This window comes from Somniosus microcephalus, chromosome 1, assembly GCF_052327205.1.
Source record: "Somniosus microcephalus isolate GS21.2 chromosome 1, FLI_Smic_1.0, whole genome shotgun sequence".
NCBI classification, from domain to species: Eukaryota; Metazoa; Chordata; class Chondrichthyes; order Squaliformes; family Somniosidae; genus Somniosus; species Somniosus microcephalus.
Genome location: NC_140987.1, coordinates 170946970 through 171091148, shown reverse-complemented (window position 1 = coordinate 171091148; position 144179 = coordinate 170946970). Strand labels below are relative to the sequence as shown.

Sequence of the window (144179 nt, the reverse complement as noted above, 5' to 3'; positions counted from 1 at the left end):
CGCTTCTTCCCATGTGACGTTACTCTCCCTCCCCCGCTCCTTGTTCATGTGACGTAACTCCCCCTCCCCCGCTCCTTCCCGTCTGACGTTACTCCCCCTCCCCTTGTTCATGTGACGTTATTCCCCCTACCCGCTCCTTCCCATGTGAGGTTACTCCCCCTTCCTGCTCCTTCCCATGTGACGTTACTCACTATCCCCCGCTCCTTCCCCTGTGACGTTACTCCCCCTCCCTCGCTCCTTGTTCATCTGACGTTATTCCCCTCCCTCGCTCATTGTTCATGTGACATTACTCCCTCTCCCCCGCTCCTTCCCATGTGATGTTACTCCCCCCGCCGCTCCTTCCCATGTGATGTTACTCCCCCTCCCCCACTCCTTGTTCATGTGACGTTACTGCCCCTCACCCGCTCCTTCCCATGTGACCTTTCTCCCCCTCCCCCGCTCCTTGTTCATGTGACGTTACTCCCCCTCCCCACTCCTTCCCATGTTACGTTACTCCCCCTCCCCGCTCCTTCTTCATGTGACATTACTCCCCCTCCCCCGCGCCTTCCCATCTCACGTTACTCCCCCTCCCGTTGTTCATGTGACGTTACTCCCCCTACTCACTCCTTCCCATGTGATGTTACTCCCCCTCCCCGCTCCGTCCCATGTGACGTTACTCCCCCTCCCCCGCTCCTTCCGATGTGACGTTACTCCCCTTCCCTCGCTCCTTGCTCATGTGACGTTACTCCCCCTCTCCGCTCCTTGTTCATGTGACGTTAATCCCCCTCCCGCGCTCCTTCCCATGTGACATTACTCCCCTTCCCTCGCTCCTTGTTCATGTGACGTTACTGCCCCTCCCCCGCTCCTTGTTCATGTGACGTTACTCCCCCTCCCCCACTCCTTCCCAGGTGACGTTACTCCCCCTCCCCCGCTCCTTGTTCAAGTGACGTTACTCCCCCTCCCCCGCTTCTTCCCATGTGATGTTACTCTCCCTCCCCCGCTCCTTGTTCATGTGACGTAACTCCCCCTCCCCCGCTCCTTCCCATCTGACGTTACTCCCCCTCCCCTTGTTCATGTGACGTTATTCCCCCTACCCGCTCCTTCCCATGTGAGGTTACTCCCCCTTCCTGCTCCTTCCCATGTGACGTTACTCCCCCTCCCCCGCTCCTTCCCCTGTGACGTTACTCCCCCTCCCTCGCTCCTTGTTCATCTGACGTTATTCCCCTCCCTCGCTCATTGTTCATGTGACATTACTCCCTCTCCCCCGCTCCTTCCCATGTGATGTTACTCCCCCCGCCGCTCCTTCCCATGTGACGTTACTCCCCCTCCCCCACTCCTTGTTCATGTGACGTTACTGCCCCTCCCCCGCTCCTTCCCATGTGACCTTACTCCCCCTCCCCCGCTCCTTGTTCATGTGACGTTACTCCCCCTCCCCACTCCTTCCCATGTTACGTTACTCCCCCTCCCCGCTCCTTCTTCATGTGACATTACTCCCCCTCCCCCGCGCCTTCCCATCTCACGTTACTCCCCCTCCCGTTGTTCATGTGACGTTACTCCCCCTACTCACTCCTTCCCATGTGATGTTACTCCCCCTCCCCGCTCCGTCCCATGTGACGTTACTCCCCCTCCCCCGCTCCTTCCGATGTGACGTTACTCCCCTTCCCTCGCTCCTTGCTCATGTGACGTTACTCCCCCTCTCCGCTCCTTGTTCATGTGACGTTAATCCCCCTCCCGCGCTCCTTCCCATGTGACATTACTCCCCTTCCCTCGCTCCTTGTTCATGTGACGTTACTCCCCCTCCCCCGCTCCTTGTTCATGTGACGTTACTCCCCCTCCCCCGCTCCTTCCCATGTGATGTTACTCCCCCTCCCCCGCTCCTTGTTCATGTGACGTTACTCCCCCTCCCTGCTCCTTCCCATCTGACGTTACTCCCCCTCCCCTTGTTCATGTGACGTTACTCCCCCTACCAGCTCCTTCCCATGTGAGGTTACTCCCCCTCCCGTCTCCTTCCCATGTGACGTTACTCCCCCTCCCCCGCTCCTTCCGATGTGACGTTACTCCCCTTCCCTCGCTCCTTGTTCATGTGACGTTACTCCCCCTCCCCACTCCTTCCCATGTTACGTTACTCCCCCTCCCCGCTCCTTCTTCATGTGACGTTACTCCCCTTCCCTCGGTCCTTGCTCATGTGACGTTACTCCCCCTCTCCGCTCCTTGTTCATGTGACGTTAATCCCCCTCCCGCGCTCCTTCCCATGTGACATTACTCCCCTTCCCTCGCTCCTTGTTCATGTGACGTTACTCCCCCTCCCCGCTCCTTGTTCATGTGACGTTACTCCCCCTCCCCCGCTCCTTCCCATGTGATGTTACTCCCCCTCCCCCGCTCCTTGTTCATATGACGTTACTCCCCCTCCCTGCTCCTTCCCATCTGACGTTACTCCCCCTTCACGCTCCTTCCCATGTGATGTTACTCCCCCGCTCCTTGTTCATGTGACGTTACTCCCCCTCCCTGCTCCTTCCCATCTGATGTTACTCCCCCTCCGCGCTCCTTCTCATGTGATGTTACTCCCCCTGCCCCACTCCTTCCCATGTGACGTTACTCCCCCACCTCGCTCCTTCCCATGCGATGTTACTCCCCCTCCCCCGCTCCTTGCTCATGTGACGTTACTCCCCCTCCCTGCTCCTTCCCATGTGATGTTACTCCCCCTCCCCCACTCCTTCCCATGTGATGTTACTCCCCCTCCCCCGCTCCTTGTTCATGTGACGTTACTCCCCCTCCCCCGTTCCTTCCTATCTGACGTTACTCCCCCTCGCCTTGTTCAGGTGACATTTCTCCCCCTCCCCACTCCTTCCCATGTGACGTTACTCCCCCTCCCCTGCTCCTTCTTCATGTGACATTACTCCCCCTACCCCGCGCCTTCCCATCTGACGTTACTCCCCCTCCCCTTGTTCATGTGACGTTACTCCCCCTACCCGCTCCTTCCCATGTGAGGTTACTCCCCCTCCCCGCTCCTACCCATGTGACGTTACTCCCCCTCCCCCTCTCCTTCCGATGTGACGTTACTCCCCTTCCCTCGCTCCATGTTCATGTGACGTTACTCCCCCTCTCCGCTCCTTGTTCATGGAATGTTAATCCCCCTCCCACGCTGCTTCCCATGTGACATTACTCCCCTTCCCTCGCTCCTTGTTCATGTGACGTTACTCCCCCTCCCCGCTCCTTGTTCATGTGATGTTACTCCCCCTCCCCCGCTCCTTCCCATATGACGTTACTCCCCCCCGCTCCTTGTTCATGTGACGTTACTTCCCCTCCCCCGCTCCTTCCTACCTGACGTTACTCCCCCTCCCCTTGTTCATGTGACATTACTCCCTCTCCCCACTCCTTCCCAGGTGACGTTACTCCCCCTCCCCCGCTCCTTGTTCAAGTGACGTTACTCCCCCTCCCCCGCTTCTTCCCATGTGACGTTACTCTCCCTCCCCCGCTCCTTGTTCATGTGACGTAACTCCCCCTCCCCCGCTCCTTCCCGTCTGACGTTACTCCCCCTCCCCTTGTTCCTGTGACGTTATTCCCCCTACCCGCTCCTTCCCATGTGAGGTTACTCCCCCTTCCTGCTCCTTCCCATGTGACGTTACTCCCCCTCCCCCGCTCCTTCCCCTGTGACGTTACTCCCCCTCCCTCGCTCCTTGTTCATCTGACGTTATTCCCCTCCCTCGCTCATTGTTCATGTGACATTACTCCCTCACCCCCGCTCCTTCCCATGTGATGTTACTCCCCCCGCCGCTCCTTCCCATGTGACGTTACTCCCCCTCCCCCACTCCTTGTTCATGTGACATTACTGCCCCTCCCCCGCTCCTTCCCATGTGACCTTACTCCCCCTCCCCCGCTCCTTGTTCATGTGACGTTACTGCCCCTCCCCACTCCTTCCCATGTTACGTTACTCCCCCTCCCCGCTCCTTCTTCATGTGACATTACTCCCCCTCCCCCGCGCCTTCCCATCTCACGTTACTCCCCCTCCCGTTGTTCATGTGACGTTACTCCCCCTACTCACTCCTTCCCATGTGATGTTACTCCCCCTCCCCGCTCCGTCCCATGTGACGTTACTCCCCCTCCCCCGCTCCTTCCGATGTGACGTTACTCCCCTTCCCTCACTCCTTGCTCATGTGACGTTACTCCCCCTCTCCGCTCCTTGTTCATGTGACGTTAATCCCCCTCCCGCGCTCCTTCCCATGTGACATTACTCCCCTTCCCTCGCTCCTTGTTCATGTGACGTTACTCCCCCTCCCCCGCTCCTTGTTCATGTGACGTTACTCCCCCTCCCCCGCTCCTTCCCATGTGATGTTACTCCCCCTCCCCCGCTCCTTGTTCATGTGACGTTACTCCCCCTCCCTGCTCCTTCCCATCTGACGTTACTCCCCCTCCCCGCTCCTTCCCATGTGACGTTACTCCCCCGCTCCTTGTTCATGTGACGTTACTCCCCCTCCCTGCTCCTTCCCATCTGATGTTACTCCCCCTCCGCGCTCCTTCTCATGTGATGTTACTCCCCCTCCCCCACTCCTTCCCATGTGACGTTACTCCCCCACCTCGCTCCTTCCCATGTGATGTTACTCCCCCTCCCCCGCTCCTTGCTCATGTGACGTTACTCCCCCTCCCTGCTCCTTCCCATGTGATGTTACTCCCCCTCCCCCACTCCTTCCCATGTGACGTTACTCCCCCTCCCCCGCTCCTTGTTCATGTGACGTTACTCCCCCTCCCCCGTTCCTTCCTATCTGACGTTACTCCCCCTCGCCTTGTTCAGGTGACATTTCTCCCCCTCCCCACTCCTTCCCATGTGACGTTACTCCCCCTCCCCTGCTCCTTCTTCATGTGACATTACTCCCCCTACCCCGCGCCTTCCCATCTGACGTTACTCCCCCTCCCCTTGTTCATGTGACGTTACTCCCCCTACCCGCTCCTTCCCATGTGAGGTTACTCCCCCTCCCGTCTCCTTCCCATGTGACGTTACTCCCCCTCCCCCGCTCCTTCCGATGTGACGTTACTCCCCTTCCCTCGCTCCTTGTTCATGTGACGTTACTCCCCCTCCCCACTCCTTCCCATGTTACGTTACTCCCCCTCCCCGCTCCTTCTTCATGTGACATTACTCCCCCTCCCCTGCGACTTCCCATCTGACGTTACTCCCCCTCCCGTTGTTCATGTGACGTTACTCCCCCTACTCACTCCTTCCCATGTGAGGTTACTCCCCCTCCCCGCTCCGTCCCATGTGACGTTACTCCCGCTCCCCCGCTCCTTCCGATGTGACTTTACTCCCCTTCCCTCGCTCCTTCTTCTTGTGACGTTACTCCCCCTCGCCGCTCCTTGTTCAAGTGACGTTACTCCACATCCCGCACTCCTTCCCATGTGACATTACTCCCCTTCCCTCGCTCCTTGTTCATGTGACGTTACTCCCCCTCCCCCGCTCCTTCCCATGTGACGTTACTCCCCCTCCCCCGCTCCTTGTTCATGTGATGTTACTCCCCCTCCCTGCTCCTTCCCATCTGACGTTACTCCCCCTCCCCGCTCCTTCCCATGTGACGTTACTCCCCAGCTCCTTGTTCATGTGACGTTACTCCCCCTCCCTGCTCCTTCCCATCTGACGTTACTCCCCCTCCCTGCTCCTTCACATGTGATGTTACTCCCCCTCCCCCAGTCCTTCCCATGTGATGTTACTCACCCCCCTCGCTCCTTCCCATGTGACGTTACTCCCCCTCCCCCGCTCCTTGCTCATGTGATGTTACTCCCCCTCCCTGCTCCTTCCAATGTGACGTTACTCCCCCTCGCCCGCTCCTTGCTCATGTGATGTTACTCCCCCTCCCTGCTATTTCCCATCTGACGTTACTCCCCCTCCCCGCTCCATCCCATGTGACGTTGCTCCCCCTCCCCCGCACGTTCCAATGTGACGTTACTCCCCCTACCCCACTCCTTCCCAGGTGACGTTACTCCCCCTCCCCCGCTCCTTGTTCAAGTGACGTTACTCCCCCTCCCCCGCTCCTTCCCATGTGACGTTACTCCCCCTCCCCCGCTCCTTGTTCATGTGACGTAACTCCCCCTCCCCCGCTCCTTCCCATCTGACGTTACTCCCCCTCCCCTTGTTCATGTGACGTTACTCCCCCTACCCGCTCCTTCCCATGTGAGGTTACTCCCCCTTCCTGCTCCTTCACATGTGACGTTACTCCCCCTCCCCCGCTCCTTCCCCTGTGACGTTACTCCCCCTCCCTCGCTCCTTGTTCATCTGACGTTATTCCCCTCCCTCGCTCATTGTTCATGTGACATTACTCCCTCTCCCCCGCTCCTTCCCATGTGATGTTACTTCCCCCGCCGCTCCTTCCCATGTGACGTTACTCCCCCTCCCTCACTCATTGTTCATGTGACGTTACTGCCCCTCCCCCGCTCCTTCCCATGTGACCTTACTCCCCCTCCCCCGCTCCTTGTTCATGTGACGTTACTCCCCCTCCCCACTCCTTCCCATGTTACGTTACTCCCCCTCCCCGCTCCTTCTTCATCTGACGTTACTCCCCCTCCCCGCTCCATCCCATGTGACGTTGCTCCCCCTCCCCCGCACGTTCCAATGTGACGTTACTCCCCCTACCCCACTCCTTCCCAGGTGACGTTACTCCCCCTCCCCCGCTCCTTGTTCAAGTGACGTTACTCCCCCTCCCCCGCTCCTTCCCATGTGACGTTACTCCCCCTCCCCCGCTCCTTGTTCATGTGACGTAACTCCCCCTCCCCCGCTCCTTCCCATCTGACGTTACTCCCCCTCCCCTTGTTCATGTGACGTTACTCCCCCTACCCGCTCCTTCCCATGTGAGGTTACTCCCCCTTCCTGCTCCTTCACATGTGACGTTACTCCCCCTCCCCCGCTCCTTCCCCTGTGACGTTACTCCCCCTCCCTCGCTCCTTGTTCATCTGACGTTATTCCCCTCCCTCGCTCATTGTTCATGTGACATTACTCCCTCTCCCCCGCTCCTTCCCATGTGATGTTACTTCCCCCGCCGCTCCTTCCCATGTGACGTTACTCCCCCTCCCTCACTCATTGTTCATGTGACGTTACTGCCCCTCCCCCGCTCCTTCCCATGTGACCTTACTCCCCCTCCCCCGCTCCTTGTTCATGTGACGTTACTCCCCCTCCCCACTCCTTCCCATGTTACGTTACTCCCCCTCCCCGCTCCTTCTTCATGTGACATTACTCCCCCTCCCCCGCGCCTTCCCATCTCACGTTACTCCCCCTCCCGTTGTTCATGTGACGTTACTCCCCCTACTCACTCCTTCCCATGTGATGTTACTCCCCCTCCCCGCTCCGTCCCATGTGACGTTACTCCCCCTCCCCCGCTCCTTCCGATGTGACGTTACTCCCCTTCCCTCGCTCCTTGCTCATGTGACGTTACTCCCCCTCTCCGCTCCTTGTTCATGTGACGTTAATCCCCCTCCCGCGCTCCTTCCCATGTGACATTACTCCCCTTCCCTCGCTCCTTGTTCATGTGACGTTACTCCCCCTCCCCCGCTCCTTGTTCATGTGACGTTACTCCCCCTCCCCCGTACTTCCCATGTGATGTTACTCCCCCTCCCCCGCTCCTTGTTCATGTGACGTTAATCCCCCTCCCTGCTCCTTCCCATCTGACGTTACTCCCCCTCCCCGCTCCTTCCCATGTGATGTTACTCCCCCGCTCCTTGTTCATGTGACGTTACTCCCCCTCCCTGCTCCTTCCCATCTGATGTTACTCCCCCTCCACGCTCCTTCTCATGTGATGTTACTCCCCCTCCCCCACTTCTTCCCATGTGACGTTACTCCCCCACCTCGCTCCTTCCCATGTGATGTTACTCCCCCTCCCCCGCTCCTTCCCATGTGACGTTACTCCCCCTCCCCCGCTCCTTGTTCATGTGACGTTACTCCCCCTCCCCCGTTCCTTCCTATCTGACGTTACTCCCCCTCGCCTTGTTCAGGTGACATTTCTCCCCCTCCCCACTCCTTCCCATGTGACGTTACTCCACCTCCCCTGCTCCTTCTTCATGTGACATTACTCCCGCTACCCCGCGCCTTCCCATCTGACGTTACTCCCCCTCCCCTTGTTCATGTGACGTTACTCCCCCTACCCGCTCCTTCCCATGTGAGGTTACTCCCCCTCCCCGCTCCTACCCATGTGACGTTACTCCCCCTCCCCCGTTCTTCCGATGTGACGTTACTCCCCTTCCCTCGCTCCATGTTCATGTGACGTTACTCCCCCTCTCCGCTCCTTGTTCATGTGATGTTAATCCCCCTCCCACGCTGCTTCCCATGTGACATTACTCCCCTTCCCTCGCTCCTTCCCATATGACGTTGCTCCCCCCCGCTCCTTGTTCATGTGACGTTACTTCCCCTCCCCCGCTCCTTCCTACCTGACGTTACTCCCCCTCCCCTTGTTCATGTGACATTACTCCCCCTCCCCAATCCGTCCCATGTGACGTTACTCCCCCTCCCCCGCTCCTTGTTCATGTGACATTACTCCCCCTCCCCCGCGCCTTCCCATCTGACGTTACTCCCCCTCCCCTTGTTCATGTGACGTTACTCCCCCTACCCGCTCCTTCCCATGTGAGGTGACTCCCCCTCCCCGCTACTTCCCATGTGACGTTACTCCCACTCCCCCGCTCCTTCCGATGTGACGTTACTCCCCTTCCATCGCGCCTTGTTCATGTGACGTTACTCCCCCTCTCCGCTCCTTGTTCAAGTGACGTTACTCCACATCCCGCGCTCCTTCCCATGTGACATTACTCCCCTTCCCTCGCTCCTTGTTCATGTGACGTTACTCCCCCTCCCTGCTCCTTCCCATCTGACGTTACTCCCCCTCCCCCGCTCCTTCCCATGTGATGTTACTCCCCGGCTCCTTGTTCATGTGATGTTACTCGCCCTCCCTGCTCCTTCCCATGTGACGTTACTCCCCCTCCCCGCTCCTTGTTCATGTGACATTACTCCCCCTCCCCCACTCCTTCCCATGTGACGTTACTCCCCCCCCTCGCTCCTTCCTATGTGACGTTACACCCCTCCCCCGCTCCTTGCTCATGTGCCGTTACTCCCCCTCCCTGCTCCTTCCCATGTGACGTTACTCCCCCTCCCCCACTCCTTCCCATGTGATGTTACTCCCCCTCCCCCACTCCTTGCTCATGTGATGTTACTCCCCATCCCTGCTCCTTCCAATGTGACGTTACTCCCCCTCCCCCGCTCCTTGCTCATGTGATGTTACTCCCCCTCCCTGCTATTTCCCATCTGACGTTACTTCCCCTCCCTGCTCCTTCCCATCTGACGTTACTCCCCCTCCCCGATCCATCCCATGTGACGTTGCTCCCCCTCCCCCGCACGTTCCAATGTGACGTTACTCCCCCTTCCCCACTCCTTCCCAGGTGACGTTACTCCCCCTCCCCCGCTCCTTGTTCAAGTGACGTTACTTCCGCTCCCCCGCTTCTTTCCATGTGACGTTACTCCCCCTCCCCCGCTCCTTCCCATCTGACGTTACTCCCCCTCCCCTTGTTCATGTGACATTATTCCCCCTACCCGCTCCTTCCCATGTGAGGTTACTCCCCCTTCCTGCTCCTTCCCATGTGACGTTACTCCCCCTCCCCCGCTCCTTCCCCTGTGACGTTACTCCCCCTCCCTCGCTACTTGTTCATCTGACGTTATTCCACTCCCTCGCTCATTGTTCATGTGACATTACTCCCTCTCCCCCGCTCCTTCCCATGTGATGTTACTCCCCCCGCCGCTCCTTCCCATGTGACGTTACTCCCCCTCCCTCACTCATTGTTCATGTGACGTTACTGCCCCTCCCCCGCTCCTTCCCATGTGACCTTACTCCCCCTCCCCCGCTCCTTGTTCATGTGACGTTACTCCCCCTCCCCACTCCTTCCCATGTTACGTTACTCCCCCTCCCCGCTCCTTCTTCATGTGACATTACTCCCCCTCCCCCGCGCCTTCCCATCTCACGTTACTCCCCCTCCCGTTGTTCATGTGACGTTACTCCCCCTACTCACTCCTTCCCATGTGATGTTACTCCCCCTGCCCGCTCCGTCCCATGTGACGTTACTCCCCCTCCCCCGCTCCTTCCGATGTGACGTTACTCCCCTTCCCTCGCTCCTTGCTCATGTGACGTTACACCCCTCTCCGCTCCTTGTTCATGTGACGTTAATCCCCCTCCCGCGCTCCTTCCCATGTGACATTACTCCCCTTCCCTCGCTCCTTGTTCATGTGACGTTACTCCCCCTCCCCCGCTCCTTGTTCATGTGACGTTACTCCCCCTCCCTGCTCCTTCCCATCTGACGTTACTCCCCCTCCCCGCTCCTTCCCATGTGACGTTACTCCCCCGCTCCTTGTTCATGTGACGTTACTCCCCCTCCCTGCTCCTTCCCATCTGATGTTACTCCCCCTCTGCGCTCCTTCTCATGTGATGTTACTCCCCCTCCCCCACTCCTTCCCATGTGACGTTACTCCCCCACCTCGCTCCTTCCCATGTGATGTTACTCCCCCTCCCCCGCTCCTTGCTCATGTGACGTTACTCCCCCTCCCTGCTCCTTCCCATGTGATGTTACTCCCCCTCCCCCACTCCTTCCCATGTGACGTTACTCCCCCTCCCCCGCTCCTTGTTCATGTGACGTTACTCCCCCTCCCCCGTTCCTTCCTATCTGACGTTACTCCCCCTCGCCTTGTTCAGGTGACATTTCTCCCCCTCCCCACTCCTTCCCATGTGACGTTACTCCCCCTCCCCTGCTCCTTCTTCATGTGACATTACTCCCCCTACCCCGCGCCTTCCCATCTGACGTTACTACCCCTCCCCTTGTTCATGTGACGTTACTCCCCCTACCCGCTCATTCCCATGTGAGGTTACTCCCCCTCCCGTCTCCTTCCCATGTGACGTTACTCCCCCTCGCCCGCTCCTTCCGATGTGACGTTACTCCCCTTCCCTCGCTCCTTGTTCATGTGACGTTACTCCCCCTCCCACTCCTTCCATGTTACGTTACTCCCCCTCCCCGCTCCTTCTTCATGTGACATTACTCCCCCTCCCCTGCGCCTTCCCATCTGACGTTACTCCCCCTCCCGTTGTTCATGTGACGTTACTCCCCCTACTCACTCCTTCCCATGTGAGGTTACTCCCCCTCCCCGCTCCGTCCCATGTGACGTTACTCCCGCTCCCCCGCTCCTTCCGATGTGACGCTACTCCCCTTTCCTCGCTCCTTGTTCATGTGACGTTACCCCCCTCTCCGCTCCTTGTTCAAGTGACGTTACTCCACATCCCGCGCTCCTTCCAATGTGACATTACTCCCCTTCCCTCGCTCCTTGTTCATGTGACGTTACTCCCCCTCCCCCGCTCCTTCCCATGTGACGTTACTCCCCCTCCCCCGCTCCTTGTTCATGTGACGTTACTCCCCCTCCCTGCTCCTTCCCATCTGACGTTACTCCCCCTCCCCGCTCCTTCCCATGTGACGTTACTCCCCAGCTCCTTGTTCATGTGACGTTACTCCCCCTCCCTGCTCCTTCCCATCTGACGTTACTCCCCCTCCCGGCTCCTTCACATGTGATGTTACTCCCCCTCCCCCACTCCTTCCCATGTGATGTTACTCCCCCCCTCGCTCCTTCCCATGTGACGTTACTCCCCCTCCCCCGCTCCTTGCTCATGTGCCGTTACTCCCCCTCCCTGCTCCTCCCCATGTGACGTTACTCCCCCTCCCCCACTCCTTCCCATGTGATGCTACTCCCCCTCCCCCACTCCTTGCTCATGTGATGTTACTCCCCATCCCTGCTCCTTCCAATGTGACGTTACTCCCCCTCCCCCGCTCCTTGTTCATGTGATGTTACTCCCCCTCCCTGCTATTTCCCATCTGACGTTACTCCCCCTCCCCGCTCCATCCCATGTGACGTTGCTCCCCCTCCCCCGCACGTTCCAATGTGACGTTACTCCCCCTACCCCACTCCTTCCCAGGTGACGTTACTCCCCCTCCCCCGCTCCTTGTTCAAGTGACGTTACTCCCCCTCCCCCGCTCCTTCCCATGTGACGTTACTCTCCCTCCCCCGCTCCTTGTTCATGTGACGTAACTCCCCCTCCCGCGCTCCTTCCCATCTGACGTTACTCCCCCTCCCCTTGTTCATGTGACGTTACTCCCCCTACCCGCTCCTTCCCATGTGAGGTTACTCCCCCTTCCTGCTCCTTCCCATGTGACGTTACTCCCCCTCCCCCGCTCCTTCCCCTGTGACGTTACTCCCCCTCCCTCGCTCCTTGTTCATCTGACATTACTCCCTCTCCCCCGCTCCTTCCCATGTGATGTTACTCCCCCCGCCGCTCCTTCCCATGTGACGTTACTCCCCCTCCGTCACTCATTGTTCATGTGAAGTTACTGCCCCTCCCCCGCTCCTTCTCATGTGACCTTACTCCCCCTCCCCCGCTCCTTGTTCATGTGACGTTACTCCCCCTCCCCACTCCTTCCCATGTTACGTTACTCCCCCTCCCCGCTCCTTCTTCATGTGACATTACTCCCCCTTCCCCCGCGCCTTCCCATCTCACGTTACTCCCCCTCCCGTTGTTCATGTGACGTTACTCCCCCTACTCACTCCTTCCCATGTGATGTTACTCCCCCTCCCCGCTCCGTCCCATGTGACGTTACTCCCCCTCCCCCGCTCCTTCCGATGTGACGTTACTCCCCTTCCCTCGCTCCTTGCTCATGTGACGTTACTCCCCCTCTCCGCTCCTTGTTCATGTGACGTTAATCCCCCTCCCGCGCTCCTCCCCATGTGACATTACTCCCCTTCCCTCGCTCCTTGTTCATGGGACGTTACTCCCCCTCCCCCGTTCCTTGTTCATGTGACGTTACTCCCCCTCCCCCGCTCCTTCCCATGTGATGTTACTCCCCCTCCCCCGCTCCTTGTTCATGTGACGTTACTCCCCCTCGCTGCTCCTTCCCATCTGACGTTACTCCCCCTCCCCGCTCCTTCCCATGTGATGTTGCTCCCCCTCCCCCACTCCTTCCCATGTGACGTTACTCCCCCACCTCGCTCCTTCCCATGTGATGTTACTCCCCCTCCCCCGCTCCTTGCTCATGTGACGTTACTCCCCCTCCCTGCTCCTTCCCATGTGATGTTACTCCCCCTCCCCCACTCCTTCCCATGTGACGTTACTCCCCCTCCCCCGCTCCTTGTTCATGTGACGTTACTCCCCCTCCCCCGTTCCTTCCTATCTGACGTTACTCCCCCTCGCCTTGTTCAGGTGACATTTCTCCCCCTCCCCACTCCTTCCCATGTGACGTTACTCCCCCTCCCCTGCTCCTTCTTCATGTGACATTACTCCCCCTACCCCGCGCCTTCCCATCTGACGTTACTCCCCCTCCCCTTGTTCATGTGACGTTACTCCCCCTACCCGCTCCTTCCCATGTGAGGTTACTCCCCCTCCCTGCTCCTTCCCATGTGAGGTTACTCCCCCTCCCGTCTCCTTCCCATGTGACGTTACTCCCCCTCCCCCGCTCCTTCCTAAGTGACGTTACTCCCCTTCCCTCGCTCCTTGTTCATGTGACGTTACTCCCCCTCCCCGCTCCTTCCCATGTGACGTTACTCCCCCGCTCCTTGTTCATGTGACGTTACTACCCCTCCCTGCTCCTTCCCATCTGATGTTACTCCCCCTCCGCGCTCCTTCTCATGTGATGTTACTCCCCCTCCCCCGCTCCTTGCTCATGTGACGTTACTCCCCCTCCCTGCTCCTTCCCATGTGATGTTACTCCCCCTCCCCCACTCCTTCCCATGTGACGTTACTCCCCCTCCCCCGCTCCTTCTTCATGTGACATTACTCCCCCTCCCCCGCGCCTTCCCATCTGACGTTACTCCCCCTCCCCTTGTTCATGTGACGTTACTCCCTCTACCCGCTCAATCCCATGTGAGGTTAATCCCCCTCCCCTCTCCTTCCCATGTGACGTTACTCCCCCTCCCCCGCTCCTTCCGATGTGACGTTACTCCCCTTCCCTCGCTCCTTGTTCATGTGACGTTAGTCCCCCTCTCCGCTCCTTGTTCATGTGACGTTACTCCCCCTCCCTGCTCCTTCCCATCTGACGTTACTCCCCCTCCCCGCTCCTTCCCATGTGACGTTACTCCCCCGCTCCTTGTTCATGTGACGTTACTCCCCCTCCCTGCTCCTTCCCATCTGATGTTACTCCCCCTCCGCGCTCCTTCTCATGTGATGTTACTCCCCCTCCCCCACTCCTTCCCATGTGACGTTACTCCCCCACCTCGCTCCTTCCCATGTGATGTTACTCCCCCTCCCCCGCTCCTTGCTCATGTGACGTTACTCCCCCTCCCTGCTCCTTCCCATGTGATGTTACTCCCCCTCCCCCACTCCTTCCCATGTGACGTTACTCCCCCTCCCCCGCTCCTTGTTCATGTGACGTTACTCCCCCTCCCCCGTTCCTTCCTATCTGACGTTACTCCCCCTCGCCTTGTTCAGGTGACATTTCTCCCCCTCCCCACTCCTTCCCATGTGACGTTACTCCCCCTCCCCTGCTCCTTCTTCATGTGACATTACTCCCCCTACCCCGCGCCTTCCCATCTGACGTTACTACCCCTCCCCTTGTTCATGTGACGTTACTCCCCCTACCCGCTCATTCCCATGTGAGGTTACTCCCCCTCCCGTCTCCTTCCCATGTGACGTTACTCCCCCTCGCCCGCTCCTTCCGATGTGACGTTACTCCCCTTCCCTCGCTCCTTGTTCATGTGACGTTACTCCACCTCCCCACTCCTTCCCATGTTACGTTACTCCCCCTCCCCGCTCCTTCTTCATGTGACATTACTCCCCCTCCCCCGCGCCTTCCCATCTGACGTTACTCCCCCTCCCGTTGTTCATGTGACGTTACTCCCCCTACTCACTCCTTCCCATGTGAGGTTACTCCCCCTCCCCGCTCCGTCCCATGTGACGTTACTCCCGCTCCCCCGCTCCTTCCGATGTGACGCTACTCCCCTTTCCTCGCTCCTTGTTCATGTGACGTTACTCCCCCTCTCCGCTCCTTGTTCAAGTGACGTTACTCCACATCCCGCGCTCCTTCCAATGTGACATTACTCCCCTTCCCTCGCTCCTTGTTCATGTGACGTTACTCCCCCTCCCCCGCTCCTTCCCATGTGACGTTACTCCCCCTCCCCCGCTCCTTGTTCATGTGACGTTACTCCCCCTCCCTGCTCCTTCCCATCTGACGTTACTCCCCCTCCCCGCTCCTTCCCATGTGACGTTACTCCCCAGCTCCTTGTTCATGTGTCGTTACTCCCCCTCCCTGCTCCTTCCCATCTGACGTTACTCCCCCTCCCGGCTCCTTCACATGTGATGTTACTCCCCCTCCCCCACTCCTTCCCATGTGATGTTACTCCCCCCCTCGCTCCTTCCCATGTGACGTTACTCCCCCTCCCCCGCTCCTTGCTCATGTGCCGTTACTCCCCCTCCCTGCTCCTCCCCATGTGACGTTACTCCCCCTCCCCCACTCCTTCCCATGTGACGCTACTCCCCCTCCCCCACTCCTTGCTCATGTGATGTTACTCCCCATCCCTGCTCCTTCCAATGTGACGTTACTCCCCCTCCCCCGCTCCTTGTTCATGTGATGTTACTCCCCCTCCCTGCTATTTCTCATCTGATGTTACTCCCCCTCCCCGCTCCATCCCATGTGACGTTGCTCCCCCTCCCCCGCACGTTCCAATGTGACGTTACTCCCCCTACCCCACTCCTTCCCAGGTGACGTTACTCCCCCTCCCCCGCTCCTTGTTCAAGTGACGTTACTCCCCCTCCCCGCTCCTTCCCATGTGACGTTACTCTCCCTCCCCCGCTCCTTGTTCATGTGACGTAACTCCCCCTCCCGCGCTCCTTCCCATCTGACGTTACTCCCCCTCCCCTTGTTCATGTGACGTTACTCCCCCTACCCGCTCCTTCCCATGTGAGGTTACTCCCCCTTCCTGCTCCTTCCCATGTGACGTTACTCCCCCTCCCCCGCTCCTTCCCCTGTGACGTTACTCCCCCTCCCTCGCTCCTTGGTCATCTGATGTTATTCCCCTCCCTCGCTCATTGTTCATGTGACATTACTCCCTCTCCCCCGCTCCTTCCCATGTGATGTTACTCCCCCCGCCGCTCCTTCCCATGTGACGTTACTCCCCCTCCGTCACTCATTGTTCATGTGATGTTACTGCCCCTCCCCCGCTCCTTCTCATGTGACCTTACTCCCCCTCCCCCGCTCCTTGTTCATGTGACGTTACTCCCCCTCCCCACTCCTTCCCATGTTACGTTACTCCCCCTCCCCGCTCCTTCTTCATGTGACATTACTCCCCCTCCCCCGCGCCTTCCCATCTCACGTTACTCCCCCTCCCGTTGTTCATGTGACGTTACTCCCCCTACTCACTCCTTCCCATGTGATGTTACTCCCCCTCCCCGCTCCGTCCCATGTGACGTTACTCCCCCTCCCCCGCTCCTTCCGATGTGACGTTACTCCCCTTCCCTCGCTCCTTGTTCATGTGACGTTACTCCCCCTCTCCGCTCCTTGTTCATGTGACGTTAATCCCCCTCCCGCGCTCCTTCCCATGTGACATTACTCCCCTTCCCTCGCTCCTTGTTCATGTGACGTTACTCCCCCTCCCCCGCTCCTTGTTCATGTGACGTTACTCCCCCTCCCCCGCTCCTTCCCATGTGATGTTACTCCCCCTCCCCCGCTCCTTGTTCATGTGACGTTACTCCCCCTCCCTGCTCCTTCCCATCTGACGTTACTCCCCCTCCCCGCTCCTTCCCATGTGATGTTGCTCCCCCTCCCCCACTCCTTCCCATGTGACGTTACTCCCCCACCTCGCTCCTTCCCATGTGATGTTACTCCCCCTCCCCCGCTCCTTGCTCATGTGACGTTACTCCCCCTCCCTGCTCCTTCCCATGTGATGTTACTCCCCCTCCCCCACTCCTTCCCATGTGACGTTACTCCCCCTCCCCCGCTCCTTGTTCATGTGACGTTACTCCCCCTCCCCCGTTCCTTCCTATCTGACGTTACTCCCCCTCGCCTTGTTCAGGTGACATTTCTCCCCCTCCCCACTCCTTCCCATGTGACGTTACTCCCCCTCCCCTGCTACTTCTTCATGTGACATTACTCCCCCTACCCCGCGCCTTCCCATCTGACGTTACTCCCCCTCCCCTTGTTCATGTGACGTTACTCCCCCTACCCGCTCCTTCCCATGTGAGGTTACTCCCCCTCCCTGCTCCTTCCCATGTGAGGTTACTCCCCCTCCCGTCTCCTTCCCATGTGACGTTACTCCCCCTCCCCCGCTCCTTCCGATGTGACGTTACTCCCCTTCCCTCGCTCCTTGTTCATGTGACGTTACTCCCCCTCCCCACTCCTTCCCATGTTACGTTACTCCCCCTCCCCGCTCCTTCTTCATGTGACATTACTCCCCCTCCCCCGCGCCTTCCCATCTGACGTTACTCCCCCGCTCCTTGTTCATGTGACGTTACTCCCCCTCCCTGCTCCTTCCCATCTGATGTTACTCCCCCTCCGCGCTCCTTCTCATGTGATGTTACTCCCCCTCCCCCGCTCCTTGCTCATGTGACGTTACTCCCCCTCCCTGCTCCTTCCCATGTGATGTTACTCCCCCTCCCCCACTCCTTCCCATGTGACGTTACTCCCCCTCCCCCGCTCCTTCTTCATGTGACATTACTCCCCCTCCCCGCGCCTTCCCATCTGACGTTACTCCCCCTCCCCTTGTTCATGTGACGTTACTCCCTCTACCCGCTCCATCCCATGTGAGGTTACTCCCCCTCCCCTCTCCTTCCCATGTGACGTTACTCCCCCTCCCCCGCTCCTTCCGATGTGACGTTACTCCCCTTCCCTCGCTCCTTGTTCATGTGACGTTACTCCCCCTCTCCGCTCCTTGTTCATGTGACGTTACTCCACCTCCCGGGCTCCTTCCCATGTGACATTACTCCCCTTCCCTCGCTCCTTGTTCATGTGACGTTACTCCCCCTCCCCCGCTCCTTGTTCATGTGACGTTACTCCCCCTCCCCCGCTCTATCCCATGTGACGTTACTCCCCCTCCCCTGCTCCTTGTTCATGTGAGGTTACACCCCCTCCCTGCTCCTTCCATCTGACATTACTCCCCCTCCCCGCTCCTTCCCATGTGACGTTACTCCTCCACTCCTTGCTCATGTGACATTACTCCCCTCCCTGCTCCTTCCCATCTGACGTTACTCCCCCTCCCCGCTCCATCCCATGTGACTTTACTCCCCCTCCCCCGCTCCTTGTTCATGTGAGGTTACTGCCCCTCCCTGCTCCTTCCCATCTGACGTTACCTCCCCCTCCCGGCTCCTTCTCATGTGATGATACTCCCCATCCCCCACTCCTTCCCATGTGACGTTACTCCCCCCTTCGCTCCTTCCCATGTGACGTTACTCCCCCTCCCCTGCTCCTTGCTCATGTGACGTTACTCCCCCACCCTGCTCCTTCCCATGTGCTGTTACTCCCCCCTCCCTTACTTCCTCCCATGTGACGGTACTCCCCCTCCCCCGCTCCTTGCTCATGTGACGTTACTCCCCCTCCCTGCTCCTTCCAATGTGACGTTACTCCCCCTCCCCCACTCCTTGCTCATGTGATGTTACTCCCCCTCCCTGCGCCTTCCCATCTGACGTTACTCCCCCTTCCACGCTCCTTCCCATGTGACGTTACTCTCCCTCCCCCGCTCCTTGTTCATGTGACGTTACTCCCCCTACCCGCTCCTTCCCATGTGAGGTTACTCCCCCTCCCCGCTCCTTCCCATGTGACGTTACTCCCCCTCCCCCGCTCCTTCCCATGTGACGTTACTCCCCCTCCCTCGCTCCTTGTTCATGTGACGTTACTCCCCCTCCTTCGCTCATTGTTCATGTGACATTACTCCCTCTCCCCCGCTCCTTCCCATGTGACGTTACTCCCCCTCCACGGCTCATTCCTATGTGACGTTACTCCCCCTCCCTCACTCATTGTTCATGTGACATTACTGCCCCTCCCCTGCTCCTTCCCATGTGACCTTACTCCCCTTCCCCCGCTCCTTGCCATGTGACGTTACTCCCCCTCTCTCGCTCTTTGCCATGTGACGTTACTCCCCCCTCCCTCGCTCCTTCCCATGTGACGTTACTCCCCCCTCCCCCGCTCCTTCCCATGTGACATTACTCCCCCTCCCTCGCTACTTCGCATGTGATGATACTCCCCTCCCCTGCTCCTTCCCATGTGACGTTACTCCCCCTCCCCGCTCCTTGCCATGTGACGTTACTCCCCTGCTCCTTCCCATGTGACGTTACTCCCCCTCCCCCGCTCCATGTTCATGTGACATTACTCCCCCTCCCCCGCTCCTTCCCATGTGACATTACTCCCCCTCCCTCGCTCCTTCGCATGTGATGTTACTCCCCTCCCCCGCTCCTTGTTCATGTGACATTACTCCCCCTCCCCCGTTCCTTCCCATGTGACATTACTCCCATTCCTCCGATCCTTCCCATGTGACATTACTCCCCCGCCCTCGCTCCTTCGCATTTGATGTTGCTCCCTCTCCCCCTCCCCCTTGTTCATGTGACGTTACTCGCCCTCCTCACTCCTTCCCATGTGACGTTACTCCCCCTCCCCCGCTCCTTGTTCATGTGACATTACTCCCCCTCCCCCTCGCCTTCCCAGCTGACGTTACTCCCCTCCCCTTGCTCATGTGACGTTACTCCCCCGCCCTGCTCCTTCCCATGTGACGTTACTCCCCCTCCACCGCTCCTTCCCATGTGACGTTACGCCAGCTCCCCGCTCCTTGTTCATGTGACGTTACTCCCCCTCCCCTTGTTCATGTGACGTTACTCCCCCTCCCCACTCCTTCCCATGTGACGTTACTCCTCCTCCCCCGCTCCTTGTTCATGTGACATTACTCCCCCGCGCCTTCCCATCTGACGTCACTCCCCCTCCCCTTGTTCATGTGATGTTACTACCCCTACCCACTCATTCCCATGTGAGGTTACTCCCCCTCCCCGCTCCTTCCCATGTGACGTTACTCTCCCTCCCCCGCTCCTTCCGATGTGATGTTACTCCCCTTCCCTCGCTCCTTGCTCATGTGACGTTACTCCCCTCTCCGCACCTTTTTCATGTGACGTTACTCAGCCTCCCGCGCTCCTTCCCATGTGACGTTACTCTCCCCCTTGCTCCTTCCCATGTGACGTTACTCCCCCTCCCCCGCTCCTTGCTCATGTGACGTTACTCCCCTCCCCCACTCCTTCCCATGTGACTTTACTCTCCCTCCTCCGCTCCTTGCTCATGTGACGTTACTCCCCCTCCCTGCTCCTTCCAATATGACGTTACTCCCCCTCCCCCGCTCCTTGCTCATGTGATGTTACTCCCCCTCCCTGCTCGTTCCCATCTGACGTTACTCCCCCTCCCTGCTCCTTCCCATCTGACGTTAGTCCCCCCTCCCTGCTCCTTCCCATGTGACGTTACACTCCCTCCCCGCTCCTTGCTCATGTGACGTTACTCCCCATCACCCTCCCCCCGCTCCTTCCCATCTGACATTGCTCCCCCTCCCTCACTCATTGTTCATGTGACGTTTACTCCCTCTCCCCCGCACCTTCCAATGTGACGTTACTTCCCCTCCCCCACTCCTTCCCATGTGACATTACTCCCCCTCCCTCACTCCTTCGCATGTGTTGTTACTCCCCCTCCCCCGCTCCTTGTTCATGTGACGTTACTCCCCCTCCCCCGCTCCTTCCAATCTGACGTTACTGCCCCTCCCCTTGTTCATGTGACGTTACTCCCCCTCCCCACTCCTTCCCATGTGACGTTACTCCCCCTCCCCGCTCCTTGTTCATGTGACATTACTCCCCCTCCCCCTCGCCTTCCCATCTGACGTTACTCCCCCTCCCCCTTGTTCATGTGACGTTACTCCCCCTACCCGCTCCTTCCCATGTGAGGTTACTCCCCCTCCCTGCTCCTTCCCATCTGACGTTACTCCCCCTCCCCGCTCCTTACCATGTGACGTTACTCCCCCTCCCCCGCTCCTTGGTCATGTGATGTTACTCCTCCTCCCCCTCCCCCGCTCCTTCCCATCTGACATTACTCCCCCTCCCTCACTCATTGTTCATGTGATGTTACTCCCCCTCCCCCACTCCTTCCAATGTGACGTTACTCCCCCTCCCCCGCTCCTTCCCATGTGACGTTATTCCCCCTCACCGCTCCTTGTTCATGTGACGTTACTCACCCTCCCCCGCACCTTCCAATGTGATGTTACTCTCCCTCCCCCACTCCTTCCCATGTGACGTTACTTCCCCGCTCCTTGTTCATGTGACGTTACTCCCCCTCCCTCGCTCCTTCCCATGTGACGTTACTCCCCCTCCCCCGCTCCTTGTTCATGTGACGTTACTCCCCTTTCCCCACTCCTTCCCATGTGACGTTACTCCACCTCCCCCGCTCCTTGTCCATGTGACGTAACTCCCCCTCCCCCGCTCCTTCCCATCTGACGTTACTCCCCCTCGCCTTGTTCATGTGACGTTACTCCCCCCTACTCGCTCCATCCCATGTGAGGTTACTCCCCCTCCCCCGCTCCTTCCCATGTGACGTTACTCCCGCTCCCTGCTCCTTGTTCATGCGACGTTACTCCCCCCTCCCCTGCTCCTTCCGATGTGACGTTACTCCCCCTCCCCCGCTCCTTCTTCATGTGACGTTACTCCCCCTCCCCCGCACCTTCCTTTCTGACGTTACTCCCCCTCCCCCGCTCCTTTTCATGTGACGTTACTGCCCCTCCCTGCTCCTTCCCATCTGACGTTACTCCCCCTCCCCGCGCCTTCCCATGTGACATTACTTCCCCGCTCCTTGTTCATGTGACGTTACTCCCCCCTACTCGCTCCATCCCATGTGAGGTTACTCCCCCTCCCCCGCTCCTTCCCATGTGACGTTACTCCCGCTCCCTGCTCCTTGTTCATGCGACGTTACTCCCCCTCCCCTGCTCCTTCCGATGTGACGTTACTCCCCCTCCCCCGCTCCTTCTTCATGTGACGTTACTCCCCCTCCCCCGCACCTTCCTTTCTGACGTTACTCCCCCTCCCCCCGCTCCTTGTTCATGTGACGTTACTGCCCCTCCCTGCTCCTTCCCATCTGACGTTACTCCCCCTCCCCCGCTCCTTCCCATGTGACGTTACTCCCCCTCCCCCGCTCGTTCCCATGTGACGTTACTCCCCCTCCCCGCTCCTTGTTCATGTGACGTTACTCCCCCTCCCCCGCTCCTTCCCATGTGACATTACTCCCCCTCCCCCGCTCCTTGTACAGGTGACGTTACTCCCCCTCCCCCGCACCTTCCAATGTGACGTTACTCCACCACCCCACTCCTTCCCATGTGACGTTACTCCCCCTCCCCCGCTCCTTCCCATGTGATGTTACTCCCCCTCCCCCGCTCCTTGTTCATGTGACGTACTCCCCCTCCCCCACTCCTTCCCATCTGACGTTACTCCCCCTCCCCTTGTTCATGTGACGTTACTCCCCCTTCCCACTCCTTCCCATGTGACGTTACTCCCGCTCCCCCGCTGCTTGTTCATGTGACGTAACTCCCCCTCCCCCGCTCCTTCCCATCTGACGTTACACCCCTCCCCTTGTTCATGTGACGTTACTCCCCTTCCCTCGCTCCTTGTTCATGTGACGTTACTCCCCCTCTCCGCTCCTTGTTCATGTGACATTACTCCCCCTCCTGCGCTCCTTCCCATGTGACATTACTCCCCTTCCCTCGCTCCTTGTTCATGTGACGTTACTCCCCCTCCCCCACTCCTTGTTCATGTGACGTTACTCCCCTTCCCCCGCTCCTTGTTGATGTGGCGTTACTCCCCCTCCCTGCTGCTTCCCATCTGACGTTACTCCCCCTCCCCGCGCCTTCCCATGTGACATTGCTCCCCCGCTCCTTGTTCATGTGACGTTACTCCCCCTCCCTGCTCCTTCCCATCTGACGCTACTCCCCCTCCCCGCTCCTTCTCATGTGACGTTACTCCCCCTCCCCCACTCCTTCCCATGTGACGTTACTCCCCCCTCGCTCCTTCCCATGTGACGTTACTCCCCCTCCACTGCTCCTTGCTCATGTGACGTTACTACCCCTCCACCGCTCCTTCCCAGCTGACGCTACTCCCCCTCCCCCGCTCCTTGTTCATGTGACGTTACTCCCCCTCCCCCGCACCTTCCTATCTGACGTTCCTCCCCCTCCCCTTGTTCATGTGACGTTACTCCCCCTCCCCACTCCTTCCCATGTAACGTTACACCCCCTCCCCCGCTCCTTGTTCATGTGACATTACTCCCCCGCGCCTTCCCATCTGACGTTACTCCCCTCCCCTTGTTCATGTGACGTTACTCCCCCTACCCGCTCCTTCCCATGTGAGGTTACTCCCCCTCCCCGCTCCTTCCCATCTGACGCTACTCCCCCTCCCCGCTCCTTCTCATGTGACGTTACTCCCCCCCCACTCCTTCCCATGTGACGTTACTCCCCCCCTCACTCCTTCCCATGTGACGTTACTCCCCCTCCACTGCTCCTTGCTCATGTGACGTCACTTCCCCTCCCTGCTCCTTCCCATCTGACGTTACTCCCCCTCCCCCGCTCCTTCCCATGTGACGTTACTCCCCCTCCCCCGCTCCTCGTTCATGTGACATGACTCCCCCTCACCCGCGCCTTCCCATCTGATGTTCCCCACCCCCCTTGTTCATGTGACGTTACTCCCCCTACCCGCTCCTTCCCATGTGAGGTTACTCCCCCTCCCCCGCTCCTTCCGATGTGACGTTACTCCCCCTCCTCTGCTCCTTGTTCATGTGACGTTACTCCCCCTCCCCCGCTCCTTCCCATGTGACATTACTCCCCCTCCCCCGCTCCTTGTTCATGTGACGTTACTCCCCCTCCCTGCTCCTTCCCATCTGCCGTTACTCCCCCTCCCCGCGCCTTCCCATGTGACATTACTCCCCCGCTCCTTGTTCATGTGACGTTACTTCCCCTCCCTGCTCCTTCCCATCTGACGTTACTCCCCCTCCCCCGCTCCTTCCCATGTCACGTTACTCCCCCTCCCCCGCTCCTTGTTAATGTGACGTTACTCCCCCTCCCCGCTCCTTGTACATGTGACGTTACTCCCCCTCCCCCGCACCTTCCAATGTGACGTTACTCCACCTCCCCCACCCCTTCCCATGTGACGTTACTCCCCCTCCCCCGCTCCTTCCCATGTGATGTTACTCCCCCTCCCCCGCTCCTTGTTCATGTGACGTTACTACCCCTCCCCCGCTCCTTGCTCATCTGACATTACTCCCCCTCCCCCGCGCTTTCCCATCTGACGTTACTCCCCCTCCCCTTGTTCATGTGCCGTTACTCCACCTACCCGCTCCTTCCCATGTAAGCTTACTCCCCCTCCCCCGCTCCTTCCGATGTGACGTTACACCCCCTCCCCCGCTCCTTGTTCATGTGACGTTACTCCCCCTCCCCCGCTCCTTCCCATGTGACTTTACTCCCCCTCCCCCGCTCCTTGTTCATGTGATGTTACTCCCCCTCCCTGCTCCTTCCCATCTGACGTTACTCCCCCTCCCCGCGCCTTCCCATGTGACGTTACTCCCCCTCCCCCGCTCCTTGTTCATGTGACGTTACTCCCCCTCCCTGCTCCTTCCCATCTGACGTTACACCCCCTCCCCGCGCCTTCCCATGTGACATTCCTCCCCCGCCTCCTTGTTCATGTGACGTTACTCCCCCTCCCTGCTCCTTCCCATCTGACGTTACTCCCCCTCCCCCGCTCCTTCCCATGTGACGTTACTCCCCCTCCCCCGCTTGTTCCCATGTGACGTTACTCCCCCTCCCCGCTCCTTGTTCATGTGACGTTACTCCCCCTCCCCCGCTCCTTCCCATGTGACGTTACTCCCCCTCCCCCGCTTGTTCCCATGTGACGTTACTCCCCCTCCCCGCTCCTTGTACATGTGACGTTACTCCCCCTCCCCCACCCCTTCCCATGTGACGTTACTCCCCCTCCCTGCTCCTTCCCATCTGACGCGACTCCCCCTCCCCGCTCCTTCTCGTGACGTTACTCCCCCTCCCCCACTCCTTCCCATGTGACGTTACTCCCCCCTCACTCCTTCCCATGTGACGTTACTCCCCCTCCACTGCTCCTTGCTCATATGACGTTACTTCCCCTCCCTGCTCCTTCCCATGTGAGGTTACTCCCCCTCCCCCGCTCCTTCCGATGTGACGTTACTCCCCCTCCCCCGCTCCTTGTTCATGTGACGTTACTCCCCCTCCCTGCTCCTTCCCATGTGACATTACTCCCCCTCCCCGCTCCTTGTACATGTGACGTTACTCCCCCTCCCCCGCACCTTCCAATGTGACGTTACTCCACCTCCCCCACCCCTTCCCATGTGACGTTACTCCCCCTCCCCCGCTCCTTCCCATGTGACGTTACTCCCCCTCCCCCGCTCCTTGTTCATGTGGCGTTACTCCCCCTCCCTGCTCCTTCCCATCTGACGCTACTCCCCCTCCCCGCTCCTTCTCATGTGACGTTACTCCCCCTCCCCACTCCTTCCCATGTGACGTTACTCCCCCCTCGCTCCTTCCCATGTGACGTTACTCCCCCTCCACTGCTCCTTGCTCATGTGACGTTACTACCCCTCCACCGCTCCTTCCCATCTGACGCTACTCCCCCTCCCCGCTCCTTCTCATGTGACGTTACTCCCCCTCCCCCACTCCTTCCCATGTGACGTTACTCCCCCCTCGCTCCTTCCCATGTGACGTTACTCCCCCTCCACTGCTCCTTGCTCATGTGACGTTACTCCCCCTCCCTGCTCCTTCCCATGTGACGTTACTCCCCCTCCCTGCTAATTCTTCATGCGACGTTACTCCCCCTCCCTGCTCCTTCCCATGTGACGTTACTCCCCCTCCCCCGCTCCATGTTCATGTGACATTACTACCCCTCCCCCGTACCTTCCTATCTGACGTTACTCCCCCTCCCCTTGTTCATGTGACACTACTCCCCCTCCCCACTCGTTCCCATGTGACGTTACACCCCCTCCCCCGCTCCTTGTTCATCTGACATTACTCCCCCTCCCCTTGTTCATGTGACGTTACTCCCCCTCCCCCGCTCCTTCCGATGTGACGTTACTCCCCCTCCCCCGCTCCTTGTTCATGTGACGTTACTCCCCCTCCCCCGCTCCTTCCCATGTGACGTTACTCCCCCTCCCCCGATCCTTGTTCATGTGATGTTACTCCCCCTCAATGCTCCTTCCCATCTGACGTTACTCCCCCTCCCCGCGCCTTCCCATGTGACATTACTCCCCCGCTCCTTGTTCATGTGACGTTACTCCCCCTCCCTGCTCCTTGTTCATGTGACGTTACTCCCCCCCCCGCTCCTTCCCATGTGACCTTACTCCCCCTCCCCCGCTCGTTCCCATGTGGCGTTACTCCCCCTCCCCGCTCCTTGTTCATGTGACGTTACTCCCCCTCCCCCACTACGTCCCATGTGACATTACTCCCGCTCCCCCGCTCCTTGTACAGGTGACGTTACTCCCCCTCCCCCGCACCTTCCAAAGTGACGTTACTCCACCTCCCCCACTCCTTCCCATGTGACGTTACTCACCCTCCCCCGCTCCTTCCCATGTGGTGTTATTCCCCCTCCCCTGCTCCTTGTTCATGTGACATTACTCCCCCTCCCCCACTCCTTCCCATCTGACGTTACTCCCCCTCCCCTTGTTCATGTGACGTTACTCCCCCTTCCCACTCCTTCCCATGTGACGTTACTCCCGCTCCCCCGCTGCTTGTTCATGTGACGTAACACCCCCTCCCCCGCTCCTTCCCATCTGACATTACTCCCCCTCCCCTTGTTCATGTGACGTTACTCCCCTTCCCTCGCTCCTTGTTCATGTGACGTTACTCCCCCTCTCCGCTCCTTCTTCATGTGACATTACTCCCCCTCCCGCGCTCCTTCCCATGTGACATTACTCCCCTTCAATCGCTCCTTGTTCATGTGACGTTACTCCCCCTCCCCCGCTCCTTCCCATGTGACGTTACTCCCCCTCCCCGTGCCTTCCCATGTGACATTACTCCCCCGCTCCTTGTTCATGTGACGTTACTCCCCCTCCCTGCTCCTTCCCATCTGACGCTACTCCCCCTCCCCGCTCCCTCTCATGTGACGTTACTCCCCCTCCCCCACTCCTTCCCATGTGACGTTACTCCCCCCTCGCTCCTTCCCATGTGACGTTACTCCCCCTCCACTGCTCCTTGCTCATGTGACGTTACTCCCCCTCCCTGCTCCTTCCCATGTGATGTTACTACCCCTCCCCCGCTCCTTGTTCATGTGACGTTACTCCCCCTCCCCCGCACCTTCCTATCTGACGTTACTCGCCCTCCCCTTGTTCATGTGGCGTTACTCCCCTCCCCACTCCTTCCCATGTGACGTTACTCCCCCTCCCCCACTCCTTGTTCATGTGACATTACTCCCCCTCCCCCGCGCCTTCCCATCTGACGTTCCCCGCCCCCCTTGTTCATGTGACGTTACTCCCCCTACCCGCTCCTTCCCATGTGAGGTTACTCCCCCTCCCCCGTTCCTTCCGATGTGACGTTACTCCCCCTCCCCTGCTCCTTGTTCATCTGGCGTTACTCCCCCTCCCTGCTGCTTCCCATCTGACGTTACTCCCCCTCCCCGCGCCTTCCCATGTGACATTACTCCCCCGCTCCTTGTTCATGTGACGTTACTCCCCCTCCCTGCTCCTTCCCATCTGACGCTACTCCCCCTCCCCTTGTTCATGTGACGTTACTCCCCCTCCCCCACTCCTTCCCATGTGACGTTACTCCACGCTCGCTCCTTCCCATGTGACGTTACTCCCCCTCCACTGCTCCTTGCTCATGTGACGTTACTCCCCCTCCCTGCTCCTTCCCATGTGATGTTACTACCCCTCCCCCACTCCTTCCCATGTGACGTTACTCCCCCTCCCTGCTCCTTGTTCATGTGACGTTACTCCCCCTCCCCCCTCCTTCCCATGTGACGTTACACCCCCTCCCCCGCTCCTTGTTCATGTGACATTACTCCCCCTCCCCCGCGCCTTCCCATCTGACGTTCCTCCCCCTCCCCTTGTTCATGTGACGTTACTCCCCCTACCCGCTCCTTCCCATGTGAGGTTACTCCCCCTCCCCCTCCCCCGCTCCTTCCGGTGTGACGTTACTCCCCCTCCCCCGCTCCTTGTTCATGTGACGTTACTCCCCCTCCCCCGCTCTTTCCCATGTGACGTTACTCCCCCTCCCCCGATCCTTGTTCATGTGACGTTACTCCCCCTCCCTGATCCTTCCAATCTGACGTTACTCCCCCTCCCCGCGCCTTCCCATGTGACATTACTCCCCCGCTCCTTGTTCATGTGACGTTACTCCCCCTCCCTGCTCCTTCCCATCTGACGTTATTCCCCCTCCCCCGCTCCTTCCCATGTGACGTTACTCCCCCTCCCCCGCTCGTTCCCATGTGACGTTACTCCCCCTCCCTGCTCCTTCCCATCTGACGTTACTCCCCCTCCCCCGCTCCTTCCCATGTGACGTTACTCCCCCTCCCCCGCTCGTTCCCATGTGACGTTACTCCCCCTCCCCGCTCCTTGTTCATGTGACGTTACTCCCCCTCCCCCGCTCCTTCCCATGTGACGTTACTCCCCCTCCCCCGCTCGGTCCCATGTGACGTTACGCCCCCTCCCCGCTCCTTGTTCATGTGACGTTACTCCCCCTCCCCCGCTCCTTCCCATGTGACGTTACTCCCCCTCCCCCGCTCGTTCCCATGTGACGTTACTCCCCCTCCCCGCTCCTTGTACATGTGACGTTACTCGCCCTCCCCCGCACCTTCCAATGTGACGTTACTCCACCTCCCCCACCCCTTCCCATGTGACGTTACTCCCCCTCCCCCGCTCCTTCCCATGTGACATTACTCCCCCTCCCCCGCTCCTTGTTCATGTGACGTTACTCCCCCTCCCCCGCTCCTTCCCATCTGATGTTACTCCCCCTCCCCTTGTTCATATGACGTTGCTCAACCTTCCCACTCCTTCGCATGTGACGTTACTCCCGCTCCCCCGCTCCTTGTTCATGTGACGTAACTCCCCCTCCCCCGCTCCTTCCTATCTGACGTTACCCCCCCTCCCCGCTCCTTGTTCATGTGACGCTACTCCCCATACCCGCTCCTTCCCATGTGAGGTTACTCCCCCTCCCCCGCTCCTTCCCCTCTGACGTTACTCCCCCTCCCTGCTCCTTGTTTATGTGACGTTACTCCCCCTCCCCCACTCCTTCCCGTGTGACGTTCCTCCCCCTCCCCCGCTCCTTGTTCATGTGACGTTACTCCCCCTCCCCCGCTCCTTCCTATCTGACGTTACTCCCCCTCCCCTTGTTCATGTGACGTTACTCCCCCTCCCCACTCCTTCCCATGTGACGTTACTCCCCCTCCCCCGCTCCTTCCGATGTGACGTTACTCCCCTTCCCTCGCTCCTTGTTCATGTGACGTTACTCCCCCTCTCTGCTCCTTGTTCATGTGACATTACTCCCCCTCCCTGCTCCTTCCCATGTGATGTTACTACCCCTCCCCCACTCCTTCCCATGTGACGTTACTCCCCCTCCCCCGCTCCTTGCTCATCTGACGTTTCTCCCCCTCCGCGCTCCTTCCCATGTCGTTCATGTGACGTTACTCCCCCTCCCCCGCACCTTCCAATGTGACGTTACACCCCCTCCCCCACTCCTTCCCATGTGACGTTACTCCCCCTCCCTCGCTCCTTGTTCATGTGACGTTACTCCCCCTCCCCCGCTCCTTCCCATGTGACGTTACTCCCCCTCCCCCGCTCCTTGTTCGTGTGGCGTTACTCCCCCTCCGCCGCTCCTTCCCATCTGACGTTGCTCCCCCTCCCCTTTTTCATGTGACATTACTCCCCCTCCCCACTCCTTCCCATATGACGTTACTCCCCCTACCCGCTCCTTCCCATGTGAGGTTACTCCCCCTCCCCGCTCCTTCCCATGTGACGTTACTCCCCCTCCCCCGCTCCTCCCCATGTGACATTACTCCCCCTCCCTCGCTCATTGTTCATGTGACATTACTCCCCCTCCCCCGCTCCTTCCCTTGTGACCTTACTCCCCCCCCGTTCCTTGCCATGTGACGTTACTCCCCCTCCCCACTCCTTTCCATGTGACGTTACTCCCCCTCCCCGCTCCTTGCCATGTGACGTTACTCCCCCTCCCCCACACCTTCCAACGTGACGTTACACCCCCTCCCCCACTCCTTCCCATGTGACATTACTCCCCCTCCCCGCTCCTTGTTCATGTGACGTTACTCCGCCTCCCCTGTTCCTTGCCATGTGACGTTACTCCCCCTCCCTCACACCTTGCCATGTGACGTTACTCCCCCTCCCCGCTCCTTATTCATGTGACATTACTCCCCCTCCGCCGCTCCTTCCCATCTGACGTTACTCCCCCTCCCCTTGTTCATATGACGTTACTCCCCCTACCCGCTCCCTCCCATGTGACGTTACTCCCCCTCCCCCGCTCCTTGTTCATGTGACATTACTCCCCCTCCCCCGCTCCTTCCTATCTGACGTTACTCACCCTCCCCTTGTACATGTGGCGTTACTCCCCTCCCCACTCCTTCCCATGTGACGTTACTCCCCCTCCCCCGCTCCTTGCTCATGTGACGTTACTCCCCCTCCCTGCTCCTTCGCATGTGATGTTACTCCCCCTCCCTGCTCCTTCCCATGTGACGTTACTCCCCCTCCCTGCTCCTTCCAATGTGACGTTACTTCCCTCCCCCGCTCCTTGCTCATGTGACGTTACTCCCGCTCCTTCGCATGTGATGTTACTCCCCCTCCCCCGCTCCTTGCTCATGTGATGTTGCTCCCCCTCCCTGTTCCTTCCCATCTGACGTTACTCCCCCTCCCGCTCCTTCCCATGTGACATTACGCACCCTCCCCCTCTCCTTGCTCATGTGACATTACTCCCCCTCCCCCTCCCCCGCTCCTTCCCATCTGACATTACTCCCCCTCCCTCACTCATTGTTCATGTGACGTTACACCCCCTCCCCCGCACCTTCCAATGTGACGTTACTCCCCCTCCCCCACTCCTTCCCATGTGACGTTACTCCCCCTCCCCCGCTCCTTGTTCATGTGACGTTACTCCCCCTCCCCCGCTCCTTCCCATGTGACGTTACTCGCCCTCCCCCGCTCCTTATTCATGTGACGTTACTCCCCCTCCGCCGCTCCTTCCCATCTGACGTTACTCCCCCTCCCCTTGTTCATGTGACGTTACTCCCCCTCCCCACTCCTTCCCATGTGACGTTACTCCCCCTCCCCCGCTCCTTGTTCATGTGACGTAACTCCCCCTCCCCCGCTCCTTCCCATCTGACGTTACTCCCCCTCCCCTTGTTCATATGACGTTACTCCTTCTTCCAATGTGAAGTTACTCCCCCTCCCCGCTCCTTCCCATGTGACGTTACTCCCCCTCCCCCGCTCCTTCCCATGTGACGTTACTCCCCCTCCCTCGCTCCTTGTTCATGTGACGTTACTCCCCCTCCCTCGCTCATTGTTCATGTGACATTATTCCCCCTCCCCCGCTCCTTGCTCATGTGACGTTACTCCCCCTCACTCGCTCCTTGTTCATATGACGTTGCTCCCACTCTGCGCTCCTTGTTCATGTGACGTTACTCCCCCTCCCCGCTCCTTGTTCATGCGACGTTACTCCCCCTCCCTCACTCATTGTGCATGTGACGTTACTCCCCCTCCCCGCTCCTTGTTCATGTGATGTTACTCCCTCCCCCGCTCCTTGTTCATGTGACGTTACTCCCCCTCCCTCACTCCTTGTTCATGTGACGTTACTCCCCCTCCCCGCTCCTTGCTCATGTGACGTTACTCCCCCTCCCCCTCCCCCGCTCCTTCCCATCTGACATTACACCCCCTCCCTCACTCATTGTTCATGTGACGTTACTCCCCCTCACCTTCCCATGTGACGTTACTCCCCCTCCCCCGCTCCTTCCCATGTGACGTTACTCCCCCTCCCCGCTCCTTGTACATGTGACGTTACTCCCCCTTCCCCGCTCCTTCCCATGTGACGTTACTCCCCCTCCCCGCTTCTTGTGCATGTGACGTTACTCCCCCTTCCCCGCTCCTTCCCATGTGACGTTACTCCCCCTCCCCGCTCCTTGTACATGTGACGTTACTCCCCCTTCCCCGCTCCTTCCCATGTGACGTTACTCACCCTTCCCCGCTCCATCCCATGTGACGTTACTCCCCCTCCCCCGCTCCTTATTCATGTGACGTAACTCCGCCTCCCCCGCTTCTCCCCATCTGACGTTACTCCCCATCCCCTTGTTCATGTGACGTTACTCCCCCTACCCGTTCCTTCCCATGTGAGGTTACTCCCCCGCCCCTTGCTCATGTGATGTTGCTCCCCCTCCCTGCTCCTTCCCATCTGACATTACTCCCCCTCCCTGCTCCTTCCCATCTGACATTACTCCCCCTCCCCTTGTTCATGTGACGTTACTCCCCCTCCCCACTCCTTCCCATGTGACGTTACTCCCCCTCCCCCGCTCCTTGTTCATGTGACGTAACTCCCCCTCCCCCGCTCCTTCCCGTCTGACGTTACTCCCCCTCCCCTTGTTCATATGACGTTATTCCTCCTTCCCATGTGAGGTTACTCCCCCTCCCCACTCCTTCCCATGTGACGTTACTCCCCCTCCCCCGCTCCTTCCCATGTGACATTACTCCCCCTCCCTCGCTCCTTGTTCATGTGACGTTACTCCCCCTCCCTCGCTCATTGTTCATGTGACATTATTCCCCCTCCCCCGCTCCTTGCTCATGTGACGTTACTCCCCCTCACTCGCTCCTTGTTCATATGACGTTGCTCCCACTCCGCGCTCCTTGTTCATGTGACGTTACTCCCCCGCCCCCGCTCCTTGTTCATGCGACGTTACTCCCCCTCCCTCACTCATTGTGCATGTGACGTTACTCCCCCTCCCCGCTCCTTGCTCATGTGATGTTACTCCCTCCCCCGCTCCTTGTTCATGTGATGTTACTCCCCCTCCCCGCTCCTTGCTCATGTGACGTTACTCCCCCTCCCCCTCCCCCGCTCCTTCCCATCTGACATTACTCCCCCTCCCTCACTCATTGTTCATGTGACGTTACTCCCCCTCACCTTCCCATGTGACGTTACTCCACCTCCCCCGCTCCTTCCCATGTGACGTTACTCCCCCTCCCTCGCTCCTTTCCATGTGACGTTACTCCCCCTCCCCCGCTCCTTGTTCATGTGACGTTACTCCCCCTCCCCCGCTCCTTCCCACCTGCTGTTACTCCCCCTACCCTTGTTCATGTGATGTTACTCCCCCTCCCCACTCCTTCCCATGTGACGTTACTCCCCCTCCCCCGCTCCTTGTTCATGTGACGACCTCCGCCTCCCCCGCTCCTTCCCATCTGACGTTACTCCCCCTCCCCTTGTTCATGTGACGTTACTCCCCCTACCCGCTCCTTCCCATGTGAGGTTACTCCCCCTCCCCGCTCCTTCCCATGTGACGTTACTCCCCCTGCCCCGCTCCTTCCCATGTGACGTTACTCCCCCTCCCTCGCTCCTTGTTCATGTGACGTTACTCGCCCTCCCCCGCTCCTTCCCATGTGACGTTACTCCCACTCCACCGCTCCTTCCCATGTGACCTTACTCCCCCTCCCCTGCTCCTTGTTCAAGTGATGTTACTCCCCCTCCCCCGCTCCTTCCCATGTGATGTTACTCCCCCTCCCCCGCTCCTTCCCATGTGACGTTACTCCCCCTCCCCGCTCCTTGTTCGTGTGGCGTTACTCCCCCTCCGCTGCTCCTTCCCATCTGACGTTGCTCCCCCTCCCCTTTTTCATGTGACATTACTCCCCCTCCCCACTCCTTCCCATATGACGTTACTCCCCCTACCCACTCCTTCCCATGTGAGGTTACTCCCCCTCCCCACTCCTTCCCATGTGACGTTACTCCCCCTCCCCCGCTACTCCCCATGTGACATTACTCCCCCTCCCTCGCTCATTGTTCATGTGACATTACTCCCCCTCCCCCGCTCCTTCCCTTGTGACCTTACTCCCCCCCCGTTCCTTGCCATGTGACGTTACTCCCCCTCCCCACTCCTTCCCATGTGACGTTACTCCCCCTCCCCGCTCCTTGCCATGTGACGTTACTCCCCCTCCCCCGCACCTTCCAACGTGACGTTACTCCCCCTCCCCCACTCCTTCCCATGTGACATTACTCCCCCTCCCCGCTCCTTGTTCATGTGACGTTACTCCGCCTCCCCTGTTCCTTGCCATGTGACGTTACTCCCCCTCCCTCACACCTTGCCATGTGACGTTACTCCCCCTCCCCACTCCTTATTCATGTGACATTACTCCCCCTCCGCCGCTCCTTCCCATCTGACGTTACTCCCCCTCCCCTTCTCATATGACGTTACTCCCCCTACCCGCTCCCTCCCATGTGACGTTACTCCCCCTCCCCCACTCCTTGTTCATGTGACATTACTCCCCCTCCCCCGCTCCTTCCTATCTGACGTTACTCCCCCTCCCCTTGTACATGTGGCGTTACTCCCCTCCCCACTCCTTCCCATGTGACATTACTCCCCCTTCCCCGCTCCTTGCTCATGTGACGTTACTCCCCCTCCCTGCTCCTTCGCATGTGATGTTACTCCCCCTCCCTGCTCCTTCCCATGTGACGTTACTCCCCCTCCCTGCTCCTTCCAATGTGACGTTACTTCCCCTCCCCCGCTCCTTGCTCATGTGACGTTACTCCCCCTCCCCCGCTCCTTCGCATGTGATGTTACTCCCCCTCCCCCGCTCCTTGCTCATGTGATGTTGCTCCCCCTCCCTGCTCCTTCCCATCTGACGTTACTCCCCCTCCCCGCTCCTTCCCATGTGACATTACGCACTCTCCCCCTCTCCTTGCTCATGTGACGTTACTCCCCCTCCCCCGCTCCTTCCCATCTGACATTACTCCCCCTCCCTCACTCATTGTTCATGTGACGTTACTCCCCCTCCCCCGCACCTTCCAATGTGACGTTACTCCCCCTCCCCCACTCCTTCCCATGTGACGTTACTCCCCCTCCCCCGCTCCTTGTTCATGTGACGTTACTCCCCCTCCCCCGCTCCTTCCCATGTGACGTTATTCGCCCTCCCCCGCTCCTTATTCATGTGACGTTACTCCCCCTCCGCCGCTCCTTCCCATCTGACGTTACTCCCCCTCCCCTTGTTCATGTGACGTTACTCCCCCTCCCCACTCCTTCCCATGTGACGTTACTCCCCCTCCCCCGCTCCTTGTTCATGTGACGTAACTCCCCCTCCCCCGCTCCTTCCCATCTGACGTTACTCCCCCTCCCCTTGTTCATATGACGTTACTCCTCCTTCCATGCGAAGTTACTCCCCCTCCCCGCTCCTTCCCATGTGACGTTACTCCCCCTCCCCCGCTCCTTCCCATGTGACGTTACTCCCCCTCCCTCGCTCCTTGTTCATGTGACGTTACTCCCCCTCCCTCGCTCATTGTTCATGTGACATTATTCCCCCTGCCCCGCTCCTTGCTCATGTGACGTTACTCCCCCTCACTCGCTCCTTGTTCATATGACGTTGCTCCCACTCCGCGCTCCTTGTTCATGTGATGTTACTCCCCCTCCCCCGCTCCTTGTTCATGCGACGTTACTCCCCCTCCCTCACTCATTGTGCATGTGACGTTACTCCCCCTCCCCGCTCCTTGTTCATGTGATGTTACTCCCTCCCCCGCTCCTTGTTCATGTGACGTTACTCCCCCTCCCTCACTCCTTGTTCATGTGACGTTACTCCCCCTCCCCGCTCCTTGCTCATGTGACGTTACTCCCCCTCCCCCTCCCCCGCTCCTTCCCATCTGACATTACACCCCCTCCCTCACTCATTGTTCATGTGACGTTACTCCCCCTCACCTTCCCATGTGACGTTACTCCCCCTCTCCCGCTCCTTCCCATGTGACGTTACTCCCCCTCCCCGCTCCTTGTACATGTGACGTTACTCCCCCTTCCCCGCTCCTTCCCATGTGACGTTACTCCCCCTCCCCGCTTCTTGTGCATGTGACGTTACTCCCCCTTCCCCGCTCCTTCCCATGTGACGTTACTCCCCCTCCCCGCTCCTTGTACATGTGACGTTACTCCCCCTTCCCCGCTCCTTCCCATGTGACGTTACTCACCCTTCCCCGCTCCATCCCATGTGACGTTACTCCCCCTCCCCCGCTCCTTATTCATGTGACGTAACTCCGCCTCCCCCGCTTCTTCCCATCTGACGTTACTCCCCATCCCCTTGTTCATGTGACGTTACTCCCCCTACCCGTTCCTTCCCATGTGAGGTTACTCCCCCGCCCCTTGCTCATGTGATGTTGCTCCCCCTCCCTGCTCCTTCCCATCTGACATTACTCCCCCTCCCTGCTCCTTCCCATCTGACGTTACTCCCCCTCCCCTTGTTCATGTGACGTTACTCCCCCTCCCCACTCCTTCCCATGTGACGTTACTCCCCCTCCCCCGCTCCTTGTTCATGTGACGTAACTCCCCCTCCCCCGCTCCTTCCCGTCTGACGTTACTCCCCCTCCCCTTGTTCATATGACGTTATTCCTCCTTCCCATGTGAGGTTACTCCCCCTCCCCGCTCCTTCCCATGTGACGTTACTCCCCCTCCCCCGCTCCTTCCCATGTGACATTACTCCCCCTCCCTCGCTCCTTGTTCATGTGACGTTACTCCCCCTCCCTCGCTCATTGTTCATGTGACATTATTCCCCCTACCCCGCTCCTTGCTCATGTGACGTTACTCCCCCTCACTCGCTCCTTGTTCATATGACGTTGCTCCCACTCCGCGCTCCTTGTTCATGTGACGTTACTCCCCCGCCCCCGCTCCTTGTTCATGCGACGTTACTCCCCCTCCCTCACTCATTGTGCATGTGACGTTACTCCCCCTCCCCGCTCCTTGTTCATGTGATGTTACTCCCTCCCCCGCTCCTTGTTCATGTGATGTTACTCCCCCTCCCCGCTCCTTGCTCATGTGACGTTACTCCCCCTCCCCCTCCCCCGCTCCTCCCATCTGACATTACTCCCCCTCCCTCACTCATTGTTCATGTGACGTTACTCCCCCTCACCTTCCCATGTGACGTCACTCCACCTCCCCCGCTCCTTCCCATGTGACGTTACTCCCCCTCCCTCGCTCCTTTCCATGTGACGTTACTCCCCCTCCCCCGCTCCTTGTTCATGTGGCGTTACTCCCCCTCCCCCGCTCCTTCCCACCTGCTGTTACTCCCCCTACCCTTGTTCATGTGATGTTACTCCCCCTCCCCACTCCTTCCCATGTGACGTTACTCCCCCTCCCCCGCTCCTTGTTCATGTGACGACCTCCGCCTCCCCCGCTCCTTCCCATCTGACGTTACTCCCCCTCCCCTTGTTCATGTGACGTTACTCCCCCTACCCGCTCCTTCCCATGTGAGGTTACTCCCCCTCCCCGCTCCTTCCCATGTGACGTTACTCCCCCTGCCCCGCTCCTTCCCATGTGACGTTACTCCCCCTCCCTCGCTCCTTGTTCATGTGACGTTACTCGCCCTCCCCCGCTCCTTCCCATGTGACGTTACTCCCACTCCACCGCTCCTTCCCATGTGACCTTACTCCCCCTCCCCTGCACCTTGTTCAAGTGATGTTACTCCCCCTCCCCCGCTCCTTCCCATGTGACGTTACTCCCCCTCCCCTGCTCCTTCCCATGTGACGTTACTCCCCCTCCCCCGCTCCTTCCCATGTGATGATACTCCCCCTCCCCCGCTCCTTGTTCATGTGACATTACTCCCCCTCCCCCGCTCCTTCCCATGGGACGTTACTCCCCCTCCCCGCTCCTTCGCATGTGATGATACTCACCCTCCCCCGCTCCTTTCCATGTGACATTACTCCCCCTCCCCGCTCCTTCGCATGTGATGATACTCATCCTCCCCCACTCCTTGTTGATGTGACATTATTCCCCCTCCCCGCTCCTTCCCATGTGACGTTCCTCCCCCTCCCTCGCTCCTTCGCATGTGATGATACTCCCCCTCCCCCGCTCATTGTTCATGTGACATTACTCCCCCCTCCCCAGCTCCTTCCCATGTGACGTTACTCCCCCTCCCATGCTCCTTCCCATGTGACATTACTCCCCCTCCTTCGCATGTGATGATACACCCCCTCCCCCGCTCCTTGTTCATGTGACATTACTCCCCCACCCCAGCTCCTTCCCATGTGACGTTACTCCCCCTCCCCCGTTCCTTGCTCATGTGACGTTACTCCCCCTCAATCGCTCCTTGTTCATATGATGTTATTCCCCCTCCCCGCTCCTTGTTCATGTGACGTTACTCCCCCTCCCCGCTCCTTGTTCATGTGATGTTACTCCCTCCCCCGCTCCTTGTTCATGTGACGTTACTCCCCCTCTCTCACTCCTTGTTAATGTGACGTTACTCCCCTTCCCCCGCTCCTTGCTCATGTGACGTTACTCCCCCTCCCCCGCTCCTTCCCATCTGACATTACTCCCCCTCCCTCACTCATTGTTCATGTGCCGTTACTCCCCCTCCCCCGCGCCTTCCCATGTGACGTTACTCCCCCTCCCCCGTTCCTACCCATGTGACGTTACTCCCCCTCCCCCACTCCTTGTTCATGTGACGTTACTCCCACGATCCTTCCCATGTGATGTTACTCCCCCTCCCCCGCTCCTTGTTCATGTATCGTTACTCCCCCTCCCCCGCTCCTTCCCATCTGACGTTACTCCCCCACCCATTGTTCTTGTGACGTTGCTCCCCCTCCCCACTCCTTCCCTTGTGACGTTACTCCCCCTCCCCCGCTCCTTGTTCATGTGACGTAACTCCCCCTCCCCCGCTCCTTCCCATCTGACGTTACACCCCCTCCCCTCGATCATGTGACGTTACTCCCCATACCCGCTCCTTCCCATGTGAGGTTACTCCCCCTCCCCCGCTCCTTCCCATGTGATGTTACTCCCTCGCTCATTGTTCATGTGACATTACTCCCCCTCCCCTTGCTCATGTGACGTTACTCCCCCTCCCCCGCTCCTTCCCATCTGACATTACTCCCCCTCCCTCACTCATTGTTCATGTGACGTTACTCCCCCTCACCTTCCCATGTGACGTTACTCCCCCTCCCCCGCTCCTTCCCATGTGACGTTACTCCCCCTCCCCGCTCCTTGCTCATGTGACGTTACTCCCCCTCCGCCGCTCCTTCCCATCTGACGTTACTCCCCCTCCCCCGCTCCTTCCCATGTGACGTTACTCCCCCTCACCTTCCCATGTGACGTTACTCCCCCTCTGCCGCTCCTTCCCATGTGACGTTACTCCCCCTCCCCCGCTCCTTCCCATGTGACGTTACTCCCCCTCCCTCACTCATTGTTCATGTGACCTTACTCCCCCTCCCCCGCTCCTTGCCATGTGACGTTACTCCCCCTCCCTCGCTCCTTGCCATGTGACGTTACTCCCCCTCCCCCCTCCTTGCCATGTGACATTACTCCCCCTGCCGGCTCCTTGTTCATGTGACGTTACTCCCACTCCTTCCCATGTGACATTACTCCCCCTCCCCCGCTCCTTGTTCATGTGACGTTACTCCCCCTCCCCCGCTCCTTCCCATCTGACGTTACTCCCCCTCCCCTTGTTCAAGTGACGTTACTCCCCCTACCCGCTCCTTCCCATCTGAGGTTACTCCCCCTCCCTCGCTCCTTGTTCATGTGACGTTACTCCCCCTCCCTCGCTCATTGTTCATGTGACATTACTCCCCCTCCCCCGCTCCTTCCCATGTGACATTACTCCCCCTCCCTCACTCATTGTTCATGTGACGTTACTCCCCATCCCCCGCTCCTTCCCATGTGACCTTACTCCCCCTCCCCCGCTCCTTGTCATGTGATGTTACTCCCCCTCCCCTGCTCCTTCCCATGTGACCTTACTCCCACTTCCCCGCTCCTTCCCATGTGACGTTACTCCCACTCCCCCGCTCCTTCCCATGTTACATTACTCCCCCTCCCCTGCTCCTTCCCATGTGACCTTACTCCACCGCCCCCGCTCCTTATTCAAGTGATGTTACTCCCCCTCCCTCGCTCCTTGCCATGTGACGTCACTCCCCCGCTCCTTCCCATGTGACCTTACTCCCCCTCCCCCGCTCCTTGTCATGTGATGTTACTCCCCCTCCCCTGCTCCTTCCCATGTGACCTTACTCCCACTTCCCCGCTCCTTCCCATGTGACGTTACTCCCACTCCCCCGCTCCTTCCCATGTTACATTACTCCCCCTCCCCTGCTCCTTCCCATGTGACCTTACTCCACCGCCCCCGCTCCTTATTCAAGTGATGTTACTCCCCCTCCCTCGCTCCTTGCCATGTGACGTCACTCCCCCGCTCCTTCCCATGTGACGTTACTCCCCCTCCTCAGCTCCTTCCCATGTGACGTTACTCCCCCTCCCTCACTCATTGTTCATGTGACCTTACTCCCCCTCCCTCGCTCCTTCCCATGTGACGTTACTCCCCCTCCCCCGCTCCTTCCCATGTGACGTTACTCCCCCTCCCCGCTCCTTGTTCATGTGACATTACTCCCCCTCCCCCGCTCCATCCCATGTGACATTACTCCCCCTCCCTCGCTCCTTCGCATGTGATGATACTCCCCCTCCCCCGCTCCTTGTACATGTGACGTTACTCCCCCACACCAGCTCCTTCCCATGTGACGTTACTCCCCCTCCCTCGCTCCTTCGCATTTGATGTTACTCCCCCTCCCCGCTCCTTGTTCATGTGACGTTACTCCCCCACCTCAGCTCCTTCCCATGTGACGTTACTCCCCCTCCCCCGCTCTTTGCTCCTGTGGCGTTACTCCCCCTCACTCGCTCCTTGTACATATGACGTTACTCCCCTCCCCACTCCTTGTTCATGTGACGTTACTCCCCCTCCCCCGCTCCTTGTTCATGCGACGTTACTCCCCCTCCCTCACTCATTGTGCATGTGACGTTACTCCCCCTCCCCGCTCCTTGTTCATGTGACGTTACTCCCTCCCCCGCTCCTTGTTCATGTGACGTTACTCCCTCCCCCGCTCCTTGTTCATGTGACGTTACTCCCCCTCCCTCACTCCTTGTTCATGTGACTTTACTCCCCCTCCCCCGCTCCTTGCTCATGTGACGTTACTCCCCCTCCCCCGCTCCTTCCCATCTGACATTACTCCCCCTCCCTCACTCATTGTTCATGTGACGTTACTCCCCCTCCCCCGCACCTTCCCATGTGACATTACTCCCCCTCCCCGCTCCATCCCATGTGACGTTACTACCCCTCCCCCGCACCTTCCCATGTGACGTTACTCCCCCTCCCCGCTCCATCCCATGTGACGTTACTCCCCCTCCCCCACTCCTTCCCTTGTGACGTTACTCCCCCTCCCCGCTCCTTGTTCATGTGACGTAACTCCCCCTCCCCCGCTCCTTCCCATCTGACGTTACTCCCCCTCCACTTGTTCATGTGACGTTACACCCCCTACCCGCTCCTTCCCATGTGAGGTTACGAGGTTACTCCCCCTCCCCACTCCTTCCCATGTGACGTTACTCCCCCTCAACCGCTCCATCCCATGTGATGTTACTCCCCCTCCCTCGCTCCTTGTTCATGTGACGTTACTCCCCCTCCCTCGCTCATTGTTCATGTGACATTACTCCCCCTCCCCCGCTCCTTGTTCATGCGACGTTACTCCCCCTCCCTCACTCATTGTGCATGTGACGTTACTCCCCCTCCCCGCTCCTTGTTCATGTGACGTTACTCCCTCCCCCGCTCCTTGTTCATGTGACGTTACTCCCTCCCCCGCTCCTTGTTCATGTGACGTTACTCCCCCTCCCTCACTCCTTGTTCATGTGACTTTACTCCCCCTCCCCCGCTCCTTGCTCATGTGACGTTACTCCCCCTCCCCCGCTCCTTCCCATCTGACATTACTCCCCCTCCCTCACTCATTGTTCATGTGACGTTACTCCCCCTCCCCCGCACCTTCCCATGTGACGTTACTCCCCCTCCCCGCTCCATCCCATGTGACGTTACTACCCCTCCCCCGCACCTTCCCATGTGACGTTACTCCCCCTCCCCGCTCCATCCCATGTGACGTTACTCCCCCTCCCCCACTCCTTCCCTTGTGACGTTACTCCCCCTCCCCGCTCCTTGTTCATGTGACGTAACTCCCCCTCCCCCGCTCCTTCCCATCTGACGTTACTCCCCCTCCACTTGTTCATGTGACGTTACACCCCCTACCCGCTCCTTCCCATGTGAGGTTACGAGGTTACTCCCCCTCCCCACTCCTTCCCATGTGACGTTACTCCCCCTCAACCGCTCCTTCCCATGTGATGTTACTCCCCCTCCCTCGCTCCTTGTTCATGTGACGTTACTCCCCCTCCCTCGCTCATTGTTCATGTGACATTACTCCCCCTCCACCGCTCATTCCCATGTGACGTTACTCCCCCTCCCCCGCTCCTTCACATGTGACGTTACTCCCCCTCCCTCACTCAGTGTTCATGTGACGTTACTCCCCCTCCCCTGCAACTTCCCATGTGACGTTACTCCCCCTCCCCGCTCCTTGCCATGTGGCGTTACTCCCCCTCCCTCGCTCCTTGCCATGTGACATTACTCCCCCTCCCTCGCTCATTGTTCATGTGACATTACTCCCCCTCCCCCGCTCATTCCCATGTGACGTTACTCCCCCTCCCCCGCTCCTTGCCATGTGACGTTACTCCCCCTCCCTCGCTCCTTGCCATGTGACGTTACTCCCCCTCCCTCGCTCCTTCCCATGTGACGTTGCTCCCCCTCCCCCGCTCCTTCCCATGTGACCTTACTCCCCCTCCCCCGCTCCTTGTTCAAGTGATGTTACTCCCCCTCCCCTTGCCATGTGACGTCACTCCCCCTCTCCTTCCCATGTGACGTTACTCCCCCTCCTCCGCTCCTTCCATGTGATGATACTCCCCCTCCCCCGCTCCTTGTTCATGTGACATTACTCCCCCGCCCCCTCCTTCCCATGTGACATTACTCCCCCTCCCCGCTCCTTCCTATGTGACATTACTCCCCCCTCCGCCGCTCCTTCCCATCTGACGTTACTCCCCCTCCCCCGCTCCTTGTTCATGTGACGTTACTCCCCCCCTCACTCATTGTTCATGTGACATTACTCCCCCTCCCCGCTCCTTCCGATGTGACATTACTCCCCCTCCCCTTCCCATGTGACGTCACTCCCCCTCCCGCCTCCTTCCCATGTGACATTACTCCCCCCCGCTCCTTGTTCATGTGACGTTGCTCCCCCACCCCAGCTCCTTCCCATGTGACGTCACTCCCCCTCCCCTGCTCCTTCCATGTGACGTCACTCCCCCTCCCCTGCTCCTTCCCATGTGACGTTACTCCCCCTCCCGCTCCTTGTTCATGTGACGTTACTCCCCCACCCCAGCTCCTTCCCATGTGACGTTACTCCCCCTCCCCGCTCCTTGCTCATGTGACGTTACTGCCACTCACTCGCTCCTTGTTCATATGACGTTACTCCCCCTCCCCGCCTCTTGTTCATGTGACGTTACTCCCCCTCCCCACTCCTTCCCATGTGACAGTACTCCCCCTCCCCCGCTCCTTCCCACGTGACGTTACTCCCCGTCCCCGCTCCTTCCCATGTGACGTTACTCCCCTTCCCCCACTCCTTGTTCATGTGATGTTACTCCCCCTCCCCTTGTTCATGTGACGTTACTCCGCCCCTTATTCATGTGACGTTACTCCCCCTCACTCGCTCCTTGCTCATGTGACATTACTCCCCCTCCAGCTCCTTCCGTGACTTTACTCCCGCTCCCTGCTCCTTCCCATGTGACGTTACTCCCCCTCCCCTGCTCCTTGTTCATGTGATGTTACTCCCCCTCAGCCTCCCATGCAGCATTACTCCCCCTCCCCTGCTCCTTCCCATCTGACGTTACTACCTCCCCCGCTCCTTCCCATGTGACATTACTCCCGCTCCGCTCCTTGTTCATGTGACATTTCTCCCCCTCCCCCGCTCCTTCCCATGTGACATTACTCCCCCTCCCCGCTCCTTACCATGTGACGTTACTCCCCCTCCCCGCTCCTTGTTCATGTGACGTTACTCCCCCTCCCTCACTCCTTGTTCATGTGACGTTACTCACCCTCCCCCGCTCCTTGTTCATGTGACATTACTGCCCCTCCCCCGCTTCTTGTTCATGTGACGTTACACCCCCTCCTTGTTCATGTGACGTTACTCCCCCACCCCAGCTCCTTCCCATGTGACGTTACTCCCCCTCCCCCGCTCCTTGCTTATGTGACGTTACTGCCACTCACTCGCTCCTTGTTCATATGACGTTACTCCCCCTCCCCGCTCCTTGTTCATGTGACGTTACTCCCCCTCCCCCACTCCTTCCCATGTGACAGTACTCCCCCTCCCCCGCTCCTTCCCATGTGACGTTACTCCCCGTCCCCGCTCCTTCCCATGTGACGTTACTCCCCTTCCCCCACTCCTTGTTCATGTGATGTTACTCCCCCTCCCCTTGTTCATGTGACGTTACTCCGCCCCTTATTCATGTGACGTTACTCCCCCGCTCCTTGTTCATGTGACGTTACTCCCCCTCACTCGCACTTTGCTCATGTGACATTACTCCCCCTCCCAGCTCCTTCCCGTGACTTTACTCCCGCTCCCCTGCTCCTTCCCATGTGACGTTACTCCCCCTCCCCTGCTCCTTGTTCATGTGATGTTACTCCCCCTCAGCCTCCCACGCGGTGTTACTCCCCCTCCCCTGCTCCTTCCCATCTGACGTTACTACCTCCCCCGCTGCTTCCCATGTGACATTACTCCCCCTCCGCTCCTTGTTGATGTGACGTTACTCCCCCTTCCTCACTCCTTGTTCATGTGACGTTACTCACCCTCAACCGCTCCTTGTTCATGTGACATTACTCCCCCTCCCCCGCTTCTTGTTCATGTGACGTTACACCCCCTCACTCGCTCATTGCTCATGTGACGTTACTCCCCCTCCCCGCTCCTTGTTCATGTGACGTTACTCCCTCTCAGTCGCTCCTTGCTTATGTGACGTTACTCCCCCTCCCCGCTCCTTGTTCATGTGATGTTACTCCCTCTCCCTCGCTCCTTGTTCATGTGATGTTACCCCCCCTCCCCCGCTCCTTCTCATGTGACGTTACTCCCCCTCCCCCGCTCCTTCCCATGTGACATTACTCCCGCTCCCCCGCTCCTTCCCATGTGACATTACTCCCCCTCCCCCACTCCTTCCCATGTGACGTTACTCCCCCTCCCCCGCTCCTTCCCAGGTGACATTACTCCCCCTCCCCGCTCCTTCCCATGTGACATTACTCCCCCTCCCCCGCTCCTTCCCATGTGACATTACTCCCCCTCCCCCGCTCCTTCCCATGTGACGTTACTCCCCCTCCCCCGCTCCTTCCCATGTGACGTTACTCCCCCTCCCCCGCTCCTTGTTCATGTGACGTTACTCCCCCTCCCCGTTCCTTCCCATGTGACGTTACTCCCCCTCCCCGCTCCTTCCCATGTGACATTACTCCCCCTCCCCTTCCCATGTGACATTACTCCCCCTCCCCCGCTCCTTCCCATGTGACGTTACTCCCCCTCCCCTTCCCATGTGACGTTACTCCCCCTCCCCGCTCCTTCCCATGTGACATTACTCCCCCTCCCCTTCCCATGTGACGTTACTCCCCCTCCCCCGCTCCTTCCCAAGTGACATTACTCCCCCTCCCCCGCTCCTTCCCATGTGACATTACTCCCCCTCCCCCGCTCCTTCCCATGTGACTTTACTCCCCCTCCCCCGCTCCTTCCCATGTGACGTTACTCCCCCTCCCCCGCTCCTTGTTCATGTGACGTTACTCCCCCTCCCTGCTCCTTCCCATGTGACGTTACTCCCCCTCCCCTTCCCATGTGACGTTACTCCCCCTCCCCCGCTCCTTCCCATGTGACGTTACTCCCACTCCTCCGCTCCTTGTTCATATGACATTACTCCCCCCTCCCCCGCTCCTTGTTCATGTGACGTTGCTCCCCCTCCCCTTGTTCATGTGACGTTACTCCCCCTCCCCCACTCCTTGTTCATGTGACGTTACTCCCCCTCCCCCGCTCCTTGTTCATGTGCCGTTACTCCCCCTCACTCGCTCCTTGCTCATGTGACGTTACTCCCCCTCCCAGCTCCTTCCCATGTGCCGTTACTCCCCCTCCCCCGCTCCTTCCCATGTGACGTTACTCCCCCTCCCAGCTCCTTCCCATGTGATGTTACTCCCCCTCCCCCGCTCCTTCGCATGTGACGTTACTCCCCCTCCCAGCTCCTTCCCATGTGACGTTACTCCCCCTCCACCGCTCCTTCCCATGTGACATTACTCCCACTCCCCACTCCTTCCCATGTGATGTTACTCCCTCCCCCTCTCCTTCCCATGTGACTTTACTCCCCCTCTGTGGGTTGTGTTGCTTTGTGCAGTTGATTGCAGTGGTGGGTGATACCCGGCAGCTAAGGTTTTCCAGTTGTTCCTTTCACAGCAAAAAAATGGGATTCCTCACACTTAGGCCCTCGGCTCGATCCCAAATAGTTCTGGTGTCGGAGGGACCCGATCGCCATTGGACTTGGCGCAAAACCGCACCTTCATTTGCACATGTGCAAATCGTTTCAATCTGGTCGCACGGTGTGACGTAGCGAACCGGAAGCCGCTCATGTGCGGAACGCCATGGCGCAACTTGCGGTCGTTGGCAGGAGTCACTCCGTTAAATGTAATAAATCTGGAGCATGAAACTACCGGATTGTATAAAAAAAAATCTGGTTCACTAACGTCCTTTAGGGAAGGAAATCTTCCGTCCTTACCTGGTCTGGCCTGCATGTGACTCCAGACCACAGGAATGGTAGCATAAGCACAAGTGGTTCTGTTACTGGAGTAGTAATCCAGAGGCCTGGACTAATGATGCAGAGACGTGAGTTCAAATCCTACAATGGCAGCTGGGAATTTAAATTCAGTTAATTAAATAAATCTGGAATAAAAAGCTAGTATCAGTAATGGTGACCATGAAACTATCGGATTGTCGTAAAAACCCATCTGGTTCACTGATGTCCTTTAAGGAGGGAAATCTGTTGTCCTTACCCGGTCTGGCCTATATGTGACTCCAGACCCACAGCAATGTGGTTGACTCTTAACTGCCCTCTGAAATGGCCCAGCAAGTCACTCAGTTGTAACAAACTGCTACGAAAATGAGTAAGAATAATAAAAGTGAACGGACCACCTGGCACTGGATTCGGACACGACAACAGCACACCCAGCCCAGTCAACCTTGCAAAGTCCTCCTCACTAACATCTGGGGACTTGTGCCAAAATTGGGAGAGCTGTCCCACAGACTAGTCAAGCAACAGCCTGACATAGTCATACTGACAGATTCATACCTTTCAGCCAATGTCCCAGACTCACCAGAGGTGGCGGCACAGTGGTATACAGTCAAGAGCGTGTGGCCCTGGGAGTCATAGAGTCATAACGGCACAGAAGGAGGCCATTCGGCCCATCGAGTCCGCGCCAGCTCTCTGTAGAGCAGTCCAGTCAGTCCCATTGCCCCGCTTTATCCCCGTAGCCCTGCAAGTTTATTTCCCTCAAGTGCCTATCCAGTCTCCCCTTGAAAACATTGAGTGTCTCCGCTTCCACCACTTCCGTCAGCAGCGAGTTCCAGGTCCTCACCACTCGCTGCGTACAAAAGTTTTTCCTCATGTCCCCCCGTATCTCTTGTCCAAAACCTTAAATCTGTGTCCCCTACTCCTTGTACCGTCAACTAGTGGGAACAGCCTTTCCTCGTCTAGCCTATCCAAACCCGTCATAATCTTGTACACCGCTATCAAATCACCCCTCAACCTCCTTTCCTCTAATGAAAACAAATCCAGTTTCTCCAACCTGTCCTTGTAGTTAAGATCCCCCATCCCTGGAACCATTCTGGTAAATCTCCTCTGCACCCTCTCAAGTGCTTTCACATCCTTCCTAAAGTGTGGTGCCCAGAACTGGACGCAATACTCCAGTTGTGGTCTAACCAGCGCTTATAAAGGTTCAGCATAACTTCTCTACTTTTGTACTCAATACCTCTATTTATGAAGCCCAAGATCCCATATGCTTTGCTAACCACTCTATCAATATGTCCTGCCACCTTCAGGGACCTATGCACATTAACTCCCAGGTCCCTCTGACCCTGCACACTCTTTAAAACTGTGCCATTAAGTGTATATTGCCTCTCCCTGTTCCTTCTGTCAAAATGCATCACGTCACACTTCTCTGTATTAAATTCCATCTGCCACACGTCTGCCCATTCTGCTAGCCTTTCTATGTCCTGTTGTGGTCAACTGGTATCGCCCGCACTGTTTTCCATACCCCCACGTTTGATATCATTGGCAAATTTAGAAATTCTACTGATGATACCAAACTTGGGGGTGTGGCAAACAGTGAGGATGATACCAATTGTCCTCAGCTGATGAATCAGCACTCCTCCATGTTGAACACCACTTGGAAGAAGCACTGAGGGTAGCAAGGGCATAGAATGTACTCTGGATATCATAAGAACATAAGAAGTAGGAGCAGGAGTAGGCCATTTGGCCCTTCGAGCCTGCTCCGCCATTCAATAAGATCATGGCTGATCTTCTACCTCATCTCCACTTTCCTGCACTATCCCCAGATCCCTTGATTCCCTTAATATTTAAAAATCTATCGCTCTCTATCTTGAATATACTCAATGACTGAGCCTCCACAGACCTCTGTGGTAGAGAATTCCAAAGATTCACCACCCTCTGAGTGAAGAAATTTCTCGTCCTCTCAGTCCTAAATGGCCGACCCCTTATTCTGAGACTGTGACCCCTGGTTCTAGACTCCCAAGCCAGGGGAAACATCCTTCCTGCATCTACCCTGTCAAGTCCTGTAAGAATTTTGTATGTTTCAATGAGATCACCTCTCATTCTTCTAAACTCTAGAGAATATAGGCCTAGTCTACTCAATCTCTCCTCATCGGACAATTCCCCCATCCCAGGAACTAGTCTGGTGAACCTTCATTGCACTCCCTTTATGGCAAATATATCTTTCCTTAGATAAGGAGACCAAAACTGTACACAATACTCCAGGTGTGGTCTCACCAGGGCCCGATATAATTGCAGTAAGATGTTTTTACTCTTATACTCAAATCCTCTTGTGATGAAGGCCAACATAACACACTATTTGCTTTCCTAATTGCTTGCTGCACCTGCATGTGGGGGGCTTCAATGTCCATCACCAAGAGTAGCTCAGTAGCACCACTACTGACCAAGCTGGCCGAGTCCTGAAGGACATAACTGCCAGACTAGGACTGCGGAAGGTGGTGAGAGAGCAACAGGAGGGAAAAACCTACTTGACCTCATCCTCACCAATCTACCTGTCGCAGATGCATCTGTCCATGACAGTATTGGTAAAAGTGATCACCACACAGTCCTTGTGGAGAAGAAATCTCGGCTTCACACTGAGGACACCCTCCATCGTGTTGTGTGGGTTCGATTCAGAACAGACCTAGCAGCTCAAAACTGGGCATCCATGAGGCACTGTAGGACATCAGTAGCAGCAGAACTGTATTCCACCACAATCTCTATGGCCCCCGACAATATCCCGGCTGTCGTGCTGAAGATTTGTGCTCCAGAACTAGCTGCGCCTCTAGCCAAGCTGTTCCAGTGCAACTACAACACTGGCATCTACCCGACAATGTGGTAAACTGCCTGACGTAATAAAACTCACTACGCACTTGGTTTGAGTATAAAGCAAGGCTTTAATCAACTTGTTTCAAAACGTGGAGGTCTAGTTGTACTTCACTAGTTCCTGTCTTACAAAATGTCCCTGGACAAGCTGGGCCCACACCCGAGAATTTATACTCCTTGGACGGCGCCACCAGCTGGCCATCCAGTGTTATTTCATGAGTAGTTTCTTTATGATGAAGTTTATAACATTCTTCCTGCCTAAAAAATTTGGAAGTCCGACGACTTCCTCCTAATGGATTAGGTGGACAACGAATAGCCGCAGTCTTTTAGATCTTTGTTTATGGCTGGAAGGCACGTCTCCCTGGACCGTGTCTTGGTCCCTGGGCTGCTTGATCCGTACCGGTAGATCAACAGGGCCCGTGTTGCCTTGATCGACCTGAGGGAGACCGGGGAGATCGTGACTCCGGGTGCGGGTCCCCACAGGCGCAGAGCTGGCTTCATCTTGTTCGATAGCCGGGGATTGACCGGCGTCCTGGCTTCGGCTGGCCATCCCATGGGAAGCGCTCGGCTCCCTGAGTGGATCCGGTGGGGTAGCCGGCAGATCTCTCGATGTCCCAGGTAGGGCGTCATCTTCAAGGGAGCGCAGTGTCGGCATCATTACCGTGGGTCCCTCTATCAGTTGGGTCCATGGGACCGGCTGGACAGGGAGCCAGGTCTCGGAGCGAAACAGTGGACTCCTGGCCATCAGGGTACTGCATGTGCGCGTACATGGGATTAACGTCCGTGAGTTCCACCTCGGCGACGAGGGGATTGTTTTTAGAAGATCGGACAAATCTTTGGAGCAGCACGGGGCCGGGAGCTGCCAACCATGACGGTAGGGATGTCCCATGAGTGGAGTGATGCTGGAACTTGAAGAATTGCTCGTGAGGCGTGACATTGGTGGACATAGAAAGAAGAGACCTGATGGAATGCAATACATCAGGGAGCATAGTTTCCCACTGCTGGTCTGGTAGGTTGCGTGACCTTAGTGCAAGATGAACAGTGTTCCAAATGATAGTGTTGTATCTCTCAACCTGTCCGTTACCGATGGGATGGTATGTTGTCGCTTTACTTGTGGCGATTCCCCGTTGGGAAAGATAACTTTTGAGTTCGCTTGATATGAAGGAGGGACCCCGATCAGAGTGGATGAAATTGGCCGTACCGCAAAGGGAAAAGACTTGATCAAGGCATTTGATCACTGTGGAAGTAAGCATATTGGGACAGGGGAAAGCAAAGGGAAAGCGTGAATATTCGTCCACCATAGTAAGTAAGTAGGTGTTTCGTGTTGAGGAAGGCAATGGCCCTTTAAAGTCAATGCTGAGTCGCTGCATAGGCTACATAGTGTGTATGAGTGAGCCATCTGATGGATGGAAGAATTGCGGTTTTAATTCCGCACAAATTTTACAGGAGGAGCATGTTCTTTTCACATCTTCCGTAGAAAATGGGAGATTTTTAGATCACACAAAGTGCAACATACGGGTAACGCCAGGATGGCACAAGTCAGTATGAAGATCCGCAAGAGTCGAAGTTGACATAGAAGAGCAGAATGCCCTCATAAGGGGTATCCGGGACTACATTCTCTTTGCCGGGTCGATAATGTATGGTGTATCCAACAGCGGCCAATTCCATCCCCCAGAGTTGTATTTTGTTATTCTTGATCTTAGTGCGTTTCCGGTTATCCAGCATAAAGGCCACGGAACGCTGATTGGTGATAAGTGTGAAATGGCGACGAGCGAGAAAATGACTCCATTTACATACAGCTTCAATGATGGCCGTAGCCTCCTTCTCGACAGGAGGATAATGGAGCTCGCTACCCTGCAAAGTTCTGGACAGAAATGCAACGGGTTGACCACCTTGATTCAAGGTAGCAGAGATCGCCACATCCGATGCATCGCACTCGACCACAAAAGGAAGATTTTCATCAATGGAATGAAGCGTGGCTTTTCCCAGTTGTTGCTTGAGGAGGTCGAAAGCTGAAATAGCCGTTGCCTCCAATGGAAATGACTTTGCGTGAAGCAGGGGCTGGATCTTGTTGGAGAAGTGGGGTATCCATTTCGCATAATAGGCGAACATGCCGAGTGCCCGATGAAGAGAGCCGAGATTCGTAGGGGGAGGGAGCTCCTGAAGCAGATGAAGTCGCTCCGGATCTGGTTTGATGACACCGTTGCCCACCCAGTAGCCAAGGATGTTGACTGATGGTACTGATTTCACAGATTTTGGACTCATTTAAGGTTAAGTTGCGACGACGGAGAACGTCAAAAAATTTCTGGAGATTGGCATCACGCTCCTGCTCATGACCAGCAATGGTGATATTATCTAGATATGGAAAAGTGTCCGTTAAGTTCTCCTGTTTGACTAGGCTATCCATTGCCCCTTGAAAGACAGCCACCCCATTGGTGACCCCAAATGGAAGGCGACAAAACTGATAAAGCCGACCATTGGCCTCAAAGGCCGTATACTTTTGTCAGAGTCCTTCAACGGTGCTTGATGATATGCACTCTCTAAATCAAAAGTTGAAAATAACTTATTGACCATGTCATCAATGCGTGGTAGTGGGTAGGCATCCAGGTCGGTATACTGGTTAATAGTTTGCGAGTAATCGATGCAAAGACGTTTCTTGTGTTGCTTCAGAGGATTTTTAACAACGACGACTTGAGCCCGCCAGGAAGATGAACATGGCTCAATGATACTGTCAGCTAGAAGGCGAGAGATTTCTGCCTCGATAAAGGATCGATCATCTTGGCTGAAACGTCGTGATTTAGTGACTATGGGCTTACATCGGGAGGAAAGATTGGCAAACAAGGAGGGCTCGTCGAGCGAAGCCGCCGAAAGTGCACAAAACGGTACTTTGGAAATAGTAAGCTCCGGCTTTGACCCTCCAAACTCGAAAGTGAGTCTTTTGTCTTGTTTCTGGAAATCCTGTCCCAGGAGCACATCACTGCATAGGTTTTTGAGCACCCCAAGCCGGGTGGAGAAATAAGTGCGGCCATTGAGAATAAGGTTGACAAGACAAAAGCCGGAAGAATTGGTGGTCAGTGTCATCAGAGCCATTGCAATTTCCCTGTCCGAGGGGTGAATACGCAGTTTTAACTTACTGACAGCCCGCTCACTAATGAAGCTGTCAGAGCTGCATGAGTCGATTAGTGCACTCAAAATGTGTCCATTTACCGAAACCTTTGTGGCTGCAGGGACAGACTTTGGGGAAAAACAGCTGTGATGGGAGGAGGGGCAGTTTTACCCTTGACAGCTGTAACCTTAGTAGTGGTTCTTGGGGGAGGAGCAGTTTCATAGATAGCAGCTGTAACCTTAGTAGTGGCTCTTGGGGGAGGAGCAGTTTTATAGATAGTAGCTGCAAAACTAACAGGAGCTCTCGACTGGTATACCTTAGAAGAGTGGCCTTTCTTACTAACAGAGGCTCTTGACTGGCATACCTTAGAAAAGTGACCTTTCTTGCTGCAATGATTGCAGGTTGCGTTACGAGCAGGACAAAATTTCCTATAATGGAACGCACCTCCACAGAAGAAACACTTCCTTCCAGATTGCCAAGATGCCGCTAGGGCAGGGTCGTCATCAGTGAAGGCTTCTAGGGTAGGGTTGTCATCAGCCAGGTTGGAGTCATCATCCGTGAGGGCTTCTACCCGAGGCCTATCGAAGGAGTCACTAAAAGTGATAGCAGCAGCCCGTGCGCATGGTGAAAGATAGGTATCTGCATTCCTCTTTGCTAATTCCAGAGAACATGCCTGGTCATAGGCAGCCTGTAACTTGAGGGTTTTATTCTCCAACAGATGCTGACGTATGAAGGGAGACGCAATCCCATTAATAAAGGAATCACGAATTAACTCCTCCTGGTACTGCTCAGTTGTAACAGCTTTAAGATTACAATCCTTGCTGAGCCTGCGAAGTTTCTGAAGGAATTCGTCAAGTGATTCCCTGGGTTGTTGTCGAGTTGTGGCCAGCAGATGCCGAGCAAAAATTTCGTTTGGGGACTTGACATATAGCTGCTGTAGTATTTGGATAGCGGCGTCATAGTCTACACAGTCTTCGATATAATCAAACACATGAGGGGATTCGTAACTTATTAGGAACATTCTCACCACACTCCTCAAGGAAGTTGCTAAAGGTACGATACCAGTGTTTCCATACCTTAGCAGCTGTAAGTGAATTCGGGTCCAGGTCGAGACAGGCGGGTCTGAGTAGTTTCTCCATGATGGATCGATTACTTGTCTGAGTTCCCTTCTACGGTTCGAGTCGTAGCTGGCTGTTCCCGAAATCACCTAAAGTGTGGAGTCGATATCAAGTTGATTAAATTGATGTAATAAAACTCACTATGCACTTGGTTTGCGTATAAAGCAAGGCTTTAATCAACTTGTTTCAAAACATGGAGGGCTAGTTGTACTTCACTAGTTCATGTCTTACAAAATGTCCCTGGGCAAGCTGGGCCCACGCCCGAGTATTTATACTCCTTGGACGGCGCCACCAGCTGGCCGTCCAGTGTTATTTCATGAGTAGTTTCTTTATGATGATGAGATTTATAACACTGTCCAGGTATGTCCTGTCCACAAAAAGCAGGGCAAATCCAATCCGGCCAATTACCGCCCCATCAGTCTACTCTCAATCATCAGCAAAGTGATAGAAGGTGTCGTCGACAGTGCTAACAAGCGGCACGTACTCACCAATAACCTGCTCACCGATGCTCAGTTTGGGTTCCGCCAGGACCACTCGGCTCCAGACCTCATTACAGCCTTGGTCCAAACATAGACAAAAGAGCTGAATTCCAGAGGTGAGGTGAGAGTGACTGCCCTTGACATCAAGGCAGTATTTGACTGTGTGTGGCATCAAGGAGCCCTAGTAAAATTGAAGTCAATGGGAAGCATGGGGAAACTTCTCCACTGGCTGGAGTCATACCCAGCACAAATGAAGACGGTTGTAGTTGTTGGAGGTCAATCATCTCAGCCCCAGAACATCACTGCAGGAGGTCCTCAGGAAAGTGTCCTGGGACCAACCATCTTCAGCTGCTTCATCAATGAACTTCCCTCCATCATAAGGTCAGAAGTGGGGATGCTCGCTGATGATTGCAGAGTGTTCAGTTCCATTCGCAACTCCTCAAATAATGAAGCAGTCCATGCTCGAATGCAGCAAGACCTGGATGACATTCAGGCTTGGTCTGATAAGTGGCAAATAACATTTGCGCCAGACAAGGGCCAAACAATGACTATCTCCAACAAGCGAGAGTCTAACCACCGCCCCTTGACATTCAATGGCATTACTATCGCAATCCCCCACCATCAACATCCTGGGGGGTGTCACCACTGACCAGAAACTTAACTGGACCACCCACGAGAGGTCAGAGGCTGGGTATTCTGCAGTGAGTGCCTCACCTCGTGACTCCTTTCCACCATTTACAAGGCACAAGTCAGGAGTGGGATGGAATACTCTCCACTTGCCTGGATGAGTGTAGCTCCAACAACACCCAAGAAGCTCGACACCATCCAAGACAAAGCAGCTTGCTTGATTGGCACCCCATCCACCACCTTAAACATTCACTCTGTGCAATGTATCTGCAGCGTGTACCATCGACCAGATGCACTGCAGCAACTCGCCAAGGCTTCTTTGGCAGCTCCTCCCAAACCCGTGACCTCTACCACCTAGAAAGACAAGAGTAGCAGGTGCATAGGAACACCATCACCTGCAAGTTCCCTCCAAGTCACACACCATCCTGACTTGGAAATATATCACTGTTCCTTCATCATCGCTGGGTCAAAATCCTGGAACTCCCTCCCTAACAGCACTGTGGGAGTACCTTCACCACAAGGACTGCAGCAGTTCAAGAAGGCGGCTCACCACCACCTTCTCAAGAGCAATTAGGGATGGGCAATAAATGCTGGCCTTGCCAGTGATGCCCACATCCCATGAATTAATAAAAAAACCTTATAGGAACAGGTACTGTGCTGATATTGATATTCATGGTTATGATGTGATGGTTAGCTGTGAGGAGCAAGAACTTTATTTAGACCTTGGAGAGGTTGGTGAGACTCTTTGATGGGCTGAGACCGCCAAATAATATTGGTCTAGGCACCTGTGAATGAGTTTGGCTGTTTGCTCTCTAGCAGCACTAGCCACGGTAACTGTTTCCTATTCTTCATGGGCCTGGTCTTTGACATCGGCATTGTTACCATCAGGCTCCCTGGCATCCTCCAGGAGATCTACCATTAGTCCTTTCCTGATTGGAAAGTTATGAAGCACATAACATATTAGTACAATTTGCAAGATAGTGCTTGGTGCAAAGTACCCTCGAACCTACCTAGGCACCTGAACATTCCTTTAAGCAGTCGAATGACTTCCTCAAATCTAATTCTTGTCTTACTGTGTGGGTCACTGTAGCTCTCCTCTACAGTACTAGTCATTCTACAAAGTGGCGTCATAAGCCATGGAAGTAGCAGCAGAAGATGCTGGAAAAACTCAGCAGGCCAGGCAACATCCGTGGAGAGAAATAGAGTCAACGTTTCAGGTCGAAACCCTTCTTCAGAACTGAGAAAAAAAGGCAGGAAATGAAACAGATTAAAAAGCAGTTTGGGGGCTGGGAAATGGGGGAGGGGATGAAAGAAGAGACATTAAGAGATATTCAAGGTGAGACGAGATGGTAATAGGACAGTTAAAGAAACACAATGGCTCTAGATGAAGTGTGAAATGCGCTGGCAGAGAGAAAGACAACTGTCATGTGGGAGAGAGAAAAAAACAAGGAAAAGGCACAAACTAAAAGTGTGGATAAAAAATATGAAAATATAATAGGGGCCGAGATTATGATCTGAAATTGTTGAACTCGATATCGAGTCCGGAAGGCTGTAAAGTGCCTAATCGGAAGATGAGGTGCTGTTCCTCGAGCTTATGCTGAGCTTCCGTGGAACAATGCAAGAGGCCGCGGACGGTGAGGTCTGAGTGGGAATGGAGCGGTGAATTGAAATGACAGGCGACCGGAAGCTCGGGGTCATCCTTACGGACTGAACGGAGGTGGTCCGCAAAGCGGTCACCCAATCTGCGTTTGGTCTCCCCAATATAGAGGAGACCGCATCATGAGCAGCGAATACAGTATACTGGATTGCAAGAAGTACAAGTAAATCACTGTTTCACCTGGAAGGGGTGTTTGGGGCCCTGGACAGTGGGAAGGGGGGAGGTATATGGGCAGGTGTTGTATCTCCTGCGCTTACATGGGAAGGTGCCGGGCGAAGGGGAAGGGGTGCTGGGGGTGATAGAGGAGTGGACTAGGGTGTCTTGGAGGGAGCGGTCCCTTCGGGATGCAGAAGGGGAGGGGAGGGGAAGATGCATTTGGTGGTGGGGTCACATTGGAGGTGGCCGAAATGGCGGAGGATGATCCGTTGAATGTGGAGGCTGGTGGGGTGAAAGGTGAGGACAAGGGGAACCCTATCATGGTTCCGGGAGGGAGGGGCAGGGGTGAGGGCAGAAGTGTGGGAGATAGAACGGACACGGTTGAGGGCCGTGTCAACCACGGTAGAGGGGAAACCTCGATTGAGGAAAAAGACATGTCGGAAGCACTGGTGTGGAAGGTGACATCTTTGGCGCAGATGCGGTGGAGGCGGAGAAACTGGGAGAATGGAATAGAGTCCTTACAGGAGGCGGGGTGGGAGGAAGTGTAGTCCAGGTAGCTGTGGGAGTCAGTGGGCTTGTAGTGAATGTTAGTCAATAACCTACCCCAGAGATGGAGACGGAGAAGTTGAGGAAGTAAGGGAAGAGTCGGAGATGGATCATGTGAAGGTGAGGGAAGGGTGGAAATTGGAGGCAAAGTGAATGAAATTGTCCAGTTCAGGGCGAGAGCAGGAAATGGCACCAATACAGTCATCAATGTACCGGAAAAAGAGGTGCGGGAGGGGACCCGAGTCGGACTGGAACAAAGAGTGTTCCACATATCCCAAGAAAAGGCAGGCATAGCTAGGACCTATGCGGGTACCCATAGCAACACCTTTAATTTGGAGGTAATGAGTGGAGTTAAAGGAGAAGTTGTTCAATGTGAGAACAAGTTCAGACAGGCGGAGGAGGGTGGTGGTAGATGGGGACTGGTTGGGCCTCTGTTCAAGGAAGAAGCAGAGTGTCCTCAGGCCATCCTGGTGGGGGATGGAGGTGTAGAGGGATTGTACGTCCATGGTGAAAAGGAGGCGGTTGGGGCCAGGAAACTGGAAACTGTTAAAGTGGCGGAGGGCGTCAGAAGAGTCGCGGATGTAGGTGGGAAGAGACTGGACAAGGGGAGAAAAGATAGAGTCGAGATAGGAAGAGATAAGTTCCGTGGGGCAAGAACAGGCTGAAATGATGGGTCTACCAGGGCAGTCCTGTTTGTGGATCTTGGGAAGGAGGTAGAAGCGGGCTGTGCGGGGTTGGGGAACTATGAGGTTGGTGGCCGTGGGGGGGGAAGATCTCCAGAGGAGATGAGGTCAGTGACAGTCTTGGAATTGGTGGTTTGATGTTCGGTAGTGGGGTCATGGTCCAGGTGGAGGTAGGAGGTGGTGTCGGAGAGTTGGTGTTCAACTTCCGCTAGTTAGAGATCGGTTCGCCAAACAACAACAGCACCACCCTTGTCAGCAGGTTTAATGACAATGTCGGGGTTGGATCTGAGACAATGGAGTGCTGCAAGTTCAGAGGGAGGTAGGTTGGAGTGAGTGAGGGGAGCAGAGAAATGGAGACGGCCGATGTCACGGCGGCAGTTACCAATGAAAGGATTTAGAGAGGGTAAGAGGCTAGAGGGAGGGGTCCAGGTAGAACGAGAATTCTGAAAGCGGGAGAAAGGCTCAGCCGTGCGGGGGGAAGACTCCTGGCCAAAGAAGTGGGCATGGAGACGAAGGCCCTAAGCCCGGGTATAAAGGTGACTCACCACCCTTCCCCCGGGAGCTCTTAGGATGGATCCACTAGCAGAGGCATGCTCCAGTTCTTAGTCAATAAAAGCCTACTTCGTATAAGTTCAACTCGTAGTCTTTGGTGTTGTTGATGGTGCATCAATTTTATTGACTAAATTTTCAACATGGAGCAAATCTTGAAGCCGGAACGTTTAGACCTGGATCCTGAAGCAGCAGATGCAGCCAATAACTTTGAACACTGGCTGAGCTGTTTCGAAGCCTTCCTGGAGGCCTCCAGCACTACCGTCGCTACAGATGACGCGAAACGGCTTGTCTTGAACTCACGGGTGAGCCACCGAGTCTACTCGATCATCCGAGACGCCACAACTTACGCGGCCGCCATCGCGACGCTAAAGGAATACGTGAGGCCTGTTAACGAGGTCTACGCCAGACGCCTCCTGGCTACCCGAAAACAGCGCCCCGGGGAATCGGGCGCCGAATATTTACTGGCACTGAGAGTCCTCGGCCGGGCCTGTAATTGCAAAGCGGTGCGGCCAAGGAACGCACGGAAGACCTGATCCGAGACGCCTACGTAGCTGGCATCAGGTCCAACTATACTCGGCAGAGGCTGCTGGAACAGAGGGGGCTCGACCTGCAGAAGACGGTGGCCCTCGCTAACTCGTTAGACGTGGCCCTCCAGAACATGGACGCCTACCCCCCTGACCGGATGGCCACGTGGATGTCACGGGAGCAGCCATCTTGGGACCCGGTAAGGCCACAAGCCGCCAGCAGCCCAACTACAGCTGCAATGACCAGAGGCCAGAAATGCTACTTCTGCGGCCAGGCCAAGCACCCCAGACAGCAATGCCCAGCAAAGGACGCGACCTGCTCCAAATGCGGCAAGAAAGGCCACTACGCGAGAGTGCGCAGGGCGAAATCGACCCCCAATTCCAGCAGCGCTGCGTGTGAACCGTGCAGGCCGCCATTTTGGACCCCACCAACCACGTGTGAGCCGTGCGGGCCGCCATTTTGGGCACCACCAGCCACGGGGGAGCCGCCATCTTGGACACCATTTCGAGACCAGGCCCCCGGCGCGGGCGAATACTACAGCGACCCACCGACCTCGACGATGGCCTCCATCACCCTGGACCAATCTAGGCCCCATCAACTAGCCAGGTCCATGATGAACGTAAAGGTAAATGGCCATGCCACAAATTGCCTTTTCGACTGCGGAAGCACGGAGAGCTTCATCCACCCCGACATGGTGCGACGCTACTCCCTATCGGTTATGCCCACACGCCACCAGGTCTTTATGGCCTCAAAGTCCCATACGGCGGACGTCGGCGGCGACTGTGTAGCGACTCTGACAGTGAACGGCGTGGAGTACAGAGATTTTAAATTCCTCGTCCTGCCACAGCTCTGCGCTCCCGTACTGCTAGGATTAGACTTCCAGTGCCATCTGGAGAGTGTCATGATGGCATATGGCGGGCCCCTACCCCCACTTACAGTCTGCAGCCGGCAGAATTTAAACATGGCGCTGCGCAAAGTATGCAGCCTGTCCACCCTGAAGGTCAAACCCCCCCCCCGTTGTTCGCTAACCTCGCCAAAGACTGCAAGCCAATTGCTACTAAAAGCAGGCGGTACAGTGCCGGGGATAGGAGCTTTATTAAATCAGAAGTAGAAAGACTCCTGAGGGAAGGGATTATCGAGGGCAGCACCAGCCCATGGCGAGCCCAAGTGGTGGTAGTGAAGACCAGCGAAAAACAGCGTCTGGTTATTGATTACAGCCAGACGATCAATCGATACACGCAATTAGACGCATACCCACTTCCCCGCATATCTGACATGGTCAACCAGATAGCACAATACCGGGTATTCTCGACGATTGATCTGAAGTCGGCATACCACCAGCTCCCCATCAGGCCTGAGGACCGCCAGTACACGGCCTTCGAGGCCGACGGTCGCCTCTACCACTTCCTCAGAGTCCCCTTCGGCGTCACCAATGGGGTCTCGGTCTTCCAAAGGGAGATGGACCGGATGGTTGACCAGAACGCGCTGCAGGCCACCTTCCCCTATCTAGACAACGTCACCATCTGCGGCCATGACCTGCATGACCACGACGCCAACCTAGAAAAATTCCTCCGTACGGCCCAACGGCTGAATCTGACATACAACAGAGAAAAATGTATGTTCCGCACCACGCGCCTCGCTATTTTCTTGGCTGCGTGGTGGAAAACGGAGTCATCGGCCCCGACCCCGACCGAATGCACCCCCTCCTGGAAGTACTCCTCCCCTACTGCCTAAAAGCCCTGAAGAGATGCCTAGGGTTCTTCTCTTACTACGCCCAGTGGGTGCCCAACTATGCGGACAAAGCCCGGCCCCTCATCAAGTCAACCTCCTTCCCCCTGACGGCAGAGGCCCGTGCGGCCTTCACCCTCATAAAAGAGGACATTGCAAAGGCCACAATGCACGCAGTGGATGAGTCCATCCTTTTCCAAGTGGGGAGCGATGCATCCGACTTCGCCCTAGCCGCAACCCTTAACCAGGCGGGGAGACCCGTGGCCTTCGTTTCACGGACCCTCCAGGGCCCCGAAATTCGACACTCCTCAGTCGAGAAGGAGGCCCAGGCGATAGTGGAGGCTGTACGGCACTGGAGGCATTACCTGGCCGGTAAACGTTTCACCCTGCTCACTGACCAACGGTCAGTAGCATTTATGTTTAACAACAGACAAAGGGGGAAAATCAAAAATGATAAGATATTGCGGTGGAGGATCGAGTTATCCACCTACAACTACGATATCTTAAAGCGGCCCGGGAAATTTAATGAGCCCCCAGACGCCCTATCCCGTGGGACATGTGCCAACGCACAAGTCGATAGGCTACGGACCCTCCACAATGATCTCTGCCACCCGGGGGTCACCAGGTTCTTCCATTTTATTAAAGCTCGCAACCTGCCTTACTCCATCGAGGAGGTCAGGACCATGACCAGGAACTGCCAGGTCTGCGCCGAATGCAAACCGCATTTTTATAGGCCAGACAGGGCACACCTGATTAAAGCCACCCGCCCCTTCGAACGTCTCAGCGTCGATTTCAAGGGGCCCCTTCCCTCCTCTGACCGCAACACGTACTTCCTCAATATTATTGACGAGTACTCCCGTTTCCCCTTCGCCATCCCCTGCCCGGACATGACCAGCGCCACAGTCATCAGGTGCCTCAACGAACTGTTCGCCATATTTGGCTTCCCCAATTACATCCACAGCGACAGGGGCTCGTCGTTCATGAGCGACGAGCTGCGCCAGTACCTGCTCGAGAAGGGCATAGCCATGAGCAGGACTACCAGCTACAACCCCCGGGGTAACGGACAGGTAGAGAGGGAGAACGCAACGGTGTGGAAGACCGCCATGCTCGCCCTAAAATCCAAGGGCCTCCCAATCTCCCGCTGGCAAGATGTCCTCCCCGATGCGCTCCACTCCATACGATCACTGCTCTGTACTGCCACAAACGCCACCCCTCACAAGAAGATGTTCGTCTTCCCCAGGAAATCCACCTCGGGGACATCACTACCGCCATGGCTGACGTCTCCGGGACCCGTCCTGCTCAGGGAACACGTGAGGGGCCATAAGACGGACCCCCTGGTCGAAAAGGTTCACCTCCTCCACGCCAACCCACAGTACGCCTACGTGGCGTATCCTGACGGGCGGGAGGACACAGTCTCAATTCAAGACCTCGCACCCTCAGGTACCACCCGAAACACCATCGATCACCATCCACTACCTCCACCCACCACCATTACCCACGACACACCACCGGGGTGTCTACCACGAACTGACGACATGCCGGTGCCATCCCTACCCCGAGAGGACGACACGCCAGTGCTCCGTCCCACGCGAGAAGCGGCCGCGGGCAAAGAACCGCCGCAACCGGCACCACGAAGATCATTACGGCAGACAAGACCCCCGGAGAGACTTTCGTATACGAACTTTTGAAACACTTCACCCCGCCGGACTCTTTTTTAAACGAGGGGTGAATGTGGTAAACCACTGTTAACTTTGTACAGGTCCGGGCATGTCTCCGCCCCTGGCTCCACCCCTAAGCCCGGGTATAAAGGTGACTCACCACCCTTCCCCCGGGAGCTCTTAGGATGGATCCACTAGCAGAGGCATGCTCCAGGTCTTAGTCAATAAAAACCTACTTCGTATAAGTTCAACTCGTAGTCTTTGGTGTTGTTGATAGTGCATCAGGAACAAAGAAATGGCAGCCCAATTAAATACATACTTTGGTTCTGTCTTCACAAAGGAGGACACAAATAATCTCCCAGAGATGTCGGGGAACATAGAGTCTAATGAGAGGGAGGAACTGAAAGAAATCAGTATTTGTAGGAAAATGGTGTTAGGGAAATTGACGGGATTGAAGGCCGATAAATCCCCAGGGCCTGATAATCTACATCCTAGGGTACTTAAGGAAGTGGCCCGAGAAATAGTAGATGCATTGCTGGTCATCTTCCAAAATTCGATAGACTTTGGAACAGTTCCCATGGATTGGAGGGTAGCTAATGTTACCCCACTATTCAAACAAGTTGGTAGAGAGAAAACGGGGAATTATAGACCGGTAAGCCTGACATCGGTAGTGGGGAAAATGCTAGAGTCCATTATAAAAGATGTAATAGCAGAGCACTTGGAAAACAGTGACAGGATCGGACAAAGTCAACATGGATTTACAAAAGGTAAATCATGCTTAACTAAACTAGAGGAATTTTTTGAGGATGTAACTGGTAGAATAGATAAGGGAGAACCAGTGGATGTGGTGTACTTGGACTTTCAGAAGGCTTTCGATAAGGTGCCGCATAAGAGATTAGCGTGTAAAGTTAAGGCACATGGGATTGGGGGCAAGGTACTGACTTGGATAGAGAACTGGTTGGCAAACAGGAAGCAAAGAGTTGGAATGTCTTGCTGCAGTTGTACAGGGCCTCGGTGAGACCACATCTTGAGCATTGTGTGTAGTTTTGGTCGCCTTATCTGAGGAAGGATGTTCTTGCCATGGAAGGAGTGCAGCGAAGATTCACCAGGCTGATACCTGGGATGGCAGGAATGACGTATGAGGAGAGGTTGGGTCGATTGGGCTTGTACTCGCTGGAGTTTAGAAGAATGAGAGGGGATCTCATTGAAACTTATAAAATTCTAACAGGACTAGACAGACTAGATGCAGGAAGGATGTTCCCGATGGTCGTGGAGTCCAGAACCAGGGGTCATAGTCCAAGGATAGTGTAATGTATATACCTTTAAGGGGGGAACTATGTTTTACAGCTCATGTATACTGCAGTACCGGCAGTGACCACACCTGTATATAACACTGAGTAGTAATCTGTACAGATCAGTTGCAGTGTGAGCCACGTTGAGTAAACACCTGTTGTATCGTTCTCCGCAGTCTGTGTCTTATTATACACGGACGCAACATTGGCGACGAGGCAGGTTCGAACCTACCTGCAACTCTGCATCACCTCCCGGGGATTCGTTCCTGGAGGTCAGTGGATTGGAGGTCAAGGCCAGAGACTCGGGCATCGACCACAGGCAACCGCCCAGTCATCCAGCAGAGACTCGAGAATTGCGGGGGAGGCTGTCGAGAGCCAGGCTTGGCTTTCCAGTCGAGATGGTCCAGCGAAACGGGCTGGCAACAGGTAGTGCGCAGACCCTTCCCGGACAGCGGCGGGCTACAGCCTGACCAAGCGGCACAGCAAAGGGTCGAGCAGCGTCGACGGGGGAGAGACAGAGAGGGCAGAGCGCACAGGGTGCAGCCGGTGTTCAGGGGCCGAGCAGCGTCGGATAGAGGGAGAGAGAGACGCGCAGAAACCCGCGAGGCGCCGCCATTGCCACGAGGACCGCCGACAGCGGCGTTGGCAGCAGCGCAGGAGAAGCGCGCGAAACCTACAGGGCGCCGCCATTGCCACGAGAACCGCCGGGAGCGGCATCGGCAGCAGCGGGGGAGGAAGGAAAGTGCGGGAGATGCCATTTTAAGCCATTGGGAGGCGCCATTTTAAACCACACCCAAAATGCCGAAGAGTGGCAGTATCACCGCATTTGACAATGAAGTCGAAGATTGGATTACATATGTCGAACGAATAGAGGTGTACTGCAAGGCAAATGGGGTGTCAGATGACAAGAAAGCGTCGGTATTGTTAAATTTAATGGGTGCAAAGACGTATGGTTTATTACGAAATCTAGTAACCCCAACGAAGCCAATGGAAAAGAGTCTTGAAGACATAGTAACGATACTAAAGGAACATTTAAACCCCACACCGCTGCTGATAGCAGAAAGATTCAAGTTTCACAAACGGAACCAGCATAAGGATGAAAGCAATGCTGATTATTTAATAGAACTGCGCAAACTATCGAAACACTGCCAGTTTGGAGTGGGACTGGCAGATACCTTAAGGGACAAGTTTGTGTGTGGGCTTCAAAGTGAAGGAACCCAGAAACGGCTTTTATCTGAAAAGGACCTTACGCTGGAAAAGGCTTTCAGCATTGCGGTATCATATGAAGCAGCAGCACGGGGCGCTGCAGAGATACAACAGAGACCGCAAGAATATGGCACAAACGAAATATCATATGAAACAGAGAAGTGCTATCGCTGCGGCAGAACAACATACGACCAGAATGATTGCTGGTTCAAAGACAAAGTGTGCAGACAGTGTGGAAAAGTAGGACACATAGCACGAGTCTGCAGGTCGGGAAAGAAAACCAGCAATAAGAAACCGACCAAAGGAAAGTACAAGAAGGTACATAGGATAACGGAGAATAGTTCAGACGAACAAAAGAGTGATAATGACTCCGAAAGCAGGGAACTGAGTTGTCTGAAACTACATAATGTGATCACAACGGAGGATCACCGAACCATTTGGGTCACTCTCAAGATAGCAGGAGTCCAGGTAAAGATGGAATTGGACACAGGATCAGCCCTAACAGTCATAAACCGACGGGACTACGAGCGGCTATTCTCACACATACCCTTGAGAGACACAAAAATTATTTTGAAGACGTACACGGGGCAAAAAGTCTACCCCAAAGGAAAAATAAGGGTGACCGTTATATATAACGGTAAGGAAACACCAAAACTAGACCTGTATGTATTGCAAGATGGAGGACCACCATTACTGGGACGTGAATGGATCCGGAAAATACAACTGGATTGGCATTCCATACAGGCACTGACTGTGGCTGACAAAAAGGATGACGACGTCACACCTGGGTGACTGTCAAAGATCCTAACTGACGCGAAAGAAGTGTTCCAGAAAGGACTCGGAACACTGAAAGGCATGACAGCGACGATTAAAATTGAAGAAAACGCAAGCCCAAAATTTTTTATGGCCAGACCGCCCAGCCATCGAAGCAGAGCTGGAGAGTCTGGAATGTTCAGGTGTACTGTCCAAGGTAGACTGGAACGAGTGGGCTACACCCATCGTCCCTGTGATGAAAAAGTCGTTGAGCAGCACGTCTGGGGAACCAAGGAAGGTTCGCATCTGTGGGGACTTTAAGGTAACAGTGAACCCGGTCCTTCACACCGTACAATATCCACTTCTGCGGATTGAAGATATTTTCACCTCGCTATCTGGAGGGAAACGCTTCACTAAGATTGATCTGGCCCAGGCGTATCTGCAAATGGAGGTAGAAGAAGCATCAAAAAAATACCTCACAATCAACACCCATAAAGGTCTCTACCAATACAACCGGCTGGTATTCGGGGTAGCATCAGCTCCGGCTATTTGGCAGAGGGCAATGGAACAAGTCCTGCAAGGGATCCCAGGGACCCAGTGTTATTTGGATGACATCCTGGTCACGGGCGAAAATGACAGTGATCACCTTGCCAACCTGGAGCAGGTGCTCACTAGATTGCAGGAATATGGGCTCCGAGCTAACCGCCCCAAATGCGAGTTTTTTAGAAAACAGATCTCGTATTGTGGCCACGTTATCGATAAAGAGGGGTTACATAAGTCCCCAGAGAAGATTGAGGCAGTAGTCAAGGCTCCAGCACCGGAAAATGTGTCACAACTGAGGTTGTTCCTCGGGCTGGTAAACTACTACCATAAGTTCTTGCCAAATTTGTCTACAATACTACACCCACTGAACACCCTACTGCAAACTGGGGTGCCATGGAAGTGGAGTGACGAATGTAGACGAGCTTTCCAGAAGAGCAAAACACTAATCACATCGAAAGAGGTATTGGCCCATTACAACCCAGCATTACCAATTTGGTTGGCATGTGATGCGTCACCCTACGGCATTGGAGCGGTGCTGTCGCACAAATTCTCGGACGGCTCAGAGAGGCCACTAGCCTTCGCGTCACGATCACTAACCTCAGCCGAGCGTAACTACACCCAGAATGACAGGGAGGCCCTCAGCCTAGTGTGGGGAGTGAAAAAGTTCAATCACTATCTGCACGGGCAGAAATTCACCTTGCTGACTGATCACCAGCCTCTTGTCTCCATTTTTAATCCGAAGAAGGGCGTTCCGGTGATGACTGCACAACGACTACAAAGATGGCCACTTTTTCTAGGGGCGCACCACTATGAGATTGAATATAAGGGCACGAAACAGCATGGAAATGCTGATGGGCTATCACACCTGCCACTGCCTACTGCGGAGGAAGCACCAGCAGTGGATCCTGTCGAAATATTCCATTCGACTATAGTTGAATACCTACCGGTAACTAACGCTTGTATCGAAAAGGAAATCCGAAATGACCCGACACTGTCTCGGGTATATGATTTGAAGGTGAAGGGATGGCCAGCACATGGCGACTCACTGTTGCCAGCATTCTCGACAAGGAGAGAACAGCTGTCAGTGTGCCGGGGGACCTTGATGCGTGAATCCCAAGTGGTAATTCCACCCAAGTTAAGGGATAGAGTGCTCAATGAGCTTCATGAGGGTCATCAGGGAGGGGTAAAAATGAAAAGCCTAGCCAGGGCTTATGTGTGGTGGCCGGAAATCGATGAACAAATCGAGGACCTGACCAAAAGCTGCTCAGGATGCCAGAAAGTCCAAAATGCACCACCACAGGCCCCTCTACACCCATGGGAGTGGCCCTCATCTCCATGGCAACGGGTGCATATTGATTTTGCTGATCCATTCATGGACTCAATGTTTTTAGTAGCTGTGGATGCGCACTCGAAATGGCCTGAGGTCATCAAAATGTCCTCCACCACCACGGAGAAAACTATTGCAGTCCTACGGACCATTTTTGCCAGGAATGGCTTGCCAGAACAGATTTGCTCCGACAACGGACCACAGTCTGTGTCCGAAGAGTTCTGGAGGTTCTTGAAAAAGAATGGGGTAAGGCATTACACATCCGCCCCGTATCATCCAGCCACAAATGGATTGGCTGAGAGGTTTGTACAAACCTTTAAGAAGGCAGTAAAGGCTATGTACAATGACAACATTCCGCTGCAGCACAAGGTGGACAATTTCCTGTTCGGCTACCAGAATGCGACACATGCAGTCACCAACCAGGCCCCAGCCATGATGTTCTTTAACCGAAGGTTAAGATCTCGCCTGTATTTGCTCAGACCAAACGTACGAAGAGATGTTGAGAGTAAGCAATTCCAGCACATCCATGAGAAGCCAACAAGGAGCTTCAATGTAGGGCAACCAGTCTTGGCCCGCGACTACCGAACAGAAAAATGGCAGCCAGGAACGATATGCACACGGCAGGGCCCACTAATGTACACAGTGGACGTTGGGGATAGCATCGTGAGATGCCATGCTGACCAGATCCTAGAGTCACAGGAACAAGTCAACCCCATGCCTCGCCCATACGTACCTGGTGATGAACCTGACGTACAGGTCGCATCTACCCCAGAAACAGTAGCATCGGAAGCTGATGAACCAACCGACGACAGGGGGCCAGAATCGCCTCCGCACCAAGAGCAAGACACTCGGGAAAGGCGCTATCCAGAAAGGATCAGGAAGCCTCCCCAAAGACTGAATATATAAATAGACTATTTTCAGCTAATGTTGCATGTTAAAAGTGTTAATTGTAATTAGTTTGATATTCAATTGTTAAATGAGTATTATGGTACTGTTAATCTAAAAGGGGAGGAATTGTAATGTATATACCTTTAAGGGGGGAACTATGTTTTACAGCTCATGTATACTGCAGCACCGGCAGTGACCACAACTGTATATAACACTGAGTAGTAATCTGTACAGATCAGTTGCAGTGTGAGCCACGTTGAGTAAACACCTGTTGTACCGTTCTCCGCAGTCTGTGTCTTATTATACATGGACGCAACAGATAGAGGGTAGGCCATTTAGGACAGAGATGAGGAGGAATTTCTTCACCCAGAGAGTGGTGAACCTGTGGAATTCTCTACCAAAGAAGGCAGTAGAGGCCAATTCATTAAATATATTCAAGAAGGAGTTAGATATACTTCTTAAGGCTAAAGGGATATGGAGAGAAGGCAGGAACAGGGTACTGAATTTGGATGATCAGCCATGATCTCATTGAATGGCGGAGCAGGCTCGAGGAGCCGAATGGCCTACTCCTGCTCCTATCTTCTATGTTTCTATGAATAAATGGATCTTTTTCCGAGTGGCAGGCAGTGACTAGTGGGGTGCCGCAGGGATCGGTCCTAGGACCCCAGCTATTCACAATATATATATAAATGATCTAGACGAGGGAACTAGATGTAATATCTCCAAGTTTGTAGACGACACAAAGCTGGGTGGGCGTGTGTGCTGTGAGGAGGATGCCGAGAAACTCCAGTGTGATTTGGACAGGTTGGGTGATTCGGCAGAAGCATGGCAGATGCAGTATAATGTGGATAAATGCGAGGTTATCCACTTTGGTGGCAAAAACAGGAAGGCAGATTATTATCTGAACGGCAATAGATTGGGAGAAGGGGAAGTGCAACGAGACCTGGGTATCCTTGTGCACCAGTCACTGAAGATAAGCATGCAGGTGCAGCAGGCGGTTAAGAAGGCAAATGGTATGTTGGCCTTCATAGCGAGAGGTTTCGAGTACAGGAACAAGGATGTCTTGCTGCAGTTGTACAGGGCCTTGGTGAGACCACATCTTGAGTATGGTGTGCTGTTTTGGTCGCCTTATCTGAGGAAGGATGTTCTTGTCATGGAGGGAGTGCAGCGAAGATTCACCAGGCTGATACCTGGGATGGCAGGAATGATGTATGAGGAGAGATTGGGTCGATTGGGCTTGTAGTCGCTGAAGTTTAGAAGAATGAGAGGGGAGCTCATAGAAACGTATAAAATTCTAACAGGACTAGACAGACTAGATGCAGGAAGGATGTTCCCGATGGCCGGGGCGTCCAGAACCAGGTGTCACAGTCTAAGGATAAGGGGTAAGCCATTTAGGACAGAAATGAAGAGGAATTTCTTCACCCAGAGAGTGGTGAACCTGTGGAATTCTCTACCGCAGAAGGCAGTGGAGGCCAATTCATCTATCTATATCTATCTATATATATATAATAATAAAGCGGTTCTTCTGTCTGTCTGTCATTCCGTCTGTCTGTCTGTATTGAATAAACTCGAAAGTTATAGAGCGTACCTACACGTGTGTTACATCGAAAGAAAGCTTACGATTCCAGAACTGTCATAAGCGTATCTACGTTTCGGCCAGACAAAAATTGCGCCCGCGGTATCCAAAAAACGTTCAACATTCCGCTCATTAGCATCGAGTGACGTCGAGGTCGACCAATCGTACGGTCAAGCGACCCGACAGTCGACCAATCGCTGCGTGGCGGCGGCGGGTTCCTGGCGCTTGCGGGCGAGCCCTCCTAGAGTCGAGTGACAGGACGATTGACCAATCCTACGCTTCGGTGACCTGACGGTCGACCAATCGGTGCGTGTGTGGGCGGGCCTTATCGTTCTGAACCGAGGTGAGTCGCCGCCATCTTGATCCGAAACTTTTCATTTCTTTTTCCCGCTTTCTGCGTGTTTCTTTTCAAATCTACATTTCCAGCAAAAAAAAAGTTGCTTTTAAAACACAAATTGTTTTTTAAAAAAGTTAATTAATTTGTAAATCTTTTCTGTAACATCTAGAATTTTCCTACCTTTAACCGTTTTTCCAGGCCTCTAAGCCTGGGCCTCTGTTGCCCAGCCACGCCCGAGCTAGGCACCTCCCGTCGCGCTGAACAAGCGGCTCGCGATCGCCGCCATCTTTGTGAAGGCTGGAGGGGGCGGGCCTGAGCCGAGCGTCGCCACCGCCGCCATGTTAGTAAAGGCAGGCGGAGCAGGAGTAAGCACGCACGACTTGAGTCCGGACGGGCCTCACGCGGTAGGTTGCGTGGCGGCGTCTCTCTCTCTCTGCTATTGAAGCTGGCTTGGGCGGGGGGGCGGGGCTCGGGAGATCGGGCCTCCGGAGATCGGCGCTCGGGAGATCGGGGCTCGGGAGATCGGGCCTCGGGAGGGCGGGGCTCGGGGCATCGGGGGGGCGGGGCTCGGGGACTCCCCCCTCCCCTTTCCCCCCCTCCTCCCCCCAGTCGCTCTCTCTCTTCCCCCCAGTCGCTCTCTCTCTTCCCCCCAGTTGCGCTCTCTCTTCCCCCCAGTCACTCTCTCTCTCTCTTCCAATAACAACATGCCCTCAAAAAAGCCTCGGCACCGCCGGGCACTCTAGCTAGTTAAATATATTCAAGAAGGAGTTGGATATATTTCTTAAGGCTAAAGGGATGAAGGGATATGGGGAGAAGGCAAGGACAAGGTACTGAATTTGGATGATCAGCCATGATCGCATTGAATGGCGGAGCAGGCTCAAGGGGCCGAATGGCCTACTCCTGCTTCTATCTTCTATGTTTCTATCCTGGCCCTTTCTCTTGCTGGTGAATGAGAACTGGGGCACTAGACTGGTAATGTATAAAAAGCACCATAACAGCCCCCAATGACAACTGTAACCCAGAATCAGTGTGAGTTTACATCGTCACAGTGAAGAAGTGAGCACCAGCCCCAGCTCCACATTCCAGACTACAGAGCCCAGCACGCACTGCGCCGGGGCGCTGTTTCCGGCTCTGAGGTCATTTCCTGTTGTCGGGGGCTGTCACTCAGTCCTCCGCCGGCCTTATTCTTGCCGTTTTACCGTCATCTTCTCGGCTCGATGTACTCACGGCGGCCGCAGGGCTTTAACGAGGGGCTGAATGCCCGCGGTTGCGAGGATGCGGCGGCGGTCGGATACGCGGCCCCGACAAGGTCGTGGGACTGCACCGACCCCTGGACAGCTGAGAGCCGGGCACCGGCAGCGGGGCCTTGGGGGGAGAGGCGGGGGGAGAGGCCGGCGGCGGGGGCGGCACCGGCACCAGCACCAGCACCAGCAGCCGGCAGCCCGGGAGCGGCCGCGCCAGACAACGCGGCGGGATCCACGGGCGAGTATTGAATGTTAGCGGCAACTCCGGCTCCAGGCAGCGTCTGGGCCCTGGGGGGCCTGTGCAGCCCGTGTTCATCGAGGCGGTCACCGCGCAGCCCGGCCTGCTTCACCCCGGAGCGGCTGCTGCCTTCCCGGCTGAGGCGGAAGTCAAAGCAGCTCGCCGATTAAAGGAGGGGCGGGTCTGGGTCTGCACTGCCTTGGCTGATGTTTTCATATCCAGCAACTTGCAGAGTCTACACTAGGCTCGCGAAGTACGAGTTTGTAAACCCAAGTCTGTTTCCTATTTATTTCAGCGCCGTGTGATGTGACGGAGGTATTAGTTGTGAAGGTTTTTAGTGAATTTTCATAAGCAAACACCAGAGCTCAAATCATGGTCTTCATTCCTTGCCTTTTCTTTCCTCCTTACACTTGCTTTTATTGACAAGAATTAGGAGCAGCAGTAGGTCCCTCGAGCCTGCTCCGCAATTCAATAAGATCATGGCTGATCTTTGACCTCAACTCCACTTTCCTGCCGATCTCTATCACTTAATTCCTCCTGGAGTCCAAAAATCTGTCTTAAATATACTCAACGACTCAGCATTCACAGCCCTCTAGAGCAGAGAATTCCAAAGATTCACACCCTCTGAGTGAAGAAATTCCTCCTGGTCTCAGTCTTAAATGGCCTCCCCCTTATCCTGAGACTATACCTCCTAGTTCTGGACTCTCCAGCCAGGGGAAACAACCTCTCAGTATCTACCGTGTCAATCCCCCTCAGAATCGTGTATGTTTCAATGAGATCACCTCTCATTCTTCTAAACTCCAGAGAGTATAAGTGCAATCTCTCGTCATAGGACAACCCCCTCATCCCAGGGATCAATCTAGTGAACCTTTGTTGCATTGCTTCTAAGGCAAGTATATCCTTCATAGAAACATAGAAGATAGGAGCAGGAGTAGGCCATTTGGCCCCTCGAGCCTGCTCCGCCATTCAATGCGATCATGGCTGATCATCCAAATTCAATACCCGGTCCCTGCTTTCTCCCCATACCCCTTGATCCCTTTAGCCTTAAGAAATATATCCAACTCCTTCTTGAATATATTTAATGAATTGGCCTCTACTACCTTCTGTGGTAGAGAATTCCACAGGTTCACCACTCTGGGTGAAGAAATTCCTCCTCATTTCTGTCCTAAATGGCCTACCCCTTATCCTTAGACTGTGACCCCTGGTTCTGGATTCCCCGACCATCGGGAACATCCTTCCTGCATCTAGTCTGTCCAGTCCTGTCAGAATTTTATAAGTTTCAATGAGATTCCCTCATTCTTCTAAATCCAGCGAGTACAAGCCCAATCTCTCCTCATACATCATTCCTGCCATCCCAGGTATCAGCCTGGTGAATCTTCGCTGAACTCCTTCCATGGCAAGAACATCCTTCCTCAGATAAGGCGACCAAAACTGCACACAATACTCAAGGTGTGGTCTCACCAAGGCCCTGTACAACTGCAGCAAGACATCCTTGTTCCTGTACTCAAACCCCCTCGCTATGAAGGCCAACATACCATTTGCCGCCTTAACCGCCTGCTGCACCTGCATGCTTATCTTCAGCGACTGGTGCACAAGGACACCCAGGTCTCGTTGCACTTCCCCTTCTCCCAATCTATTGCCATTCAGATAGTAATCTGCCTTCCTGTTTTTGCCACCAAAGTGGATAACCTCACATTTATCCACATTATACTGCATCTGCCATGCTTCTGCCCAATCACCCAACCTGTCCAAATCATACTGGAGTTTCTCAGCATCCTCCTCACAGCACACACGCCCACCCAGCTTTGTGTCGTCTGCAAATTTGGAGATTTTACATCTAGTTCCCTCGTCTAGATCATTAATATATATTGTGAATAGCTGGGGTCCAAGGACTGATCCCTGCGGTACCCCACTAGTCACTGCCTGCCACTCAGAAAAAGACCCGTTTATTCCAACTCTTTGCTTTCTGTCTGCCACCAGTTTTCTATCCAAGTCAATACCTTACCCCCAATCCCATGTGCCTTAACTTTACACGCTAATCTCTTATCTTCCTTAAATAAGGAGACCAAAACTGTGCGCAGTACTCCAGGTGTGGTCTCACCTGAGCCCTGTATAATTGTAGCAAGACTTCCTTCCTCGTGTACTCCAACCCCTTTACAATAAAGGCCAACATGCTATTTGCCTTCCTAATTGCTTGCTGCAGCTGCATGCTAGCTCTCTGTGTCGTGTACTCGGGCACCCAAATCTCTCTCAACACCAACATTTAATAGTTTCTCACCATTTAAAAAAAATACTCTGTTTTTCTATTCTTTTTACCAAAGTAAATAACCTCGCATTTCCCCACATTATACTCCATCTGCCACCTTATTGCCCACTCACTTAACCTGTTTATATCCCTTTGCAGGCTCTTTGCATCCTCCTCACATCTTACTTTTTCACCTAGCTTTGTATAGTCAGCAAACTTGGATTCATTGCAATCGGTCCCTTCATCTAAGTCATTAATATAGATTGTGAATAGCTGAGGCCCCAAACACTGATCCTTGCGGCACTCCATTAGTTACAGGCTGCCAATCTGAAAATGACCTGTGTATCCCTGCACTCTGTTTTCTGTTTGTTAATCAATCCTTTATCCATGCTAATACCTTACCCCCTACCCCATGTGCCGTTATCTTGCTTAACAACCTTATCTGTGGCACCTTATCGAATGCCTTTTTGAAATCCAAATATACTACATCCACTGGTTCCCCTTTATCTACCCTGCTAGTTACATCCTCAGAAAACTCTAATACATTTGTCAAACACGATTTCCCTTTCATAAAACCATGTTGACTCTGCCTAATCATGTTATGATTTTCTAAGTGTCCTGTTACCACTTCCTTAATAATGGATTCCAGCATTTTTCCGATGACTGATGTCAGGCTAACTGGCCTATAGTTCCCAGTTTTCTCTCTTCCCATCTTTCTTGAATAGCAGGGTTACATTTGCTACCCTCCAATCCGCTGGGACCGTTCTAGAATCTAGGGAACTGCAGAAGATGACAACTGAGTGCCTAATTAGAATTTCTGATTGTAATCGATCCAAGTAGGTTTTCGCCACCTGCCACAGCACTGAAACGGTCCTAATCAAAGTAAAAAATTACATCCTATATGTCTGTGGTGCACTATCCCTCCCCATCCTTCTTGAACTGTCTGCAGCCATTGACACAGTTGACCACGCCATTCTCCCCCAATGCCTCGACTCTGTCATCCAGCTGAGTGGGACTGTCCTTGTCTGGTTCCATTCTTATCTATCCTGCAGTAGCCAGAGAATCACCTGCAATCATTTCTCTTCCTGCTCCTGCATGGTTACTTCTGGAATCCCCCAAGGTTCTGACCTTGCCCCCCTCCTAGTATCTATATGCTGCCCCTCAGCAATATTATCCAAAAAACACATCAGGTTCCACATGTATGCTAATGACCCTCAGCTCTACCTCGCCATCACCTCTCTCGACCCCTCCACTGCCTCTGTTGTCAGGCTGCTTGTACAATATCCAGTAGTGGATGAGCAGAAAGTTCCTCCAGTTAAACATTGCGACGACCAAAGCCATTGTCATCAGCTCTCACCACAAACTTCGCTCCCCAACCACTGATTCCATCCCACCTCCCTGGTCACTGCCTCTGGCTGAACCAGACTGTTTGCAACCCCAGCGTCCTATTTGACCCTGAGCTGAGTTTCTGACCCCATATCCTCTCCATCACTAAGACCACCTACTTGACCTCTGTAATAGCATCTGTCTACCCTCCTGCCTCAGCCCACCTGCTGCTGAAAGCATTATCCATGCTTTTGTTATCTCGAGACTCGACTATTCAAATGCTCTCCTGGCTGACATCCCATCTTCCGCCATCCATAAGATTGAACTCATCCAAAATTCTGCTGCCCATATCTTAACTCACACCAAGTCCCATTTTCCCATCACCCCCTGTGTTCACTGACCTTCATTGGCTCCCTGTTCTCGAACGCTTCGATTTATTAAAAAAAAAAAAAAAAATTGTCATCCTTGTTTTCAAATTCCTCCATTTCCTCTGCAGCCTCCTCCAGCCCTACAAGCCTCCTCAGAACTTGGCGTTCCTCCAATTCTGCCCTCTTGTGCATCCCTGACATCCTTTGCCCCATCATTGGCGGCCGTGCCTTCAGCTGTCTAGGTCCTAAGCTGTAAAATTCCTTCCACCAAGGAGCTTTATAAATACCAGTTGTACTTCTGTCCCCGGCCATAAATTTGTTAAATTGGAGTTTTGACTCACACCAGATAATGAAGGAGCAGACAATGCCATCAGTTTTGACTGACGCAAGTCCCCGGTTAAATGGGGCTGACACCTTTCTTAGAATCTTTTCTTTTCAATATGAAGACACAAAGTCACCGGCCTCTGTAAGGAAAATAATAAGACAGCTTTGAGGGTTTTTTTGAAGCCTGTGTGTATGTGTGCGTAGGTAGGGAAGTACAGGAGTTGATGGACCTGGGAATAATATACCTGTCCTAGAACCAGTGAGCGGTGCTAGTGGTGTTGGTCCTTAAGAAGGACAAGACCACATTGTTTTGTGCAGATTATTGTAAACTAACTAACTTGGTAGAGTTTAATGCCCATCTGATGCTTCACATGGAGGAGACTTTGGAGAAGCTAGGGGGTGCCAAGTGTCTGATGACTCTATACCTGATAATGCAGTTGTTCAGTTGTGCTTCGTATGTGTTGCACCATTATGGCTGTACAAGTTTACAGGCATACTTTTGGAATGAAGAATGCATCCACCATGCTTCAGTGGCTAGTGGATTCAGTTCTGATGGGGGCCTGGGAATCATGCCAGAGCATACATTGATGCCATCGCATTTTTAGTTGGACATGGGAGGAACACCTCACTCGTGTCACCAACATATTAACCCGATTAACCAATGCAGGCTTGATTGTTAAAGCTGAAATATGCAACATCAAGTTGACTGAGACATTGTGCTTGGGTCACTGTGTAATTGGGCAGCAACAACGCTGGCCAGGTGAAGGTGGACTCCATTGTCCACTGCATATGGCCCATGACCATGTACACTGCATATGGCCCATGACCATGTACACTGCATATGGCCCATGACCATGTACACTGCATATGGCCCATGACCATGTACACTGCATATGGCCCATGACCATGTACACTGCATATGGCCCATGACCATGTACACTGCATATGGCCCATGACCATGTACACTGCATATGGCCCATGACCATGAGACAAGTACAGGCATTCTTCAGGTTGGATAGTTATCAAAGATTCATTCCTAATTGTAGTAATGTTGCCACACCATTAACTGACAGCCCAGAAGGTGAAGCTTAATCAAATAACAGAAAATACTTTTAACAGGCTGAAAATTGCCCTTTATGCAGACACCAGGTTTCCCCATATACCGACACATTAGACAGAGGAATCCGTGTTGTACTCGGCACATAAATGATCTTGGGCGGGAGCAACACAGTCGTTTACCTTAGTTGCAAGCTAAATTGAGAATCCAAGGTGAAGCACCAGGGTCTGTTGTGAAGGACATCATTGTGATTAAAGAATAAAGGAGGTGACAGAGTAAAACAGGAAGTGGTGATTAGGTGATACCTAGATTTAGTTTTAAACACCACAAGCGTGTAGGAGCATTGAGGGAGATGAGTTCAATTTTTGAGTTAGGGTAGAAATTGCAGGTAGTCTCCATTTCAAAATAGCGGATGGCGAGGAGGACAAACATCAAGCGCTTAAAAGGAAATTTGAGGGTCACTGACCATAATATCGATAAAATAGAGAAAGGAAGAAAAGCTGAGACAGAGCATAGAGGTGACCAAGGGATTACCAATCAGAACCTTGATCTTGTACAAGGGTATGAAAAGGTGCTGAAAGATACATCCAGCTATTGGAGTAGTCTTAAACTTTAAAAATGGAATTGTTGAAAGTATAGGAAGTGCAAAAAAAGGAAACTGAGCTTTTTAGAGGCAACTTTAGTAATTAAGGTGTAAGAGTAGATCGTGATGCCAAGAATGTTGAGATGGGGAGAACAAAGGATGGTGCCTTCAAAGGTACTGAAATAAAAATAAACTTAATTGTCCCATTTAATGGCATGGACGAGATCATAATTTGATAATTCAGCCATTAGATTGAGAGGACTAGAGGTTTGCGCAGTGAGGATGCATCATCTGAAGAAAATTGATGAATGCAGAATAGAATCCGCAGTAAGATAGTGGATAGGGTTGGATTTGGGTGATGAGATGAGAAGGTCATTAATATGAAAAAGGGACAGAGTGGGAGAGGACAGAGTTCTGAGAACTCTTGAGTTAATGGAACGAGAGTCCGATTGAGCAATCAGTGTAAGCATAAATAGAACAATTTGAAGAAAAGCTAGCTAACCTTGAGCATAGCTTTAGTGGGAGACCATATATGATTTTAACTTATTTAGAAGTGCGTGATGTTGGCCCCATCAAATAAATTTGGAGAAGTCTAAGGCGATGACTAATGATTCACCAAATTTTCAAGAGCAGAGTTCTTCAGGTACATAACGTAAGCAGCACAGTCATCAGCGGAACTTCTGTGGCAAAAACTATACTGGCCGCCATGGATTGAGCCTGCACATTCAGGGTAAAGCAGAATTTGAGAGTTAGCAGCTTCCATAAATTAGAAAGTATTAATGTTAGAACAGTAGTTTGAGGGTAAGACTGATCACCTTTCTTAGGGTAGAGTGATCATGAGCAAATTTTCAAGGGGCAGGAAAGATGACCTAAGAGGAAGAGATAAGAGACTGATAGAATGGAGATGAGTTTGGGGGCGCATATTATGATGAGAGAGAGATCATCAGGACCAGAAGTGATCTTGGAGTCCAGAGTGTAGATCTGGCAGGGATAAAACTTGGTGCAAATCATAACAGTTGAACAGAAGGAGCATGCAAGTAGGTGTTTTTATTAGAGGCAGTTTGTAAAAAGCGTGTATAAGAATATTCCTGTGCAGAGCAGCATGTGTATTGTGTTGCGAGTTTAAATCAGATGTACTGATCTTGGTCTAGCAAATTAGAGTTTCACTAATACCGATCAATGTGTTACTCTCATAAATAGTTATCCTGCAGCTGTTCAATTATTTGCACTATAGGTCTGTAGCTCAATAACATTATGCTTTTAGCAGAATTAATTATTTTTTTATAAGTCATTTCCCAAAACTGAAAATGCACTGTAGGCTAACTCTCTCCCGTTAATTAACAGAATACTACTGCTTCGTGATTTGTCTTTTGATGTGTATGAGCAGGTCCATTTTTCAGTTGTCTAGTTTTTTTGTGTTCTGACTTGTCTGTACTGCACTGATCGCACCCTGCTGCTAGGTATTTCCAGTCCCTTTACTCAATTTATTTTATAGCTACAGGCCTGATGAACGTAAAATACTTTGGCCCGTATTTTCCGATGCCTACAAGTGTGTACGGGCTGTGTATACACCCGTAGGGACATCGGAAATGCCAGTTTCAGGCATGGGAAGCGTATGTGCTGAAAACCACCATTTCTGATCTGTCAAGAATCCTCTTGACAAATCGGACGCCTGCCCTGGAGAAGGGCCTCTGCGGGTGGAGAGTTCTGCTTTCTGCAGAACCTCCGCCCGCTGAAATCACTTAGAAATCTTACACCTGGTTTTCACTCATTTATAATTTTAAAATACTTTTTTAAAAAAAGGTAAGCTTATTTTTAGCTGCGTAAAAAACGGTAATTATTTTTTTCAAAAAATTTAATTTTTGTTTAAAATATTTAATTTAATTAATTTTAACTTATTTTAAAAATGTGATGGTTTTTTAAAAATGTATTTAATGTTTTAGTGTCTTTTTTCAGTGATCCCCATTCATACTTTTGACAGGTCTATCTGTCAAAAGTATGAAGGGGGATTCCCTTCTTTCATTGGTTCCCCTGGCCCACGTGATCCCAGGAACGCTTGTGAACCGCGTGGGCCCTGTGCATTCCAACTGTGGAGAGGCCCAGGAGCGGAAGTGTCTGGACCTCGGGAGCCCTCGGGTAAGGGTGAGATTTTTTTCCGATAGGAGGCATCCGCACGCAGGAAGCCTCCTATTAGAAATTACAGGCCCTTATGTTTTGATTCCTGAAAATGTTAGAGCAAGCAATATGTATTTCTGCATTGTGCATTCAAAATTTTTTTTTAAACTTTTCACTTTTTGCTGCATTCCTCAACATGTGCATACACGTGGCATAGTTTGTGGGCAGAGAACTGTAGCCAGGTTCATTCTAATAGCAGTATCAGGGTAATCCCCCTCTAGATCATGTATTTCTCCCTCTGTCCTTGCAGAGAGACTTCTCTTTTACAGCATATGTACTGTACTTACCTGGTATTTCACTTCTATGCAAAAATGATCTGAGCTAACTTGTTATATTTGCACCATCAGTATCCGCCTGCATGGATTAAATGGTGTGTGCACAGAATGTCAAGATATGTAAAATGCGCATTGAGCCAAAAATTGAATAGTAACCAAGATACTTAATCATATAAAGGCTGAATGCATGGTGGCTACATGAGGTAGTGTGAACACTGGCAGGACGCAACACCAATAAAATGGTTTCATGTTGAATCAGTATTTATGCTGTTGTGTAAATTTCCTAGATCTTGAAGTTATAATGTTGGCTTCATACCAGTATTATTACATTTCCAAGAGTGTTGGCCAATGCTTTCATGCTGGAATAAAGTTAGTGTACTCGATAGGGATGGAGAAGGAATTGGCAAATGTAATTCATGTATGTTGCATATACCCTGTACTGTAGTTTGAAAAGTCAATTATAATAACATTTTCTCTTTTGTTACAGACCAGTTAAATAGATTTGCAGGGTTTGGTGTTGGTCTTGCAAGGTACAATATTTATGCTTTTTTCCCAAACTTCCTGCTAGCATAAGCTAAAGTTTGGAGCTACTGCCTCACAAACCAAACGTGGTGCTTCATTTAAAATAACTAAGGGTGTTTATATAAAAAATTGTAATCATTATACTGTGCATGATATCAGTCTCCTGATAGAGTTGTACAGGGGAAAGCTGATTCTGTAAAAAGTCATTGACTGGAAAGGGAAAAACTACGTCAAAAATGATGTGTATATTGCCAAATGCAATATATTCACTGAAGTGAATAAACTGAACAAGTAAAAATGTAAATCCATATAAAATAATTTTGTATCATTTCAGGGAAAAATTAATGTGGGCTACAGGGTCTATCGTTACTATGGTTCTTTATTAAAGAATATCTAATTTGGAATGATGCACCATTTTCAGTTAAATAATACCATAATCCTGTATTGCATCATTTGGATCAAGTCCAAACGGTATTTAGATATAAATTGATAATGTAATTTCTTACCTGCTTTTGTCTCGACTAGTCTGTTGGAGCTTTAGTGAAATATTTTGTGTTCAGTAGTTTTGTCTAATTCTGCTTTTTCTTTTAAAGTCTCTTCACAGAAAATGTATTGGCTCATCCCTGTATTGTTTTTCGGCGTCAGTGTCAGGTACGAAATTTTGGAGAGGGGGGGAAAAGAGGACATGTTGTACCTGAAGAAGACTGCTGGAATCAAAATGAAATAATAACCATGTATTCATGTAGGGCACAAGTATTTTGATGTGCAAAACTGGGAAAAGGCTTTTATACTGAGATGCTTGATGCGGATAGTTTGCATTTTGAGAACCTGCTTGAAGTCCCCTACTACAACTAGAAGTTTGGGGGGATTCTTTATACAGTTGCTATATGCTAGTCACTATAGTATTGCAAAACAATTTAAAGTACTTAATCTGTTTTTTGACTTATTTGACTATAACTATCATCTGGAGGGACATGTCCATATGCTGGCCTCTCGAATACTTCGAAGGTAAGGGCGCCACCTGATGTCGCACTAAACCATACAGAAGTTCCTAGATTTGATTCCCAGCTCATGTTAAATTAGATGACCACAGCCTAGTTAACAGTAGGAGTGCTGCTGCCCTCATCCTCCCTCTGGGCTCGGGAAGTAAAAAACAAACCAGGGCTTCCCGCACCTGATTGCTACCAAATGACACTCTGGGATGCCTACCATGATTTGAATAACACTTGTTGTCTAGGCTTTTAATTAAAGAAGGGTCATTTTGGCAAAGTACTGGAGGCCTTTTGTTGCCTGTGGAATCTTTCTGTACTTTGACACTATCAGGACAGGAGAGCACTCCCCTGCTCTTTCCCCATAGCCCTGTAAATTTTTTCCTTTCAAGTATTTATCCAATTCTCTTTCGAACGTTACTATTGAATCTGCTCCCACCACCCTTTCCGACAGTGTATTCCAGATCACAACTTGCTGTGTTTATAAAAAAAAAAAGTTTCTTCATGTCACCTCTGGTTCATTTGCCAATCACTAAATCTATTTCCTCTGGTTACTGACCTTTCTGCCACTGGAAACAGTTTATTTACTCTATCAGAACCGTTCATGATTTTGAACACCTCTATTAAATCTCCTCATAACCTTCTCTGCTCTAAGGAGAACAATCCCAGCTTCTCCAGTCTCTCCACGTAACTGAAGTCCCTCACCCCTGGTACCGTTCTAGTAAGTCTTTTCTGCACCCTCTCCAAGGCCTTGACATCCTTCCTAAAGTGTGATGCCCAGAATTGAACACAATAATCCAGCTGAGGCCTAACCAGTGTTTTATAAAGGTTTAGCATTAACTTCCTTGCTTTTGTACTCTCTTCCTCTATTAATAAAGCCAAGGATCCCATATGTTTTTTTAACAGCCATCTCAACCTGTCCTGCCACCTTCAAAGATTTGTGTACGTACACCCCAGGTCTCTCTGTTCCTGCACCCCCTTTAAAATTCTATCATTTAGTTCATATTGCCGCTCCTCGTTCTTTCTACCAAAATGTATAATTTCACACTTCTCTGCATTAAATTTAATCTGTCATGTGTCTGCCCATTTCACCAGTCTGTCTATGTCCTCCGGTAGTCTGTAACTATCCTCCTTATTGTTTACTACATTTCTGAGTTTTGTATCATCTGCAAACTTGGAAATTATGCCCTGTATACCCAAATCCAGGTCATTAACATATCAAAAAGAGCAGTGGTCCTAATACCGACCCTGGGAACACCACTGTATACTTCTCTTTTCTGGACTGCTTTGCTATGAGTACTTCAATTAATACCACAACAACCTAAGGAAGGAATCCTAAGAAAGCTTTTAGTTCATAATTCATGCTGGGAAAGGACTGGAGATCGATGAACTGGTTTGTTGCCTTGGTATTTTGGAAAATTTGTGCCAGATTTTTAGTGAAACATGATTGATTCCACTGTGACTCTAGTGGGTGACTGGCAGAGCCTCCAGAAAATGACACTTTGCCTTGTAAAAGGCATAATCTTCATCCACCCCTTAGAATCTAAAGAAAAATATTCCATCAGTGCAGCGAACTGAACAGTACTGCTGTATCCCAGGGATATCGGATGCATAGCAGATGCTTAGACTGCACAATTAAGATTCAACAGTCAGATTTTGGATGAATTTGGACATAGGAATTTATTTCAGATTTCCAGCATCCGCAGTATTTTGCTTTTGTTTCAGCAGTCAGCCTTCGCTCTGTACAAAAATTATCAAAATATCCCAGGTTCTTTGGATAGGCTGTGGTCTTCAAGTTAAAACTTTAATAAAGGTAATTAAGATACAATAATCAATTGTTAGATTGTACTAAATCAGGATTGAGAGTTTTACTTAGACGATTTCCATTGTGAATTTGGAAATAGGAATTTATAATGAGAAATGGTTGACACAAGTGTGACAATGAGTGACAACACAAAGGAAGTACATGCATATGTACAATCTTTAATAAGATTCTGATAGATTGTCTTGGGTTTAAAGTATATGAAAATGGTTAATTACTATTTTTAACCTCTTTATTTTAGGTCAATTATCATGCAAAAAATTATCATCTTACTCCTTTCACCGTTGTTAATATTATGTACCACTTCAGCAAAACACAGGTAGGCCTTTGCAATTGTCATATTAGTTAGAAATGCAATGTTGCTTTTTCCACACACCCCTTCTCCCACTTCAAAATTAACGAGTAGTTTTGCATTCTACTGCTTTTTCTACTGATCTTTTTCAAACCAGATTCCTAGAACCATATGTTCTGGGTTTCATTGACATTTCAAAATACTTGAGTTTTTCAAAATGTCTTAACTTATTCTATCTAATTTATGTCTGTGGTTAAAGGGAACCTTGCTTCGAGTTTGTTCAAAAATTTAGATAATTTCAGAAGTTTTGCACCTTTTAATTTTGCTCTCCCTCAATTGGCTCAATTATGTAACATTTGCATTTGGCCACAGCTTAGTGGTGTGGTGCTTTACAACACTTTTTTACTCTATAAACCTAGGTTTGAAGCCAGCTAAACTAGATCAGATGAAATCCCGCTCTCTGATAGCTTTATGGGTCCTTGGTAAAATGTGTTTATGTCAGCACAGCATTAAGCTGTACGTCATTCAGCACCCTTTGGCAGTCTTGCTCCTGTCCTTGTTATATTAACCTACTGACATGAAATGTTGTTTCAGTTGAGCAGACCAGGTAATACTGTCTGCATACCATTTAGGCACCATGGCTTAGAAATTCAGTTGCGTGCGCCAGCCGTTAGCGCCTTAGGAGGAGTAGATCTCGAGCGCTAGGCACTTAGCGGCTGGGCCTACGCCCAACTTCAGTAGACATTTAGCGCCGGCGCAAAGTGTTTGCGCGCGCTCAGCTGCGCGCGCAGATTATGACGTCATTTCCTCGTGCAACGCCCTTTGTGCGCCCCAATCCGGAACTTCAGTCGCGCCCGCCCAATGTGGGCGTGGCGGTCCTAAGAACTGTGAACTGGAACGCAGCAGAGGCCATGCGGGCCGCGGGGAGCGCAAATTAAAGGGCACTTACCCTGAACTATAAACGCCAGCCATTTTGCAGCAATCACTCTTGTGCAACGGATTTATGGACAGAGACCAAGGAAGAGAGCTTACTGCTTTGGCCCAACATAGGAGAGGTATTTTTGGCTTCAGGCCAGAGCTTGGCAATTCGCCTTCATTGTGAGGTCATTGTTTGCCAGTATATTATGGGGGCTGCATGGGGTGCCAACCCTCAGTTTCAGCATTATGTGCGAAGGGCTCACAGACACTGTGTGAGAGGGGCAGCCCTGGCTAGACGCAGAGGGGGCAACAGGCGTCGGCAACGTAGGCCTTACCCACTCAGGAAATACCGCCAGCAGGTGTCCTATCTCACCATGTCTGCTGCGCAGTGTGTTAGGAGGCTGCGCTTCAGAAGGGAGGTGGTTGCAGAGATCTGCCAGCTGCTTCACAGAGATCTGCGTCCACAGCTGAGGTGCAGGACGTCTGTCGGTGGAAGTGAAGGTCACGGTGGCTCTGAACTTCTATGCAAGCGGCTCCTTCCAAGCTGCTGTTGGGGACATTGCTAACATATCCCAGTTCGCCGTGCATTGCTGCATTCGCCAGGTGACCAATGCCCTTTTCAGAAGGAGACACCAATTCATCTCCTTCCCCATGACCCTGGAGAAGCAGCAGCAGCGTGCAGTGGGATTTGCGAGAATAGCGGGCTTCCCCATGGTGCAGGGCGCCATTGACTGCATGCATGTGGCTTTGCGGGCACCTATCAACAATGCCGAGGATTACCGCAACCGGAAGGGCTACCATTCCCTCAATGTACAGCTGGTGTGTGACCACAGGCAGCGCATCCTAGCTGTCAATGCCCGCTTTCCAGGCAGCAGCCACGATGCATTTATCCTGCGACAGACTACTGTGGCTGACATGTTCCAGGCACAGCCTCCCCCAAGAGGATGGCTTATCGGGGACAAAGGCTATCCTTTGTGTACCTGGCTCATGACCCCGCTCCGCGCGCCCAGGACCCCTGCTGAGGAGGCATACAACGAAAGCCATCAAGCCACTAGGAACATCATAGAACAAACGATTGGCGTCCTCAAGCAACGGTTCCGCTGCCTGGATCGTTCCGGAGGATCTCTGCAGTATTCGCCGGAGAGAGTCTCCCAGGTCGTGGTCGTTTGCTGCATGCTGCACAACCTGGCTATCCGCAGGACTCGGGCACTGCCACCTCACGCTGGAGCACCACCTCAGGAGGAGGAGCATGAGGAGGAGGAGTACCAGCCCAGGAGGGAGGCACAAGGTCCAAGGGCCGCCCGTCGGCGGCTTATTGAACATCACTTCTAGGCCCCCTGTCAGGGAATGGCTTGTGGCAATGAAAGGACCTGAATGCAGCCGCTCCGCAAGCCCTCAGCCGGTTAAGGCAACAACCACTTCAAACATCAAACATGGACAAGCTGAATAAATAAAATGCTTTATTGAACAAACTCAGGGCCCTTCCCACATGAAACCCCCAAAACAGACAACACACCCAAAAAACAGTCACACACATGACTCACTCCCACAACCTGGGGAGGAATAACAAAACATTTCCACAAAAATGGCCTTCATCCTCGGCCTTACAAAAACAACCATCCCCATATAAAAACACATTTGCCCACACCCTCTACTTTGTGGCCCGCGAGGGCGATTCCTTGACCAGTCTTTTGCAGCCCCTGGCCGCCCTGCTGCTCCTCCTCAAAGTGTGCCCAGTGGCGGCTGCAAGGCTGGGGGAAGGCTCCTGAGGGGCACATGGCGTGACGGCAGATGCCCTTGGGGGTCGGCCTAGACGACCTCTGGCCCTCGAGGGGCCGGCTGGTGACTGCTGCAGCTGTGGCTGGGCAGCAGCAGTCTCTCCAGCAGCTCGTCGCAGCTCCACTGGGGGAGTGGCAGTGGCGGCTGCAGGAATGGGGGCAAGCTGGCTGATGGCAGGCGCTCGCTGCTCGCCTGAGACACTGGCACTTGCCCGGGCCAGCACTGCAGCATGCGCAGCAATCTGCTGAAGGACAGACCGCTGTGCTGCTGCAGCGCGGCGGGTGCCCTGGCGATGCCTGGCTGACACAGCGAGTGTGGCAGCAGTGAGTGCCCGTACTGCCCTGGTCTGTGCCCGCATCAGACCAGCCAGTGACTGCACGGCACCACTGATCACCTGGCGACTCGCGGACTGTTCTGCCCCGAATTCGGCCCGACTCGCGGACTGTTCTGCCCCGAATTCGGCCCGACTCGCGGCCTATGCTGCCCTGAATTCGGCCCGACTCGCGGCGTGTGCTGCTTCGAATTGCTCGAAACTCCTGGCCTGTGAGGCGCCGAAATCGGCCACACTATGAGCCAGGGACTCGATGGCCTCAGGCAACCATGCCACAACCCCCATGAACTCGGTGTGCCGGCGATCCGAGTCCACGGACATTTGATCGAGGAGGCGCACCTCCTTGGCGAGGACCGTCTCCGGACTGGAGGCCGGACTCTCCCTCTGGGGAGAAGGCCGCCGAGCTGGCCGACCCTTCCCGCGTTGCTGGATGCCACTGGGCCCAGCAACTACACTCCCCTGCGACCCTTCCCCCCCCCCCCCCCCCCCCCCTCTGGGAAGAAGGCCGCCGAGCTGCCCGACCCTTCCTGCGTTGCTGCACGCCACTGGGCACAGGAGCTACACTCCCCTGCGACACTTCCCCCTGGCTCTCCTCCAGGGAAGACGTGTCCCCTCCATTGGCATCCCTGGTGCGGCTGAGGGTTCCCCTGATGGGCCGCCTTCCTCTTCCTCTTCCTCCTCCTCCTCCTCTTCCGAGGGGCTGTCACTGGCAGCTTCAGGGACCTCCTCCTCACCATCTGAAAGCAGGAAGGCACAAGAGTAGCTTTAGAGTGAGGAGAGGGCGTCAGCGAGGGAGGCATGAGTGGTGGCATTCAGCGCATTGGTCGGACAGTGGCAAAGGATGTAGATCTGAAGCGCAAGTGGGACGAGAGAGGTCCAAAAGGTGATGTCCTTGCCATTGGTGCCCAGAACAGGGTCGGCATCTCCAGATGCAACGGGGCCAATCACCCGGGCACCCATGAGGCTACCCACGCGCTCTTCAAGGTCACTGAGCTGCTGGATCTGGGGACGGCCTCCCCCGGTCACAGTCCGGCTCTTCTGATTGTGTGCCAGCTTGGCCTGCAAGAGAAAGGACGGCCTCTAAGTACAGTGTGGTGCCCTGATCTTGTGTGCACTGCCTCCCATGGTCGAATAGCTTGGCCAGTGTGGTGCCCAGATCTTGTGTGCACTGCCTCCCATGTTCGAATAGCTTGGCCAGTGTGGTGCCCAGATCTTGTGTGCACTGCCTCCCATGGTCGAATAGCTTGGCCAGTGTGGTGCCCAGATCTTGTGTGCACTGCCTCCCATGGTCGAATAGCTTGGCCAGTGTGGTGCCCAGATCTTGTGTGCACTGCCTCCCATGGTCGAATAGCTTGGCCAGTGTGTAAAGTGCAGAATGTGCAATTGATGTTCATGCCAGTCCCATAGCTGCTGGATGAGGGCTGGCCATTAGGGCTTTTAGGTCCCTTTGCCCATAATGTGAGGTGCACATGCAAGGATGAGGAGGACACTGGAAAGGGGACTCACCCTGACAATCCTTGTGAGGTCATTGAACTTTTTCCGGCATTGGACACCGGTCCTGGGGACCTCGCTGTTAGATGTGACCCTGTGGGCGACCTTCCTCCAGGCTTTCCTGTAGACGCTGGTGGCAGGCTTCTTGCCACTGTCCGGGAACAAGAGTTTGCGTCTCCCCTCCAAAGCCCTAACCAGCACCATCAAATCATGGCCAGTGAAGCGCTGCGCTCGTTCACGGGCCTTCTGCATCTTTCCCGGCGCTATTTCTGTTCAGCAGTGTTTAGGCCTAGCTGGAGGGCTGCAGTGTCCAGGGCGTGGCAGCAGACGAACTCGACCCTTCCCCCCCCCCTTTAAGAGCTGGCCGGCACCAGGGTGTCTGCTGTCAATCAAGAAATGACCGCACCTGCGCTGCGCCCGGCCTTGGCGGTTTAGCTCAGCACCGCTGGCTTTGCGCCTAAAGATAGTTGTGTAACGCCAGTTTTAGCGCTCGAGCAAACTCTTGGGGCGAAGCTACTGAATATCGGCGAAGTGGCCTCGACTTTGCGCCGGGCGCAAACTTTAGCGGCCGCCCGACTTTTCCGCCCCAAAAGTGGCTATACTGAATTTCTAGGCCCTTGACTCTGATACTTGAGCTATTAATGCGCATGAGCTGCATCTTGTCTTGTGTATGTACCTGCAAATTTGCAGTGGTGCTCTGAATTTCAAAATGTCCTGCCCGAGTGGTGAAGGGCAGCTCCACTATATAATGGCACAGGTTTGTGTTGTTTGCTTCAATTGTTTAAACTATCTGATAGTTACTCCACTCATCACCCGATCACCACCTCAAGTCGTGTAATCACCATTGAAGTTGGCTGATTCAGCACCTTGCATGAATTTTTTTTGTCCCATTGGGACAAAACAAATCCTTGTATAAGGAGGATATCAGGTTCAAGGATTTCTGGAAATTGATATATTGCAGTAGCACAATAGAGGCAGCTGTTCTTTGGTTCAGGCATGTTTTTGTGAAAGTAGAGAAGAAGAAGCAGTCTTTACAGACTTTACTTGTGAGCTTACCCTTTAGATGGATTTGATCTTTAAAAATGAAGCATTAGTATCTTTGGAATGACATGACTCTTGTTAATTCCCAATACCTTAGACAAATGTATAAATTGAAGAAAGCAAAATGAAAATAAATTCTGTTAGACACTACATTGTCAATCGAAGGGGCACTAGTTTGTTGTATTTTTGACCATTTAATTAAATGTTTTGCATATAGTGGGTAGAGCATGAAAAGTGTCTGTCATACACTGTTCTTGAGGTAAAATAATCTTGACTGGTCCAAATGCCGTTTACCTTCCTGCCTGTCTGTTTAGCCATATTTGAAGCAATCAATGAACCATCAATGAAGAACCAGCAAACTGAGCCAATCAGATTGCTCAAAACAATTTTTCAAACTGCTTTCAGCAGCTATCTTAGTTTCTCACTGACCTAGGAATATACCCCTAAAAATAAAATTAACATAAATACACAAAAAATAACAAAAATACTTATGCCTTTCCAGATTTCTCCACTTGCCACCCTTCTGCTGAGGGGCCTGGCACTTGTCTTCCATTCTTGGAATAAATTCATAGAATCTTACAGCACAGAAGGAGGCCAGCATTTATTTCCCATCCCCAATTGTCCTTGAGAAGGTGGTGGTGAACCGCCGCCTTAAACCGCTGCAGTCCGTAAGGTGAAAGTATTCCCACAGTGCTGTTAGGGAGGGAGTTCCAGGATTTTGACCCAGCGACGATGAAGGAACAGTGATATATTTCCAAATCAGGATGGTGTGTGACTTGGAGGTGGTGGTGTTCCCATGCTCCTGCTGCCCTTGTCCTAGGTGGTAGAGGTCATGGGTTTGGGAGGTGCTGTCGAAAAAGCCTTAGTGAGTTGCTGCAGTGCATCTTGTAGATGGAACATACTGCAGCCACGGTGTGCTGGTGATGGAGGGAGTAAATGTTTAAGGTGGTGGACGGGGTGTCAGTCAAGTGGGCTGCTTTGTCCTAGATGATGTCAAGCTTCTTGAGTGTTGTTGGAGCTGCATTCATCCAGGCAAGTGGAGAGTATTCCATCACACTCCTGACTTGTGCCTTGTAAATAGTAGAAAGGCTTTGAGTAGTCAGGAGGCGAGTCACTCGCCGCAGAATACCCAGCCTCTGACCTGCTTTTGTAGCCAAATTATTTGTGGCTGGTCCAATTCAGTTTTGGTCAAAAGTGACCCCCAGGATGTTGATGATGGTGGGGGATTCGGTGAAGGTAATCTCGTTGAATGTCATGGGGAGGTGGCTAAATTCTCTTGTTGGAGATAGTCATTGCCTGGCACTTGTGTGGCGCGAATGTTACTTGCCACTTACCAGCCCAAGCCTGAATGTTGTCCAGGTCTTGCTGAATGCGGGCACGGACTGCTTCATTATCTGAGGAGTTGCGAATGGAGTTGTGAATGGAACTGAACACTCTGCAATCATCAGCGAACATCCCCACTGCTGACCTTATAATGGAGGGAAGGTAATTGATGAAGCAGCTGAAGAACTTTGGGCCTAGGACACTGCTCTGAGGAACTCCTGCAGCGATGTCCTGGGGCTGAGGTGATTGGCCTCCAACAACCACAACATGTTGTCCTGCCACTTCAAAGATTTGTGTACATACAACCCCAGGTCTCTCTGTTCCTGCACCCCTTTAGAATTATATAATTTAGTTCATATTGCCTCTCCTTATTCTTTCTACCAAAATGTATCACTTCTCATTTCACGGTGTTAAATTTCAACTGCCATTTGTCCATTTCACCAGTCTGTCTATGTCCTCCTGAAGTCTGTTACTATCCTCCTTATTGTTTACTACATTTCTGAGTTTCATATCATCTGCAAACTTTGAAATTATGCCCTGTATGCACAAGTCCAGGTCGTTGAGATATATCAAAAAGAGCGGTGGTCCTAATACCGACCCCTGGGGAATGTCGCTGTATACCTCCCTCCAGTCTTAAAAAAACAACCGTGCACCACTACTCTGCTTTCTGTCCCTCTGCCAATTTTGTATCCATGCTGCTACTGTCCCTTTAATCCCATGGGTTTTAATTTTGCCAACAAGCCTATTATGTGGTACTTTGAACGTCTTTTGAAAGTCCACATACACAACCGCACTACCCTCATCAACCCGCTCTGTTACTTCATCAAAGAACTCTATGCAATTAGTCAAAAGCAATTTGCCTTTAATAAATCTGTGTTGACTTTCATTTATTAGCCCATATTTTTCCAAATGCCTATTAAATATGTCTCGGATTATTGTGTCTAAAAGTTTTTCCACCACCAATGTTAGGCTGCCTGGCTGTAGTTGCTAGGTTTATCCCCCTCCCCTTTTTAAAACAAGGGTGTAACATTTGCAATCCTCCAGTCCTCTGGCATCACCCCCATATTCAAGGAGGATTGGGAGATTGTGGCCAGAGCCTCTGAAATTTGCACCCTTACTTCCCTCAGTAACCTAGAATGTATCTCATCCAGACTGGGTGACTTTTCTACTTTTGAGGCCTGCCAACCTATTAAGTACCACTTTATTTTTTATCCTATCCAATATCACTACTGCCTCCTCCTTTAATACTACATTGGCAGCATCCTCTACTCTAGTGAAGACAGATGCAAAGTACTTGTTTCGTACTTCAGCTATGCCCTCTGTCTTTACAAGAATATCTCCTTTTTGGTCCTTAATCAGCCCCACCCTTCCTTTGACTATCATTTTACTATTTGTGTTTATAAAAGACTTTTGGTTTCCCTTTTATGTTAGCTGCTGATCTATTCTCATACTCTCTCTTTGCCCTTACTCCCTTTTTTAGATCTGCTCTGTACTTTCTATATTCAGCTTGGTTCTCTACTGTGTTATGACCCTTACAGTTGTTGTAAGCCTCCTTTTTCTGTCTCATTTGAAGCTCTATCTTTAGTCATCCAGGGAGCACTAGCTTTGGATGCCTCATGGGAATATGTCTACACTCTACCCGAACCATCTCTTATTTGAAGGCCTCCCACTGTTGAATTACTGTTTTGCCTACCAATTTTTGATTCCAATCCAGATCCCTTTTCAACTCACTGAAATTAGCCCTCCTCCAGTTAAGTGTTTTTACTTTTGATTGTCTGTTGACCTTTTCCATAACTATTCTAAACCTGATAATTATGATCACTGTTCCCCAAATTCTCTCTCTCTGAAATATGCTCCACTTGCCTGACTTCATTACCCAGAAATAGATCCAGCATTGCTTCCCTCCTTGTTAGGCTGGAAACACACTGATCAAGAAAGTTCTCTTGTACACATTTCCTCCCCCTCTTTGCTGAAGATATATATAAAACAAGAAAAGCAATGGTCCTAATATTGACTCCTGGGGGGACCCCACTGCATACCTCTCTCCAGTCAGAAAAGCATCTATTCACCACTACTCTCCCTCCTATCCCTTAGCCAATTACATACCCAAGTTACCACCGTCCCTTTAATCCCATGGGTTTTAATTTTGCTAACAAGTATTATATAGTACTTTATATAAAATGCCTTTTGAAAGTTCATATATACAACTACTACACTACCTTCATCAACCCTCTCTGATACTTTATCAAAGAACTCAATCAGATTAGTCAGACGATTTTCCATTAACAAATCCATGCTGGCTGTCCCTTATTAATTCATGCTTCTCCAAGTGAGAATTAATTTTGTCCTTGACAGTGGTCTCTAGTAGTTTTCCCACCACTGATGTCAGATTGCCTGTAGTTACCAGTTTATCTTTCCCCTTTTTTGGGCACAGGTGTAACATTTGCAGTCCATTGGCAACACTCCAATATCCAAGGAGGATTGAAAGATTGTGGTCAGAGCTTCTGTTCTCTCCAGGATGCAACCTAGGATCTATCCCATCTGGACTGGGTGCCTTGTTAACTTTGAGTCCTCCTTTCAGTCTATTTTTATCCTATCCAATATCTCTACTCTTTCCTCCCCGCCCCCCCCCCCCCCCCAACTCTGACGTTAACTTCATCCTCTTTTGTGAAGTACCTCAACCATGCCCTCTGCCTCCACAAGTTTCTTTTTTTGTCCCTAATTGGCTGTATCATTCCTTTAACTATCCTTTTACTTTTTACATGTTTATAAAAGATTTTTGGGTTCCCTCTTATGTTACCTGCTAATATTTTTTCATACTCTCTCTTTGCCCTTCCTTTTTCAATTTCCCCCTGCAGTCTGTATTCTGCCTGGTTTTTGATGGTATACTGTACCGGATATTTTTCATAAACCTTTTTTCTGTTTTATTTTAACTATATTTCTTTTGTCATCCAGGGAGCTCTAGCTTTGGGTGCCCCATCTTTCCTCCTTATGGGAATATGCTTGGTTTGTACCCAAACTGTTTCTGCCTTGAAGGCCTGCCACTGCTCATTTACTGGTTTCCTGGCCAATCTCTTTTTCCAGTCCACCTGTGCTAGATCCCTTCCCAAATCACTGAAATTGGCTCTCTTCCAGTTGTGTATTCAAAGCTTTCATTTGCTGCTTCAGCCTTCCCTGAATGAAGAAAATGAACCAAATATCAGACCACAACTACCAGAGTGCACTGCTGTCACTTTGTTTAAGTACTCTGGTGGCTTACAAATCCTGGATATAATGCATATTGAAGCAAAGCTTAAAGTTGAAAATTATGGCATGTTCTGCTTAAAAATAATCTGGATCCTTGGAGGCCTGAATTATTTCAACACAAACTTGTTTGTAAATTGTCCTAGTTTTCACTCTCTCTTTCCCTACACCCCCATTGAGTGATGATAAAACCTGGCAGCATTATAGAAAATTTACCCTTCCATTTGAAAAACAGTAAGTTTCAGGAAATGTACTAATAGATTTTTATAATTTGTAAAAAACTGCATATTTCCCTCAGTGGCTTTTGACTAACTTCCACATTTTATTTTTTATCCAACCTTATTTTTTGTGACTGGCACTGATAATGTAAATATTTAAGAAATGCAATCACTGTCTTTCCTATTTTACACTTGCAGGGCCTAAAAGGATTATGGAAAGGAATGGGAAGCACATTTATTGTTCAAGGAATAGCACTGGGTACTGAAGGCATCATCAGCGAATTCACACCACTTCCTAGGTAGATCACATCTGTGTGCGCTTTCTGAAAATGGCTTTCATTTATACAGAATTACTGGTTGAATATTTTTAAACTTGATATATAGGCAGTGAGTAAAATTATATTGAAAAATATGTTGCTGGGATATTTATAGGCAAAATGCATATTTTTGTATGTGCTCAAGTGGAGAAACGGTGCAGTGTGTTTGAGCGAATTTTCTCATTTAATATCGATTTCCCAGTATAAAAAAATTGGGTTCAAATAAAAAATTGCAATATGTTGAGTTTATGTTGGGAAAACAATTGGATTTACTTTACCAGCGGCTAAACATTCTGTTCATCAATCACTCCTCTCTACACAGGATGTACTTGAAGTTTTGCTTTTATGCGTTCTAGTCTACTACGGCAATAGTTTAATTTACATAATTTAGTATTTAATCTGCACAATATTATCTCGTAAGTTTTTTTGTATTGCAGAGAGGTTTCCCATAAATGGAGTCTAAAGCAAATTGCTGGTCACCTTGTACTCAAAGGGTAAGTTGCAACAAGAACCATGTGATTTCTCGATTGGTTTGAGACTCTTTCCTCCTGAAACTATTGATGGGTACCTCATCTTGGTTGTTATCTTGCCATTCGCCTAGACTAATTCCAGCCTGGCTATGGCAGATATGGCAAGGCTTGCTAATTTTTAGACTGTTTGCACTAGTTCCATACTCGGCATCACTTAATTACTACTTATTGTACTCTTCAACCATGGTGATGTTCTGCCCTGCCCTGTTGGGTTTGGCAATTAACATTGCTTTCTCAAATAAAAAATGTAATTTAAAAGTTATATTGCTAAATTTACTCCCAAAATGTCAAGTCTCAGATGCCCTCCGTAGCTGCATAGAACAGTTCAAAAAGGTCTGTTCTAAGACTGCTTGACTCTGAAGATCACAAAGTAGATAGAGATCAGACAGGCTATTCAGTCCATCTTAGCTCCTCCGTCCAGCAAGATCTTCCAGTTGATGTATCATGGCATCCAATTATTCAAATAATTCCAAGGTTTTTGTTTCTACTCCATATAGAATCATAGAATAGTACATACAATAATCTATATATTGATCATCCTTTGTGTGAAGACCTTCCTGAATAGGTTCTAAATTTGCCTTTTACTCATTTAAACCTACATGCTCTTGTCCTACTATCACGGCTTAATTTCAAGTAATGTTCTGGATTTACCTTTTCTGTACCATTTACTTTCTTCTCTACCTCAATAATGTCTCCTTCTTCCAAAACTATAAAACTCTTGTTTTGATCGTGTTTCCTCATAGCACAGTTCTTTGGCACTAGGAATCTGTTTCATGACTCTGAACTACCTCCAGAGCTTAAATGTCACTTGTGTCTCTGAGACAAGAATTGGACATGGTACTCAAGTTGTTTGAGCATGACTTCTTCTGATTTGTACTGTACTGTTCTAGATCTATAGTTCAGTATTCTATTTGCTTCGTTCATTGCTGCTTCACAGTAATTGGACATTATTAAGCATCAAGCCTACGAAAACTCCTAAATCTCTTTCATCTTCATCTTTAGCTATTTCATAGAGCACATATATTACTTGGTTTTTTTTCTTCCCATGTGCAGTACTTTACAGTTGTCCAGAATAAATTTAATTTGTCTTGCTCTATTCATTTACATATTTTGTCTATTATTTAATAATTCCCGAGCTGACTCCTCAGATTCAACAGCCCTTCTTAGTTTGGTATTTTCCACGAATTTGACTAGTTTGCATGAGCTTCTTAAATTGCCATTAGTGTAAATTAGAAACTTAAATCTCCCAATACCCATCTATGGGGCATCCAAAGTGATATCCCTTTTTAAAGTGGTTGGTGCAATGGACTTAATAGGTAATTAAAACTGTCCAGTTTCCCTGACTATTTTATAACTTTGTCATTCTTGAAATTGCAGTGGATAGTTTGAAATGGGTGGCAATTTTGGGGGATTTAAACGTAGTCATGATCTTGGTAATTTTACATAGACTGTAAAAGAAAACACAACTTATTTTTAAAAAAAACGTATTTCCTACAGGTTGACCTGTGTAGTGGCAATGCCATTTTACTCAGCTGGTTTAATCGAGACCGTGCAGGTAAATTTTCATTCTGTGTATTAACAAAACTCATGGATCATATTGAGTGAAGTAAATTGTTACCTTGTATGTAAATGATATTTCCCAGTAGTCAGCTGTTAAGTAGCACTTGGAACTTTGGGGAATGGTGTCGCAGTTGTTGATCATTCACTGTGGTTCTAACCATAAATCTGTCAAAGTTTACAGCACAGAAGGCTATCATTCGGTCCATTGTGTCTGCATTTAGTTTAACATGTTAACTATCAAAAATGCCTCCAGAATCACTGGGTCCTAATCAGAGTATTTGATTGTGACAGTCTTTGCAGCTCATTACTCTAAAGTGTGTTCTACCAGAGGCTTTTAAAAGAAAAACTGGTAAAGCTATGGACTGTGCAGTCTAACTACAGATCGAAGGAAGGCAAAAAAAAAACTTGCTCTCCTGAAAATACATAGTAAAATTATTTTCCCATGTAACTAAGCAAGTTGAAGAATAGGTAGATAGATGAGGAATATTATTATCACTGTTTGATAACTATGGAATAAATCAAATTTGTTGAATGATTCCTATTACAGGAAACTTTGTGCTATCCGGCACCGAGCTGCTGCCATTGCCTCAAAACTGCCGTACTCTCCAGAGTTAATGTTGAGAGATACGGAGATTCTTATCTCCGTATTTGACAACAAACACTTGCTTAGCAACAGCTTCTAAACACTCGGGTGTGGCCCTAAAGCTCTGTAGCTGAAGCTGTTGCTATAGCTACAGACCTTGCACAGCTTGACTGTTCAAACAAAGCAAAAAAAACAAACAAAAAGAATAAAAAACGGCTGCTGATTTTTGCCGGTGGCTCCAGATTGCCGGATAGCTCACCTCCAGATAGCACAAAGTTTCCTGTATCATGTTTCATACATGGATTTCTCTATTATGTAGTTCATTCATAATTCACAAGTAATTTTTTATCGTACTTTGCACTTTGTCGTAAGAAATTGCCCCAATCCATTTCGGTCTTCCAATGATTGTCCTGTTGATAAATTTGCCTCTGTGATTTAAAAAAAAATTCAAAATCCAAGCTAATATTGGAAAAATTGCATTGATTGAGTAAGCTGATGGTATTAAAACAATAGACAATGACCTATCTCTGTGAATAAGGTAGAGTTAGAGAAGCAGTTGATTATGCTGTGAGTCTTGTAAAAATTGCAACATAATGGCCCAGATATTCAGATCGCAGGCCTCCCACGGGTGGGGGACTGCAATCTGGAAAAATCTCGCCCTTACCTGAGGGCTCCCGGGAGGCGCACAGTCTCCAAACTGCCGGTGCGCAGGGCCCACGTATCCCAGAGGCGCAAGTAGTTCATTGAGTGTATTAGGGATGGGTTTCTTGAGCAGTATGTAACTGAACCGACCAGGGGGCAAGCAACCTTCGATCTGGTCCTGTGTAACGAGACAGGATTAATTAAAAATGTCCTAGTAAAGGATCCCCTTGGAATGAGTGACCATAACATGGTTGAATTCCATATTCAATTAGAGGGTGAGAAGGTTGGATCTCAAACAAGCGTGCTAAGCTTGAATAAAGGAGACTATGAAGGTATGAGAGTGGAATTGAGTAGAGTGGATTGGGAAAATAGATTAAAGGGTAAGACGATACATGATCAGTGGTGTACATTTAAGGAGTTATTTTACAACTTCCAAAAAATATATATTCCACTGAGAAGAAAAGGGTGTAAAAGAAAAGACAGCCATCCGTGGCTAAGAAAAGAAATTAAGGATAGTATTCGACTAAAAACAAGGGCATATAAGGTAGCCAAATCTAGTGGGAGGATAGAGGATTGGGAAAACTTTAAAAGACAGCAAAAAATAACAAAAAGATTGATTAAGAAAGGGAAGATAGATTATGAAAGTAAATTAGCAAAAAATATAAAAACAGATAGTAAGAGTTTTTATAGTTATATAAAAAGAAAAAGGGTGGCTAAAGTAAATGTTGGTCCCTTAGAGGATGAGACCGGGAAATTAATGGTGGGAAATATGGAGATGGCAAAAACACTGAATGAATATTTTACATCAGTCTTTACAGTAGAAGACACTAAGAATATCCCAACACTGGACAAACAGGGGGCTAAAGGGGGGGAGGAGCTAAACACGATCAAAATCACTAAGGAAGTGGTACTTGGTAAAATAATGGGACTCAAGGCACATAAATCACCTGGACCTGATGGCTTACATCCTAGGGTCTTGAGGGAAGTGGCGGTAGGGATTGTGGATGCATTGGTAATAATTTTCCAAAACTCCCTGGACTCGGCAAAGGTCCCGGCAGACTGGAAAACTGCTAATGTAACACCATTATCTAAAAACGGCAGTAGACAGAAGGCTGGAAACTATAGACCGGTTAGCCTAACATCTGTGGTAGGTAAAATTTTGGAGTCCATTATTAAGGAGACCGTAACAGGACATTTGGATAATCATAATTTAATAGGACAAAGTCAGCATGGTTTTATGAAGAGGAAGTCATGTTTGACAAATTTGCTGGAGTTCTTTGAGGAAGTAACATATAGGGTGGATAAAGGGGAACCAGTGGACGTAGTGTATTTAGACTTCCAAAAGGCATTTGACAAGGTGCCACACAAAAGATTATTGCTTAAGATAATAAATCACGGGATTGGGGGTAATATTCTGGCATGGATAGAGGATTGGCTATCTAACAGAAGGCAGAGAGTTGGGATAAATGGTTCATTCTCAGACTGGCAATCAGTAACTAGTGGTGTTCCGCAGGGGTCAGTGCTGGGTCCCCAACTCTTTACAATCTATATTAACGATTTGGAGGAGGGGACCGAGTGTAACATATCAAAGTTTGCAGATGATACTAAGATGGGAGGGAAAGTAGTGAGTGAGGAGGACATAAAAAACCTGCAAGGGGACATAGACAGGCTAAGTAAGTGGGCAGAGATTTGGCAGATGGAATACAATACTGGAAAGTGTGAGGTTATGCACTTTGGCAGGAAAAATCGTAGAGCAAGTTATCTTAATGGCAAGAAACTGGAAAGTACTGAAGTACAAAGGGATCTGGGGGTCCTGGTGCACGAAACTCAAAATGTTAGTATGCAGGTGCAGCAAGTGATTAAGAAGGCCAATGGAATGTTGGCTTTCATTGCTAGGGGGATAGAATATAAAAATAGGGAGGTATTGCTTCAGTTGTACAAGGTATTGGTGAGACCGCACCTGGAATACTGCGTACAGTTTTGGTGTCCATACTTAAGAAAGGACATACTTGCTCTCGAGTCAGTACAAAGAAGGTTCACTCGGTTAATCCCGGGGATGAGGGGATGGACATATGAGGAGAGGTTGAGTAGATTGGGACTCTACTCATTGGAGTTCAGAAGAATGAGAGGCGATCTTATTGAAACATATAAGATTGTGAAGGGGTTGGATCGGGTGGATGCGGGGAGGATGTTCCCGATGATGGGTGAAACTAGAACTAGGGGGCATAGTCTTAGAATAAGGGGCTGCTCTTTCAAAACTGAGATGAGGAGGAACTACTTCACTCAGAGGGTGGTAGGTCCATGGAATATGCTGCCCCAAAAAGCTGTAGAAGCTACATCATTACATAAATTTTAAACAGAAATAGACAGTTTCCTAGAAGTAAAGGGAATTAAGGGTTACGGGGAGCGGGCAGGAATTTGGACATGAGTCTAGGTTCGGATCGGTCATGGCCCTGTGGGTAGTGGAGCGGGCCCAGGGGCCGTGTAGCCTGATCCTGCTCCTATTTCGTGTGTCTAATTCTGTTAGATTCAGGAGATGGTTCTGTGATAGTGGATTGGCGGTTAGGATCAGATCAGCCATGATCTTATTGAATGGTGGAGCAGGCTCGAGGGGCCGATTGGCCTACTCCTGCTCCTATTTCTTATGTTCGCAGCATCCCTGAGATCACGTGGGCCATGGGGAGCCAATCAAAGAAGGGAATCTCCCTTCATACACTTGACAGGAAGGCCTGTTAAATATATGAATGGAGATTACCTCCAAAAATATAGTAAAACTTTAAATATTTTTTTTTTTTAAGTCACATTTTTAAAATGACTTGAAAGTACAAATAAATTAACTATTTTAAACAAAACTTTAAATTTTGAAAAAAATAATTAAAGTTTTTTACGGGGCTAAAAAAAATGTTAAATTAAAAAAAAAAAGTATTTGTAAATGATAAATCGGTGGAAAAATTTTAAACTTTTTTTAAACTCTTATCCTGTTTTACCAGGCGCAAGAATTGTTTTACCAGGCGCAAGAATTGTAAGGGTTTTCTGCAGGCGGAGGGTCTCCAAAAAGTGGAACTTTCTTGACAGATCGGAAATGCTGGTTTCCAGCGCATGCGCAGTGCATGCCTGAAACCAGTATTTCTGATGTCCCTACGGGTGGGTACACAGCACGTACACACCTGTAGGGATCGGAATATCCGGCCATACTTTACAGTAACAGTGCACTTAAGTTTTTAAACTATATTTCCAAACCATTTATTTTGCATTGTAAACTCTTCTTGGTAGTGCGCCCTGTGTTAAACACAGCCCTCCAGTGTGGCCTGTTATAGAGTCATAGAGTTTTACAGCACAGAAAGAGGCCCTTCGGCCCATCGTGTCTGCGCCGCCCATCCATCCCTGTCCAGTCTAATCCCATTTTCCAGCATTTGGTCCATAGCCTTGTATGCAATGGCATTTCAAGTGCTCATCCAAATGCTTCTTGAATGTTGTGAGGGTTCCTGCCTCCACCACCCTTTCAGGCATTGAGTTCCACATTCCAACCACCCTCTGGGTGAAAAAGTTCCTCCTCAAATCCCCTCTAAATCTCCTGCCCCTTACCCTGAATCTATGCCCCCTTGTTATTGACCCCCCCCCACTAAGGGGAAAAGTTCCTCTTTATCTACCCTATCTATGCCCCTCATTATTTTGTACACCTCAATCAGGTCCCCCCTCAGCCTTCTGCTCCAAGGAAAACAACTCCAGCCTGTCCAGCCTCTCTTCATAGCTGAGGCGCTCCATCCCAGGTAACATCCTGGTGAATCTTCTCTGCACCCTCTCCAAAGCAATCACATCCTTCCTATAGTGAGGCGACCAGAACTGCACACAGTACTCCAGCTGTGGCCTCACCAGCGTTTTGTACAGCTCCATCATAACCTCCCTGCTCTTATATTCTATGCCTCGGCTAATGAAGGCAAGTATCCTATATGCCTTTTTAACCACCTTATCTACCTGCTCCGCTGCCTTCAGGGATCTATGTACATGTACACCAAGGTCCCTCTGACCCTCTGTACTTCCTAGGGTCCTACCACTCATTGTGTATTCCCTTGCCTTATTTGTCCGTCCAAAATGCATCACCTCGCACTTTTCAGGGTTAAATTCCATTTGCCACTTTTCCGCCCATCTGACCAACCCGTTTATATCGTCCTGTAGCCGGAGGCTTTCCTCCTCGCAATTTACCACCCCACCAATTTTTGTGTCATCTGCGAACTTACTGATCATACCTTTTACATTTTCATCCAAATCATTTATGTAGATCACAAACAATAAGGGACCCAGCACCGATCCCTGAGGTACCCCACTGGACACAGGCTTCCAGTCACAAAAGCAACCTTCGACCATCACCCTCTGCCTCCTGCCACTCAGCCAGTTTAGGATCCAACGCGCCAAGGCACCCTGGATCCCATGGGCTCTTACCTTCTTGACCAGTCTCCTATGCGGGACTTTGTCAAAAGCTTTACTGAAGTCCATGTACACCACATCCACAGCATTTCCCTCATCCACCCCACTAGTCAACCCCTCGAAAAATTCGATCAGATTTGTTAGACATGATTTACCCTTGACAAAGCCATGCTGACTATCCCCGATTAATCCTTGCCTCTCCAAGTGGAGATTAATTTTGTCCCTCAGAATTTTTTCCAATAATTTCCCCACCACAGATGTTAGACTCACTGGCCTGTAATTCCCTGGTTTATCCCTGCTACCCTTCTTGAATAATGGTACTACGTTAGCTGTTCTCCAGTCCTCTGGTACATCCCCTGTGGCCAGAGAGGTTCTGAAAATTAGTGTCAGAGCCCCTGCAATCTCCTCCCTTGCCTCCCACAGCAGCCTGGGATACATCTCGTCCGGGCCTGGGGATTTATCCACTTTTTGGCCCGCTAAAACCGCTAGCACCTCCTCCCTCTCGATGCTAATATGTTCAAGTATGTCACAGTCCCCTTGCCCGATTTCTATGTCTGCATCGTCTTTCTCCATAGTGAACACAGATGCAAAAAATTCATTTAAAACCCCGCCTACATCCTCTGGCTCTACACACAGATTGCCACTTTGGTCCCTAATGGGCCCTACCCTTTCCCTGGTTATCCTCTTGCCCTTAATATACTTATAAAACATCTTAGGATTTTCCTTTATTTTGCTCGCCAGTGTTATTTCATGGCCCCTCCTCGCCCTCCTAATTTCTTTTTTAAGTATGCCCCTGCACTTTTTATACTCCTCTAGGGCTTCTTCTGTCTTTAGTCTTTTGTAACTGCCAAAAGCCCCCCTCTTATTTCTAATGCATTTTTGTATATCCCTTGTCATCCAAGGTTCCCTTTGCTTGTTGGTCCCACCCTTGACCTTTACAGGAACATGTTGGCGTTGTACTCTCTCTATTTCCCTTCTGAAAGTCTCCCACTGTTTTGATGTGGATTTTCCTATAAGCAGCTGCTCCCAGTCCACTTTGGCCAGATCCTGCCTTATCATATTAAAATCGGCCTTCCCCCAATTTAGAACCCTTATTTCCGGGCCGTCTTTGTCTTTTTCCATGACCACCTTAAATCTCACCGAATTATGGTCACTGTCGCCAAAATGCTCTCCTACTGACACTTCCACCACTTGCCCGGCTACATTCCCCAGAATTAGGTCCAGTACCGCCCCCTCTCTTGTAGGACTTTCTACATGTTGGCTCAAAAAGCTCTCCTGGATGCACTTTAAGAATTCTGCACCCTCTAAGCCTTTCACACTCTGACTGTCCCAATTTATATTGGGGAAGTTGAAATCCCCCACTATTATTACCCTATTATTTTCGCACTTCTCGGAGATTTGCCTACATATCTGTTCCTCTATCTCCCCCTGACTGTTTGGGGGCCTATAGTACACTCCCAGCAAAGTGCTTGCCCCCTTTTTGTTTTTAAGTTCTACCCATATGGCCTCATTAGAGGAACCCGCTAATATATCATCCCTCCTTACAGCAGTAATTGACTCCTTAATTAATATTGCAACACCCCCTCCCCTTTTACACCCCCCTCTGTCTCGCCTGAAGATTCTATACCCCGGAATATTGAGCTGCCAGTCCTGACCCTCCCTCAACCATGTCTCCGTGATAGCAACAATATCGTACTCCCATGTGTTCAACAACAACTTCAGTTCATCCACCTTATTTGCAAGACTCCTTGCATTAAAATAAATGCCTTCCAGCCCTGCCATATTCTCTTTTGCCTTCACATATTTGCTCTGCCTTCCCAGCTGACTTGTTTTTCCCTCTGTATTTGGCCGTAAATCACCCCCTACTATAGCTCCACTCTGTACCCCAACCCCCTGCCAAGTTAGTTTAAACCCTCCCCAGCAGTGCTAGCAAACCTCCCCGCAAGGATATTGGTTCCCCCCTGGTTCAGGTGTAAACCGTCCGACTTGTACAAGTCCCACCTTTCCCAGAAGCAGACCCAGTGATCCAGGAAACTAAAGCCCTCCCCCTTGCACCATCCCTTTAGCCACGCATTCATCTGTTCTATCTTCCTATTCCTATACTTACTAGCACGTGGCACCGGGAGTAATCCAGAGATTACAACCTTTGAGGTCCTGCTCCTTAATCCTTCACCTAGCTCCCTAAATTCTTGCTGCAGGACCTCATCCCTCTTTTTACCTATGTCGTTGGTACCAATGTGGACCACGACCACTGGCTGTTCTCCCTCCCCCTCCAGAATGCCCTGCAGCCGCTCAGTGACATCCTTGACCCTGGCACCAGGGAGGCAACAAACCATCCTGGATTCACGTCTACGGCCACAGAAACGCCTATCTGTTCCCCTTACTATAGAATCCCCTACCACTATTGCTCTCCCACTCTTTTTCCCCCCTTCCTGGGCAGCAGGAGCACCCCCAGTGCCAGGAAGTTGGCCGCTGCTGCCTTCCCCAGGTGAGTCATCCCCCTCAACAGTATCCAAAGCGGTATACTTGTTTGAAAGGGGGATGTCCGCAGGGGTTCCCTGCACTACCTGCCTGCCTTTGTTGCTCCGCCTGATGGTCACCCCCTGTGCTGCCCTACCCTGAGGCGTGCACAACTCGCTAAACGTGTTATCCACGAGCCTTTCAGCATCGCGCATGCTCCAAAATTCATCCACCCGCAGCTCGAGCGCCGCAATGCGGTCTACAAGTAGCTGCAGCTGGATGCATTTCCTGCACACATGGTCATCAGGGACACTGGCAGCATCCCTGACTTCCCACATAGAGCAGGAGGAGCAGAGCACGGGTCTGAACTCTCCTGCCATGACTTACCCCTTTAATTTCTTTAAAAATGTATTCAATACCCCAGTTACAGGTATGCTCTAGGGCGCTTTATTTACCAACTATCCCCACTACACCACAGAAATTTAACACCACAGAATTCAAGCTTGTATTGAAAAAAGAGAAATACTCACCAACCAATCACCTACCTGCTCCCTGGTGACGTCACACACTGATTACTTTTTACCTCTCTCCCCGCTGCTGAGTTGGTCGGGCCTCGCCTCTCTCCGGTTTTTATACCGGGCTCCGACTCACTGCTCCCGACTGGTCTCGGGCCTCGCTGGTCGCCGGGTTTTCTCCCGAGCTCCTCCTCGCTGCTCCCGCTGGTCCCGACTGGTCTCGGGCCTCGCCTCTCTCCGGTTTTTATACCGGGCTCCGACTCACTGCTCCCGACTGGTCTCGGGCCTCGCTGGTCGCCGGGTTTTCTCCCGAGCTGCTCCCGCTGGTCCCGACTGGTCTCGGGCCTCGCCTCTCTCCGGTTTTTATACCGGGCTCCGACTCACTGCTCCCGACTGGTCTCGGGCCTCGCTGGTCGCCGGGTTTTCTCCCGAGCTCCTCCTCGCTGCTCCCGCTGGTCCCGACTGGTCTCGGGCCTCGCCTCTCTCCGGTTTTTATACCGGGCTCCGACTCACTGCTCCCGACTGGTCTCGGGCCTCGCTGGTCGCCGGGTTTTCTCCCGAGCTCCTCCCCGCTGGTCCCGACTGGTCTCGGGCCTCGCCTCTCTCCGGTTTTTATACCGGGCTCCGACTCACTGCTCCCGACTGGTCTCGGGCCTCGCTGGTCGCCGGGTTTTCTCCCGAGCTGCTCCCGCTGGTCCCGACTGGTCTCGGGCCTCGCCTCTCTCCGGTTTTTATACCGGGCTCCGACTCACTGCTCCCGACAAGCTGTTAGACAGCTTGTGGTATTGATGTTAAAAGTTTTCAAGTTTCTCTTGCAAACGTCTTTAAACCTGAGCCTAGGTCAGCCAGCGCTCTTGAAGCATCTGCAAGTTCTCCATACAAAAGATCATGATCTTTGGTATGGTCTCTGAATAGATCGATCCTATATTGCACTGATCTGATGCAACTGATGTGTTGCAAGGGGATAGCCCAGATCTAGCATATGTGCAGTTCTGAAAAGAATGAATTGAGTTCTCCACAAAGCGGCTTTGTAACTGGATTATGAGACTTTGAACCAGAAAAAAATAATACCATCCAAAAGGACTTACTCCTGTCAAAGAAACCAGATTATCTGGTCGTTATCACATTGCTGTTTGGGGGGGCTTGCTGTGCGCAAATTGGCTGCTGCATTTCCTACATTACTACAGTGACTACACTTCAAAAAGTACTTCATTGGCTGTAAAGTGCTTTGGGACGGCCGGTGGTAGTGAAAGGCGCTATATAAATGCAAGTCTTACCCAAATATTTTGATTGTTTTTAGATCGCCACATTTCTTGACGTTACTAGTTATTTGCTAAACTTCCTGGTTTCTCCATCAGATGTCAGTGTCCACATGTATAACTACAACATTTTAGTTACTAATCAGTCTTTATCCTTTATAGACAGGTTTGCAACTCTAATACTCAAATTATTTACATTCTGTTCATTAATATTTATACTTTCATTTTAATCCTTCTGTTACAGAATATTACCATAATGTTAACTTATCTAAATCCATTATTTGTATCTATTTCTGCTCTTTTGGCCATCTAATCTTTTTCAATACCTAGGCCATCAGAATTGGTGAAAGGTGATCAGGCCCCAGGAATCTGAAGCTCTCGCTCCTGCACCATTTCTCCAACCACGTGTTAACCTGTTTTATCCTACTATTCCTATACTCGCTAGCGCATGGTACTGGGAGTAATCCAGAGATTACTACCTTGAGGTCCTGTTTTTTAATTTTTCTCCCTAGCTCCTGAAACCCTGACTGCATGAGCTCAATCCTTTTCCTTCCTAAGTCATTGGTTCCCACAAGGACCACGACTTCTGGCTGTTGCCCTTCACCCCCCCGGAAATGTCCTGTACCCTCTCAGTGGTCTTTATCCTGGCACCAGGGAGGCAACACACCATGCGGGATTTGTGTCGGCAGTTGCAAACACGCCTGTCTATTCTCCAGACTATCGAATCCCCTATGTCCACTGCATTTCTACACTTTGCTGTGTCCCCGTGCAGTCATTTGCCCCACAATGCTGTGGATGTGCTCTAGACTGCACTCCCCGAGGCGTTGTCAGCACTGAAAACTGGTTTGAGAGTGCCACACTCCCAGAGGATTCCTGCACTGCCTGCCTCTTCCTATCCTGTGACGGCCACCCACTTGCTATCCTCCTAAACTCTCTGTAGCTGTGGAGTGAGCACCTCCTGAAACGTGCGCTGCAGGAAATTCTCAGCCTGTCGTATGCCCTGCACTGATTTCAGCTACTCCTCAAGCTCAGAAACCCTGAGCTTGCGTTTGAGCAACTGGAGGCACCTCCTGCACACGTGGTTATCCAGATACATGAAGCACCCTGAAGTTCCTACGTGGCACAGGAGTTGCAGGCAACAGGTTTCGGCTGTCCCATCATTTTTCAACTGCTTTTTAATAAAATTTCTACACTGGCTTACAATGACACATTCGCCATGGTACTATTTTATCCTTCTGTTCTTATCAAACAACAATATCGTCAGAGTGTCATGTGCATTTTCACAGAACGTTATCTAGCAGTTTAATAAATCTAAGAAAAATGTACCCGCAGTGCCACCTAAAGAAATGGAACTGGGAAATGCAGCTTGCAATAGCTGCAGCACCACCTAGTGTTTGCAGGTCTGATGGATAAAACCTATACAAACCTTTCAGTTTTAAAGCAATTCCAGGAGTTACCCTAGATGTGATTAAACCATAGCAAAATCATAATGCAGGAAGTAAGTGTGACAACAGGAAGTGTGTGATAAAGGCAAGACTTTTAATATTTAAATAAATAAAGTGAGTTGAGAATGAATTTGGCCTGGGTAAATTGGAATCAAAGATTGGCAGGCAAAACTGTAATAAAACAATGGGCTGCCTTTAAAGAGATGGTTCGGGTACAGCCGAAGTACATTCCCATGAAGGGGAAAGGTAGGGCAACCAATGTCAGAGCTCCCTGGATGACGAAAGAGATAGAGTAAGATGAAGCAGAAATAGAGCGCGTATGACAGATGTCAGGTTGAGAATACAAGTGAGAATCAAGCGGAATATTAAACGTTCAGAGGGGAAGTGAAAAAGAAAATGAGGGGCAAAGAGAGAGTATGAAAATAGATTGGCAGCTAACATAAAAGAGAATTCAAAAGCCTTCTATAGGCATATAAATAGTAAATGGGTAGTAAGAGGAGGGGTGGGGCCGATTAGGGACCAAAAAGGAGACCTACACATGGAGGCAGAGGGCATGGCTGAGGTACTAAATGATTACTTTGCATCTGTCTTGACTAACATAGAAACATAGAAGATAGGAGCAGGAGTAGGCCATTCGGCCCCTCGAGCCTGCTCCGCCATTCAATGAGATCATGGCTGACCATCCAAATTCAGTACCCTGTCCCTGCCTTCTCCCCATATCCCTTCATCCCTTTAGCCTTAAGAAATATATCTAACTCCTTCTTGAATATATTTAATGAATTGGCCTCAACTGCCTTCTGTGGTAGAGAATTCCACAGGTTCACCACTATCTGGGTGAAGAAATTCCTCCTCATCCCTGTCCTAAATGGCCTACCCCTTATGCTTATACTGTGACCCCTGGTTCTGGACTCCCCGGCCATCGGGAACATCCTTCTTGCATCAAGTCTGTCTAGTCCTGTTAGAATTTTATAAATTTCAATGAGATCCCTCTCATTCTTCTAAATTCCAGCGAGTATAAGTCCAATCGACCCAATCTCTCCTCATACGTCATTCCTGCCATCCCAGGTATCAGTCTGGTGAATCTTCGCTGCACTCCCTACATGGCAAGAACATCCTTCCTCCGATAAGGCGACCAAAACTACACACAATACTCAAGGTGTGGTCTCACCAAGGCCCTGTACAAACTGCAGCAAGACATCCTTGTTCCTGTACTCGAACCTCTCGCTATGAAGGCCAACATACCATTTGCCTTCTTAACCGCCTGCTGCATCTGCATGCTTACCTTCAGCGACTGGTGCACAAGGACACCCAGGTCTCGTTGCACTTCCCCTTCTCCCAATCTATTGCCGTTCAGATAATAATCTGCCTTCCTGTTTTTGCCACCAAAGTGGATAACCTTGCATTTATCCACATTATACTGCATCTGCCCAATCACCAAATCATACTGGAGTTTCTCGGCATCCTCCTCACAGCACAAGCCCACCCAGCTTTGTGTCGTCTGCAAACTTGGAGATATTACATCTAGTTCCCTCGTCTAGATCATTAATATATATTGTGAATAGCTGCGGTACCCCACTAGTCACTGCCCGCCACTCGGAAAAAGACCCATTTATTCCAACTCTTTGCTTCCTGTTTGCCAACCAGTTCTCTATCCAAGTCAGTACCTTGCCCCCAATCCCATGTGCCTTAACTTTACACGCTAATCTCTTATGCGGGACCTTATCGAAAGCCTTCTGAAAGTCCAAATACACCACATCCACTGGTTCTTCCTTATCTATTTTACCAGTTACATCCTGAAAAAATTCCAGTAGATTAGTCAAGCACGATTTACCTTTTGTAAATCCATGTTGACTTTATCCGATCCTGTCACTGTGTTCCAAGTGCTCTGCTATTACATCTTTTATAATGGACTCTAGATGTCGGACTTACCGGTCTATAATTCCCCGTTTTCTCTCTACCACCTTTTTTGAATAGTGGGGTAACATTAGCTACCCTCCAATCCATGGAAGATGTTGCCAAAGTCATAGTGAAAGAGGAGGTAGTGGAGATACTGGATGGGATAAAAATTGATAAAGGAGGTACTAGAAAGGCTGGCTGGACTTAAAGTTGATCCTTGGATGCTGAGGGAGATCGAAGAGGTACTGGCCATAATCATCTAATCCTCCTTAGATGCAGGAGTGGTACCAGAGGACTGGAGAATTGCAGATGTTACACCCTTGTTCAAAAAAGGGTGCAAGGATAAACCCAGCAACTACAGGCCAGTCACTTTAACCTCGGTAGTAGGGAAGCTTTTAGAAACAATAATCGGACAAAATTAACAATCACTTGGACAAGTGTGGATTAATTAAGGAAAGCCAGCATGGATTTGTTAAAGGCAAATTGTGTTTAACGAACTTGATTGAGTTTTTTGACGAGGTACCAGAGAGGGTTGATGAGGGCAATGCAGTTGATGTGGTGTACATGGACTTCCAAAAGGCGTTTGATAAAGTGCCACATAATAGGCTTGCCAGCAAAGTTGAAGCCCATGGAATGAAATTGGTTAAGTGACAAGAAACAGAGTAGTGGTGAACGGTTGTTTTTCCGACTGGAGGAAGGTGTTCCCCAGGGGTTGGTACCAGGACCAATGCTTTTCTTGATATATATTAATGACTTAGACTTGGGTGTACAGGGCACAATTTCAAAATTTGCAAATGACACAAAACTTGGAAGTATAGTGAACAATGAGGAGGATAGTGATGGACTTCAAGAGGACATAGACAAGCTGATGAAATGGGTGGACACATGGCAGATGAAATTTAACGCAGAAAAGTGCGAAGTGATACATTTTGGTAGGAAGAACGAGGAGAGGAAATATAAACTAAAGGATACAATCCTAAAGGGGGTGCATGAACAGAGAGACCTTGGGGTATATGTGCACAAATCGTTGAAGGTGGCAGGGCAGGTTGAAAAAGCAGTTAAAAAAGCATATGGGATTCTGGGCTTCATAAATAGGGTACAAAAGCAAGGAAGTTATGATGAACCTTTATAAAACACTGGTTTGGCCTCAACTGGAGTATTGTGTCCAATTCTGGGCACCGCACTTTAGGAAGAATGTGAAAGCCTGAGAGGGTGCAGAAAAGATTTATGAGAACACGGTTCCAGGGATGAGGGACTTCAGTTACGTGGATAGACTAGAGAAGCTGGGGTTGTTCTCCTTGGAGCAGAGAAGGTTGAGAGGAGATTTGATGGAGGTGTTCAAAATCATGATGGGCCTAGACAGAGTAGATAAAAGAGAAACTGTTCCCATTGGTGGAATGGTCAAGAACCAGAGGACGCAGATTTAAGGTGATTGGCAAAAGAACCAAAGGCGACATGAGGAAAAACTTTTTTACGCAGCAAGTGGTTAGGATCTGGAATTCACTGCCTGAAAGGGTGGTGGAGGCAGACTCAATCATGGCTTTCAAAAGAGAATTGGATAAGTGCCTGAAGGAAAAAAAAATTCAGGGCTACGGGGAAAGGGCGGGGGAGTGGGATTAGCTGAAGTGCTCTTGCAGAGAGCCGGCATGGGCCGAATGGCCTCCTTCTGTGCTGTAACCATTCTATGATTCTATGAAATTGATATTTCTTCTTACAGCCTCTGTATAGCGGGTTTGCCTTGCCAAACAAGATACAGTACTAAAAAAATTAATGCATGAAAGCACAAACCTTATTAAATTGCCTCTTGGTTTTATTTGCTGTTGGTTCCAGAAATTGCCCCCCAACCTTTATACAGTTCATCTAAATGTAATTTTAAAATGTAGTGGATTGCAAATAAATATTTAAAAGTTCAACTAATTATATTGGCATATTTAATATAAAATATAAGTGTATATTATTTTAATAATGACTAACTTATTCTCTATTCTATTTCCAGAGTGAGATCATAAGAGACAATCCAGGAATACTGGATTGTGTGAAGGAAGGTGTATGCAGACTGGTGGGAATGGGTGTCCCTCATAGCAAGCGCCTGCTTCCTCTTGGAGTCTTGGTCTTTCCAACTGTCTTACATGGGGTGCTCCATTATATCATCAGTGCCATCATCCAGAAATTTATTCTCTTTCTTCTACGGAGAAAGACACCACATCAGCACCCGGCTGATGCTTCTCGTTCTGTACAAACTGTGCTGGATGCTTACTTCCCTGAACTTATTGCTAGTTTTGTTGCAAATCTTTGTGCTGATGTTTTGGTTTATCCATTAGAAACAGTACTTCACCGCCTTCATATTCAAGGAACCCGCACCATCATTGACAACACAGACCATGGGTTTGAAGTGCTTCCTATTAACACTCAGTATGAAGGAATGAGAGACTGCATTAATGTAATCAAGAAAGAAGAAGGTTTCTTTGGCTTCTATAAAGGATTTGGAGCAGTTCTAGTACAGTACACATTGCACGCTGCTGTGCTACAGATTACTAGAATTATATATTCTACTTTGTTGCAAAATGCTACCTAAACCTGGAGTTTAAGATGCCATGGTAAGGTAAATAGCCCAGAGTCACGAAGTACAAGTTATGAATTCCTGTACTGCATGTTAGAAGCACTGTAATCAAATGCACTCTGTTACTAGGATTAAACTACTGAATTGGTGAAAATCTCATTTTAAAAATCACAAGAAATGTTTGCAAAATTGTAAAGGTGCCCATGATTTGTGATTTTTAATGTCATGTAAATAAAGCTCCTGCTATTCTCCGTATGGTTCTCCTTTTGGAATATAATTTTCTGACAATACAGGATCAAGGCAAACTAGACTAAGCAGGGAAAGTGAGTTATAACCATGACTTTTTTCTCTTCTCCTAACTCCCCTGTTACTTGATGACCTGAAAATAGATAATTTGTTGAATTGTTTTTTCATAATTTTGTCTTTTGATTAGCACTTGAACTTTTAATAGCAAACTTGCTCCACAATGTTGGAGATTTTTTTTCATGCTGCCAGCCTTCTTTTCTGTATTACAGAATGTGTCAAGATAATATGGGCAGGCCTAATTCTTCAGCCCTAGTGGATTTATCTCTGCTGAAGAATGTTAAATGGTAAGAAAAGGAGAACCATCATAATTTGGCTTTGTATGTGGTTTAAAGTTGTAGCACTTTATTACTACACAGTGTTTTCATTTACTTGGTAAAATTGTGATTGGCTTTGCCTTATGGGATTTTTATGGTTCAAGGTATCAAGTATGTGGCTTTATTTTGTATATAGTTTGTGTTCACTTTAAATAATATCATTGTATAATTCATAAAATGATGACTTAATGAAGGTTGATGTAGTCTGTTAGTTTGTATTCCCCACTCAAATGTATATATTTGCTATTTTTCCAGAGCAAATGCTTGCCAATTTCGTGACTGCTATCTAAATGTATAATGTGTGCAGTTGTAGTCAGATGGAGGAAGAAAAAAAGTGAACACTGTCAATTGCTGTCCAGATCTGAGTTTTGTATTTAATATCCCATTATACATGTCCCAATATTTAACAGCTCACATCTTTATGTAAAATCATGCAATGAAATTACTTTAAAATTGTATTTCCCACTACAGTAATTTCAATTTAAATCACTATAAACCCTAAATTGCTGTAATCCTGTCCATCTCGTGCCGCACTTTTGTTTTGACTAAGCACTGTCAAATGGTTAAATTGTTATCCCTAAGCTTCAGCTTTTAAATATTTCTCAAGGTACAAAACTTAGACTGATTTTTATCTTTATTTCTGGCAGGGAATAAAAGAGTATGTAATTAAAAGAAGAAAGTGTGATACACACACATGTTGTGTAAATGCTTGTAATTAATGTTTAATTATGAACTTAGGACCTCTACATCTTTAAAACATACTCCATTGTCATGTGCAGATATGTCTCTCAAACAAAAATCCAGACTTAAATTTCTCTAGGAAAAATGTATTAGAGTATAGAGAAATGAAATCTTCAGGAAGGATAGAAAGGGAGGAGGGCTAGTAGTATTAATTAGAGACAATTATCATAGCACTAGAACATAAGAATTTAAATAGAAATAGGATTTAAATGCCCAAACAGAATCCTTTCAAATTGAACTCAGGAAAGAGCAAGGGATTAGTCACACTAGTGTAAATATATTGTAGACTGCTGAACAGTGGAAAGAAAATCTTTGGTTCCAGCTTCAATACAGTACAACTTTTGTATTTTGAAAATGAGTATGTCAAACACTGTCCAATGCAAATTTATGTATCACACTTAAATGTCTGCAGCTTCTTAATTGACCGTCACATCAACAATTTCAAGATGGAGGAACAATTGTACCTTGTAGCCTTAGAGGTCCCTACAATTTAGCAGCAGAATAATACATTGTATAATGCTGCTGTGATTGTAAAACTGCTCATGCTATGACTTAAAGCAAGCAGTGTCATGGGAGATTTGCTTTTTTATATATATATACAGATGTATATCTCAATCATGTCACATTGCTGTCTCTAGCTGATGGTGCAATGTAATCAAAGTACAGGTAGAAGGACTGCTACCTACAGACCTTGCTGCTGCTGTAAATAAAATATTCCAGAGATCTAAGAATACTATGTAGGGGTGGTCTTCAGTAAATTGCTCAGATCCAATGAACAATATATTCATACAGCCTGCTAAAAGAGAGAAATTCCTTGCATCTTGCCGATCCTTAGGGCAGCGCAGTATATTAGACTTACTACCAAGTCACAGTCTCATCTGAGGTGGGTGATCAAGCTAAAGAAGGACTTTAAAAAAATAAAATAAAAAAAATTGAATGGAGGCAGAAAGCATGGAAGAATTAAAGGACAGAAAGAGCGATGTGATTGGTCTCTGCCCTGATCTGTTCCAAGGAAGGACTTGTATTTGTGATTCCAGGGTATTGAGTTGGAGAAGAAAAATTACTATTCTGCCAGGTTTTAAACTCTAAACTTAAAACAGTCTGTTCTCAATTATAAATGTATTGCATCAGGGAAGAGTAGCATAGTGGTAATGCCACTGGCCAAGTAATCCAGACGTCTGGGCTAATAATGCGGAGACGAGTTCAAATCCCACCATGGCAGCTGGGGAATTTAAATTCAGTTAATTAAATAAATCTGGAATTAAAAAAAAAAGCTAGTATTAGTAATGGTGACCATGAAACTACCGGATTGTCATAAAAACCCATCTGGTTCACTAATGTCCTATAGGGAAGGAAATCTGCCGTCCTTTCCCGGTCTGGCCTATATGTGACTCCAGACCCACAGCACTGTGGTTGACTCTTAACTACCCTCTGAAATAGTGGCTCATCACCACCTTCTCAAGGGCAATTAGGGATGGGAAATAAATGCTAGCCTTGCCGGTGACGTCCACATCCCATGAACAAATAAAAAAAATATATAATTGGTCATATTTTCTCTCAAAGGCACAGTTTCTTGAAATTTAAAAAAAGAGAATTCAAATTTTTCTTGTGAAATTGATGACTGCTTAAATCTGTTATTTCTGAACTTCATGAGTCCAAAAGTTGGGAGGAGGAGATACCTGGTGATTCACTGTGGCTAATCTATATTGGGAGGCTAATCAATTGCTTCCCTTCTAAATGTTTTTTTTAAATACACAAATGTGCCTGAGCATAATTACCTTCCGACTTTAGGAGTGGTCACGATCATTGCCAAGGTCATCTCTGACCAATTCCTTGCATCTGTCACCACCCACATCTACCTATCCATTTCTAAACCCACTTCCTTCTGCCTCTGTTCCTGGAAATAAATCCATTCCCCAAGTCATTTATAATAGCATTTTTAAACTCCCAACTGGCTAGCCTTTGGATCTCTATTTACCACAATACTTCTGCAGTTGTCGATCTGCTCAACCACTCCCTCACCTGCACCTTGGATGCCCTTGTCCCCAGCATAGTCATTTTCACTGGTATGGCCCCCATTTTCACACCATTAAGTCCATAAGAGACACACAACCATATCTAATGCGCAACTGGTTTAGCCATACACCAGATCACTCACTCGATCCCTTCCCCCCCCCCCCCCCCCCCCCCTTCCGTCCTCCCTCTTTGTCCAAAAAACTCATCCCGGATCCCTCTGTCCTTGTGAACTATCATCCCATTCCAAATTCCTTAAACATATTGGCCCATAATTTGCGATCGGCGACGAAGCTTAAGGCAGTTGCCACTGACCTCAAAGAAAGCTGCCCACAGAGATCTCGCAGTCTTTGTGGCGAGAAGTTTACCTTTCTCGACGAACAATTGATTGTAGCGCTGTGTAATGGCAATCCCCAGCAAAGAGCTGCAGTGACGGCAACAAGCTTTCTAAACAGCCAAACACATTGAAGAATCCTCACACATAGCAAACCAGGAAATGAGAAGCACGGAATTATCTGCACTTTTATAAAAAAAAAAGTTAAAGCACGAAATAAAGATTGAGACATACACTGGGGTTAAGATAGAAGCTGAAATATCATGAACAAACTTTAAAAAAATGTTTTTAAAAATTGTAATTTTTATCATAATGGAGAAATTTGATGCTCCACAAATATAAAAATTAGTTTTTCAGGGCCAGAATGGTTGTTTAGCAGTCAATATGTTGTTAAAACCCCAGTTACACCTATTGGCGACATCATCCGAAAACAGCGTCAGTTTCCACATGTACGCTGACGACACCCAGCTCTACCTTGCCACCATTTCTCTCGACCCCTCCACTGTTACTAAATTGTCAGACTGCTTGTCCGACATTCAGTTCTGGATGAGCAGAAATTTTCTCCAATTAGATACGGGGAAAACTGAAGCCATTGTCTTTGGTCCCTGCCACAAACTTCGTTCCCTAGCCACTGACTCCATCCCTCTCCCTAACATCTGTCTGAGGCTGAATCATACTGTTCGCAACCTTGGTGTCATATTTGACCCTGAAACGAGCTTCCGACCATATATCCACGGCATAACTAAGACTATTTCCACCTCTGTAACAGCACCCGTCTCCACCCTTGCCTCAGCTCATCCGCTGCTGAAACCTTCATCCATGCCTTTGTTACCTCTGGACTTGACTATTCCAACACTCTCCTAGCCGGCCTCCCACATTGTACCCTATGTAAACTTGAGGTCATCCAAAACTCGGCTGCCCATGTCCTAACTTGCACCAAGTCCCATTCTCCCATCACCCATGTGCTCGCTGACCTACATTGGCTCACAGTTAAGCAACGCCTCGATTTCAAATTTCTCATCCTTGTTTTCAAATCCCTCCATGGCCTTGCCCCTCCCTATCTCTGTAATCTCCTCCAGCCTCCCCCTTCTGTTGCCTAGGCCCTAAGCTCTGGAATTCCCTCCCTAAACCTCTACCTCTCTCCCTCCTTTAAGACGCTCATTAAAACCTACCTCTTTGACCAAGCTTTCGGTCATCTGCCCTAATTTCTCCTTATGTGATACTGTCAAATTTTGTGTCTTTTAATACTCCTGTGAAGCGCCTTGGAATGTTTTACTACGTTAAAGTCGCTATATAAATACAAGTTGTTATTCCAGCAAGGCTTAACATTTAATGGGGTATTTAACAGCGATATTAGTGCGGAAAAGCTCACGTTTTCATCAGTTCCACTGATTTCACAGATTACCAGCTAGTGGGTGGTCCACAGTGTGTCGGAGCAGTGAATGACTGAACACAAATTAGGACTTCTGCGTTTAGATGCGCATGCGCTAAATCCTGAAGTTATGGTCAGTTTCAGAGGGGTAATGACTGCGAATGCCAACAGTTCGCCGTCGTTAGCCACTGCAAAATCCAGGCCATTGTGCCTCTTTCCTGGAACTCCTTGTTTGAATCTCTCCAATTAGCTTTCTGCCCCTACCACTTAAATAGGTCTAACTAAACATATCCTCTGTGAATGTGATCGTGCTGCATTATCCCTCCACAACCTCACTTCAGCCTTTGACATGGTCAACCACACCATTCTCCTCCAACGCGCCTCCTCCGTTGTTGAGCTCGGTGGGATTGTCATTGCTTGGTTCCATTTTTGCCCATCACTTGTAGCCTAGCATCCCCAGTAATGACAACTCTGCCCACCCCTGCACCGTTGCCTCCCAAGCCCCCCAAATATCTATTCTTGGCCCTCTCTTCCTTATCTATGTGCTGTCTCTTGGTAACATCGGCTGCCGAAATGGGGTAAGCTTCCCCACGTAACACCCAGCTCTACCTAACCACCTCCTCTCCTGACCCCTCCACTGTCTCCGTGTTGTCAGACTGACTGACATACAGTCTCGGAGGAGCCCCAGTCTCCTCCAGATAAATGTCCAAGACTGAAGCCAGTCTCTTTGGCTCCCACAAGCTCTTGACTAATTCAGTAATTCTTCTTGGCCACCATCTCTGGCTGAACCAGACTTCAGAACCCTGGTGTCCTATTTCACTCAGCTGAGTTTCTGACCCCCCATATCCTCTCCATCAAAAAGAACACCTGCTTGGATGTCTAATATCGCCCGCCTCCATCCCTACTTCAGCCCATCTGCTGCTGATACCTTCATGTCTGTCACCTTCTGGCTCGACTATTCTAATGCCGTCCTGGCCATCCTCCAACCTCTAAACTTCAGCTCATCCAAAACTCTGCCGCCCGTATCTTGCTCTGCTCCCCAACATTTCAAATTTAAAATATTCATCCTTTTGTCTAAATCCCTCCTTTCTATCTCTGTATCCTCCCGCAACCCTTCCCCAAACTTTCTATTCCTCTAATTCTAGTCTCTTGTGTACCTCTCTCCTATAACCCCTGCAAATCGGGTGGATGTAAAAGATCCCACAGCACTATTTGAAGAATAGCAGAGGAGTTCTCCCTGATGTCCTTGGCAACATTTACCCTTCAACTGACATCACTGTTGTTTGTGGGAGCTTGCTGTGTGCAAATTGGCTGCCCATTTCCTACATTACAACAGTGATTACACTTCAACAGTATTTTATTGGCTGTAAAGCACTTTGGGACATCCTGAGGTGATGAAAGGTTCTATATAAGTGCAAGTTTTTCTTCACTTCTTTGACCATGCTTTTGTTCACCCGTCCTAATATCTTCTCTGTCTAGGTGTCCTTTTTTTCCTTGCGCCTCTGTATGATGCCTATTGAGAGAGGGCTATGAAGATGTATACTTTACCATGAAGAACTTGCATTTATGTAGCACCTTTTTAAATCAGCAGGATGTTCCCAAAGTGTTTCACAGCCAGTGAATTATTTATGAAGTCTTGTCACTCTAGTTATGTAGGTAAATGACAGCAGTCATTTTGTGCACAGCAAGGTCCTACAAATAGCAATGACTAGCTAATCTGTTTTGGTGGTGGTAGTTGAGGGGCAAACGTTGGCCAGGTCACCAGTAGAAGTCTTCTGCTGTTCTTTGAATAGAGTTAACATAGAAGAGAGCACAGACACCTCTACAACACGGAACCTGAACGCATAGCAAACAAATGGGGCAAGAGGAGAAATAATCCTTTATGATTCCAAGTATTTTTTTTGGAAATATGATTTCCAGTCTGCAGTGGTGAAAAGTGGACTGCAAACAGACAATGAGAATATTTGATGCACTTTGGAAGGCATTAAATCATGATTGTCACAATAAAAGCAAATAGTTAAATGAACTCACAAAAAAGGCACTCGTGGGTAGAAAAAGATAAAATCAAATGCAATTAACCTGTAGGCAGTGTAATTACTAATTTTTTTGTCTGATGAAAATCCCCATGATCTGACAGCATGCATTTCATTAAATTTTATTTGCTTTAGCTGTGGTATTGCAGTTATATCCTGAATATTAGTAACCCAGAAATCTGTAGCTGCTAGGTTTTACCTATTGTTTTCTCATGACTGATCATATTGTAGAAAGGGATAAAGCTGTGGTATTATGTTTCCAATTCAACCCAGCGGACTAGATTTTACACCTGCCCCTCCCCAAAATCAGCCGCATTGGGAATTTGGATGTGCGCACCCCACTCCCCATGCAATGATATGTTGGCCATTAAAATTATTGATGTAAAATCTTGGTGGAGCCTATGCTCAAATCCTTGACATATGCTCATGGACTGGAAAAATCAACTCTCTGAAGCCTTGTAGCAGGAGCATTTAAGATGAAAAATTATCCCAGCATAAGGCAAATCAAGCAGGCTCTTAATGGGTGTGCAATCCTCCCCATCGATTTTCCTTTATGTGTTCTAAGAATATAAAAATTAGGAGCAGGAGCAGGACATACAGCCCCTCGAGCCTGCTCCACCATTCAATAAGATCATGGCTGATCATCAATCTCAACTCCACTTTCCCACCTGATCTCCATATTCCTTGATTCCCCTAGAGTCCAAAAATCTATCTATCTCAGCCTTGAATATACTCAAAGACTCTGCATCCAAAGCCCTATGGGGCAGAGAATTCCAAAGATTCACAACCCTCAGTGAAGAAATTCCTCCTCATCTCGGTCTTAGCCTGAGACTATGCCCCCTAGTTCTAGATACTCCAGCCAGGGAAAACAACCTCTCAGCATCTACCCTGTCAATCCCCTTCAGAATCTTGTATGTTTCAATGAGATCACCTCTCATTTTTCTAAACTCCACAGAGAGTATAGGCCCATTCTACACAATCTCTCATCATAGGACAGCCCTCTCATCCCAGGAATTAACCTAGTGAACCTTCGTTGCACCGCCTCCAAAGCAAGTATATCCTTAGATAAGGATTCCAAAACTGTGCACAGTACTCCAGGTGTCGTCTCTGCCCAGGTGATGCTTAACATCCACACAGGAAGAGTGAAAACCTACCCCAATGTATGCAAAGGTGGGTACACTTACCATGGCACTCCTCCTGATGCCCACATCACTGGCTACACCAGCCCCAATTTTCTTTTACTCAGAAAATTGGGGCTGTCTCATTTTTCCTTGGGCGCTATGAACACTGACTTTAGCAACTATGCACCTGAAATTGCACTCCTAGTACATTCCTGGGGCTGGGTCATTCTGCTCACTGAAGTTTGCACCACAAGTGCATTGGAGGTACCTCTAAGTTTTACAAGGTCCTCTCATTATCATGCAGCTGTTGCACTCCCAGTGAATCATGCAAAGTAAACAGGAAGCACAGAGGTCAGGGTGGAATTTCCTATGCTGAATCATAACAAAGTTTATCTGGAATTTTTCTTGTGGAGGAAAAAGCTTTTAATTTCAGTTTTGCAGCAAGCCTTTCCACCATCTACAAGGCAGGAGTGTGATGGAATACTCCCCACTTGCCTGGACAAATGCAGCTCAACACCATCCAAGACAAAGCAGCCTGCTTGATTGTCATCCCATCTACCACCTTAAACATTCATTCCCTTCACCACTGGAGCACCGTGGCTGCAGTGTGTACCATCTACAAGATGCACTGCAGCAACTCCCAAACCCGTGACCTTTACCACCTAGAAGGACAAGGGCAGCAGCCACATGGGAACACATCACCTCCAAGTCACATACCATTCTGACTTGGAAATATATCACTGTTCCTTCATCGTCACTGGGTCAAAATCCTGGAACTCCCGAGTACAATACTATGGGAGTACATTCACGACACGGACTGCTGCGCTTCAAGAATGTGGCTCACCACCACCTTCTCAAGGACAATTAAGGATGGGTAATAACACCCACATCCCATGAACGAATAAAAGTGTTGAAGACATGAGCTGGAAATTCAGCTATTCCCTGGGTGGAGATGGGACAGCTTCCTTGAATGAGAAAGCCCTTAAAGTAATAACATAAGAAATAGGAGCAGGAATAGGCCATTCAGCCCCTCATTCATTTTTGGGATGTGGCACCTTATCGAATGCCTTTTGGAAATCCAAATACACTACATCTACCGGTTCCCCTTGATCCACCTGCTCATTAAGCCCTCAAAGAACTCTAATAAATTTGTTAAACACAATTTCCCTTTCATAAAACCATGTTGACGCTGCTTAATTGTATTATGATTTTCTAAATGTCCTGCTATTACTTCTTTAATAATGAATTCCAGAATTTTCCCAATGACAGATGTTAGGCTAACTGGCTTATAGTTTTCTGCTTTCTGCCTCCCTCGTTTCTTGAATATGGGTGTTACATTAGTGGTTTTCCAATCCACTGGGACCTTTCAGAGTCTAGGGAATTTTGGAAGATTACAACCAATGCATCCATTATCTCTGCAGCCACTTCTTTTAACACCCTAGGAGGCAGGCCATCAGGTCCAGGGGACGTGTCAGCCTTTAGTCCCATTAGTTTGCCTAGTACTTTTTCCTCTAGTGATAGTTATTGTTTTAAGTTCCTCCTTCCCTTTTGCCCCTAGATGTTCCACTATTATTGGAATGCTTTTAGTGTCTTCTACCATGAAAACAGATGCAAAATATTTGTTCAAAGTCTCTGCCATTTCCTTGTTTCCCATTATTAATCCCCCAGTCTTATCCTCTAAGGGACCAATGTTTACTTTAGCACCTCTCTTCCTTTTTATATACTTATAGAAGCTCTTACTGTCCGTTTTTATATTTCTTGCTCATTTACTCTCAATCTATTTTCTCCTCCTTTATTATTTTTTTAGCCATCCTTTGCAAGTTTCTAAAAAATTCCCATTCTTCTGGCCTACCACTAATCTTTATAACATTGTATGCCTTTTCTTTCAATTTGATAAACTCCTTAACTTCCTTAGTAAGCCACAGATGGTTCATCCTTCTCGTAGAGTCTCTCACTAGAATATATCTTTGTTGAGAGCTATGAAATAGCTCCTTAAAAGTCTGCCACTATTTATCTACCGTCTTACCTTTTAATCTATTTTCCCAGTCCACTTTAGCCAACTCTATCTTCATAAACTTAAATAAAGGCAATTACAAGGGTAAGACACTAGTTTCAGACACAAGTTTCTCACCCTCAAACAGAATGTGAAATTCTATCATGTTATGATCACTCTTCCCTAGAGGATCCTTTACTATGAGATCATTAATTAATCCTGTCTTATTACACATTACCAGATCTAAAATAACCTGTTACCTGGTTGGTTCCACAACACATTGTTCTAAAAAACTGTCCTGAATATACTCTATGAACTCGTCCTCAAGGCTACCTTTGCCAATTTGATTTGTCCAATCTATAAGATGATTAAAATCGCCCATGGTTATTGCTGTACCTTTCTTACAAGCCCCGTTATTTCTTGATTTATACTCTGTCCCACAGTGTAGCTACTGTTAGGGGGCCTATAGATTACTCCCACCAATGACTTCTATCCCTTATTATTTCTTATCTCCACCCAAACTGATTCTACATCTTGATCTTCTGAGTCAAGATCATTTCTCACTACTGTACTGATCTCATCCTTTATTAACAGAGCTACCCCACCTCCTTTTCCTTTCTGCCTATCCTTCTGAAATGTCAAATACCCCTGAATATTCAGTTCCCAGCTTTGGTCACCTTGCAGCCACGTCTCTGTAATGGCTATCAGATCATACCCATTTATTTCTACTTGTGTCATCAATTCATCTATCTTGTTACGAATGCTGCATGCATTCAGATAAACAGCCTTTAATTTTGTCTTTTTACCATTTTTCCCTACTCTGACCCTATTTGCTAGTGCACTCTTATGCTTGTGCACTCTGTCCCTTCCTGTCACACTCTGGTTATCATTACCTCCATCACTACCCTGCACTATTGCCTTGTCCTTTCTCTTTAACTTTCGAAGTTTCCCCTCACCTGAACCCTTCCCCCCACTATTTAGTTTAAAGCCCTATCTACAGCCCTAGTTATTCGATTCGCCAGGACACTGGTCCCAGCACGGTTCAAGTGAAGCCCATCCCAACGGAACAGCTCCCTCTTTCCCTAGTACTGGTGTCTGTGCCCCATGAATTGAAACTCATTTCTCCCACACCAATCCTTGAGCCACACATTCAACTCTCTGATCTTATTGACCCTATGCCAATTTGCTCGTGGCTCAGGTAGTAATCCAGAGATTATTACCTTTGTGGTTCTGCTTTTTAATTTAGCCCCTAACTGCTCATACTCCCTCAGCAGAACCTCTTTCTTAGTCCTACCTATTGGTACCTACATGGGCCACAACAACAGGTTCCTTCCCCTCCCACTCAAAGTTCCTCTGCAGCCCCAAGGAGATGTCCTTAACCCTGGCACCGGGCAGGCAACAGAGTCTTCGGAACTCACGCTCATGGCTGCAGAGAACAGTATATATCCCCCTAACTATACTATCCCCTACCATTACTACATTCCTTTTTACTCCCCCAACTTTAATGGTCACCTGTACCACAGTGCTGTTGTCAGTTTGCTCATCCTCCCTGCAGTCCCTGCTCTCCTCCACACAGGCTGCAAGAACCTTTCACCTGTTGGACAAGTGCAAGGGCTGAGGCTCCTCCAATGCTACCTTCTGGATCCCCATACCTGCCTCACTCATAGTCACACCCTCCTGTCCCTGACCACGGCCCAAATCTGAAGTATTTAATCTAAGGGTTGTGACTGCCTCCTGGAACAAAGTGTCCAGGTAACTTTCTCCCTCCCTGATGTATCGCAGTGTCCGAAGCGCGGACTCCAGCTCATCAAATCTGAGCTGAAGTTCCTCGAGCTGCAGACACTTACTGCAGATGTGGTTGCTGTGGATCACACCGGGGTCCACCAGCTCCCACATGCTACTGCTGCAACACATCACCAGCCCGGCCACCTCTATTGTATTTTATTTAACTAATTAGATTTTCAAGTTTTGAAATACTCAATTGTCTATTAATAGTTTTTAATCTAGGTAATAACCTTGTTTAATTTATTAAATTTAGTTATATGCTTTATGTCTTTACTGTAACTTAGCCCACAGTCCCAATTTAACCCTAGTTGTTTATATTTATTTTATGTATTAAGCAGCACCTTTTATCCCCAAATTTAGCACTCTGTAGAGACAAGACTCCATGCTACTTACCTCCATATGTTGGTAAAAGCCTCTTGTTTTTATACCAGCAGAAATTCCTGAGTCAACCCCTGCTGACAGTAATTACCAGGTAGCCAGTTCTAGCTAGCCACCTAATTAACTGTGCAACCGCCACAAACAGGCAGCTTGTTTACCACTGTGAAAGAAACTACAAATTAAAGTTAAGTTAAATGCCAAATGTTGAGGGAGTAGCTGGCAAGGAGGTAAGCCATTTTTGGATATGAGGGGCACTCTCCTTAATGAAACACAAGGCTTCAAGAGAAGAGATGGTAAAGCAGGTCAATGCAATTTCTGCAGTGAAGCAAACAGCCTCCCAGATGAGGAAAAAAATCAGTCGCCTCAAAAAGTTTGCCAAGTAAATGAGCCTTCTGCTTCTATGTTTGTAGAAGTCTGCGGTGACATGCATGTAATACACTCACTTGAAATATTTCAATAATTGGCCCTGAATTTGCTGGGAAAATAACGGTGAGTTTAATGCGCACATTGTTATTAGTGTGTAAAAATACCCCCAGCAATTTGTGGCGAGGAAGAGAAACACGAGTTGCAAATCGCCACAAATTGCCCGCCACTCCACCATTAGCCACAAAAAGCTAAGCTTACCATCAACCTCCCAATGAGTTTCAAGAGACTTCTGCATTTGCACTGTTAAAACAAATTAAACTCGCTGCAGAAAGTTAGGGCTGGTATTTAATGACCTAAGGACCCTTTTAATGATGAGATTTATGTTCCTGCAATGCCACTCAACCTCGGAGGCCCAGAAAGGGAATTGGAACTGTGAAGTCTCACTACTGCAGGTAGTAAATTGTTCCTAGAAGTTTAAAAAAAAATTAATTTAAATTTTTATTCTTTTCCTTTTTGTCTCTTCTCTCTCTCTTAATCCAACCTTTCTTCCCTCTTTAATTCTCTTTCTGTATCTAATTTGACTCTAATTCACCCTATTTCCATCTGCATCATTCCTCTGTTTCTCTCAATTTAGTTTCATTGGTAAAGTAGATAGACTGTTGGACCCGTTGTACACCAAGGTCCCAGGTGCCCCATTGACCGAGCTATGCTTTTAACCACTTGCACTTCCAGCAATTTGTGCGCCAAAAATTTTCGAGCTGGAGGATGAGGGAAAAAGTGTAACTAAAGGGACATGCCATGAGATGCCATGCTCCAGCAAATTCTGGGCCATTGGGCCAGATTTTTCTGCAGTAGGGCATCTAACGGCGTCTGTCATTAGTTAGACTTGTTTGTGCATATTTAGGTTTAAAAAAAATTGTTGCAGGTTGCTGAAAGTGTGAGCTGGTAACGTTGCATCGAGGGAAACGGGGCATTTGGGACCTGAGTGAACAGGGCAAGCAACTTTGTATCTCCTTAACCAATCAGATTGTAAGATTGAGAAATAAACAGTGGAAGGACTGAGAAGGAAATGTAAATTAGAGTGGGTGAATTCAATGTCAAATCAGGTACAGAAAGAGAAATAGAGATGGAAAGAAAGATTGGATTAAGAGAGAGAAAAAAAAAGACAAAGGAAAAGTTAAAAAAAAATTAAATTACATTTTAAAAATCTCTAATAACAATTACTACCTGAAGGAATGAGACTCCACACTTGTAATAGTCAATTTTCAGTGCCAGAGAAGTTGATTGGCAGTTATTAACAATTATCGCATTGTTAAAAGGGTACTTACGCTTGTAATGTCAAGACTTTCTGTGCGGAGTTTAGTTTATGTCTACCACGCAAGTACTGCAACTTCACGACATTCAATGCATGGCAGTAGTGAGGCAGACAACGAAATGTCGTTTTCGCAAAGCTAATGGCAGAGCGGAGCAACTTGGACAGCAACGTTTAGATATTGGCATTTAACCGCGCATTGGCACCATGCCTAAAGTTCCTGTACCGTTTACACTTAAATAATGGCGAGCACCATGTAAGAAATAGTTGTTAGGTTCAAAGATGTGTTTTAATTCTTAGAACAGAGACTGACAACAGGCAAGCGGAAAAAGATAGCATAAATGCCAGCAAGGTCGAATATCAAGCATCAAAAGACAAATAGAAGTGATAAGGGAATTGTAAAATGCAAGGAAACAGGGAGGATAGGACCTGTTAGATAACAAGGAGCCACAAAGCCATAAAATGCCCTTGAAGAAACTTGACAAAACATTCCTCAGAAAAATAAGAGGGAGGCCTTGTCAGTCATGCAGAAAGGGACGGCGAGGGTTGCCTTCCCACTTCACAATTGGACAATAGGATGGGGGATCAAATGATTGACACCAGGTGATTACCAGCCCACCGAAATAACTATAAATATAGACGACCGAGAGAGGAAATCAGGCAGTCAGGGGCGAAGGCTTCCCCAAGGTGGCTACGGTCTAACACCTTGGACAAGTTTAGCCTCTGAGGTGGCTGATGGCCTAACACCTCCAGCAGCTTGAGAGATGACCCAACGGAAGTGACCACTGCAGCAGACTGCAGGAATCCACCCAATCCGAGACCACCGTACTGCCTCCTCATCTGTCCGGTCGTGGCATTCCGATTCGGGAGTCGTAGATCACTCCTACTGTCACGGGTTGTATGTCTATTATACTCGGCTTAAACCATATGTAATATCTGATTATGCTTTAAAACTGTAGCTCTTTAATAAAAGCTTTACAACTTCTAAAGCCCTGTTGGGTAATCTGTGTGAGCCTGTGATCCTAATCTTACAGTGGTGTCAGAAGTGGGATCACAGAGTTAGGAGTTGTAAGGTTCCAGTTGGGATGACCGGAGGAACCGGTCGAACGCACGTGATCATTGCTTAGACTGTGTATAGTGTTTTTTCTCTCTGAAAGAAGGGAGCGGTCTGGTTGAACGCACGTGATCGTTGCTTAGACTGTGTATCGTATCTTTTTTCTCTCTGAAAGAAGGGAGCGGTAAAGAGCTTGTTGAAAGGTAAAACCAGAAGTACAATGGCGTTGGCATATCACCAGGAACAGTTGATAAATAGCCTGAAGGAGGTAAAGCATAAAGTGCAGGAGAGAGAGGGAGAGATAGAGAAGGAAAAAGATCTAACTTGCAGACTAACCAATCTGAAAACTCAGCAAAGGGAAAAAACAGGGCTTTGGAAAGCCAGGAAAAGCTGCTGAGACACCGATTTAAAGGGGGAAAAAAGATAAATTTAAAGTTTTACCAACATGGAAGTTATTAACATTTGTGCCAAGACAAATAAAACACAAAATTGCTGAGTGAAAGGAACCTTAAAAAATGCTAGAATTTCAGTTTGTATGAAAATGTGTGTTAAAGTGTGAATGTTTTCCTGACTATGAATGTTTAAGAAGTTACAGTATTTCTTTTGCCTGAAAAGTATGTCTTTAAAAGAAAGATTCTGTTATGTGTGTTTTAGCTCCACCCACTTCTCTGTGTTAAAAGCATTTAAATCTTTTGTCTTGTCTTGGATTTTGGAAGTTTTAAGAATGTGCGAATAAGATTGTGCCCCAAGAATTGGAAAAACCCTTTGAGCTAATTTAAGTTAAGCTGGTGTGTAAAAACTGAGAAGAGCAACAAAAAGTTTGTTTAACAAAAGATTAAGTTTCAGTCTAAGATTTAACCTTGGAGTCGCGGTTGCTATGGTGAAATCTTCTAAAGCAGTTTGATTTGATTTGTTTAAATGTGAAAAACTAATTTTTCTCCAGTTATATTCAATATTTTTACAGTATTTTGGAAAGAAATCTGAAGAAAGGACAATAAGAAATATGACGTAATTTACTGTTTTCTGCAAGAATGTGCAAATTTTGTTTTGTTTTATCTGTTCTGTTCGTGTTTAGTTAAAGTGTGAAAACACAACTGTCTTTTTCGATTGGGAAAATTTTAAAAAATTTATGTGAAGTAACGTAATTGCGTGCGCCTGATAATGTTTTGCTCCACCTTCTTAAAATCCTGCAAAGGAGTTAACCCTTCCCACTGACAGCTGTTTAAGTTTACCAAGCAACAACTTTAGTATGAAATTTAAAGATATTGGACATTATTAAATTTAAGTTTCTTAATTTTAAGTTAATATTTCACCACAGTGACAGAAGGAAAATTATGATTTGATAAATTAACCCCTTGGGCTCTAAGCAGAGTCACAATGGATTATCTTCTTTCTTTTGTTATATGGAAGTTACCTTGTAAATTAATTGCAGCACTTCTGTCTCTAATGTTAAAACACTGTGTAAGCCACCTAGCTTGAGAATTACTTGTTTCTGAAATTGGAAATGGAGGATAAATTGATAGAAATGAAATTGAACATTGTCAGTTCAATAATACTGCTGTTTGGATTTTGGGATAATTTTGAAATGACAAAATGGACTCAGGCACTATATATTTGGTTACTTTTGGGAAAATAAAAGATCCTCTAAAATAATGATAAATAAAAAAGTGTTAATAACTTGGATCAAGTGAGAATGTTTGATCTGTTTTCTATCTTAAATATTGTACTGGATAGTAAAGTTTCTCCAGGACTCATGAATGAGATATGAATGGTAATTAAAGGAAAGTGATTGAGGGTGTAAGATTGAAACAGGAGAATTACACTACTGAATAGGAATTTTCAAAATTCCCTAGTAAAAGTCAGGAAAGTGTAGTTAAGAATAGTAAATTGATAGCTTTCTCTTGGAGACATTTGTGTCCCTGCCTTTAATGAACTTTTAAGAAAACTGAATTTGATAGTCTGGCCACTACCCAAGACATCGGGACCATGCAGAGGAAGATGAGCAAAGATCTCCAGATGACTACAATCTTTCGATAAGATACCTGAAAGCCTGAGAAAGGCTTGTATCGGATGGCACGTGTGGCACGATATTGAGATACCGGTATGAGTGTGCAAATGTGATTTGTTACGTATGAAGCAATTACCATCCAGGAATGTATGGTGAGTTTGCACTGAAGAACGGGTCTCAGACATGCTCAGTTACTTGACAACAGCAAGACATGAAATGGTTAATGTGGCTCAGGAGAGCGAGACAACTTTTAAAGCATTGACACATACTCCATCGAGAAACTATCGAATTAATGAAACAATCAGAATAGAGTTAAACACACTGGTACCTGTTAGAGGGATTGAAATTGAAGTTGAAGTGGAGAGTTACATGGAATCTGGATTGGTACAATCGAGGGCTAAGGAGAAATCATGTTTAGTAAGAATTATCCACAAGATGGATACGAGCAAAAGAGAGATCTGGAGAATCTTTTAAGTCCATGATTTGTTGATTAGATGTGAAACTGTAATGTCGCTTGAAATGATTGTAAGACTGAATTTAACTGTGACTGTAATAATTATGTTTTGTAGGTAACAGCGCGTGGGAAAAACCAGTGCAAATCCAGTATGGGGTGATTTGTGGTGCCTCCTGTGTCACTACTACTGCAATTACCATGCTTTACGGGTATAACAGGACCTGTCCCATCAACCAACACATTTTTAAGTATGAGCTACACAATTATGTGGCACAATTCGGATATTCAGATATGACATTCCCCTGTTGTTTGTGGGTTTCAGTGAGCTCATGATGCGACTGAACTCCTCCCTAAAGCATTTTTATGTTTTGGAGCAAGACAACTCGAGATTAGATATTGAAATTGACAGCATAGGGGACAACTCACACTGGTGGGATATTGGGCTTAATACATCAGCACACCCTTAGGTTCGTATTATTTCACATGCTCTGGTAGTTATCCAACTTGTAATGATAGTGTATTTGATATATGTAACGTGTGTAGTAAGACTTTGATACATAAGCCAATTGGGTACTCATGCCCATGACTGACAAGCACTAACAAATTCATTGAGCACACCGAAAGAGAAGATCTGAATTTATGTAGAGGAGACCCCAGGCGGGGTAAGATCAGGAAAGATAGAAGAAACAGAGGATACTCCAGGCGGGGCAGAATTGGAACACCAGAACAGTGAATTGAATTTGAGTAAGGGGTCAGAGGTTGCTCCTTCTCCTCAAAGGAATGGACTGTAAGGAAGGGAGAAATCTTCAAGACTCCCTACTAACTAACGCCCAAATTGAGAGAGCAATAAGAGCTAGCTAGATTAGTCAAGAGCCGATTGTGAGAAGTCAATAAGGATATTTCCTTCTCAAAGAAGGGAATTGTAAGAAATAGCTGTTAGATTCAAAGATGGGTTTTAATTCTTAGAACAGAGACTGACAACAGGCAAGTGGAAAAAGATAGCATAAATGCCAGCAAGGTCAAATATCAAGCATCAAAAGACAAATAGAAGTGATAAGGGAATTGTAAAATGCAGGGAAACAGGGAGGATAGCACCTGCTAGATAACAAGGAGCCACAAAGCCATAAAATGCCCTTGAAGAAACTTGACAAATCATTCCTAAGAAAGATAAGAGGGAGGCCTTGTCAGTCATGCAGAAAGGGATGGCGAGGGTTGTCTTCCCGCTTCACAATTGGACAATAGGATGGGGGATCAAATGATTGGCACCAGGTGATTACCAGCCCACCAAAATAACTATAAATATAGACGACCGAGAGAGGAAATCAGGCAGTCAGGGGCGAAGGCTTCCCCAAGGTGGCTACGGCCTAACACCTTGGTCAAGTTTAGCCTCTGAGGTGGCTGATGGCCTAACACCTCCAGCAGCTTGAGAGATGACCCAACGGAAGTGACCGCTGCAGCAGACTGCAGGAATCCACCCAATCCGAGACCACCGTACTGCCTCCTCATCTGTCCGGTCGTGGCATTCCGATTCGGGAGTCGTAGATCACTCCTACTGTCACGGGTTGTATGTCTATTATACTCGGCTTAAACCATATATAATATCTGATTATGCTTTAAAACTGTAGCTCTTTAATAAAAGCTTTACAACTTCTAAAGCCCTGTTGGGTAATCTGTGTGAGCCTGTGATCCTAATCTTACAGTGGTGTCAGAAGTGGGATCACAGAGTTAGGAGTTGTAAGGTTCCAGTTGGGATGACCGGAGGAACCGGTCGAACGCACGTGATCATTGCTTAGACTGTGTATAGTGTTTTTTCTCTCTGAAAGAAGGGAGCGGTCCTAATCTTACAACCATTAGCCTCACCATTACTTTGACAGCAAAATATGGCCCAAAATTATCTTTACACACCTGGAATTCTTTTACTGATAGTGGGTAAGCCATTAAAAATTCCCTCAGTACCCTTTTGCATGCTTTCTGATCTTGCACTCCTGGTTAGAAAATCACAATGCCCAATTGCTTAGCACTAAAAGGCCTCAGGAAACTGTCAATCATTCATTATGATCTCATTGCAGGCCAAGGAAGCACGCAGCAGAAGAGGCTGAAAGCTAGAGGGAACCTCCAAATCTGCAGACGGTGACATGACTTGAAGAGCTAACCCTGGACATTGCTGGTGACCCAGCCACCTCACATCATTCTCCCACTGCAGTAGCACTTAGACTTTCCTAGCTAGAATAAGGTAACAGGAAACACTCAGTGTGTAATATCACCAAAGGGGAGTTCTGGGGAAAGACAAAGTAGAACACAGCACACTGGAAATACATTAAACTGGATATGATTTTAAGGGGTATTAATTTTGTATTTCCATTATTCTACAGCATATGCCTAGCTGTTTAGTGATAGCAGCTGAGTTGTAGTGCAGGCCCACCAAAGATTGTGTTGGTGTCAGGACAGGAGGAACCTGATTCAGGAATGTTCTTGCAGGGGGGAAATGATCCTTTAAACAAAGTGGGTTTGGATTAATTTTTGTCTTAAATCAAAGCACATTGTTGTTTGAGGGGTGCCGACAGTTCCACATGCTCTGCCTCTTACTCTGACTCATCTCTGACCCCTTCCTTTACTGCTGCTGGTCCATTTCCTCCTCATCTTCCACCTTGAGAAGAGACAGCAGAATCGTTAAAGGAATGCTTATGGTGTGGGTCAAGTTGCCTAGGCCAGACTAGTTCCCAAACAAATGGGCTTCTCCACTCTAAATTAAACAGAAGGAAAGAGATTTTTAAGCTTAAATCTCTTTGGTTTATAGTTTCTAAGGTGTGATATTCACCATCTAGAATCGGGGCAGAGGGTATTTAAGAATAATATTAATAAATTTAATTAATTACATAGAATGGGAGATCAGGTGATGTGTTGCTGCTGCAACATGTGGGAGCTGGTGGACACCATTGATGCTCACGGTGATCACATTTGCAGTAAGTGTTGGCTGCTCGAGGAATTCCGGCTCCGTGTTGAAGAGCTGGAGTCCGAGCTTCAAACACTGAGACACATCAGGGAGGGGGAGAGTTACCTGGACTCTGTGTATCACGAGGTATTCACACCAATTAGATTAATTAATTCAGATGTAGTCCGTGGCCAGGGTCAGGATGGTGTGACTAGAAGTGAGGCAGGTACGGGGATCCAGGAGGTAGTGTTGGAGGAGCCGCAGCCCTTGCACTTGTCCAACAGGTTCGAGGCTCTTACTCCCTGTGAGGATGGGAACAGGGACTGCGGGGAGGATGAGCAACCTGGCCACAGCACCGTGGAGCGGGGGGCCATTCAAGTGGGGGGAGTTAAAAGAAATGTTGTAGTGGTAGGGGATAGTATCGTTAGGGGGATAGAGTTCTTTGCAGCTGAGAGCGAGAGTCCCGAAGGCTGTGTTGACTGCCCGGTGCCAGGGTTAAGGACATCTCCTCTGGACTGGAGAGAAACTTGGAGTGGGAGGGGGAGGATCCAGTTGTCGTGGTCCATGTTGGTACCAACGACATAGATAGGACAAGGAAGGAGGTTCTGCTGAGGGAGTTTGAGCAGCTAGGGGCCAAATTAAAAAGCAGAACCGGATTATTACCTGAGCCACGAGCGAATTTGGTTAGGACAAATAAAATTAGAGAGTTAAATGCGTGGCTCAAAGACTGATGTGGGAGAAATGGGTTTTGCTTCCTGGGACACTGGCACCAGTACTGGGGCAGGAGGGAGCTGTTCCATTGGGACAGGCTTCACTTGGCCAGTGCTGGGACTAGAGTCCTGGCAGATCATATAACTAGGGCTGTAGAGAGGGCTTTAAACTAACTAGTGGGGGGGAGGTTCCTAGAGAGCAAATAATAAAAATGACAACAGAGAAGGTCATAGACTTAGGTAGCAGTGGGGAAATTAAAAACCAGAGCGTGTCAGGAAGGGGCAGAAGGTATGGAGTAAAAGGTAAAGTAATAAAAAGGGCAAAAGCAGGAACTAAGTGTCACAAAACATCTTTGACAGTTCTCTATCTGAATGCACGTAGCATTCGTAACAAAATAGACGAGTTAATGGCACAAATAATTACATATGGGTATGATCTTGTGGCCATTACAGAAACATGGCTGCAGGGTGACAATGCCTGGGAATTAAACATACCAGGTTATTTAACGATCAGGAAGGACAGGCAGGAAGGAAGGGGAGGTGGGGTGGCTATGTTAATAAAGGAAGGAATCACTGTAATACAGAGAAATGATATTGGGTCAAAAGATCAAGATAATGAAACAGTTTGGGTGGAGGTAAGGAATAATAAGGGGAAAAAAACACTAGTGGGCGTAGTCTATAGGCCTCCGAACAGTGGCAACTCTGTTGGACGGAGTATCAATCAGGAAATAGTTGAGGCTTGTAATAAGGGAACATCTATAATTATGGGGGATTTTAACTATCATATTAATTGGACAAATCAAATTGGGCAGGGCTGCCTTGAGGATGAGTTCATTGAGTGTATTAGGGATGGGTTTCTTGAGCAGTATGTAACTGAACCGACCAGGGGGCAAGCAACCTTAGATCTGGTCCTGTGTAACGAGACAAGATTAATTAAAAATGTCCTAGTAAACGATCCCCTTGGAATGAGTGACCATAACATGGTTGAATTCCATATTCAATTAGAGGGTGAGGAGGTTGGATCTCAAACAAGCGTGCTAAGCTTGAATAAAGGAGACTATGAAGGTATGAGAGCGGAATTGAGTAGAGTGGATTGGGAAAATAGATTAAAGGGTAAGACGATACATGATCAGTGGTGTACATTTAAGGAGTTATTTTACAACTTCCAAAAAAATATATTCCACTGAGAAGAAAAGGGTGTAAAAGAAAAGACAGCCATCCGTGGCTAAGTAAAGAAATTAAGGATAGTATTCGACTAAAAACAAGGGCATATAAGGTAGCCAAATCTAGTGGGAGGATAGAGGATTGGGAAAACTTTAAAAGACAGCAAAAAATAACAAAAAGATTGATTAAGAAAGGGAAGATAGAATATGAAAGTAAATTAGCAAAAAATATAAAAACAGATAGGAAGAGTTTTTATAGTTATATAAAAAGAAAAAGGGTGGCTAAAGTAAATGTTGGTCCCTTAGAGGATGAGACCGGGAAATTAATGGTGGGAAATATGGAGATGGCAAAAACACTGAATGAATATTTTATATCAGTCTTTACAGTAGAAGACACTAAGAATATCCCAACACTGGACAAACAGGGGGCTAAAGGGGGGGAGGAGCTAAACACGATCAAAATCACTAAGGAAGTGGTACTCGGTAAAATAATGGGAATCAAGGCGGATAAATCACCTGGACCTGATGGCTTACATCCTAGGGTCTTGAGGGAAGTGGCGGTAGGGATTGTGGATGCATTGGTAATAATTTTCCAAAACTCCCTGGATTCGGCAAAGGTCCCGGCAGACTGGAAAACTGCTAATGTAACACCCTTATTTAAAAAGGGCAGTAGACAGAAGGCTGGAAACTATAGACCGGTTAGCCTAACATCTGTGGTAGGTAAAATATTGGAGTCCATTATTAAGGAGACAGTAACAGGACATTTGGATAATCATAATTTAATAGGACAAAGTCAGCATGGTTTTATGAAGGGGAAGTCATGTTTGACAAATTTGCTGGAGTTCTTTGAGGAAGTAACATATAGGGTGGATAAAGGGGAACCAGTGGACGTAGTGTATTTAGACTTCCAAAAGGCATTTGACAAGGTGCCACACAAAAGATTATTGCTTAAGATAAAAAATCACGGGATTGGGGGTAATATTCTGGCATGGATAGAGGATTGGCTATCTAACAGAAGGCAGAGAGTTGGGATAAATGGTTCATTCTCAGACTGGCATCAGTAACTAGTGGTGTTCCGCAGGGGTCAGTGCTGGGTCCCCAACTCTCTACAATCTATATTAACGATTTGGAGGAGGGGACCGAGTGTAACATATCAAAGTTTGCAGATGATACTAAGATGGGAGGGAAAGTAGTGAGTGAGGAGGACATAAAAAACCTGCAAGGGGACATAGACAGGCTAAGTAAGTGGGCAGAGATTTGGCAGATGGAATACAATACTGGAAAGTGTGAGGTTATGCACTTTGGCAGGAAAAATCGTAGAGCAAGTTATTATCTTAATGGCAAGAAACTGGAAAGTACTGAAGTACAAAGGGATCTGGGGGTCCTGGTGCACGAAACTCAAAATGTTAGTATGCAGGTGCAGCAAGTGATTAAGAAGGCCAATGGAATGTTGGCTTTCATTGCTAGGGGGATAGAATATAAAAATAGGGAGGTATTGCTTCAGTTGTACAAGGTATTGGTGAGACCGCACCTGGAATACTGTGTACAGTTTTGGTGTCCATACTTAAGAAAGGACATACTTGCTCTCGAGTCAGTACAAAGAAGGTTCACTCGGTTAATCCCGGGGATGAGGGGATGGACATATGAGGAGAGGTTGAGTAGATTGGGACTCTACTCATTGGAGTTCAGAAGAATGAGAGGCGATCTTATTGAAACATATAAGATTGTGAAGGGGTTGGATCAGGTGGATGCGGGGAAGATGTTCCCGATGATGGGTGAAACTAGAACTAGGGGGCATAGTCTTAGAATAAGGGGCTGCTCTTTCAAAACTGAGATGAGGAGGAACTACTTCACTCAGAGGGTGGTAGGTCCATGGAATATGCTGCCCCAAAAAGCTGTAGAAGCTACATCATTACATAAATTTTAAACAGAAATAGACAGTTTCCTAGAAGTAAAGGGAATTAAGGGTTACGGGGAGCGGGCAGGAATTTGGACATGAGTCTAGGTTCGGATCGGTCATGGCCCTGTGGGTAGCGGAGCGGGCCCAGGGGCCGTGTAGCCTGATCCTGCTCCTATTTCGTGTGTCTAATTCTGTTAGATTCAGGAGATGGTTCTGTGATAGTGGATTGGCGGTTAGGATCAGATCAGCCATGATCTTATTGAATGGCGGAGCAGCCTCGAGGGGCCGATTGGCCTACTCCTGCTCCTATTTCTTATGTTCTTATGTTCTTATGAAACTGAAATTCCAAGACTGAAAAGTTTAAAAAATAGCAAATAATTAAAGTGTCACAATAGAGAACAAGAAATGAGCTCAACATGCCAGATGCTGTAAAAACCTTATTACTGTAACACCTTTGTTGATTGTTTTGTTGTGAGCTACTTTGCCATCTACTATTGTGACATTTGCTGAAGGGCTGCCATTCTTCCCCTTCCACATTTCAGACAGAGCAGAATGGGTTTCCCATTGGAAATTCTCCTCTATCTTTGCTTCTTAGACCAGAGTAGACAGGCAGAGGTGCTGTTACCAGTTTTTGACATGGACCAGTGCTTGCGAAGGCTTTGCTTTATAATGGAAGCTGCCACTGAGTTGTGCCAAATACTACTAGCGGGCCTGAAGCCCATCTTTAAAAAAATTTGTTCCTGGGATGTGGGTGTCACTGGCAAGGTAAGCATTTATTGCCCATCCCAAATTGCCCTTGAGAAGGTGGTAGTGAACCGCCTTCTTGAACCGCTGCCGTCCATGTGGTGAAGGTACTCCCATAGTGCTGTTATGGAGAGAGTTCCAGGATTTTGACCAAACGACGATGAAGGAACGGTGCTTTATTTCCAAGTCAGGTTGGTGTGTGACTTGCAGGTGATGGTGTTCCCATGTACCTGCTGCCCTTGTCCTTCTAGGTGGTAGAGGTCGCAGGTTTGGGAGGTGCTGCCAAAGAAGCCTTGGCAAGTTGCTGCAGTGGATCTTGTAGATGGTACACACTGCAGCCACGGTGTGCCAATGGTGGAGGGAGTGAATGTTTAAGGTGGTGGATGGGGTGCCAATCAAGCGGGTTGCTTTGTCCTGGATGGTGTCGAGTTTATTGACTGTTGTTGGAGCTGCACTCATCCAGCCAAGTGGAGAATATTCCATCACACTCCTGAATTGTGCCTTGTAGATGGTGTAAAGACTTTGGGGAGTCAAGAGGTGAGACACTTGCCACAGAATACCTAGCCTCTGACCTGCTTTTCTAGCCACAGTATTTATGTGGCTGGTCCAGCTAAGTTTCTGGTCAATGGTGACCCCCAGGATGTTGATGGTGGGGGATTCAGTGATGGTAATGCCGTTGAATGTCAAGGTGAGGTGATTAGACTTTCACTTGTTGGAGATAGTCATTGCCTGGCACTTGTGTGGCATGAATGTTACTTGCCACTTATCAGCCCAAGCCTAAATGTCATCCAGGTCTTGCTGCATGCGGGCATGGACTGCTTCATTTTCTGAGGAGTTGTGAATGGAACTGAATGCTGTGCAATCATCAGCGAACATCCCCACCTCTGACCTTATGATGGAGGGAATGTCATTGATGAAGCAGCTAAAGATGGTTGGGCCTATGACACTGCCCTGAGGAACTCCTGTGGCGATGTCCTGGGGCTCAGATGATTGACCTCCAACAACCACAACCATCTTCCTTTGACTTCAGCCAGTGGAGAGTATTCCCCCTGATTCCCATTGACTTCAATTTTACTAGGGCTCCTTGATACCACACTCGGTCAAATGCTGCCTTGAGGTCAAGGGGAGTCACTCTCACCTCACCTCTGGAATTCAGCTCTTTTGTCCATGTTTGGACCAAGGCTGTAATGAGGTCTGGAGCCGCGTGGTCCTGGCAAAATCCATACTGAGCATCGGTGAGCAGATTCATAGAATCATAGTATCATAAAATGGTTACAGCACAGAAGAAGGCCATTCGACCCGTTGAGCCCGTGCCAACTCTCAGCTAGTCCCACTCCCCTGCCCTTTCCCCATAGCCCTGCAATTCTTTTTCCTTCAGATACTTATGCAACTCCCTTTTGAAAGATAAAATTGAGTCTGCCTCCACCACCCTTTCAGGCAGTGCATTCCAGATATTAACCACTCGCGGTGTAAAAAAGTTTTTTCTTACGTTGCCTTTGGTTCTTTTGTCAATCACCTTAAATCTCTGTCCTCTGGTTCTCGACCCTTCTGCCAATGGGTACAGTTTCTCTCTATCTACCCTGTCCAGACCCCTCATGATTTTGAACAGCTCTATCAAATCTCCTCTCAATGTTCTCTGCTCCAAGGACAACAACCCCAGCTTCTCCAGTCTATCAACATAACTGAAGTCCCTCATTCCTGGAATCATTCTTGTAAATCTTTTCTGCACCCTTTCTCTGGCCTTCACATCTGTCCTAAATTGTGGTGCCCTGAATTGGACACAGTACTCAGTTGGGGCCAAAGCAGTGTTTTATACAGGTTCATCATAATTTCCACACTTTTGTACTCAATAACTCTATTTATGAAGCCCAGGATCCCATAAGCCTTTTTAACTGCTTTCTCAACCTGCCCTGCCACCTTCAACGATTTATGCAGACAGGTCTCTCTGTTCGTGCACCCCCTTTAGGATTGTACCATTTAGTTTATATGTCCTCTCCTCATTCTTTCTACCAAAATGCATCACTTCACACTTTTCTGCATTACATTTCATCTGCCACATGTCTGCCCATTTCACCAGCCTGCCTATGCCTTCCTGAAGACTATCACTATCTTCCTCACTGTTCACTATACTTCCAAGTTTTGTATCATCTGCAAATTTTGAAATTGTGCCCTGTACACCCACGTCCAAGTCATTAATATATATCAAGGAAAGCAGTGGTCCTAGAACCAACCCCTGGGGAACAGCACTGTGTACCTTCCTCCAGTCCAAAAAGCAACCGTTCACCACTACTCTCTGTTTCCTGTCACTTAGCCAATTTCGTATCCAGGCTGCCACTGTCCCTTTTATTCCATGGGCTTCAATTTTACTGGCAAGCCTATTATGTGGCACTTTGTTGAACGACTTTTGGAAATCCATATACACCACGTCAACCGTATTACCTTCATCAACCCTCTGTTACCTCATCAAAAAACTCAATCAAGTTGATTAAACACGATTTGCCTTTAGCAAATCCATGCTGGCTTTCCTTAATTAATCCATCCCTATCCAAGTGACTGTTGATTTTGTCCCTGATTACTGTTTCTAAAAGCTTCCCCACTACTGAGGTTAAACTGACTGGCCTGTGGTAGCTGAGTTTATCTTTGTAGTGTATGTGCCTTTAAGACAGAACTACTTTTACAGCTCCTGTATACTGTAGTACCGGCAGTGACCACACCTGTATATAAGCTTTGCGCATGCCTCTGTACCCCCAGTCTTGAGACTACCCTCCTCCAGTAAAGACCTGTTTATTGTTAAGTTACAGCATCCGTGTGGTTATTGAATAACAGCATACCCTCAGAATCACGGAGCTAACAGTGGTGACGAGTGTCGATTCGAATCTACCTGCAAAAAAAAAAGTCGAGGCCAGGAACACGGGCGTCGACCACGAGCAACCGCCCAGTCGGCAGGCAGAGAGTGAACATCGCAGGGGAGGCTGTGGAGAGCCGGGCTTGGTTCCCCAGCCACGATGATCAGCAAGAGGCTGACGACAGGTCCAGCGCAAACCCTTCCCGGGCAGCGGCGGCTGGAGCTGACCGACGGTGGAGAGAAAGCCAAGCAGTGTCGACGGGGTAAGACAGAGGGTGAAGCGCACAGGGCGCAGCCGGGGGTTGAACACCGAGCGGCGTCGAGAAAAAAAAAAAAAACCGGAGAGAGAGAGAGGGTAAAGAAACAGCCGGGTTCAAGACCGAGCGGCGTCGAATAAAATAAAATAAAAAGAACACGCAGAGCACAGCCAGGGCTCACGGGCTGAACAGGTTCCACGGGGAGAAGAAGGGAGAGCGTGGGAGACGCCATTGAGCCGCGGAGAAGAAGGGAGAGCGTGGTGTAAAGTCTGTGGGTTGTTTAGTTAATTAATACACAGACTCCAAGAGTAACTTAAAACAGGACTTTACTATTCGAAGGTCAGGGCGAATCTGCTCAATACTTCCTGACACAGCACTTATATACCGGTGTGGTCACCGTCGGTATTACAGTATACAGAAGCCAACAAAGTAGTGCAACACCTAAAGTAGTTCTCTTAAAGGTGGACGGTTACATACAATAGTTCTCTTAAAGGTAGACGGGTACATGCACTACAATCCTCCCTTTTTAGCTTACAACATACTGATTCCCCATTAAACATACATTATAACATATATACAACTTTATGCAAGACAGTTCACAGATTCAGTCTCTCTGGAGGTTTCCGGACTCTGTCCGGATAACGCCTCGGTGGTGTCGTAACTTCCGGCGGGGTAGTAGGTGCTTCTGGCAAGGTCGATTCGGCTTGAAGGACAATGTCAGGTTCATCTGATTCCAGTATTACCAGATCGGAGGTAGGTGTTCTGGGTATCTCTGTCTCAACATTAACCGTGTAAGGTGGTGGAGTAGGTTGGCCATTTGTGGCTGACCCTATGATCTGGTCAACATGGCGCCTTATTATACTGTCCCCAATGTCCACCGTATACATCAACGGCCCTAGCGTTTTTCCGATAGTTCCAGGCTGCCATTTCTCGGTACGGTAGTCCCGGGCCAAAACTTGTTGACCTATCTGAAAAGATCTAGTTGGCCTTTCATTCATGCCCTGGAATTGCCGGTTCTCTACGTCCCTTCTGATGTTTGGCTTAAGCAAATCCAGCCGGCATCTTAGTCGTCTATTAAAAAACATCATGGCGGGAGTTTGATTTGTGACCGCATGTGTTGCATTCCTGTACGCCAACAAGAAGCTATCCACCTTATGTTGTAAGTTAATGGCTTCATTACCCATGGCCTTTATGGCCTTCTTGAAGGTCTGGACAAACCTTTCAGCCAATCCATTGGAGGCGGGATGGTATGGGGCTGACGTGTAGTGCTTAACCCCATTGCTCTTTAAGAATTTCTTGAATTCTTCGGACACAAATTGCGGTCCATTATCAGAACAGATCTGTTCCGGCAGCCCATTCCTAGCAAACATGGTCCTTAACACTGTGATGGTTTTTTTCCGTGGTGGTGGTGGACATCTTTATTACCTCCGGCCACTTGGAGTGTGCATCCACCGCTATTAGAAACATTGAGTCCATAAATGGACCAGCAAAGTCGATATGTACCCTTTGCCAAGGAGATGAGGGCCACTCCCATGGATGCAGAGGAGCCTGTGGTGGCGCGTTTTGGACCTTCTGGCATCCTAGACAGCTCTTAGTGATTTCTTCGATGTCCCCATCAATGCCTGGCCACCACACAAACGCTCTTGCTAGGTTCTTCATTTTCACTCCACCCAGATGTCCCTCGTGCAGCTCCTTTAACACCTTCTGTTGAAGTTTGGGTGGAATCACCACTCTAGATCCACACATCAGGGTTCCTCGACACACTGACAGCTGTTCTTTTCTCTGCGAAAATGCTGGCAGCGTTGGTTCGCCCTGTGCTGGCCATCCCTCCACTGTTAAATCATAGACTCGTGAGAGAGTCGGGTCATTTCTTGTTTCGTTTTCGATCATCGAATTTGTTACTGGTAGACATTCCACTATGGATGAGTGGAACATCTCTACCGGGTCCACTGTAGTCGCTTCTTCTACTATCGGCAATGGCAAGCGCGATAACCCATCAGCATTTCCATGCTGTTTGGACCTTTTGTATTCGATGTCATATTGGTGTGCCCCAAGTAACACGGACCACCTCTGTAACCTTTGCGCTGTCATGGTGGAAACGGCCTTGTTAGGGTTGAATATGGACACCAACGGCTGGTGGTCTGTCAGTAATGTGAACTTCTCGCCCTGCAGATAATGATTGAATTTCCTTATGCTCCACACAAGGCTGAGGGCCTCCCTATCTATTTGAGCATAATTTCGCTCCGTGGAGGTCAATGATCGGGACGCGAATGCCACTGGCCTTTCCGAGCCATTTGGTAACTTGTGTGAAAGTACTGCTCCAATTCCATAGGGGGAAGCATCACAAGCTAGACGAAGAGGTAACGTTGGGTTGAAATGAGCCAACACTTCTTCAGAGGTAATCAACGCCTTGCTTCTGCGAAAGGCCTTTTTACATTCCTCACTCCACTTCCATGGTACTTCTTTCCGCAACAAAGCATTCAGCGGATGCAGCACCATGGATAGATTCGGCAGAAACTTGTGATAATAATTAATCAACCCCAAGAATGATCTTAACTGTGATACGTTTTCCGGAGCGGGGGCCTTCACGACAGCTTCTATCTTGTCAGGTGACTTGTGCAGCCCCTCTCGGTCAATGACATGACCGCAGTACGAGATCCGTTTTTGGAAGAACTCACATTTCTTGTGATTAACTCGAAGGCCATATTCCTTCAACCTAGTGAGCACCAGTTTCAAATTTGTGAGGTGTTCTTCCTCGTCTTCTCCCGTAATCAGGATATCGTCTAAGTAACACTGCGTGCTTGGAATTCCTTGTAATACCTGCTCCATGGCCCTCTGCCAAATTGCTGGAGCCGAAGCTACCCCAAAAACCAGTCTATTATAACGATACAAGCCTCTGTGTGTGTTGATGGTGAGGTACTGACGCGACTCTTCCTCGACTTCCATTTGTAAGTATGCCTGTGCCAGGTCTATCTTGGTGAAGTGTTTCCCTCCAGCCAACGAAGCAAAGATATCTTCAATCCGCGGAAGCGGGTATTGTACCGTGTGAAGCACCGGATTCACTGTGATCTTGAAGTCTCCGCAGATGCGGACCTTCCCCGGTCCCCCTGGCTTGTTACTTGGTGAAGACTTCATGACGGGAACAATGGGCGTGGCCCACTCACTCCAGTCCACTTTTGACAGTACCCCTGATCGTTCAAGTTCTTCCAGTTCTGCCTCCACAGCAGGTCGTATCGCGTAAGGTACCGATCTGGCTTTGAAAAATTTTGGGCTTGCATGTTCTGCAATCTTAACCTTTGCTTTAATTCCTCGCAGTGTTCCCAGTCCTTGCTGGAATACCTCTTTAGCTTCGTCTAATATTCTGGACAACCGTTCAGGTTTGACATCTTCCTTTCCGGAATCTACCGTCATGGTGTTTAGTGAATGCCAGTCTATCTTTATTTTCCTGATCCACTCCCGTCCCAGAAGTGGTGGACCTCCCTCAGGCAACACATACAGGTCCATCATTTGGTGCTCTTTGTCCTTGTATCTCACCTTGACTTCTATCTTTCCGATGGGGTATACTTTGTGCCCCGTGTATGTCTTCAATACTAGTTCCGTATCCCGTAGGGG

At 49.9% G+C, this 144179-nt stretch overlaps 1 protein-coding gene across 1 annotated transcript; it reads left to right on the top strand.

The window, feature by feature from the left end:
- Window positions 1–71538: 71538 nt before the first annotated feature.
- Window positions 71539–113758, top strand: slc25a46 (solute carrier family 25 member 46). The gene is made up of 8 exons (XM_085987401.1): window positions 71539–71918; window positions 80759–80801; window positions 81387–81444; window positions 83846–83923; window positions 94439–94539; window positions 94995–95051; window positions 96585–96642; window positions 111869–113758. Exons 1-8 carry the CDS (start codon window positions 71654–71656, stop codon window positions 112445–112447), a joined length of 1239 nt encoding a protein of 412 aa, XP_085843527.1. The 5' UTR covers window positions 71539–71653; the 3' UTR covers window positions 112448–113758.
- The last annotated feature ends 30421 nt before the right edge of the window (window positions 113759–144179 follow it).

Coding starts and splice junctions, on each gene's coding strand:
- slc25a46 (XM_085987401.1), top strand. CDS start 71,654: ATGTACTCACGGCGGCCGCAGGGCTTTAACGAGGGGCTGAATGCCCGC. Junction 80,802..81,386: donor TTTGGTGTTGGTCTTGCAAG/GTACAATATTTA, acceptor TTTCTTTTAAAG/TCTCTTCACAGAAAATGTAT. Junction 83,924..94,438: donor ACCACTTCAGCAAAACACAG/GTAGGCCTTTGC, acceptor TTACACTTGCAG/GGCCTAAAAGGATTATGGAA.